This window comes from Phlebotomus papatasi, chromosome 1, assembly GCF_024763615.1.
Source record: "Phlebotomus papatasi isolate M1 chromosome 1, Ppap_2.1, whole genome shotgun sequence".
In the NCBI taxonomy this organism is placed as follows: domain Eukaryota; kingdom Metazoa; phylum Arthropoda; class Insecta; order Diptera; family Psychodidae; genus Phlebotomus; species Phlebotomus papatasi.
The window spans coordinates 29,500,952-29,622,847 of NC_077222.1; the positions used below are offsets into that span (position 1 = coordinate 29,500,952).

Sequence of the window (121,896 nt, forward strand, 5' to 3'; positions counted from 1 at the left end):
ATCCTGAACACCATTGAAAAAAAAATGTAGGGGAAAGTTTTCAGGCTTTGCACATACTCTGGTTCGAACACTATAATTTTCCCGTAATCCTTTAATGAATCTGGCCTAATTTTTTTCAGAAAATTTATGACCTGTGGAAAAATATGGGGTGGTCGAAGCCAGAGTCTATGCGAAGCTGGAAACCATTCCCTTATAATTCCAAGAAAAATGCCAAACATGCCAATTTTTTCCTATTTAATTACTAAAAACATTAGACAACTTTAAACGAGTGAATCAATAACTGGAATACTAATAATTAAAAACTTAGAAAACTATAAGGATGAGATCGAAACACGTTAACACTACTGTTGGATTTCGTATTTAGTAAAACTCCAAGGGCAATAGGAGTTTTTTTGAATAAATCTTTGATTAGTCATATTAGTACGATTATATCTTGTAGTTCTTCGATAATTTTAAAGAACAAACGGTAGGGCATATCAAAATAAAATATAATAATAACGATCAGCTCTACCTTAAATTTATTGCTTTTGATTGAGTGGAATTCAATAGAACACAATATGCGGATCCAATGTGGTTTATGTTCTTCGATATAGGGGAGACCGGGGAGGTTTGGGACACTTTTTCATGTTTTCACTTTGAGACACTATTCCAAAAAACCACGATAGTGTATTACAATTTTATGCGATCAATAGGATACTTATGGGTATTGACTTTATAAAAAGTACTCGATAGAACTTGGAAAACAACTGAGTTTTCTTGGAGAAGGTAAAACATTTTACTTGACGCTTTGTCCCAAACCTCCCCGATGTGGGGCAGTATGGGACGCAAAAGGGGATGTTTGGGACGCGTTTTTTCTCGCATAATTTGTACTACTGTAACACGTTAATTAATTTTAAATACCAGATTAAAAATATTTCTGATAGAAGTAAAAATGTTTCATCTTTTATTTACACTTAAAAATTAATATGAATTTTTTTATTTGTACAGTAGAGTCATTTATTGGCAATCATTTATTTAAAGTATTTTCTTCTTATTTTCAATCTACCTCTCTTTTCTTTTTTTTATTCTAAATATTGCAATCATGATTCTCAAATTCCTCAGGCGAGTAGATTTTCTTGCAACTCTTAGTTTTGAACTCATTGATGGATTCCTGTTTGATTTTACGATAACTGCATTGTACCTGTTTTCTCATTATTTCTCTGAATTAGCTCTCGCCTTGCCTTTTCTGGAGATCTTGTTCGAGAAATTTTTGAAAAAAATAGTTTTCAACTAGATTGGGCTACGATCGAATATCGTCTGAGAAGGAATTATTGATTCCCTAGACAATGATGTCCCTGTAATTAGAGAAATCTGCTCCACTGGTAAAGTTTGCACAAGAGGGAGATTTTCAGTAGAAACTGGGCATTACTCTTCATTTTGACAATAAACAATTGCACACCACCTACAATCTTATCGAAAATTAACGTCCCATTCATCCCCTTTCAGGTGTCCCAAACATCCCCAAGTGTAGATTTGGTATTTAAAACCTTTATGTAAAAAACAAGAGCGTATAATCTCTGAAACTTTTATAAAAAAGGACAGATAATCCTAACCGGCTTATGTAGGTGAGATTCTTAACGTGAGCTAACTCGGAGTGCATGCAAATTCGATTTGGAGCTGAAGTTGGGAGACGCCATTCAGTTATCTTGATTCAAATTCGTGAAATTATACAAATTTTGTATTTAAACCAAAATATCAAGGATTTGGATGAACTGACAGAAAAGTGTTATATGGGTGAAATGTAGACCAGAATGTTCTCTATAATTTTGTCGTAGAACTTGAACTCATCGATTACTCAGAAGCCAAGATAATCGAGGTTTTTTGTTTCTTAACTCGTTTTTTCATCCAGAGTGCCCCAAGTAGTCATTTGTTGAACTTCAACTAAATCAAAGAATTGTTGTATTTTGTGGGACTTTCCATTTAAAACCATATTTTAAGTGTCTTTGTGGAGTAGAGGCAGTCAAATTGGCATCTGAGTGATTTCAAAGCGTTATTATTGGAAAAATCAATTTTTTCACACTTAAACGGCAAAATCGGAGTGATAGCGTAGTCTGAGTGGAAAATGATGTATGGACGAAATGTAGAGACAAATGTGCTCTACAATTATGTTGAAGTAATCATCAAAATCGGTTCAGCGACAGTCGATATAATTGAGGTTATGTGATATTGAAATTGGTTTTTCGACTGTGGCGCCCCTGGTGTTGGTCCCACGAAGTTCAAATATTCTAGAAAGTTGTAGCATTTGGTGAGATCTTTCGTTTAAGCCCTCACTCATCAAAATCGGTCACATAGAACCGGAGATATGATTTTTTGAATTTCGTGAACTTTGACCTCTCATATCTCCGGTTCTATTGAAACCACAGCGCACATACGCACCATTTTGGAAACGTCCTAGACTGGACTACAACATACTAAAATTTCATTAACTTGCACAATGCCGTTTTTGAGAAAAGTGACTTTGAATTTCGATGAATTTTGACGCTATCACAGCGCCACCTGTGGTGACTTTTTGAACTTCCATCTGAAAGTGCTCATCGAGACGAAACCAAAAAGGTAAAATTTAGGTCGCTATGTTAATTAGAACCGGAGATAGAGGCCGGTCAATGTTCGAACTTTGACCCCTTATAGCTCGGGTCAGGGGTTATGGATCGACTTAAGGTTTTTTTTGTTTGATAGGTATAATCAACGGCTACAACATACTAAAATTTCAGCCCGATGCACAATGGAATTTTTGAGTTATTTAACTTATAAGATTTAAAAATTTTCTTTTTAATAATAGCGCCCCTAGCGGTGGTTTTATGAACTTGCGTTGTTAGAAGGGGAAGTGGCATTTCACGAGAGCTTTCCAAAAAGCCCTCACTTTTTAAATTCTGACAATTAGAACCGGAGTAATGGCCATTTTAAGAAATTTTTTTTGGACCCTTATAGCTCGGGTCAGGGGGGTCGGGGGACCTTAAGTTTGGTATTGATGGAAAGCTCTAAGACCCAGCTATAACATACTAAAATTTGAGCCCGCTCGATGCCATAGGGGCGGAGCTATTGAGAAAACAAAAAAAGGGGGGTCTTCAAAATGGCGGAAGGAGGGGTGGGGAGTGGGGGGTCAATGCACCAAGTTGCAATTTTCACCCGATATATAACCTTTGCCGAAAACCGCAAGTCGATATCTCTTTTAGTTTAGGAGCTATTAAGCTCCAAAGAGCGGCCGGCCGGCCGGCCGGGAACGTAAAATAGCCACATATATATTCGTGATCAGGAAGTGCTGAAACACATTTTGGCCAAATTTGAGCTCGATCGGACGACATGAAATTTTGTTAGGATTATAGTAGGTGAGATTGTTAAGAATCTCACCTAATATGTTCCCAGATTACACTGCTAGCTAATGAAATAAAAAAGTTTTGATTATATATCGCTGATATAAAATACAAAGAGGAAAACTGAGACGTCAAAATATACGATTTTTATCAATTTTTAAAAAAATACTCATAGAATTAAAACAATAAAACTGAGGATATCCATTCTTTTAGTCAAGATACATCTTAATATTGCCTACGATATAGTAATGGTTAAATCCCATTTATTACAAATATTAGTTGAACAAATCGCCTTGTCCCACACTACCCCTGTCCCAAACCTCCCCGGTCTCCCCTATTTCTTTTTACTGCTCGTACTCATAGAGAGAGAGAGAGCAGTTATATAATCGTCTTTTTTTTCAACTTGTCACCGTTCTGGAGCTTAAACGGTAAGAGATATCGATTTCCAGTCTTCGATTACCCCCAATAAAAAAAACAAAATCTCTCGACGAAATTTTGGAGGACACATTTTTCATACGACTTGGTTAAATTTGGATTTTTTTGGAAAGGCATTGAAATTTTGAACCCGGTTGCATAGGTCTTTATGAATCGGTTAAGTACCAATTTTTTTGATTTTCAGATGCTTTTGTGATTTTTAGATTAATTTGATCTCTAGTATACCAATAAGCACCAAAGGATCATGCGAAAAGCTTATTCACGGTGAGATCTATTCTTTCGTGAGTTCGAGCACTCCGCAAAGCTGGGACGCTTTGCCATCTCTTTTGAATAAAAAATTATAAGAGAAGTATTATTAACTGATGGTTGACCGATATCAGAATAAGTAACAAAAAAATGGCGTTCTCATACTGCTCTCCTACGACTATTTGATAGCCCAAAGAAGATATCTAATCCAATATCGAATTGTTAGCTGAATAAAGATATAAATTTCAATAAACTTAAGCCAGACTGAAAATCTATTTTCGATTAAGTGGGGTTGTAGTACTCCACGAGAGCTTTCCAAAACACCAAAATCTTTCAAATTCTGACGATTAGAAGAGATATGACCATTTGAAAATTAAATTTTTGACTCCTTATAATTCAGATCAAGGGTGACGGGGGGCTTAATTTTTTTATCGAAAGCTCTTAGGCCCAGCTATAATATACTAAAATTTGAAATCAATCGATGCCAACTAATATAGCGGGAGGTGCCTATGCTTTGCACTGGTCCCAAACTTCATAGAGGCTAAAGTTTTCCTATGTTTTTCAATAAATGTGACTCATCGCATCCATATTTTAAAAATTACGGGAAAGTTTCTAGTTTTTAAAATATATTAGGGGAGACTGGGGCAAAACTTGTCAAAACGCATATTTAATTCTTTCACGAGCTCTGAGAAAACTTAAACGTTTTATAATGAGCATATCCTTATAGGAAATTTACTGCTCTACGACATTGTAGAAGACTATTTTCCTCTATCTCGATAGAATTGTGATTGTCGAATCATTTTCTAAAAGTCGATTTTGTGGAGATTCTCAAAATTATTGGGGCAAATTTTGTCAGCCTTCAGATAATTTGTGACGTTTTACTCTCGCAAATGTTAAAAAATATCAAATAGACATATTTTTATAGAAAATTTATTTTTCTACAACTTTGTCGAAGACAATTTTTCTCTATCTTAACGAGAAATGTGCATAAATTAAGCTAATCAGTATTAATATTTTGTGTAAGCCAAATATTCCAGAAATAGAGCTCAAAATTTCATTATTTTTTATTTTACATAATCCTTCCTCGAATCCCTTGAAACTTTGTAAGTTTAAGAAGGTTCATGAAGGCTATCTATAATAAAAATTTCAAGCCTCAGTCTCTTTTATTTTAGAAAACAGTGAATATTAAAATTTTCGTTTTGACAAATTTTGCCCCAGTCTCCCCTACGGAGTCACATTTACTCAGAATCATGGAAATAATTTAGTCAATATGAAGCTTGGGACCATGAAAAGCATGAGCACTTTCCCCATTGCCACTAGGTCGAATTCCGACATTGATATTAATTCAAAGTACAAATCCGGTGGTCATCGGATGACAGGAGGTTCAGACCAGAATAAAAATTGTTTTCTTCCCAGAGCTTGCGGTGCTCTACGCACCTTCTTCAGTGGTTAAAAATGTTAAGCTTTTTCTGGGACTTCATCTCAATTGGGGACAAGGATAATGTGTTTTCTGGGTACATAGATAACACACTTTTAGATAATTTTATAACTTAACAAAAACTTTCTACAATAAACAATTTTTTAGGTAAAAACTTTTCTTTCTTTCTTCTTTGGTGCTCTGATACGGCTATTAACAATGAGATTCAATAAAGAAACATTGGAAAATAAGAAATGTTCGAAGCCAGAGTATGTGCGAAGTCAGAGTGTGTGCAAAGCCTGAAAGCCTTTCCCTACATTTATTTATTCTGTATAGTACCACGATTTACAGCAGTTGTATGGTTCGGATATTTTGATTGGGGAATGCATGAAGAACCTCCATGTGATAATGATGCGGTAAATGTGGGGGATATCATAAAAAGATGATCTTTGGTGTCTGATGAAGGAAATACCGCAGACGAGAGGAGATGCACCAATGGATGCAGTATGGAAAAGAGATCTGTATGAAAAAGAGATTGCACCGAGACGTGCAAAATTGATGCAATTTGCACAGAGTGCGTTAATAAATATTTCATCTCTGAATGATGCAAATTGCACTCAAAACGCTCTTCTTATTTAATCTCCTTCCATCTCTTAGCCAATGCTGCCCTGCTGGGGAGATTACACATCGAGAAGTAGCTCAGGGACTGACTGCCAAGATTGATGATGGGAACTTTGTCCAGGGGAAATACTCTTCAGTGTGTAGCCGAATTAAATGAGGAGCATAGAATATACGCATAAGTTGAAAGTCGAGTAGAAATTGTGGTGATGATTAATTAGCAGAAAACGTATCTAGAATTTTATTTTTGTGGACTTGGAGTACAAAAACAAAAGAGAGATACAGAAAACATTCTCTATATATTTCATAGAACAATTAAAAAAAAAAGCTTTTTGAACTCACTTGGCATTTTACGGGAGAGACTGACACAGCACTGGATGTTGCCCTTCATTATAACTTTCCTCATGACTGAGCGCAATTTTTTTTTTGTTTTTAAACTTTTCCTCGTCGCAACGAGAAATTATATACCAACGAAAATAACTTTCCTAAAATGCACATTCTGCATATATACTGCTTCACTTTTGTTGATGTTTTCGGATGTGAAAATAACTATTTAATGAAATCTTCATTCTCACAGGAATTTTCATCTTTTCAAACTTTTATACTCATACAACTTTGCTTTCAACCGCTGTATCTTCCTGATTGTGTTTTATCTCTATTGATTTGTTTTAATATTTTAAGAAGCAAATGCGAATGGCTAGATTGAGGTTTGTTAGATGGGATATTCTATACACAATTTCAGGAACATAGATTTAAACAATCTCTAGAGAGTCTTTTAATGAATATAATCCCAAGATTTTCAGGAACAAAGCATACTTTATGCCCTAGACAGACTTATGACTTAAGAAGAGTTTAATTAATTAAAAAAGAAACTTTGAATTAAATCGAGATATATTTCTATCTGATCGCCAAATCTCACACACAATTTTTTTACACTCATTAAATATAATATTGTTCCACTACTCAGACCAAGATCAAGATCAAAATCTTCATTTGTAAAAGAACAATAAAAATTACATTTTGACATTTTAACTATTTTATTGTATATACTAACGATACGTCATTTTGTGGAAAAAAGTAGTTTTTACGTTTTTGTAAAGTTAAATATTGTAAACTCATAAAAATTAAGATAATGCATAAGGATAGCCATAAAATATATTATTGTTTAATTATTATTTTTTTATCTAATCTAGTTTTTATTATTTATTCATTAAAGCGTGGAATCCTTCGGATTTCCCCAACACTTGATATGATTTTGATAGTTTCAACTATTGTTTACTTTTTGTTTGTCAGTTGTCATTTTTAGTGAATTTTATTAGTTTTATTTTGATACCACTCTCTTTGAAAAATATTGATTTTTGGTTGAGATATCTCAAGAAGATAGAGAGAATCCGACAACAGATAGTTGACATTTACCTACAAAATCCAAATGCGACTTAGGGTAAGTGTGCCAAATTTCGGCATAGTTGCATGTAAACGCCGAAGTCCTAAGTTTGAAATGCAATATTTTTAATTCATATTGATATTTTTTGTTACTTCCTTTTTGGGAGGGTTGTGTGGAACCTTCAAGACTAGTTTATCATTTTTGTTTTCTTTAAATCACTTCCTAAAATATTGAAAAATTAATAAAAATATGGACATTGCTTTGGGTAGTATTTCGGCCACTTTGTGTGAAATTTCGGCCACCTTTCTTCTGACCACATTTTGTGACGCAACGGATAGAAAATTTCAAAACGTCAAACGGAACAAGTTTAATATTTAATTTAATACGTTTATATGACCCACAAGCCCAGAGATCTTCCGTGTAATTTGTCCTAAACACCTGAAGAGTAGCATCTCAAATTTACGCGCAGATTCCCGTAGCAATTTGCACTTCCTGAACTCTTCCAATGACTTTTTCACATCATCTTTTTCATAGAAGCGATGGTTTTTTTCTCTGGACATTGTAGAATTCAGAAATTGAAAAGAAGACATAAAATGAATAAGAAATTTAGGAAAGCAAAAGATGTGGCCGAAATAGGCAACACTACCTCACCGTAGAGACGCTCACAAAGTATATACTTTTTTACGCGAAATACAGGATCCAGCTGGGAAATTTTACCCGAAATTTAAAGATTGATTCACTATTAACATAAACAGAAACAATCTTTAATGAAAGCTAATCAATTTTCATGAAAAACATCGAAGGAAAACCTTCTGCACTTCACCACAAATCACAACACTGCTAGAGACACAATCGATCTGTCACATTTTTTGTAAGACTCTTTCCACACTGAGTTTTTACAACGCAATTTAAATTCAAATTATACCTAAAATTTAACGGTCTTTGTGTTAATACATCCTAAAATGAATAAATATTTGAAAGCAAAATGAATTCATGGACTATTCGAAGATTACATACATAATTTTAATTAATTTATTTGCATGGCCGAAATTACACTCAAAGTGGCCGAAATTAGAAGCTGGCCGAAATTTGGCACACTTACCCTATGCGAAAATAGGAAAACTCACCAGAAAGTCGCGCTCAACAGTCCGAAAGGTAGTATTGCGATTCAAGGATACAAAGACGATTGTCCGAAAGCAAGCAGGTGGTAGGAAAAGGGTGTTGGGGTACTTTAAGAGGAACAGTTCTCTATGCCTCCGAGATGTGGCCTAAAAGACGGGTATTTCAGAATGATTGAGTGACTTAGAAAGCCCAACCTGCACCTCATCGTACAGATAAGCAACGACAGTCCGCCAAAACAAGGTCCAGAAAGCTGAATGATCAACTTCTTAAAGATTTTGAAAGATGTGTTCTAATGAACGACGAAATCATCGTGAAAGTCGACTTCCACCAATTGCCTGGACAACAATACTATACAGCAAAGACTCGCACAAGTGTACACAGCAAGTATCGATACAAGAACTACACCAAATTCCCGAAAAAATACTTGGTTTCGATGGCAATTTTCTCGTGTGGTCTTCGAAGTCAAAAATTTTTCATGACCGATCATGAACAAAGAGATTTACATCGAAGAGTGTCTCAAGAAACGTCTTCTGCCGCTCTATCGAAGCCATGATGTTCCACCACTGTTTTGGCCAGATCTAGCATCAAGCCACTACGCTAAGGATACGATTGCGTGGTTCAACGACAATAGAGTCATTTATGTGCAGAAAGAGTTTAATCCGCCCAACACACCGGAACTGCGTCCTATTGAAAACTATTGGGGAATTTTGAAGGAGGATCTCAGGAAAAAGGCTAAACCAGCCAAAAGTTTGCCTGATTTCAAGCAAAAATGGAAAAACGTCGTCAGAGCCCGTGGAGAAGAGCTTGTCATGAACCTGATGAGGGGAATTAAGAAGAAGGTGCGGGAGTTTGCTAACCAGCCATTGGAATAAAGCAAAGAAATGGTTTAAAAGAATCGCAATAAAATAACCTTTCCAAATCTGCGTTAGGTTTTTTTATGTACTGCGACTAAGATTTGAGAGCCATTTTTCATGGGGAAATTCATTCGATTCCACGCTTTAGTTGTCACTATATTTTAACTCAAAATAGGAATTCTTTAATTTTGACTTTTGATACTTAACATTTAAAGGTTTCTTTATCTTAGCATTAGGGATATGTCTCAAAATTAAAACTTTTAAGTTATTTTTCAAAATTTTGTTTTTTCATTACCAGTAAGACCGATTTATCGAAATCTGTAACCGATTTTCAGAATATTTGTAAGACAACAATGTTTTTTTTTCAATATTTTACTTTGAGAATTTTGCAAACATTTTGCTCAATGTCAGGGGTCTCACTGTATCAATGAATGGAGTAGCATCTCTATGATTGTTATACGGCTTTGAGACCTATGACTTAACCATATGGCTCAACTGTTATAATTCCTTATCAGTCAAGATATTTTGGAAAATTTAACTTAGGGTTTCCTATTCGATTCTGAAAAAGCAATAAAATTGACTGCCATTTAGGATTTTGAGACCTACGGGAACTGGGCTAAACCTCAGTCTGAAGACCGCTTTAGGTCTCGGATTCGAAACTAGACCATTATAGATTCTTTAGCTGTTGTATTAGTCTAGAATTCGTCCAGTGAATGAATGGAAAATTCATGCCGATGCATTAACAATGAATCGCCTAAAAAAGAGTGTTTGGCATAGGAAATAAATTTCGATATTTAGGGGTCAGAATGTACATAACACATTCACTGCCCAGATCCAAAAACTGAGGCTGGGCTACCCTGATATAAAGCGGGAATGTGTGTTTAAGAACGTACACAGTTCATTGTGATATAGAGAAGGTCTACTGTCTTGAGGGTTAAGATACAACAGGAAAATGGGGTGCGCATGGTGGGCCCAATTAAGTGGTCTGGGTGCAGCGGTTCCGAAACGAATATAATCGAGCCATAGTCAAATCAAATCTTAATCTTAATCTTGCTTTCAGGCTACGCACATACTTTGGCTTCGAACACTTTATATTTTTTCATATTCTTTTAATGAACCTAACACTGACTTAATTCTTTCCTAGGAAATGTATACCTTAATACATAGCTAAAATCTAATTTCATAGGTTAGATTAATTATAGGAAAATGGGGAAAAATCAAAAGTGTTCGAAGCCAGAGAATTTGCAAAGCTTCTTCTCCGGATCAGAGGACAGGAAAAAATCCTGCCACACAAGATTGATCTGATCTGAAACTAGACAAGTGCTTTCCCAACTGAGTAGAGGCCACAAGCCTGTACTGAAGCCTTGCCATAGAAATTTTATTTTTAAAATAATTAATAAATAGGTCAGAAAAGATGTTCCTCTCTCGCTGATTCATACAAAAACATCCATCTTTTCTTCATTAGGGCAGAATCACATTGACAATAAAATGCTCGCCGTAGCCTCACCGTATTTCGTTAATTTACGCATTTTCATTGCAATTCTTACGCAAATTTTCCATTACCATATTACCTTATCTCATATTCGGTGAAAGTAATATAAGAAAATTGAAGAAATAAAACGAAAATGCGATAAACGGTGAGCAAAAAAAAACTATAAGAAAAATTAATCGTACAGTTTTGTTTTGCTCACCGTTAATCGCATTTTTGTTTTATTTCTTCAGTTTTATTATATTATTTTCACCTAGTGCCACCGAGTAAGAGATAAGGTAATACGGTAATCGAGAATTTGCGTAAGATTTGTAAAGAAAATGTGTAAATTAACGAAATACTGTGAGCATTTTACATTCAATGTGATTCTGCGCTTACATTATATTTTCGGAAAAAGGTATGATCGGGTGTTTATTTTTACCGTTTTTAACTCATCGGCTTTTGATTCTCGATAATCCTCTCCTCAACTTGCTTCATCAAAACTAAATAAATAATTATTTTGTAGACATTCTGATTTTCTGTTTTATTTATTTGTTTTATTAAATTTAATTATTTATACAACATTTTCGATCTTCTCAAAATCAAAGGAAAAGCCACTTCCAAGGGTTTATTGCACAACAGTGATGTGTTCATGTATAGATTTATACTAAAGGTCTTGATAATGTAAATTAGTTACTATCAGTTTTAGTCAGTAATTTCTAGTGCAGCTGCAGTTTGATAGGGGAGAGATACAAAGTTATAGGAATTATCTTGAGAAGTCTTTAGGTGCTTCACCTCCACCCTAAAGTCAACTTAGAGATTACACCAAGATTCTGTACTACACATTTGTCATTTATCTTAAATGTCTGTACCATTTTCTCTGTGCCAGATTAATTTTTTTTAATGAGATTTTAGAACATAATACAATATATACATCTGTCTACATACTTTTTCCGCCATAAACTCATCCCGCGAGCAAGTTGAATTGCTTAATGTGGGAAGATTCACATTCCATGTATGACAGTGGAAAGGCATTGCTGATGGGAACTTTAAAGAGCCATTTATTCTATAAAATAAATGGATAAAATTCTTAATAGCGTGTAATGATTCCACAAGAGAGAGACACAACACATGGAGGAAAAAACTGTGCAAAAAAGAAGGCAACAAAAAGGAGAACAACCTCTTGCCATATCTCAATTAATAAATATAACAAGAATATTTTATCATAGCAGCAGCATATGTGAGAATTTATTGCATTAACAGTATGATGAACTGTGTGCTATTAATCGTCACTTTATTTTACCTTTATTTTTGGAATTAGTAATTTATGATTATACAATGTGTTTTTAAAACTTTTTTTTTAATATTTCCATACCCCTGTTCTATGTCCTGAAATACCATTTTAATTGTGCAATTAATTTAAAAATAGTAAATACCTTAGGAATGCAAAACATGAATTATTTTTGTGGCTAAAACAGATTATACAAGAAATGACACCTTTAGGCATTGCTTTTTTTTTTGCAACCATTCCAGAAGGATGGAATTAAAATAAATAGTTCTGGGGAAAAATTAAATAGAATTCTAAAATAGTTGAACGTTTTTCTTTCCCCTCCTATTGTCCATTCTAGTTTAATGCTATGTATATGGCTGTGAGGATTGAAATACGAGAGGGAGATGCATTGGGTGAGAAGTCAGAAAATCGCTTGAGGCCATTTCATTTCATTTAAATGAAAACGAGAAACGGAAATGAAGTGACAGTCTGGTGGTGGTTTGAAATAATGTAAAAATAATTGCACGTTTAGTCAAATTGAAAAAGGGAATTAATTTATATATTGAAATTAAAAATAAACCACAATAAAAGTAATTCTATCATTAAATGTATCATATTTCACTCATATCTCTGCTCGATATTGGAAATTAATCTTCACACTGAGGGTACATTTTATTGTATATAAGTGTTCAATTTAGTTCAAAAGACTGCAATTTACTACACTTAAATACAGCAATTCAATTCGTATTAATGCTTATTTTACAACACCACGTATTCTTGCCCTTTAATATTGCATCTTCATACATACAATAATAAATTGTTTATGGAGAAAAACGGAGGTGGTAGACTTTGAAGAGTTGCGTCTTCTTTAAACGACCTTTGCAACCTTTATACTTCCCTCCATTCATTTATTAGTTTTCTGTTCATAGCATCTTACTGTTTAACTTAAAATATAACCTCATAGATGATAGCAATTATTAGGCGGCTATAAACCAGGAAAATGAGTAATACTGAAAATAAATTGTGACTAATTTTCACTTTTCACACGGAAAGTATACGTCGTTCTCTTGATATTCCTACGCTATTATTCTTGCAAATACGTATACAAGTCCATAGGTTATGCTCACCATTCGTTCAGGTATTATCCATAGAAGGAGTTCATTTCGTTCATTTCTAATACTGAACAACTCGTCAATTATAGATTTATAAAGACTTTAGACTTCTTCTAAAAACCATATTTCTCATTCGATTTGGACAAAATTTGAATTAGCGTAAAATTAATTGATATTTCGTCAAAATAATCAGAAACCTAAATTCGAAAGAATACAGATATGATAATAGTCTGAAAATTACGGTCTTTCAGCACCAACAATTTCAATTTACAAAGAACCTTTAGTAGAATGAAAAAAATTGTGGAACATTTGAACTTGTACGGGGGAACGTTTTCAGGCGTCGCCGTACATATTATGGCTTCTAACACTTCAATTTTTCCCATAGATCATTAACCCATTCAGTCAATGTACCAGAAATACTTGAGATAGAATGTTCATATTTTGGGATTAGTTTCCTACAGATTAATAGATGAATTTATAAAGAAAAATTCATAAAAGAAAAAAAATTTGATCTATAATGAGGGTGCGGGGATTCGCCCTCAAACACACATTTTAACTTTCACTGAATTTAAATTCTTTATATTAATTTATTATAAAATCTATTGATTTAGATAGAGTAACTATCCAAGAAAACAAATTGGCAACTCGAATTCAAATCTGGAAAGAGGAAAGAGGACAATTTTAATAAATTCGACGGGATGTCGAATTTTCCGTCCGCCATTTTGAGCAAAAATTTTGCATGACTTTTCACGAAGCAAGAAAATAGTAACAAAATGTATTTTCATCTCTGTCGGACAATTTTTCCCAAGTAATTGAAGAACTAAAGTAACTAAAAATTCATTCCCGACAGCAATTCGGATAAAAATTTCCCAGAAATAAATCATCTAAAATCACTCAATTTATGTATGATGTATAATACCATGGTAGGGAATGGGTTAATGAATCTGACATGATTTTTTTAAGAATATCTATTACCTTAAGACTAGCTATTAAAATATATAGCCATAAGTCCAGATTGTTTAAAAGAGTATTGGTATAGATATGGGGTAAGATCTTGTCATTTTATTTCGATTTTGTTCAGTTGCCAAGGTCCATCCCAGTCAAGACCTTAATTTATCCCTTATTTTTGTCCGTTAAACATTTTCTCAAAAATATTATATTTCAGCAAAATTTATGTTAAACTCTATAAAATGATTCTAATTACATTATTAAAGTTAATAATTAAATTACTAAAAGATATTAACCTTCACTGATTGAAAACAAATATCCTGGAGCTAAATTTATTCGTGGAGCTACAACTATTGCCACCCGAAAATCGCTATTTAGAAAAAGATGCTATCACAGTACTTATCTCTGATAGTATGAAATTTAGATTGGCAATTTTTAATATCGGTTTGAAAATACCTAAGACTTTGTTTTTATTATTTTTTTTCTAATTTTTTTCTGAATTTTTCTAGTAAGAAGGAGTGAAGCTATAACTATTGCCAGTAGTGTATAGGATTATTCATAATACTAAATACACTTGGCTAGTATTAATACCGGTATGACCGGCATATTTAGTTTATATTGTCTATCTTTATATGCAAGAGCAGCTTACTAATAATACTACTGATATCTTAAGTATATATATATAAATACTACTACTTAAAAGGTTTACTACTAACAAGGAAAATCCTCCAACTCGAAATCGAGTTAGTCAATGAAACTTGGTATATCTTCTAATTTGGACCCAAGGAATTCATTCAGATTTCAGAGATTTTTTGTTCACCTTATGTAACAAGGTCAAAAGGTCAAAAATGTGTTTTTCTTATGAAGACGCTAAATGGCGAGAGACAGCAGCTTGGAATATTTTTTATATCCCCTCACAAATTGACGCTGGGAATCTAAATATTAGGGGAGACTGGGGCAAAAAGTCACAAAACGGATATTTTATTTTTTTACAAACTACTCGAACGCCCCAGAAATTTATAATTAGCGCAGTTTTATAGAAAATTTAACACTCTACAATTTTGTGAAAGTAATTTTCATCTATTTTGTAAGGAAATACATTTATCGAGCCGTTTTCTAAAAGGCAATTTTGTGACCATTCTTAAAAATGCTGGGGCAAATAGTATCAGGCATGGGATATTATCACATTTTGATTCGCTTTGTTACGGGATTCCGTAAATTTAAAAAAATACCTAGATTACATATTTACACAGGAAATTTATTCCTTTACACCTTTGTAAAACACCGCTTTCTCTATCTGAACGATAAAAACGCTTTTCAAGCTATTTTGGAAGAAAACACACAAAAGATTGCAAATCGTTGAACCAATGCAAACAACAAGAGGCAACACATGGCATTGACGTATAAGACATCATAAATTGTTTCGGTTTTTCTTACTTTTTGCTTTATTCCTTTTGTTACTTTTTACCCCAAGTGATCGTTCTTAATAAAAAGATTTCTGGAGAGAAGAATCTTTGTAAAATTCTGAAATAGATAGCGGCTTCTTATTCAAAGAATCCAAATCATTTAGGAAATAACAATCAGTAAAATATTTCAAAAAAGGGCTAAAAATTTTGATATTTTTTATTTTCTAAATTCCTTGTTCGAATTCTAAGAAACGTACAACATCGAGGAAAATCTATGGAAGCTATCTATGGAAATAATTTAAGCCGCTATCTTATTTATCTTGGAAGATACTGAATTTCGAAATTTTCGATTTGTTACTTTTTGCTCCAGTCTCCCATATCTAAATTTCCCCTCCACCCCCTCCTTATCCCTAAAAATATGTCTTTAGAACGTTCTGTTTAGAACGCTCTATAAGATTCTGTTCATTTTGAGATAGTAATATACGTCTTTAGAGGAAAGGAAGACGTAGGGGCACAATTAAGATCATATTTGGATTCCCAGCTTCAACTTGCGGGGGGATACGAAGAATAATTCAAACTGCTGTCTCTCGACATTTAGCGTCTTCATACGATAAACGCATTTTTGACCTTTTTGACCTTGCCACATAAGGTGCACAAAAAACTTTGAAATCTAGGACTATCACAAATGAAGTCCTTGGGTCCAAATCAGGGGATATACCAAGATTCGTTGACCAACTCGATTTCGAGATGGAGAACTTTCTTATCCTTATGAATGAGTAAAGATAAGTGAGAAGTGAGAATGTTTTGTTTTCAATGAAAAGTCGCCCAACCCCTATTAAAGCTCATACTAAAATCCTGGTAAAATAAGATGTATTGAAATAATTCGTATAGCGACTCCTGATCGGTTAATTTTCCTAATCAGTCTTGCTCAGTCGCATTCTGTTAAGTGTTCTATAGCTTCAACAACATTGCTTCTTATGCACATTATATAATTCCTGCATAAGGTATGTTGTCTCTGGAAAGTGCCAATGTCCGAGCATAGAATCATTAAAGATGATTGTCTAAAACTATTAAATATCATCCTAGAGCAGAATGTTGCTCCTTTTATCCAGAGCGCAATGCAGATAATCTTCTGGTGGAAAACATGAAATAAGCGCAATAAGTGTACCTTCAACAATTTTATACGGTAAGAATCTCATGAGTTATAAATGACTGATAATACTTATTGCTATGTAAAGTGGTTTGTCAAGAAGAACACCAATCGGAAATCAAGTCGATGATACTTCTAATTGTGGAGTGCACTTAATCACTTCACATGAAACTAATCCATGTGACTTGGTCATGAACAAACTTCTTGTAGCACTAACAGATTGTTACATCTCCAACAGTGTCAACTTTGCTATATAATCTCTAATCCCTTACTTTGAGGATATCTTGACCTTAAAATTAGAGGTCAACGTTTGAATTTAATTCGGTTTGATTTAAAATTGATTCAAATGAAAGTCAAATCAACTCAAGGAAATGTTGCCGTATTTTTTTAATGGATTTTATTATAATAAAATTATAGCAGTACAAAATTTTTGTAAATATGTACACATGTTTTTGTCCAATTTGAAATTCACATATAAATCTTCTTGAATGTTTTATTATTAAAGTGCATATATAATGAAAACAAAAAAGTAATTCCCATGCTTTTATACATATATTATTTAAACATTCTATGATATTATTATTCTCTTTGAAGTCAATATAACACTAAAGTACAAAATCCTATTTGCATTAAAATTAATATGAACCATGTCGAGAAATGTGTCTTCAGAGAGTGACTTATTGACTCACACATCATTTTACATTGAAATAGAAAAGCTCGAACAAGGTGATTAAAAAAAGAGAAAAATTACTTTCATTTCATGTTATACCAAAAATATTTTATTAATTATTTATGATACCCCAATCTGGTTGACTTGAGTTCACTTTTTCGAATGACTTCTTATTTTTTGTAATTTTTCGGTTTTACTATGGCTAATGGGATTTGTCGATTAATCGATTTAGAAATAAATGTATAGCATTCATTTGAGAGATATTTCGGCACGATAACATGCAAAACGCACCTTTTTGAGTCCATTAACTGAGCTTAATACATAACTAAAAACGCAAATGTGCTCAGAGGGTCTCGCTGTGTGGCAATCAATTTGTGTTCTGTCCAAATTTGAAAGAAATGTTTACTATTGTGCTACTTAATCCTGTCAATCATATTTCATTCATATTTTATTACATAATACACACCAAATGTTGAACCAAAAACACTCACATGGGGTGTATTGAGGTGTTTGATGGAACAAAAGACCGCCGACAATTCACACATTTATCTAAGAGTGATTATAAAAATTAATTACAGGTACAATTACATCCAATTCTTCTCACCCTGCTTCAGTTTTATTACTTGTCTCCTATTGCCATTTTCTGCAAACGATGCAATTTGCCAAGTCATATCCATTTAAAGACGAAATGATACACTAACAAAGTGGAATGGCATTAGATTGACGGATAAGTTACATAGGGGGACTCTACTGAAAATGCCACATGGAGAAATATACGAAATTAATTCATAATAATAAAAAGTTCATCACATTTTCACACCTTTTGATGCAATTTTATTAATCATAAATATCCTCAAATTGTCAATCAACTTAAAAATCGTAATCGACGTTTATTCAGGTGTTGACAGTGCGTTGCATTTGCACTTACAAACTTACAATGTATGAATCATTGATTGAACGTCTAAAATTCCAAGTGCTTTCAGTATGTTATGTTGTAAATGGTATGTATACAATTGAACGCATAGCAGAATAATGTGAACTGAATGAGGCGGAATCTTTGGATAAGCAATGATCTTGGCTCACAGATGATTGATCATGATCTTCAGCCCTGTGTTGCAAATATTCTTCAATAGTGACGTTTTGAATTTTGTAAAGCATGATGAATCATAACGGACACAATCTATAAATTCATTTATCAAATGCATATCTAAAATTGTAAAATTACACTTCCTTCGAATTTAAAATAATTTCAATTGATGATTTAAAAAAAATCTCTTGAACATATCGCGCATTCGATATTACAGGGACACAACTTTAGCCAAAAAATAACTTTGATAAAAAGATATAAGATTTATCATCTTCTTTACTATTCAAAAAACAATTGAGAAAATATAGAAAAAATTGTTGTGATTGTACCTAATAAATACTTTTAACTAAAATTGTGCCCCTGTATTACCGAATGAACGACATATACCCGGTTGCATCGACCGTTGTCGTTTCTGAAGTTATTTTTAATTAGCATATCATATAAAAAACGATGTTTATGTGGTCCATATCGTCGTTAATATCAAATGGAGATGGGAACTTAAAGCAGGTACAACGACAAACGATGTCGACGACTCAGGATAAGATTCGAACAATTCGATTTTTTTTTTACAAAACTAGTTTTTTTCGCTTTTTGGGTAGGGGAGACTGGGGCAAAATTTGTCAAAACGAAAATTTCAATATTCACTATTTTCTAAAATAAAAGACACTGAGGCTTGAAAATTTTATTATAGATAGCCTTTATGAACCTTCTTAAACTTACAAAATTTCAAGGAATTCGAGGAAGGATTATGTAAAATAAAAAATAATGAAAGTTTGAGCCCTATTTTTGGAATATTTGGCTTACAGAAAATATCAATACTGATCAGCTCAATTTAAGCACATTTCTCGTTAAGATAGAGAAAAATTACTTTCGACAAAGTTGTAGAGGAGTAAATTTCTTATAAAAATATGTCTATTTGATATTTTTAACGTTTGCGAGAGTAAAATGTCACAAAATATCCGAAGACTAACAAAATTTGCCCCAACAATTTTGAGAATCTCCAAAAAATCGACTTTTAGAAAATGATTCGAAAATCACATTTCTTTCGAGATAGAGGAAAATAGTCTTCTGCAATGTTGTAGAGCAGTAAATTTTCCATAAGAACATGCTCATTATAAAACGTTTAAGTTTTCTCAGAGCTCGTGAAAGAATTAAATATGCGTTTTGACAAGTTTTGCCCCAGTCTCCCCTACTACTTAACATCCTTTACGTTCTTTCTGTATATTACAGATATAAATTATTTTTTCTCAAAGTTATAGGGTAAGTGTACCAAATTTCGGCATAGTTGCATACAAGCGTCGAAGTCTCAAGTTTGAAATGTAATATTTTTAATGCAAATTGATTTTTTTACTTTTTTTATAACGAGTGTTGCTTGGAACCCTGTAGACAGTTTATCGTCTTAATTTCTCTAAAATCATTCTTAATACTGTCCCTCATTCTTAATACATTTTAAAATGAATTAAAATATAGACATAGCTTTGGTGCCCTATTTCGGTCACCTTCATTCTCATAGTTCCTTACCCTTCGGGAATTCTTCCAATGTCTTTTTGACGTCATCTTGTTTCTCGAAGCTAATTTTTTTGCATTGTATAATCTTTATAGTATGTAAAAACTGAAAATTCATGGAAATTCGAGGAACAAAAAAGGTGGCCGGAATTTGGCACACTTACCCTACGCTTTTTAAATCTTAAAAATCTTCTAAATAGCATGTAAAATCTCCATTTGAAATCTCCCTTCCGTAAAGTTGTCTATTTATTTGTTATTCGAGTCTTGTTCTGAGACATCGAATGTGATCTACGATGTCATCTTCCACAGAAGGGATAAGGCAGTTCCACACGCATTTATGTGTTTGAAAATTTTCTGATAAAAGTGTTCGCTTTACTATCGTAAAGCGTTCCATTCTTTGCGAAATGCAAGAACTCATGATTTAAATGCTATGTGGTAAGATGAGATAATTTGGAACCATTTACAATTTGGGACACTTGAGATTTTCTCATTGTTTCAGATGACCAAAAAGAAATCATAGACCGCAAAATAGAAAAAAAAGACGATTAAGAAGAAAAGGAACAGATTTCTTCCTTTTGAATCCCTAAAATAGGGAGCAAATCTCAAATGTCCCAAATTGTAAATGGTTCCAAGTCATATATCAATGTACCTGCATAGCTCAAAGTAGCCATTTGTGACATTTTTAGAATTTCGTAAAATTTTCTTGAAGTAGGTATGATTTTTACACACTAACGGCCAAAACATTAAATACACCCTTCGTAAGTTTCAATACATCTGGTTTGGACTGGGAGAACACTGTAATATCCGGTTCTATTGACTGAAATAGGTTCATATATAAACCTAAGAACAGTTTTAAACAAAATATGAGAGAATATATACGCTAAAAAATTTATAATTTGAGGATCAGTCAAAAATGTGCTTTTTGGACAAAAATGCAAAAGTAGCTCCACATTCTAAAATTGATCTAATCTTTTAGTAATCATTTAATATAAGCTAAATACTATTAGTAAATATATTTAAGAGTCAGAAAAACTGAAAATAATGCCGAGGGAATATTTTTGGTACGGATTGTGGTCGGTTTCCGGTGTGATCTGTTCTGAAAGGGGTTTCTTCTTTGAATATTGAAATTTTCAGCCCAAATTCTACTTTTTCATATATTTTTTTATTATTTTTCAAATTTCTTCTTATTATCGTTGCAATTTCATTTGTTTTACTTCATTATTTTATTTAAATAAACATGAATAAATTCATAAAATTTAGTTTTCTTCGAAGAATTTTCCTTTAGCTTTGATAAGCGCCTCACATATTCGAGGCATCCTGTTGATCAATTTCTCCAAAATGTTAGAAGGAACTCTGCCCACATATCCTGAAGTGTTTCCACCAAGACTGGAACTGATGTCGGCGCCTTCTCTCGAACCATGTGGTCTAGAAAATTCCAGAAAATTTCAATGTGGTTACAAGTGGGTGATTGGGGTGACTAATGCATGTAGTTTAGGACCCTGCGTTTCTTTCTCAAGAAGGAAACCTCTACAAAGCTTTGAGAAATGCTTGGGATCGTTATCCTCTTGAAAAAAAAAACCCACGCCCAATAAACCGAATGCATTAGCCACGCCAGTCACACGATTGTAGCCTCATTGTAATTCTCTTGGATTTTCTCGACCACAAGGTTCCAGATCATTCTGGAACAACATTACGATCTATCGATTTCTTTAGTATTACTGTGTCCTTTTTATTGACGAAAAGTAAATTTAAGATATCATACTTAGCATGAATTTCTCAAATTCCTCTAATCTGTAGAATGATCAAATCTGATTCACAGAATTTGAGCCCATACAAAGATCGAGAGTACAACATTATTGGAATATTGCTTGAATTTTGATATAATGCTTACCTTTTGGTGTATCAGTTTTGGAAGTTATAAGAGATGCAATTTAATACTTGCATTCCTTCTCATCTCGATAATATGCTTAAGAGAGTGTTTGCCAAAATTGTTGAGAGGGAGTTTGGGGGCAAACAAAAAGTTTATTATTAAATTTTGCAAGTTTTAAAAGAGCGAATAAAGTTTCCAGGGTCGGCGATACTTAAGTGGACCAGACAGTCTCGTGAGTTATACCGTCGAGGAGATAAATGATAGGGTATGATTCACTGGGATTCTTTTCGGGTGGTTCAAGCTATATGGATGTTTTTTAGGCGGAAATTTTTAAGATGGGTTGAGTTGGATTTTTGATTATGATGCATTCGGTGCATCAACATAAGAAATCCCACATCTCTCAGAAGATTGCTCAGTGGTGATTTCAGGTGCCCAACGGCAAAAATAAAGGGAGGGCGACTTAGGAATTAGTCTTTGGCTAGAAGTTAGCCACTGAGTCGCACCTAGCTATTAAAGAATGAATCTCCATGGAAGTTATGATTTAGTTGCGATAAGAAATTCTTCATTGATTTCTTTTATTGTTGAAGAATGAAATTCTGAGAAATGATCCCACCAAGACTAAATGGATTTATAAACGTGGTGATTTTCTTATTTTTCTTATGTTCCTTTTTACTTGAAATGTATTGTATATTGTCAGTCCCATTCCATATTATTCTATCTGAGAAAGCTAACATTTTAAGAGAGTTATTTGAACTTTTGCAAATCAGAATCTGGTAGTATACATCAATAAATAAAAAAAACAAGTCGCAAAAAAGAGGAGTAATGGGGGAAAACTCACGTAAAAAATGTTCATTTATTGTTTTAGAAAGTAATGGGGCTCATAATAAAAAAAAACAAAAAAATGTTCTTAAAGATTTATTTTATTAATGAGGGGTCGCCGAAAAGAGAAATTCAATATCGCTCACCTTTTAGATTATAAGGTGTTACAGGACGGACAAGAAAATGAAGAAATACCGTGATATCGGATATCGGTAAATCCTAAACTTCATTTATTTTTATTTTTGAAACAAGTAAAACTTTAACCTTTTATTTAGCTTGGTTTTGCTTACCAATGTAATATTACAACTGACTATTGAAAACTTTAAAAATGTGCAAATCTACCATTTGCCTTTCAAATGCCATAGCTTCAAAATATAACTGGACACAGGATGTTGGTTACGCACATATTTCATCAGTTTGAGTAACTTTTCCAAATGAGGCAACAAACTTTTGACGCATGAAAAATATGATCAACTTTTGGAAAATAATTATTTTTATCTTATATAATTATAGGACTATAGGTAACTAATTTCCAAATTGTAAAATTGAAAAAGTATTTTTTCCTATCATGTTTTCCACCTGGTTTCCCGAACATACTTTATGCAACAAAATTTGACACCTACTGTATATTAATGAAGTTTTTCTTAAGAACAATGTTTTGAATAACTTTTTTGTGTTGGTTCTTCTAACGACTATTTGGTGTTTTTAAAACACGGTGAGGACTGGGAAAACAGTCGAGACAGGAATCAACACAGATAAAAGTCGATAATGCATAAACACTTGAGAACAGTAAAGTGCTAAATAAAACATGTTAGTTTTTTTTCATTAAAAATTCAAAATATTTTCTTAATACTTTATAAATTGTTTTTCATTCTGTACTTTTTATAATTTCGCATAGAACATAATTATTTACGTAATAGTGTAACCACGTTGTGAAAAAAGTTGGAAAATTATACTTTTGTATTAATACTTTACTGAAATTAAGTAAAATAAGGTGGAGTAACCACTTATCGCCATTTTTAGGAAGAAGAGGGATTCATTTTATTATAACTTCTGAACCCTTATTACAAGATAACTCAAATTTGACATAAAGTTACTTAGATGTATTAGCTCTAGATACGTGAAAACAATAGTCCTACAATTTAATTCTGAACTACTTAAAAAACTGATTTTTATTAACAATATAAAAATAACTACTTCGTCGCCACTTTTTATCATTTTTCGCCAGTTTTGTAACCACTTCTCGCCACCCACTTGAAAAGGTCCGAAATCGAATTTTTTAGGCAATGTTATGAAAAGAATACATTCAGCATTTCTTTTTCCTCATGATCACCTTATTATTACTCACTTTAAATGATTTTTCTTAATTTTTATTTGAGAAATCGAATTATAGGACTATTGTAAAAGGCAAACAATGCATATTTGACAACTGAGAATCTACGAAGTGAAGTTAGCGTCGCCTATTGAAAAAAGATGGCGACAGGTGGTAAAATCAACTCCAGAATATTACCACTTTTTGCCATGCCTCTTTTTTATATAAAAATAATATTAAATGAAATATTAAATAACTAAATACAAATTTCATGTATTCCACAAGTATAATTAAATATTCAATAGTCAAATTATTTATCCAAAAAGGTATATTTTGCTTGATAAAAATTTGGTGATACTTAATATATTTGATAAGAAATATTGGATTCGATGCACTTGCTTAAAATATTGCTCTTAAAAATGCTCAAAATCGTCAATCCAAAACGAATAATTATTATTTTTCGATTTTATACGTAGCAGAAGTAAAAATACAAATAACATTGCGGCTCATTTATTTCATAAATCGCGAAAAATAGCGATTTCAATATAGGTGGCGAAAAGTGGGGCACTGGCGAGAAGTGGTGATTCCACCCTAGTGATATTTCAGAAATAAATTCGAAAAATAGAACAAATATTACATTAATTCCTAGTATTTTAAGCTTACACCATCATGATTAATGTTACTAGTAAAATGTTCGACTTTAAATATTATTTATTGTAATAAAAAAAAATTCATAGAATGAGCTTGAGAACTTCACATATTTCAAAAACTTTCAAATCCTCAAAACGTTTTTAATTCAGAGCCCTTTTAATTCAAGCAATAAAGTGCATATAATTTCCATTTCATAAGTGTTACAAATCTCTCGAGTTGAAGCTGTATAATGCTCAATCATCTTAGAATAGTATGGAATGGATCCATCAATATATAATATCTTGCACCACAAAACTTTAATCTCTTTCAAAACGGACTGTAAAACGATTTATATCATCATTTCAGCTTTTTTCTTTGGGGATTTATAATGAAAAGATATGAAGGCCACTCCTTGAGCACCTCATATATTATCAGTATGTGCCTTTTTTTCGTTCATTTCGTGTCAAAAGAAGTTGCCCCTGTAAAATGATTAGATGAGATTATATGGGGAGGTTTTGTGGGGGCAAAAGGCGAGGCTTGGTTTTTGGGACTAACTTATAAAAATCACACTAATATATCTTTGGGTAAAATACTATGGACATTTATCAGAATAATTCCTTCAATTTAACACTCAATTGCCTCCACGAATTTATACTGTTTTATTGTGTTCACTCTATTTGATGAGTGTCGAACAGTTCGCTTGTCGCTCAGTTTTGTCGCTCAGTTCATTCCCGCGTTTTTCAACGTGTCTCTCTTTGCCTGTGGAACTCTCTTTTGCGCCAAAAGAAGGTAACATTGAGAACATTGAGCATATGAAATTCTCTCTATATAGCAATGGTATAGGAACTTTTCCCAAGTAAGTTGCTAAGGAAATGGATGGTAACAGAGGCAGAAGAACTTGGTGGAAAGATTGAAAGTCTTCAGTTGTTCGATGCAGTTGAGAGGAGCATCAACATCGGAGTAGATCTTTTTATTAAAGTTCTCCGTGAGCGAGAATTGAGCGCTCTTTGATTCCCCCCAAAATAGCTCCAAGAGCTCACCAAGTGCTACCATTGAGTCAGTTGCCGGCAAACAGTTGCTCCATTCGGATCACGTTTCCGTCTGCTCCCCCAAAAGTGATTTCGTAGTTTGTTGTGTGCTTTTCTCCGGATTCTTTGAAATCTTAAACCCTTTGCATTCCATCGTACTCGTGCTTGTGAAAATAGCAACACTTTCGCCAAAGTTGCTGGAACTTTTGTAAATTGGATCCTCTCGTTTATCCAAAAATAAAAAAGAAAATAAAAAATAAAAATAAGAAAAAAAGAAAAGAGTTGGATTAACATGTGGAATACAGTGTTGGATGAAAATTGCTAATTGAAATTTCGTGTGAGAGAATTTACAAGCGCCAATTAATGCACTTAAGTCATACAATAAAGCCAGTTGGATAAAGGTGAAAATTCCAATTTCACAAAAATTACAATTACCGTGCTTGGTGAAGACACAGAGTGAATTGTGGCTCTCGTTTTTTTTTTATTTCATCTTCATATCGAATTGAAAATGTACATTGTGATGTGGATTTTGTAGTTGAAGATCTGTTGAAGATATCCCAGGAGGGAAAAAATACATAATTCAGTAATCATCCAGATTAATCTTGAGCAGTGCGCAGCACATTTATCGCAGCATTACGATCAAATAAATATGTAACAAAAAGTGCACAATATACAATTCCTCGAAGGTAATATCTACCACTCTAAGAAACATTCTTAAATTTCATACACATCCCAGTTTTATTTATACCCCCGACCTCATCCTCTGCATCTAAAACCATATATAAGATACTTTTATATATGCATGCTATATTATGCTGCTGCTGGTGGGATAACACACAAAAAAATATATATATGAGATAACCAAAGAAGCGACTGAGCATCAAGCCAGCTTCTTCCACTGTGATTCTTAGCCATGTAACAATATAATAGCGACAAAAAAGCAAACTCCTCTTGCCACTTCTCTGACTCTCTAAGAATTTCCTCGGCACATTGGCCTCCGTCGGGGCAAAAAGTAAAATTAATTTTTTAATAAAAATAAATGAACTTGCTCCAACTAACGGTTCTTCGCGGCTTGCAACTGCTATGTTAGAGTGATTGCCATACAACATATGCTGGGTGCACACATAAAACAAGTGTAAAGAGTGGAAATTAATATTTTCGCTACAACTCTTTTACTTTGTGCAAAAAAATACTTTGAGATACCCAATGTGACGGGGACTCATCCGGAAATTATCGATGGACATGGACTAAAAAGTGAAAAGTACCCATTTGTCTTCTCCACCAAGCACTCTACCAAGACACCAAAGAGAACACCAAATTAAAGGAGTAACGAAGTGGAAAAGACCTCGCGGACTGCTTGAGATTCATTCGATATCTTGAAAATTATCTGTGCAATTATTCTGTTGCGTTTCGTGTTGGTGATATAAAGTTTACTATCTTAGAAGCATTATCTTCTTAAAAACGTCTTATAGATATCTCTAAGATTCTATTAGAATATGATTCTCAATTAGAAGTTTGGTCTTTTTACAGTCTTAAAATGACACATAGAAATACACATATAAGTGGCGAACTTATGAGGGAGTATATCAATTAAGGAATTAGGGATTTCATCCCAAAATTTCTGTTACAATTGGTTACAATCCTCTTAAAGGTTTATTATAAGACGTTTGAGCCATTTCCATTAACTTCCAATTCCCATACCCTTTAGTTTTTTGTCTTTTATAACACGACCATTTCCCTTACGGGACAAGGTTTTAATATCCTATTCCATGCAACAATTTATAAGTTTTTTTTGTGTTTGAGTTATCGTACTATGAGGAGGTAAATATGAGGGGATTCTGCTAGGTACATAGCAGTAACGTTGTGTTGCAAAATGTATAAAAATCAGGGTTAAAGATGGGCTTTTTAATAAAATGTATCCATAGAATAGGTTAGTTTGACACATTTTGCCCCATAAAATTGTATTACGAGTATGCATTAATAGGACCAAGGGCACACAATGGGCCAAGTGGTAAATCACTCGCTCTATGATGCAAGTGCTCCGGGTTCGAATTCCCTTTAGGTCAGCAGGAATTATGTTAAACTTAATTCCACAGGGCATGGAATTGCAACCCCATCCCTAAATAGAATGGTCCCGGTGCAGTGGTTCCTATTATAAATCTTTTAGGCACCGCCTCCACCTTAATTATTATCTAAATTTATCATGTATTTATCTCAGAATAGCCTATTTCAGAACCTGTTCCAAATGGGAATTTTTCCAACTAATAGGGAATAGGGTTGTAGCATTACTTATGGCCTATCAACACTTATGGTCTTCTCGCGCAAATCTCCGAAATAATCTTGTGACAAAAATTTAGATGAGGCTATAAATATATAGGGGAAAGTGCGTTATACGGGTTTTAGACCTAAGGCTTAGCCAAATGGCTTAACTTCTCTAACTAGTTATTGGTAAAGGTTTATGGGAAAATTTTTATTTAGTATTAAATATTGTGAGTAAATGTTAAATAAGATTTTCAGAAACCGAAAAAATTAATTGCTTTTAGGAATTTAAACTTTCGCGAACTGGGTTAAACCTCTAGTCTGAAGGCCACTTTACCTACAGACGACTTAAGCTTCGGAGATCTCAATTTTTTCTAGGTTTTTAATGGATCTGACCAGGGCGGAGCATTCTCATACATTTTCCGTACAGAAGTATGGTATATTTTTTTCTTAAGCGATTTTTTAGTTTTGGTATAAAACCAAATGCAATCATTTTAAAATTTTACCAAATGAAAGAGTATCTAATGTTATGTTATTGGCTCAAAATTTATAATGATTGCACGAGGATAACAGTTCCTAAAACCTATATGAAAAATACGTAAAATTCGCAATTTTTTGAATTTTTCTGACAAATTTTCTATCTGTAACACCAGTAAAATTTTAAATTCAATAAAAATATATTCTCTACATGTGCCTACCATTTCGTGTTATATTTATTTTTGTGGGATCTAAGATTTAAAAAACTATAAAGAATTTAAGAAAAATATACCATTTCTGAATTAAAATGCGCCATCCGTTAGTTAATCATTCTAGGATCTGACCCATGGCTCTTTTCAAGAAGTTTGAGACACTGGACTAGCTAGGGGAAAGTGCCCATCCTTTGCACGGTGCCAAGCTTTAAAATGACTAAATTTTTCCTATATTTACCAATAAATATGACTTGTCACACCCATATTTTAAAAACTTGGGAAAAGTGTCCTGTTTTTAAAATATATTGCGGAGTCACATTTATTCAGGAACATAGGAAAAAATTAGTAATTTTAAAGCTTGGGACCGTGCAAAGGATGGGCACTTTCCCCTATTAAGTTTTAATATTTTAATGGATCAGTTTTATTAAAAATATATTGAAAAAAATAAGTTGTTCGAAGGTGGAGTCGTCCGAAGGTATAGCGTGCTTTCCTCTACAGGCTATTAGTAATGCTGTAACCCTATAGGTTTCTTCAATCAATACAAAAGTAAATTTTTATTTACGTGCTTTCTCCAATGCAAAAAAGTCATACGTTTGAGAAGAATTTAGGGATTAAGAAATGAGTTCTATGAATTCATTAGTAAATTCTTATGTTAATACATAAGATATTTGCAGAACATTAAACATTTATTTGATTCTTGCGCTCCAGATATACCGAAAGCCCATTAATGTTGAATAGTTTTAATAAAAGAATTACAACTTGGAGCTGATTCTGATTCTGAATTAGGCTATTCTTTCCTACACCATTATTTTAAGTCAAATCGGTCAGATTTTATTTTTACCATGTTCTTTGGATATTGAGTAATTTTGTTACTACGATTCTACTGAATTAATCTACCATTCTTCATAAAACTAACTCGAAGGTTTTTGAATGTACCTCTATTATTTTTTAGTACTAGTGAAGTAAGTCCGCTGTCTGAAGTCCTGTAGTCGCATACATTCATTCAGAAACATAGAAAACTTACATTCCCTCTTTTACATTTTGCAAAGAATTTTATCAGCCAGATTTCTTCCAGATTTATTTTTTTTTTAAATCTTGTTTTTACAAAGTTTTGGAGTTCGAAAAAAATCTAATTGTTTTCAGATACATAGGAAAACCCCTAAAATATCGAACATTTTTAATTCTATTTCTTTATGTCTAGACAACAAAGACCTTTTCTAACATTATGCAAACTTAATGTATTTATTAGGGTATTGCATAATATATTAAACTGAGACTAAATTATTTTCCAATTTATTACGCAAATGATATCTGATTTGTTTCTTCGAAAAATTGCGTTTTCAATGTAGCTTCAGCTTCAATATAGCCCCACATCTCTCCCTACATTGTTCTTGTGAGTTAAAATATATACAATATACTGAGATAACACAAAGATTTCAAATTTATGGTGTCTACACAGGAGAGGCAATTTTAGTCAAAATTCTGACGTTTCTGCCTACAAAAATAGGGGAAATTTTCTTGAAAGAAATTGATCCTAGTGTGTACAGGCCTTTAGAGAGAGTTTAAAGCAATTTATTTTCTACCGATTATTTGTATAAGTGGTTATAGAGAATTATAAAATCATATAGCTTATATTGGGGAGAGCCTGGTTGTTTCAGACGCATTGGATTATTCATTGACTATTTAATTAAATGTGACAAAAACTTTAATCGAACTATTTTAATAAAGTCTATAGGGGAAAGTGCCCATGCTTGATAAAATCCAAGTTTAATAATAACTATTTTTTTCCTATGTTAATCAATAGTTATGACTCATAGTAATATATTTTAATAGCTGGTCCTAAGCCTCACATTTCTTAAAAAATTAGGATCCTAGCTCTTTTTTCCTAGTTTCAGGAAGCAAAAATCAAAAATAAGTCTAAAACTGTAATTTTTATACATGATATTTCATAAGTTTTTTCTTAATTAATGTCGCTGTTCAGGAAAACTGCTATCATAGGCACATAGAGAGTTCATCAGTATTAATATTTATGTAAAAATATTAGGTGAGATTCTTAACAATCTCACCTACTATAATCCTAACAAAATTTCATGTCCTCCGATCGCGCTCAAACTTGGCCAAAATGTGTTTCGCCACTTCCTGATCACGAATATATGGGGGGCTAAGTTACGTTCCCGGCCGGCCGTCCGGCCGCTCTTTGGAGCTTAATAGCTCCTAAACTAAAAAAGATATCGACTTGCGGTTTTCGTCAAAGGTTAAATATCGTATGAAAATTGCAACATGGTGCATTGACCCCCCACCCCCCACCCCTCCTTCCGCCATTTTGAAGACCCCCCTTTTTTTGTTTTCTCAATAGCTCCGGCCCTATGGCATCGAGCGGGCTCAAATTTTAGTATGTTATAGCTGGGCCTTAGAGCTTTCCATCAATACCAAACTTAAGGTCCCCCGACCCCCCTGACCCGAGCTATAAGGGTCCAAAAAAATTTTCTTAAAATGGCCATAACTCCGGTTCTAATTGTCAGAATTTAAAAAATGAGGGCTTTTTGGAAAGCTCTCGTGAAATGCCACTTTTCCTTCTAACATCGCAAGTTCATAAAACCACCGCTAGGGGCGCTTTTTTTAAAAAGAAAATTTTTAAATCTTAAAAGTTAAATAACTCAAAAATTCCTTATGCAATCGGGCTGAAATTTTAGTATGTTGTAGCCGTTGATTATACCTATCAAACAAAAAAAACCTTAAGTCGATCCATAACCCCTGACCCGAGCTATAAGGGGTCAAAGTTCGAACATTGACCGGCCTCTATCTCCGGTTCTAATTAACATAGCGACCTAAATTTTACCTTTTTGGTTTCGTCTCGATGAGCACTTTCAGATGAAAGTTCAAAAAGTCACCATAGGTGGCGCTGTGATAGCGTCAAAATTCATCGAAATTCAAAGTCACTTTTCTCAAAAACGGCATTGTGCAAGTTAATGAAATTTTAGTATGTTGTAGTCCAGTCTAGGACGTTTCCAAAATGGTGCGTATGTGCGCTGTGGTTTCAATAGAACCGGAGATATGAGGGGTCAAAGTTCACAAAATTTAAAAAATCATATCTCCGGTTCTATGTGACCGATTTTGATGAATGAGGGCTTAAACGAAAGATCTCACCAAATGCTACAACTTTCTAGAACATTTGAACTTCGTGGGACCAACACCAGGGGCGCCACAGTCGAAAAACCAATTTCAATATCACATAACCTCAATTATCTCGACTGTCGCTGAACCGATTTTGATGATTACTTCGACATAATTGTAGAGCATATTTGTCTCTACATTTCGTCCATACATCATTTTCCACTCAGACTAAGCTATCACTCAGATTTTGCCGTTTAAGTGTGAAAAAATTGATTTTTCCCATAATAACGCTTTGAAATCACTCAGATGCCAATTTGACTGCCTCTACTCCACCAAGACACTTAAAATAGGGTTTTGAATGGAAAGTCCCACAAAAGACAACAATTCTTTGATTTAGTTGAAGTTCAACAAATGAACACTTGGGGCACTCTGGATGAAAAAACGAGTTAAGAAACAAAAAACCTCGCTTATCTTGGCTTCTGAGTAATCGATGAGATCATGTTCCATGGGAAAATTATAGAGCACATTCTGGTCTACATTTCACCCATATGTCACTTTTGTGCCAGTTCATCCAAATCCTTGATATTTTGGTTTAAATACAAAATTTGTATAATTTCACGAATTTTATTCAAGATAACTGAATGGCGTCTCCCAACTTCAGCTCTAAATCGAATTTGCATGCACTCCGAGTTAGCTCACGTTAAGAATCTCACCTACATAAGCCGGTTAGGATTATCTGTCCCTTTTTACTTGGGGACACTGTTTTTGTGGGTGGTGACAAATTCATAAATTCTACCTGTGTCCATCCTATATTTTAAGAAGGGTCCATGAATGATAATTTAATTGTGGCAACTCTATCATTAGATGTGATTCTTCCATAATTACACATTTTGTAATCTTCCAATTTCATAGACAATTGACATAACCTTCAACCTTGTTGCCTAAATTTTAAGGTTGCAAAATGACCTTCTCATGGACTCAAAGTGAAAAAATGGTTTTCGCTAGTGCCTTAATGTCATAAAAACATGGCTTAGAAAAATTACATAAAAGTGATTTTAAAACTAATAATCAGTCGTTCAAACGATTTAAGCATATAGATTAGAGTTCCGTCTAAATATTGATGTGCAATTTTTAGTATCTGGTGAAATTTTTGCAGTGAAAATGGGCCTCCGAGTTGTCAAATCAATCATTATACATGAAGGCCCCGGACCCAACTTGTATTCACTGAATTTTCATTTTCTTCTTGAGGAAAATATAAGGATTTCCAGGAACTATGTGAGGTTGGACTATGAACCTAATAGATGATACATTTTTTTGTCATAGTGGAAGAATCGCTTCGGTTTGTGTGTTAATCAGAAAAAAATCACAAACCTTAGACATCATTTTACAGTTTCAAGCATGGGCACTTTTCCCTACTAGTGTTTGTATTGAGCGCAATACAAAATTCCAGGACAACTTTCTGAGTTTTGGAAAAAATGCCTTAAAAAAATAAAAGTGTCTCATACATTCCGGCTCTCCCATAGTATATTATTTATTTGTTTTCGTAAAAGATGTATTTATTTAAAATATTTATAAAAAATGCAACTTGTGTTAAAATTTTTCAAAATCGACAGCAAGACACTACCGATGATTTATCTGTCAAAGTGAATACTCTCATAAAAATCCTAGACACTTGACGGTTAGATTTGGTATAACGGGTTATACTCGGGTTATATTCGACAACTGTTAGCCCAGTTAAGGGTCACATCAAAACAACCAATCGTTTCGGGATGTAACTTACCAGATATAGGGTAAATGATATACACCACTGTCTCCCTAGAGTTCGAGCAATAAATAAGAGAGGGAAGAAAAATCTGCCTTTTTTGGTTGGGCACTAAACCACATAAAATTTGAGAGTTGGAATTAATTTTCATTTAGGGGGTCTTTGCCGTGCAATAAATTTCGGCTGGAAAAGGGAATATGAGCCTGAAGTGGTGTCCCGAAACAGGTGCTATGTGGTCTCTTCTTCTTCAGTGTAGGTGTGATTTTATTATTCATTCATTCATGTGCCAAGTGTGGGAGAATGTGTGGAAGAAGCCGCTCTGGATGTATTTAAAAAAAAGAAACAGTCATCAATTATGTTGGCAACATTTACACATTTTGTCCTTTTTCATTATCTCTCCCCAATGTTTTCTTCTGTTGTCTTTTCTGCCGCACAAAATCATCAAATAAATTATACGTTAAGCAGCAACTCTTTCACCTCTTTCATCTCCATACAACAACAATCTATCATAGTGCTTTTTTTTCTTCTTTGGCAATTGGAGGCAATGGTGAGAAATAGCCCCAACACCAGTGGCCATGCAATATAATTAAGTGTCATACCCTTGTTCGTGAAAATTTTCCCATTGATGGATATTGCGGTTTTTGCCTAAAACACCCCACATAGAACACCCAACAATAACAATTCCCCACAAAGAGTGTCCAGAGAGCGACCAGGCAATAAAACAGCAGCTGATGGTGTATAAAATATGTACTAACCAAAGCTTAGAGGATGAAAACCCATACATTGTAACCTTAAAAGAAATGGGAAATACCCGACACATGGTAAATATCGTTGGTCACGATTCTGATCACCACCCAAGGATCTTCCTAACTTGATTGTTAAAATTATGTACAGCTGGCGGAAGAAATACTTTGTATTGAAATAATTTATGTACACCATTTGCAAAACAATTTAGAATAGAAAACTTTAATGAGAATTGCAAGCTCTTTTGAACTGATCACATTGATTGAAATTAGCGATTTGGAATTGTTGAAAACACTGGAATTGTAGTTTGTAAATTTAACAAGGTTAAAGAAAACACTAGGGTAAATGTTCTAATTCAAAACCATTTCCAAACGCTTTAACTTTGATAGAAGATTCAACAAATTAAGTTCAATTTTTTTTCTGAAGAGAATTACATAAATTTGTTCTTTTAGTCTTCTAGAATGTTATTGTTTAGTGAAAATTCTTTAAATATAATTTGAAAACTTCTTAAATACAAGAAACATACGCCAGTTTAAAATACTGCTATTGGAAACAAATAAATCCAAATGGAGACAAGGGAAATTTTCTAATTGGAGACAAACAGTGTAACTGAAACCGTGACGAAAGGCTTCCACAAAACCTTGTTGAGTTGTTCTTGAGCGCAGGATTTTTTCCTATTCTTGTTTTTTTCTCCTTTCGTATCTAAAACAATAAGAAAACCTCTCTAAAAAATCATATTTCCGGGGTTTCCTATATTGAAGCATTTGCAGACACTTCAGAAAAACCCTTTTTGTTCACGAAATACGTAATTATTTCATTTGAGAACTTCACGTACCGTTAACAATAAAGATTAGCACTTAATTGAATTAAAATTATCCAGAAATAGATAGAGAGATAGATAGATAATTTATTCATCACAATGTCTGAGAAGTACAAATTTATAAAGTTGCAAGAGTGTGTAGTGTTATGACAATAAAAATAAAATAAAAGTAAAATAAATATGACATAAATGTTAAAAGTTAAAGAAAACAAATAAATAACAGTCACCTTATTGTGTTTTTTATTGGAAAACATGGTCGATCGATGAAAAATTCGATGGTAAAAAGGTACACTTTTAATTTTTCTGAGAAATTAACAAATTAAAATTTGTGAATATGAATGGATTTTCGCTCTATTTGGAGCAAATTTAACTAAATAATAATTTAGTGCTGTATTTATCATGGAAACAGTGACGTCTCCATTTAGAGTAGCTAAAAATTTCCATTTGGAGCAGATTTTGAATTAGCTTAATTTACCCTACAAGACTGATATAAAAATTTAGTTAAAGGACAAAGCTTTAATGAATCTGAATACTTATGGCAATATATTTCAATGGCTATTGAGTCACACATTTCCTGAAAAAAAAAATTGATTAAAGGAATATGGGGAAAATATGAAATGGTCGAAGCCAGAGTGTATACAAAGCCTGAAAGCCTTCCCCTACTTGATATTCTTATATCGAAATTCTGAACAAAAAATTTCTGGATTTTTTTTTCAGATCAATAAAAAATGGGATAAATAAATAATGTTTCGATAATTAAATTTGATGCAAGTTTAAATTAGATAGATTTATCATTATCAAAATCAACTCAGTAATAATTCTTAAGAGTAAGAGTAATTAATTGAAACTGAGTTGATTTTAAGTACCAATATGAAACATCTCTCTGAATAATAAAGTCAAACATAACAAGTAGAATATTGCATGGAAATCAAGTGAATTCTACCATATAAGCTGTAAAATCTCAAAGAGCAATATATTAAAAGATTTTAATGCTACTCTGCAAAAAAGTATAACTGTCGACTCAGGTAATATTGCAAATGTAACTGTTTTGCAGTATTCACCTTAGTCTTGAGTACATACTCCCAGGAATGTCCATTTATCAAAAAGTGGAGTAAAAGCGCAATGAGGTGAGCAATTCAAGAAATGCAATGTAAAGTGTGAAAGAGTGCTGAAAATGTGCAATCTGAGAAGTCACGAAAGATGTTTAATAGAAAAATACTTGAATTTTCTTACCGATTTAACATAGTGTAGCATATGCACTTAATGCTAACAACAATGGATATAAATGCGATAAATTGCGTTGGGGATGTGGGCAGGTGGTGACTCTATCGATTTTCACTGGATTCCTCATCATATCAACTTGGGTCATTGCGAAGGACATTATTTTCACATTGTGGAATTTTATTGCAAATATCAGTTGTTTCTGCGGTGTGTGAATGTATTTCTCTTTGGCAAGGGCCTGCCCCTGGCCCCACAATTCACAATGTTTCACGAACATGATAATGTGTGGCGTGGTATCGAAAGGCCCCCAGAGAGGGAAGGCTATAGGAGGTTTTCACAGTGGAGATCCATTGCAATTTATGTACCAGACAACAGAGCACACATAAGAAGACATGTCACGCAGTAAAACATGAGCGACCAGCAGACAAAACAAGAGTTGATAAAACAATGTCCAACAAAAGTTTGAAGGTTTTATTTTCTCTTCTTTCAACATCTCCCCAGATGAGGCATCACACCAATTGATGCCGATCCTCCATCGCGCTCCCATAAAAGTCACAAGGAGGAGAATATATATATGCATAGGGACAAGTGGGGTTCTTCAGGCACTTAAGCGGTCTTCAGACAAGAGATTTAGCATAGTTCCTGACGGTCTCAAAATCTTAAATAGCAGCCTTTTTTGTTGCTTTTTTTCATATTTTAATATGTCATTTGCCATTAATAAACCAATACTAAGACAGATTTTTCCAAAAATCTTGATTGCTAAAAAGTTAGAGTAGTTAAATCTTATAGCTAAGTCTCAGGTCTGAAGCACGTATAAAGTGGTCTTCAGACTAAAAGTTTAGCCCAGTTCCCGAAGGTTTCAAAATCCTAAAAGGCAATGACTAAAAGGCAATGACTAAAAGGCAAAGATTTGAAAATCTTATTGATCATTTATTTTAATGTTTAATCCTAAGTCAAAATTATTCCAAAAACCTTGACCAATATCCTGTTAGAGCAGTTATTTGACTGCTAATAAATTTTAATAAATAGCATAATGATAAATAATGATAAATAGTATCTTTGAAGATTAAACTTCAAAGATCTTTCAATTGATGTACTTTTTGAAGTTTAAAATTTTTATTTTTAAAAAATTGAACTTTCTAAAGAAATTATCATACAGGGTGGAGTCACGACTTATGGACGTTGCACATTTATGGATAGCTTCCAACAATTTCAAGTTCTTACCTATCTTTCGAAAAATGTCAAAATTATTAATTACATCATAAACTGATAATGTTGTGATTTTTCGAAGTCTATTTTAGGTAAGAACTTAAGATTTTCGCATGCTGTCCATAAGGCCAGCTTCAGACTGGAGGTTTAGCCCAGTTCCCGAAGGTCTCAAAAATCTAAATAAGGGGCAATTTTATTGATTTTTCAAAATCCATTTGATCATTTGCCCTTAATATCCAATTCAAAACAAGAATTTCCTAAAAAATCGGCCTGATAAGGAATTAGAGGAGCTAAGCCAGATAGCTAAGCCTTAGGTCTGAAGCCCGTTTTAGGGTCTGAAACCCGTATAATGGCCCAAATCCCAAATGGACTGAGGCTGTTATCCTAAAGAATATTTAACCTACAAAACTTGGCATCTATAAGCCAAAGCCCTCAATGTATAACAATTTGGGACTCGTTTTTAGTGCTAGATTTTACAGAGCAAATATTCTCCAGGATCAGCTTGAGACTATTTTAGCCCTTATACTGGTTAGATTAGTCTTGGCCAGGGGCCCACCAAGCCTAACAAAAAGTGAAGCCATTTTTTATTTTTCCTTGTAAAATTTTTGTAGATATTGCACCGCGACTTACACAAATTTGCTCCTAGTTCTTGTATTATTTCGGCGAACATTATGAAATATGTATTTTTAGATAGCTTTTAATGCACGATTTCGAAATATATCAGACTGACAAGTTAATTCTTTTTAGGAAAAAACTTGCCAATAGTCTTCAGTGCCTCTATGCAAAAACGTATGGAAAAATGAAATGTTGAGAGACCCCTGGTCTTGGCCTTTCTTTCGTGATAATATGATAAATCGCAGTGCATACTATTAAGTTATTGACTACGTTAATTTGAGACAAAATAATATATTAATAAATTATATTTTACTGTAATAAACAAACTACCTAAAAGAACTCTGCTATTGTGATCTTTCGACTACCAAATTGTTGAAATTAAAATAAATACGAAAGGAATAAAGAATAATTTTTTAATTGTATAAAAATTTTCAACCTTGTAGAAACAGAGCTTTAGGAAGTTTTTAGGAATTATTTTATGAACAGTTGGTAGTGCAATCTATTGAGTTTTATTTGGATAATTGCATGCTAGTTAGATGCATACCCATCAGAATGGTTGTATTCAATAAATTTTATCGCGGAAATAAAGTAATTGAAGCTTTTATAATGTGAAATATGATACATGTAGGGGAAACTGGGGCGAAATACTTCTACACTACTTGGACTTATGTCGACCATTTCTCCAGTGAGCAAGGATCCCTGTAATTGTCCTGTTTCAGAAACTTTTTTTTTAAGATATATCCTTCGGGAATTCAATTTTTTATGTCACTGCAGTGAATTCACTGTTTTTTTCGATCGTAAAAATAATATGGAATATACGAAGATAATTGGAATTTCCTGTATTTAATTTAGCTTAAAAAGCTGTATTTAATTTAGCTTAAAGCTAGAAAATTCAAATTTGAGAACAGTTACTAGCGCCACTTGTAGAAGAAAACCGTGACCTAATGAGAAGAAAGGGTTACCAGGAATTGTGAATTCATGGATTTTATATAATTTTTTTTACATTACACATGAAAATATTAAAAAGTACGGGAAAGCCATCTTTCATTAATTAATACCTCTGGTAGTTTCCCTGCAACTCCTTAATAAGTCGTAAATAAGTCCGCTCATGACAACTTCTCTTCCGAGATTTTACTTATTCGTCTTAATCATCTCCCATAGTGTGCAAGACAGTTTTTAGAAGACGGCCAAAGGAAACAGACATAGGGGAAAGTGCCCATGCTTGATACTATTGGAAGCTTTGTAATGATTAAATTTTTCCTATGTTTTTCAATAAACGTGACTCTGCAATATATTTTAAAAACTGGCCACTTTCCCATAGTTTTTAAAATATGGTTGCGATGAGTCACATATATATTGTGAAACATAGAAAATTTAGTCATTACGAAGCTTCCAATGGTATCAAGCATGAGCATTTTCCCCTACTACGAATATGCTAGTGAAAGTAAATATCTCCTGGTATCCAGAACCGGATAGTTTAGGAACAGTACAATATGGTTTACAGTAAATGATGCCCTTCAATAAAATTTGAAAATTAAACCCATAAAATTCAGAACTGGGATTAAGTTAGTTTAGTTTATTGTAAATTAGTAGGGGAAAGCGCCAATGCTTGGCATTGTTCCAAGCTTCATAATGATTAAATTTTTCCTATGTTTTTCAATAAATGTGACTCATCGCACCCATATTTTAAAAACTCGGTGAAATTGCCCAGTTTTTTAAAATATATTGCAGAGTCACATTTATTCAGAAACATAAGAAGAAAATTAGTCATTATGAAAGCTTGGGACCGTGCAAAGCATGGGCATTTTTCCCTTATATTGTCAAGAGGCCAAAATAAAAAATATATATAGATAGATAGATAGATAGATATATAATAATGTTTATTTCATGTCATAAGAATTACAATTATCTTTCTGACTATATAATAATAATATACAATTCTATATAAATAAATATCAGGAATATTTAAACATTATTCAAAATGAACCTTAGTTCCATTTTCCAGTTTTTACATTAAAAAGACCATAACTTCAGTTCCGCTTAGTTGATGAAAGTCTGCCTAACTAAATATAAAAGGCCTTTAAATCAACTCCCCAAAACTAGTGAAGTTTATAATATTAACAAAACACTTGAAGTTCTGTAGCATGATTATCGCCCGAAATGCTGGAATAGTTCCAATTTTCAACAAGTTTAAAAGCCCCACCTGTCCGTAAGTTTTGTCGGAGCTCTAAGGTGAATCATGCCGCGAAAGTGTTGGGATTTACCGGGGGTGTGGTGTTATGTTGTCTTATGTGTCGACAAAATGCTCAATTGATGGGTGTAGATGAGGATTTTTCAGTATCATACATATAATATCAAACAGCAATTTCCCTAAGCATAGCGAAACATCAATAACTGTCAGGGTGCAATATCGTCAAAGTCATTTCAATTGCAGGTGTTACTTTATGGGACTGATTGGACATTGTGATTTACATACGCGGAGTCCTTGCGACTTCCTGATGGTCAACCGAAAACTTGGTGGGAATTATCAACAAGTGCATGTATATACGCACTCATGCTAAACCAACTCCATACTCTGCATCATGAATAATTTACGAACCTTCACACATGAAGTATTATAGCAGAGCCAAAGTGCAAAGCAATATTAACACGACATTTCCATTTTGTCATCATATACAAAAATATTCAAATCAGTCCACGATCTTTGCAAAAAAATGCTCTTCATTGTTATTCCATGCTTTTATATTCATCTCACGACCTTTTGTTGAAAAAAATATATATTAAAGGGAGAAATGCATAGGAGTGCAGTGATCATATAGTAGAATGTTAAATTTTGTCATACGTCATAATGGCCCATAGTATGAAAAAATGTCTGAGAGTAGCACGAAAAATAGTAGCTAAGATTCTGGAGGGCTTACAATTCGAAATACGTACCAGTCTGATTATAAGTTGAATCTTTGTGACAAACATTATATAGTAAGGTGGGGTAACTGGATCGTTTTCCGAAGAGTGCTACTTAAACGCTTGTTTTTGGACTGATGAAAATCTTTTCTACTTCTTCTAAATTCATAGAATTATTCAATGTTTCATTCAGAAACATAATATAAAAAAAAATTATCAAAAATATTAAAATAAATTTATAAAATAATGATAATACTGAAATAAGTCAGCATGCACTAACTGGGTCGCCTTTTCGCTAATTCACTTTTAATTAAACCTTTGGATTTAAAATACTTTTTCACAAAGAAAAAAAATAAATATTTTCAATTAACAAGATGGCATTAGCGGAAATATCACTGCTAGAAAATTTTTATTGAAGAACCCAGCTGGCACAAGATTGAAATGAGTCGATTACATGGATAAAAATATTATTTTTGCTTTTTCTTAAACTTGAATAGTTATATTATGTTACTGTAGTGACTATAATGTCTAACGCACAATAACTTTTGTTTAGTAAACATGTTTTTGACATTTCAATGAGAGTGAGTGAGATCTAGATCTAGTCATCTCGCTCATTCTCATGGGAAATTTTGAAAACATGTTTAGAAACAAAATTTATTGTACGCTGGTTATAATACGGAAATAAAAATAAAAATATTATTTTAAGTGGATTAGTCATAAACGATCCAGATAGCGAAGCGCCCGGATTGGCACACTTGACTATAAATAGAGTCCGGTCATTTTAGGTATAGATTCAAGATACAGAGAGTTGGATTAGTGAGGTGCGAAGTATCGTTGGAAAGGTCTTAGCCTCAACTACAACATACTACAATTTCATTGAAAAACATCGTCTATTTTTCGGAATATTTCACATTAAATTTTCGAAAATAAATATTTCGATTAATCGGCCTCAGGCCTAACTATTGAATCGTATATTGATGAGATATTTTAAAGACTTATAGCAATGATAGCTTTCTATGTCACCATGGATCATCGAATTTTGTCAATTAGAGCTGGAGCTAGAGCTATTTTAAAATTTATTGTTGACCCTTTTGCAGCTCTAGGATTCAGTTTAGAAAGATCTTTTAGACTCATTTAATACTAAAATTTGAAACCGCTCTATACCATAGAGGCTGAGTTATTGAAAAAACAAAATTGGGAATGTTCTAAAATGGATCAGATATCATAATTTGATGTCCTACACCTGGTATTTAACCTTTACCAAAAATCGGACGGAAACAGACACGAAGAACGATTTTTAGCATACATTCAAATTGTTTTTTACGGTTCAATTGGGTTCAATAAAATTTTAATAAACAATAGTATAATACTAGTTTGTGTAATATTAATTAACAAGTGAATAATTATTTAATATTTAGAAATTAGAATTCACGTTTTTAGATAGAAAACACCCCTGTGAAATAAAGAGTATTATCGTGTTCTATAAAACCGCGAAACAAACATGACATGAAGTACAAAAAATAGTCAATTATTTAGAAACATTTGAGAAAAGTAAAGTGCTAAAAAATTGTTCATTTTTCATTAGAATAGCACCATTAGTAAATTTTAAACAGAGATATCATATAATATTTTACAAAGGAATTATTTAAAAAAAATGACTAGTGCAAAACTGCCCTATCTATTTCTAAATTTATAAGTTCTCTTGCCATTTTAAATGCATTTTTAAAAACTTATACGAAATGAAATTTGAATAAGTTTCTTTGCCTCGAGAGGAAAGTTTATGCTATTATTCGCTATACTACTATGAATATTTAAAATATTTATTGTTTTTTGCCATTCATTTTCTTTGCTTTTATGCAGAAAGATAGTGTTTTTTTCTTAAGTAATCTCTGAGAGAGAGTTTTACCCCACTGAAGAAGGAATTTTTGAGTTTCGGATCTTTAGAAACGGATATTATTACATTTTTAACAAATTATATAGAGTAGACTCTTCCAAATTCGAACGTTTTGGGGGGTATCAATGATATTTCTCACCTCCCAAATTCGAGTTAAGGGTAGGTCCTCGAATCGTATCAGTCATGCCTTCTTCGAGTATGTTAGACTCAAATCATTAATCAGAAAAAATTGAGATTCATGGTTGTTTATTATATTAATAAGATTATGTTTAAAACGCATATCAGAGTAAGTTTCTTTCTCATGATATCAAGACCAAATATAGACCACGTCTATTTCTGTGTACATTTCTCTCCAAAAAATCAGTTTTGGAAAATTTCAAAATTTCTCCTAAATTCTTAAGTAAATTTAATAAAAATATTGTTTATTTGTTATTTACTTTTCATTTTCTAATTCAAAATCGTGTAGGGGGCGTGGCTTATTTTTCATAGCTGCGACTATTTAGGTCTTTTTGTGCTTTGTAATAGTTTAGGGTAATTGAGGAGCATATTATTACATCTCCACAAAAATAAAAAGTTTAAAAATATTGTTTTAAATAAATTGAATTAAATTGAGAAAAATGCAACTTCTTGAAATCCTCTCTACTTTACTTTCAAAGAGAATGTCTGTTAAATTGCGCAACTTTTTCAATTCTTTGTTCTAGTAAAACTTCACAAAATGTGATGAATGAAATATTTGCAAGTGTTTCAAAAGAGTTATACACACGAAATACCCATATTCAATGATTAGGATCCAAAATATGAACATTGGAATTTTTGAGATATTTTCTTAAGCCCCCATGCTCATGAGAACAATTTATAATGGTATTTTTCAGTCGATACACTAAAAAGTCTCTAAATTATTAAGCCTTTCTGTATTGAATATTAATTAATGTCTTGAATGAATGAAGGGTCATTTGTTTGCAAACAGAGGTTTGCAAAAGGGTAATTAGTTGGAGGGCTTCAGTACTCTCGGATACAGGCAATTTGCACGAGCCTCAAACTTGGCCATTCAATGGAGAGATCTGTGAGTAATCGACGATAAATGTCCATCAATTCGCTTTCATGGCACGTTATGAAAGTAAAAATTCCTCAGCCGCGGCGGCAAAAAGAAGACCCGGATTGATCCATTTGCGCCGCCCAGGCATGCACACAAAAAGTGATTAGTGCAGAAGAGCATATTTTAGCTGTGCCTCAGCCACCTTGGCGCTTCACTGGTCCCAAGATCAATGCACGGCTGACCAGTAAAGAATTCGAGTGAGGAATATACCATCCATGGTCCATTCATCTTCGATAAAGACATCGCGCGATGAGAGAAATTGCCTTGACAGATGGGACAATCTGAGGGCACAGCATCTGTTCTCACAAACAAATTGTTGACCATTCTGATGCTGATGCACGCATCTCATCTCGATCGGGAGCTTATCGAGTCGGCGACCAGATCACGCCAAATGGAAATTAATTCAATTCACTCCACTTTCAATGGAGCGGGACTTTTACGGGAGCTCAAGTTGCTATTCCCAAGAATGCACCTCTTTCTCCCGATGGCCAAAGCGAAAGAGTTAACTGTAATCGCCTCGACTTGCCATTTCGATTCGCGGAAAGTACAAAATTCAAGTGAATCCCATGAGATCTCCGGGAACTGATTGTTGCATTGTCGCTTAAGTATGCCCCGTGCTCTTCCTCAGCCTCCAGCCATGGATTCCCATTCTCTGTCCAGAGAGGAGTTCTGTGTTGGAGGGCTCAGCTATTGACTGGGGAGTTAATTAATCGGCATCGCGAGTGACTCTTTGCCACTGTGGCGGGAACGGTGCCACTGACAAAAGTGAGGCAGTAATGGAGCAGCGATTCTGGTGCTCGGGCAGCGGAAAGGTAACACAATTCGAGCAGTACCGTTAAGTCAATCAAGCATCTGATGGGAATTTGCGCTCAGCCTCCGGTCCAGACCCGGAGCGGGAAGAGTTCAACGAGCCACGGAGCCCTCGGGCATGTGGATGAGGGTCTGGAATGGGACTCTTTCTCTGTCGGATTCCCGCCACTCCAGAGAGCCATTCTTGAAACCCACTTGGCATTTATTTTGGCAGGTGACGGTGCTCTTTGACAGTGATTAAGGATCTGGCTCGCGTCATGCTTCATCTGTCGCAAGAATTTTGAGTTATTTATCTCTTGCCGGGACTTTTCTTTGCCTATTCCTTTGCTGTCTCACGAATTTACACCAAATTACCCATACTATAGACTCATCAAATCTACTTTTGCTCTCTTATTGCTCGATCTCTAAACAGAGGATACTTTATATGGTTAAGAACCTACAGGCAATACTGTTTGATAAATTCGAATTGGATTATTTTAGATGTATCATTATGCAACGAAACAGTTAACGAACCTACGACAAAGCTCATATTAACACGCATGGACGGAAGTACGAGATAGGGGTATCTTGCCCTCTTCCGTCCATTGAATTATAGTTATACATATTTTCTCTCTGTTTGAGTCAATGAAAACTTTAACATTTGCCAATTGAAAGACAGCATATAAATCTGTTTTCAATAAATATATTTTTTCAATAAATAAGTTTTTGGATTAAAATTTACTAAGTACAATTTTTTTTTTATTTTCTCTTACAATTTTTTGTGGTGTGCTAATTTTAAAGTTTGTTTTAAAAAATATTAATTCAAAATATAAAAAATAAATAAAATGTATGAATATTTTATACTTGTCAGGGTGAGGTGGAGCTACTTTGAGCTGTGGGGCTAGATTATTATATGACTTTTTCACCTATTTGTAAATGAATCTGATTCTTACAGTTATTTTATTTAGAACCACAATTATTATGTCTGTCCAAATTACATCATGTTAAAACCTAGTTTCCATTAGAAGTATGCGAAAACCTCTTATAACAATGTAGGTCCACAGCTCAAAGTAGCCCCTCTTCCCCCTACATTGTCCAATTATAATTTTTTCTTACTTGATTTTCTCCAAAATACAGAAGCATAAGGTAAATTGCCCTCAAGTTGACCGGTTCCTCAATTCGATCGGTAGAGTTATGTATTTAATTTATTTATATTTGCACTAATATTTGGTGTATGATCTAACATTAATAGATCGATTATTTCACAAATAAATACGAATCAGTGACAATTTTATAGAAATTCACCATCAAGCATTCAAATATTGACCACCGATCGAGTCGAGGAACCGGTCGACTCGAGGGCACTTTACCTTATAAGAACTAAAATGATTGAGTTTGTATGCTTCTAAAAATTTTGAGAACAGTACTACTAAAAAAATCTTCAAACTATTTAGAAAATTTACTGCAAACGTTATTTGCATTGGAATGCTAACTATTTTTTTTACATGTTTGTAGTAAAAAGTTTATGTTTTTGGAAACGTACTGAAAAAAACCTCAAATATTTTAAATTTTTCTTCTGCAACTTGTAAAATCTAACAGGTTTTTCTTCATCAATTCAAAAACAACCTTAGGGTAGTATCACATTGACAGTAAAATGCTCACCGTATTTCGTTAATTTACGCATTTTCATTGCAATTCTTACGCAAATTCTCAATTACCGTATTACCTTATCTTATATTTGGTGGCACTAGGTGAAAATAATACAAGAAAATTGAAGAAATAAAACGAAAATGCGATTAACGATGAGCAAAAAAACTGCACGAATAATTTCTCTTACAGTTTTTTTTGCTCACCGTTTATTGAATTTTCGTTTTATTTCTTCAGTTTTCTTATACTAGTGCCACCGAGTATGAGATAAGGTAATACGATAATGGAAAATTTGCGTGAGAATTGCAATGAAAATGCGTAATTTAACAAAGTACGGTGAGGTTATGGCGAGAATTTTATTGTCAATGTGATTTTGCTCTTAATCATATTAATCTAATCCTTGATATGTATACCTTAGAGTTACTTGTGTAGTTTCAAGTAAGATGACTTTATGATTCTGTAAAGTGGAGTTATCACTTATACGGGCTTCAGACCTAAGGCTTAGCCATCTGGCTTAACTCCTCTAATTTCTTATCAAGTACGATTTTTAAGAAATTGTTGTTTAGGATTATCCATTAGATTTTGAAAAATCAATAAAATTGCTTATTATTTAGATTATTGAGACCTTCGGGAACTGGGCTAAACCTTCAGTCTGAAGCCGGCCTTATGGACAGCATGCGAAATTCTTAAGTTCTTACCTAAAACAGATTTCGAAAAATCATAAAATTATCAGTTTATGATGTAATTAATAATTTTGACATTTTTCAAAATGAAGGTAAGAACATGAAATTGTTGGAAGCTATCTATAAATGTGCAACGTCCATAAGTGGTGACTCCACCCTGTATGATTATTTCTTTAGAAAGTTCAATTTTTTTAAAAAAAAATTTTAAACTTCAAAAAGTACATTAATTGAAAGATCTTTAAAGTTTAATCTTCAAAGGTACTAAAATTTTATTACTTCCTTTCTAATAGGACAAGATAGGTCTACATTGAGCTGGGGCTACATTGAAACCGGTAATTTTTCACGTATTTCTGATGAAAGCTGGGCTTTAATGTAATTCAATTTAGATAGACAAAACAATTGTGGGTTTAATTTAAATTATAGCTAAGTTCGGTGTCCTTTAAATATACTAAAAAGTAGCGTTTTTAATATAGGGGAAATCGCGCTACCTTCGGACGACTCAAGCTTCGGACAATTCAATTTTTTTCCCTATGTTCCTTATGGATTTCACCCATCCCTTTCCTGAAAATTTGAGGCATTGAACTAGCAATTAAAATATAATATTATAATGAGTCAAATTCATTTGCAACACATTGAAAAAAATGATTTGTGTGAAATCGTCCGAAGGTAGCGCTCTTTCCCCTATCGCGATGTAGCCAAAGCACTACCAAAATCTTTAAAAATCAAACTTTTTAGAGAAATTTTTTTCAGCTCTCATGAACAAAATTCAACATATTTGTAATAATTTGAAACTATCGTTAATCAATTATGTTAACTGATAATTAACACAAATTACTGCATTTTTTTAATAAATTATTATAGATAAAGTAAATATTAATTTCCAGAATTTATACTCTTTTTTTAATTCGAGCAGTCCGCAAATTCTCCTTAGCCGTGCATTTCTTTTACAGATCAATGAAATCACGAATAGATATTTTTCTCATCTCCATAAAGAAACTTTAAATAGCACTTGCTAATACCTCGTTCAGACGTTCTAATCTGTGTTGTTTAGTGCATAAATATAGCATCTTTTAGTGCTTTGCTCTCACCCAAGTGATTTACAGTGATGTTTATGTTTCTGATATGCATTAATTTTGAAAATTAAACATCACAAAATTCGTGCAACTTTCATGGGAAAGTCGAACTAAAGCATTTTCCAATCACTTTCGAGTTCACTTCTTGTCACGGCTATAATTTTATAACAATCGCGTCTGGTGGGGAGATTACGAGGCTTATAAGAGCCAATTTAGACTATAGAAGAATCCACATTGTCATCAATCCGTGATGAGACAATCACTTAAAAGAGCAACCGCTGGCGGTGATATGTTTGAGGAGAAGATCATTATGTGAAGAGGGTTTCCATGTTATAAGAACATAGCCGCAATGAAGCGCTATGTGTTGGAAACTGTGTAGTTGACCCACATTTACGATGCTTGGGAAGTCTTGAGAGAACAATTGAAAGATCTCACTGAATAATTAAATTGATACCCTGCTGCTAACATCCCATGTATCAGCACATCTTTTCATTTAATTAGGAGAAGCATATATATTTTGAGAAATTATTAAAGAGTAAATTACATGTATTTTACATGGAAGACTTTAATAAATTATCCAATATTTTCACAGTTAATGCGACGTGTCTGGTTTAATGTTGAATTTAGTCATCATCATTTGAACAAATGGAACTTGAACCTTTCAATATGATGGCTTGACCATTAATCTTCTTACGTGGATTTTTTTTTCTTTATGGCTCGTAGGCATCATCATAGCGACTATAAACACGTGTTTTGTACATGTGTGATGTTTTTTTTCTTTTGCTCTTTATATTCTCAATCCTCCGTTCTTTTCGTTTTCATTTTAACATATATATTTTTTTAATACTCAAAGGTGTATGAAGGTATTAAGAGTTTCTAGTCGAGTGTTTTGGGAAACCAACAAATTAACACCTACTCGCTGGGGTTCTTAACGCGGATTCCACTCCATTCTGTTTCTCCCATTTCTTCTCAATATTCTTTAGGAGTCACTCCTAATATTGCTCGAACCCCTCGAACGTTATGAAGAAGCAACTTAATTTTATTATATTTCAATTCTGAAACCATTTTTAACAAAATGTTGCGAATCTGACAATCTGCAAGAAGTTACGCCACGCTATTCCTCGGGAGTCTATCCAAGCGGAGTTACAGACCAAATGACATGAGGTATCGACTTGAGATTTTCCTGAGATTACTCTTGAAGCCCTATCATTACATCCAAAAATCATATATTCGAAAATAGTTCTAACGACTTTTATTTATTTTTGAACTTTTTATGTAGTTGTATAGGAGAAAGTACTCTTCCTTCGAACGTTCATGCCTTTTAATAATGTGAATTTTCTAAGGTTCCCTAAGACACTTAAACATTTCAAAGAGATTTCCACATGATTGTCACATATTTATCAATTTGATAATAAGCTAACTAATATTTAAAAGAAATATTTATGTGTTAGGGAAACTTAAAGAAAATTCACATTATTCGAAGGTATGAACTTTCGAAGGGAGGGTACTTTCCCCTAAGTGCACGTATATCCCGGTTACCCTAGTACACTAATAAAATCGGAAGTGCTGCATTTTAATGGTAGTATAAGATAGCTAAATCTAAGATTTATAGAAGAGTTCATAAAATGTGATATAAATTTAATTAAATTCTTTTATTGAATTATGTTTAAATTATTCTTCGACAAGCCTTGGAAGGTGTAAACCAAGAGATCTTAAATAAAATAGTTAAGAAAGATTCCTAATTCTTACTTACTTGCAACGTCCCTTTAAGGGACCGGGCCTCTTGCACTAAACTCTTAAACCTCTGTTTCGCGAGTAAGTAGCATAGGTCTTTGCCGTAAAGTCCGTCCTATCCTAGGCTCCATGCGAGTTTTCGTAAGAATCTTTCTTTTACGGGGAAGGGTTTTTAGCCCCTCGCACAACACTCTCTAGAAAGACCAGCTCCCTTGTTCATTTGCCTCAGGTTCGCGACTTCCGATTTGATTACTCAATCTACTATCACTCACCTGACTCTACCAGGGGGTCTACCAGGCATCTAGCCCGCTTGGAGGTGAACATTTAGGAATTGATGAGAAGAGGCTATGTATCACCCGGAGGCAGTCAAATTCCGAAAGCCAAAATCCCGAACGTCAAAATCCTTAAAGGGCCAAAATCCTGAAAGCTATAATCCCGAAAACCGAAATCTCGAATGTTCAAAATCCTGAGCGGGATAAAATTATATGGAGGATAATGTGTAGAATAATTTTCCAGGACACAGAAAATTTCCCTTTGCCTCCAGCAATCGCGGGTGCAATTGTGGGAGTAGCTATGACACTTTTAAGAATTCGGAATTTTGGCCAATTCGGAATTTTGGCTTTCGGGATTTTGGCGTTCGGGATTTTGGCTTTCGGGGCTTTGACTTTCGAGATTTTGACCGTGACCCGTATAGCTTTACCTCTCAATTTGGCCATAATTGGATTCCAAATTCCCAAAATAAAATAAAACTGGAAAGGTTATGATTATAAAATTATTAAAGTTAGCAGTTATTTTGTATAATTTACGTTTTCTTCGATAATTGTAATTTTTAAACTATTTTGAAAAGTTTGGATTCGATCGAAAATGTAATTTGGTCTTCCCGAAATTGGATACTGTAAAGATTAAACATTTCTAATGGCATTCTACATGAGACTATTAGTCGCATTGGATCAATTTGTCAAGTTTTTCATTGAGATTTTAAGTTGGTTCTCAAGTTCCTTTTTAGCCTTTTCTTGATAAAACAAACTATACATTGTTGCTTAAAGCATAGTTAAATAAATTAAATTTAAAATGATTCCAACGATTCCAATCATCTAAAAGGATTTAAGGAATTATTCGAAATGATATCTAAAATTCCAGAATTAAATTGTCTGGTTATTCGAATTTGGGCAACTGACCAGTTTTCTCAATCTGCTGAAACATGTGAATCTCAAACAGATCAAAACCAGTATAAACCAACTAAGAATTAATAATTAATTTGATTAATTTAATAAAACCTGAAATTCTATTGTATTTCAATTTGTCAAATTGAATTGTACATTAAATTGTTAAATTCAATTGTACGATTGTCCAAGTAGTCTATTTGCATACGATCTCAGATGATTTATGATTCGGTTCAAGTTTGTTCTAAACCGGTAAACGTAAAAAAAAGAATGACGCAGTGGAAAAACTTTGCGAACTACACAAACTCATAAGCACGATGATTTGCTCTTTGAGTTGGACCGTTAAACAATTTTTGTTCAATCTACCAATAAATCCGAAATTGATTCTCGATGCACTGAATATTGATATCACGCATTCGAGCATCTCGCGAAATGTCGTTCATTTGGCCACCCCTTTATTGTATATATTCTCCGTTTTTGTGGATTATTTCACCGTGTGGTGCAAATGATAATGATGATGACTGAGCAGCAAAAAAAAGCCCTGCAAGTCAAACCGTAGGGAAGAAAGTGGCTTCAGAGGCGAGAAAGCATTCGGGAATGGTGTGATAAGAGTTATGTTGTAATAAAAACTCACCCTCAAACTTGAGGAGAAACACCAAATTGCCAAGTCACTCGCCACATTCACACACTCCGTGATTAAATTGGGTGCTTTCGTGCAAGTGAAGCTATTCCTGTGGAATTTGGGAAATTCATTGGATGGCTTCTAGAACACCCATGCCATAGGGCATAACCACTATCCCGCACTATCATTCCAGTGAAATTCACATGTAAATTGTCTCTGTTTATCGCAGTGCTGAAACCATGAACATACTCTATAAAACATCATTTTGCAACAAGATATTCAAGACTATTTTTTTTAATCTCATTTTGTATAAAGTCTTGTTGATTTAGTTGCAGTAAGGAGCACAAGACATATAGTTAGAAAAAAAATATTGTGAAGGAAACAAATAATGTGCAACTGTCAACAGATTTATTCAGCACAATTTGCAACTTATTGGACATTTTATTGCCATTCATAGTTGAGAGAACATTTTCCAAGATTGTAGTTACAACTTTTCATGTCCAGAACGCCCATGTGACAGTGTCAAACATTTTTGAAGACAACCAACTCAGTGAGAACTGGGTAATAGGGGGAAATTGAAAATATAGTGAACAGAGTTGAGATGTATATAGATAATATTATGATTGCCGACAATGCATAAAATGCTTGGCTTAATGATAATCGAGGATGAAATAATTCTGTATAGCGTGATCCTGATAAACTAACATTGTCCTTAATATCCCAGCCTTAACATGATACCATTCAGTTGACAAATACGCTCTCTAGAGAATTTAAAACTTTTGACTTTGGAGAACCGTTATTAGGAAAGATTCAACTAGATTCTCGTATAAGGACGAAATGCCCCCAAATGGAGGGGCTAACAACCCATTCCCGCAAAATCAAGATTCTTATGAAGACTCTTATGATCCTTATAGTCTCGGACAGGACGGGCTTTACGGAAACGACCTACACGGTAAAAACTTTTGGACACTGACCAAAATGTTGGAACAAGTTTCCCTTGAAACTATTTTTTTTTGAATAAATTTGTACCTAGAAAAGATATTTGTTTTTTCCAAAAAGTTTTCTTTGCACTTTTGTTAAGAAATATAGTCACAATTTTTTAGGGTTTTCTTTTGGAACCTTTTGATACGGTGAAATGTCTACAAATTTGAGTTGATTTCGTTTTATACAAATTTGTTCCTGAAAGTTGGAACTGAATTTGTTGAACTCGGCTGTTTTGTAATCTCTAAAACATCAAAAAATGAAGAAAAATCGCACGACTTGTTTTTGAGCAAACCCAAAAACATGATTTTGGAGGAGATAAGGGAAAATGAGGGGCATGTTAGTGGTTCAAGGGTTGACTTATGGGGGTTGAGTCTGCCGAAGGTCCCAAGTCTCTATCTATAACCGTTTGGGCTCTAGGCTTGGTAACGGTCGGACACACAGACGCCACAAACACACGAAACTTCAAATCCCCAAAATTTTACCATATTACGACCCCTTTTGGGTAAGATGACGAAATATATATATATAACTCAAAAACGGGAGATTATTTATACATATACTGCTCTCTATGTGGAGTACTACTAGTAATAAAGCAATAATTGAGTTTTGAAAACATGACAACACATTAGATTGGAGAAACATACCATTCGTTTGAGATTGGGATTGACATAGTCGGATAAGTAATTTCAAGACCTTTCTAACTTCTTAAGCTTTCTAAAAAATTCTAATTTTTTTAGGCAATTCTGTTGAAAATTGGGCTCTCCAAAGTATTTGAACTTTGACCTTCCATAATTCAAAATGGCATTTTTTCGGTCATAGATGTATGGAAAATATTTTCGCATAGGCTACCCTTAAAACATAACCGAAAATCATTGACACACTTCGGCAAGTTTTGATAAATAAACCAAAAAACAAGATTTTAAAGGGGATGTAGGAGAGTCAGAGGAAAACGGAGAAATAAACGTAAGGAGATAATGTTTTTTTTTATTAGGGGTCACCGAAGACCAGAGGTTGACATTTTTTACCGTTTACGCTCCATATGGTTGACAAATTCGAAAAAGCGGTTCGTGTACTGGTCTCTCTTTGAAATCAAATAGTATGGGAAAGCTACCATGCTTGATACTGTAAAATGATGTCCAAGATTTGTGATTTTTTTCTGATTAACACACAAACCGAAGCGATTCTTTCACTATGTTAAAAAAATGTCTCACTTATTAGGTTCATAATCCCACCTCAAATAGTTCCTGGAAATCCTTAGATTTTTCTCAAGAAGAAAATGGAAATTCAGTGACGATTTTTATACAAGTTGGGTCCGGGGCCTTGCTGTATAATCATTGATTCGACAATTCGGAGACCCATTTTGACTATAAAAATTTCACCGGATACAAAAAATGGCACATCAATATTTAGACGGAACTCTAATCTATCTGCTTAAATCGTTTGTACGACTGGTTATTAGTTTTAATAGTTTTAATATCACTTTTATGTAATTTTTCTGAGCCATGTTTTTATGACATTAGGGCGCTAGCGAAAACCATTTTTTCACTTTGAGTCTATGAAAATGTCACTCTGCAACCTTAAAATTCAGGCAACAGGGTTGAAGGCAATGTCAATTATCGATAAAATTGGAGGATTACAATAGGTGTAATTATGAAAGAATCACATCTAAAGATAGAGTTGCCACAATTAAATTATCATTCATGGACACTTCTTAAAATATAGGATGGACACAGGTAGAATTTATGAATTTGTCACCACCCTCAAAAACAGTGTCCCCAAGTAAAAATATTTTTACATAAATATTAATACTGATGAACCCTCTATGTGCCTATGATAGTAGTTTTCCTGAACAGCGACATTAATTAAGAAATACTTATGAAATATCATGTATCGAAATTACAGTTTTGGGCCCATTTTTGATTTTTGCTTCCTGAAACTAGGAAAAAAGAGCTGGGATCCTAATTTTTTTAGGAAATGTGAGGCTTAGCACCAGCTATTAAAATATATTGCTATGAGTCACAATTATTGATTAACGTAGGAAAAAAATAGTTATTATCAAGCTTGGATCGTATCAAGCATGGTCACTTTCCCCTAATAGGTTATACATCTGGGAAATTTACTCTGAATTTATAGAGCCAATCGCTGTCAACAAAAATTAAAATAACCTCAAAAGAATACTTTACAATATTATTAGAAAATAAAACATTCAAAGAAAATAATTTGTATTTCAAATCAGACAAACAAAACTGCTAGAAATAAAAATTGATGTGTCATATTTTTTTTGAACCATTTTAGCAGAATTTACGTTTAATATTTTTAACATTTTTAGTGTTCATATTTTGTTAAAAAATTAATATTTAAAAGAAAAACCTTATTAATTACACATTTAAAAACATTTTCATAATTTTAATCATTTTAATGAATGGACATGCTGTATCCGATGTTTCACACAAAGCGTCCGATATTACAAACAGTTCGAAATTTGGATTAGTTCGCCTGTAACAATTTTCTGACTGCTCCCTTAATCAGGACTTATATTTTTGAAAAAATGTTGCAATTTTGTAGTAAACAAAATGCTAATGTAACACTATTCTACAATTTTCTGTCTTTCTCTTAACTGATTGAAGGCTAAGCGGTGAGAGATGCAGACTTATGGTCTTCCATGATCTCTAGCTAGATTTTTGTGCCCTGATTTTCCTGGTTAATTTAGAAAACGACTTCAACGATATCCTTTTTTGGAGATGTTTTGGAGGTATACTAGAAAACTTTCAAATTTCCATATGTACGTTCAAAGTTAATGCATTCTAGAGAGTTTATTTCTCAAAAGATTTAGTCATTATGATTTATTTGAGAGGTCTTGGAATTTTCCATACGACTGTAACGGTCTCAACCGATTTGAACTCTCAGTTTTTGTTCTGTTCATCAAAATCGTATTTTTTCCAATCAGTGTAATTTGCTTTTTCTCTTAAATCTTGTTTAAATCCTACTCTGTTGTGAACTGTTTCAGTCACTTGGTTGATCCATTTCGCAGTCAGATTGTTTCTAAATCAATCATAGTCATTAAGTATGTATGTCTTTTGCAACATAGAATGAAAAGCACCTGCTCTGAAATTGTAGAATCTATTTATAATTTATTCTCTTGAGGAAATAGAATTCGACAGCAATTGATGATTTTATATTAATATCTTTACTATTCATGATTCACATTTGAAAGTGCTATTGTTGGAAAAATGGCAATTTCCTTTGCAAATAGAGAAAATTGGGTGGGGATTCTTCAAAATTGCCATTGAGAAGTAATTTCCCCCAAAAAATTCTTTTGATCTCACACGTAGATCAATATTTTGCAATGAAGAGAAAAACTTATAGATGATGATACTTTTCCTTCTGTCAATGATAGCTGAAGCCCTTAGCCGTATGTACAGATAGATTTTCTTCCCTTTGTAGTTTCGAGTCCCTTCTTTTTAGCAATAAAAAAGAAAATACCGAGGAAGAAATTGAGGAAAATGTATATTGCAGAGCAGAGAGATTTTTCTTGTAATATTTACGACATTTTTCTTGTCATTTCAGGAAACATTCCATACCCCTCAACTCATCATCAACATTAGTTGCGGAAAGGACGAGACTGTCTCGTGTCTCCTGTTTGTCTTCCAGAGACAAGACGCGTACATTTGTGGGCATTGAAGCATTAATGTCTACCAGACTATAGTAATACTATCCTCTTTTCAACCTCATCTCAAGCCAAGAGAATCTTACCATCTGCAGCATGGACGCATAAGGATATCCATCAGGTGCTGTGAACTTCATAGAGAGTGACAGGGATAATTGATTGCTGGAGACGTGAACTTTTCACCTTTGCCCCTTACCACGTGCTTCAATTTTCCCAGGGCAAGGAATGCTAAAAATTGCAACTGCAGCTAGTGCAGAATCCATCCCAAACAACTTTAATTTGACTTGATGCAGAAATGAATTCAAGTTGTTCTTGTGCTCGTGAAGGAAATTGGAAGTGATTCAAAAAAAGAAATATACTCAAAAAAAGAAGTGTAAGAGGCTCTTCTGGAATGTTGCCTCTACTGCAGTGTTCCAATTCATGAAGGTTTTTCGCTGTTCTTTTTATATTCCAACTTTGCGTTGACAATATAGCACTTTGGTCGTGAGCTCACAAGTGAAGTAAAGAAGGGCAGAATCGATCTTTCAGTAACAGAAATTGTGTCGTTTTGTGAAAAAAAAAGAAAATGAAAATTCGAAGAAGTGTTAAGTGAAACAATTGAGAAATTTTAAACTACAAAACAGTCAACATGAATTGCCTATGCCGCTCATCAAAGGTCATATCCGTTCGGATTGTCCTGCTCGATGAAACGGACTTCCTCCATGAAATAAAGGTACGTTACACTTAGTTCAATACAATAAACGAATAAACAGATTCAATTACTGTAATTGTAAACTAACATCCTGTCCTGATCATTAACCAATGAAAGCTTAATTTATGTCAAAAGGTTGCATTTTTAATGTTACTGAAGAGAACGTCATAAATGTACGATTTTAGCTGAGACTTTTTACAATCTCAAATTTTGTGGTACTAGATGAAATTTGATCTCGTCAGATCGGGCCCTAATTTTGGATCTATACGTTTTGACAGACATAGACCACGAATATCATACACTGAGGAAAAAAGAGGGTGCGATTAACTTTTTTCCTCATAACTTTAACACTTTTTAGGTGTAAAAATATATCAACATTTTTTAATGTTTATTTCACACCTTTTTAAGGGTAAAATTAACATTGAAATGGGTTAATTTAACCCCTAATACACCTAAAAAGGGTAATATTTACACCGATTTCGGATCAATTCTGCAGGGTAAAATTAACATTTCCGGAATGTTATTTTGACTTTTTCGGATTTCTCTCAGTGATGCGCAAAAAATCGATTTTTCGTAGCCGTCCCGTGCGTCCTGTCCATCGTTTAATCACTTCTATTCTGGATAGATTTTAGATCACTTCTGGCAGAGGTTAAATGTCGATGGGCGGCTAAAAGTAGGTGATGTTAAATTAAGCTGAGTGAGAATGGTAAGAATTTATAACTCAAGCTCAAGCTCATTGAGATTAACCCGAACGGGATACTTATTGCGCGGATACCGTTGGTACCTAATCTAGCCTATACGAGTTCTATATAGGTTAAGCCTATTGCCTAATAAAAAACAAGATCCACTCCTCATCCGTTATTTCGGAACACCCTAAAATTTTGGTTTCTCAATCACTCAGCCCCTATGACATCGATCGATCTGACATTTTAGTATGTTTATAGCTGGGCCTAAGAGTTTTCAATAAAAAAAAACTTTAACCCTTCGACACCCTGACACGAGCTAAAAGGGTTCGTAAAACTAATTTTGAAATGGCCATAGCTTCAGTTGTAACTATAAGAATTTGATCTTACTGCGTGATATATTATAGAAAACTCTTGAAGACGTTTAATATTTCAAAAATTAGACAATGTGATGCGGCTAGGGTTCACACCTTTACGACCTTTACGGTTTACGACGATGAGTCGTATGTGTCGCACTCTTCTGCTATATTACCTGACCTCAGCTATAATAATAAAAAAAAACTTGACCGAACAATATAGAAAATAACCAGTGATAAGCCCAGATAAGCTTATGATAGCTGAAATTCTTTACAGGCGATTCGATTCTGACTTGAATTTTAAGAGTAAAGAATCGTTTCGAGCCAATGTTATTTGTTTCTGCCACAGAAATGATTTTGCTCGATACGATTCTTTGCCCTCAAAATTCAATTCACTATCGAATTTTCAAGTATTACGAGTTACAAGGACCCCAAATTGCACGCACTTCAAGGTCGCCTGTAAAGAATCTCAGCTACCATAAACTTATCTAGGCTATCACTGATCATTTATAATTGAAATGAACAATAAATTGATCCGTTATTTTTAAAGGAAATTACAAATCATTATATTGACTTCTGTTAGAAACGTCTTTGTTCGGATATTATCCGTGATCTAATTATTTTCCAATTAATTGAGCAATTTATATCTCAAAGCGGTATTCTAATGAGTGGCTATTATTAAAATTTATTATATTTTAATGCTTTACTATTATTATTCTTAAACATTTTATATTGCAATGAGGATTATTTTGTACTTTATATGAATATTATTTCTTGGAGTAAGAATATAGCATTTTGTGAACCTTCATGAAAATTGCAGACTTAGAACAAAAGAAAACAAAAAGAAAAATCTTTCTAATTCCAATTTAAATTGGCAGATTTCAATGTAATGGATTTAGTAAATTTTAGCAAGAAAAAATAAAAAAGAACTATTTTTTACTATATTCAAATAAATTTATTTAAAAAGAAACAGAAAAGAACAATAAAGGTTTTGTAAAATGTAATGCAATAGGTTAAGTCGTAAAAAGCTCGTGCTGTGAAACATTTATCCATTTAGGTCACCGGAAAACTTCTGGTTATTAATAGTGTTCGAAACGATTGCAATAATTTATGCTGTACTTTATTCTACACGACTTGAGACTTACAGCCCTACATTAGAATTACAAACTTAGAATATCTACAAATCACGCTTGAAAGAAAGCCAAATCGTTCTATAGTATGTTGTACTACATCGTTATTATTGTTCTTTTTTTATTATTTGTAATTACACAAGAACATAAAACAGGGAAAACACAGACAATTGGGAGACAAAACTCTTTGAATATTCAATTTGAGCTAAAGAAAATAAAGAGAATTTGTCTAAATTATAAAAGCAAAGCTTCTTTTTTCTTTGCTAATAGTAGATTTTATTGCTTCCACGTTTCAGTCGACCTGACTTAATGACCTTATTGGTTGTAAGAAAATTTCGAAGCTTTCGATTTTTCTAGTTACGGTTCTTTTATTTAGTTGACTTCCTAACTTAGTCCAATTTAGAACTTACTGTTTAATTCCATACCACAAATAGTTATTCCTTAATTTTTTGAACTCTAAATAAACAGAGCCATTAGGAAATTGATAACACATTTTGAGTTTTTGAAGAGAAGATTAAATAAAAGCTAATGTAAAATGTTTCAAATTAAATTTTGACTTGAAAAAAACCAATAATATAGTTTAAACACATGAAATTATTTCGGTTTTAAACTCAACGATAAAAAATATTTTATGGGTGAAATATGGTTCTAAATGCCCCCTATAATATTGCTAAAGAACTTGTCTTTATCGTGTAAGTACAGTTGAAATATTTTAGCAAGTATAAAAATACAAGTTACATTAAAAATTATCTTGCAATATTTCCTGATTTTATTCTTAATTTTTCTAAAAATTATGTATTGCGAATATTTTATGAAAAAAACATTTTGGTCAGTTAATTAACATACTCAATAGACACTCAATGAGACAACTGATAGAGCACTTGCTATATGATGCAAGTGTCCCGGGTTAAAATCTTCTTTTGGTCACCAGGTCATTTATTTAATTTTATTAAAAAATAATCCTTACTGGCCAGTAAAATAGGCTGCATTGCATCACAGTATTTCGATAAAAATCAGAATTGTTCAGTTTAGAGTAATTATTAAAAAAGAAAAATGAAAAAAAAATTGAATTATTTTAAATTTTTAATAACCAAAAGGGACCTTTCATGTACCAAAAGGTTTTTTATTGATCCTTTTCAATTACTTATTGATCGATTTCGATATATCAGATATTTAAAAGAAGAATAAGAGTGCAAAAGAGTAGGATAGGGTTATGTAAAACTTTTAAGATAGTTTAATTTTGATTTCACAAAATTTTCCTGTTATTAAAGTACAGTCAAGTGTGCTAATCCGGGCGCTTCGCTATCTGGATCGTTTATGACTAATCCACTTAAAATAATATTTTTATTTTTATTTCCGTAATATTAATCACTACAGTAACATAATATAACTATTTAAGTTTAAGAAGAAGCAAAAATAATATTTTTATCCATTAAATAAGTGAGTGTAATCGACTCATTTCAATCTTGTGCCAGCTGGGTTTTTCACTAAAAATTTTCTAGCAGTGATATTTTCGCTAATGACAGATGGTTGATTGAAAACATTTATTATTTTTTCCTTGTGATAAAATTATTTTAAATCCAAAGGTTTAATTAAAAGTGAATTAGCGAAAAGGCGACCCAGTTAGTTTTCTTTAATATTTTTGATAATTCTTTTATATTATGTTTCTAAATGAAACAGTGAATAATTCTATGGATTTAGAAGAAGTAGAAAAGAATTTCATCAGTCGAAAAACAAGCGTTTAAGTAGCACTCTTCGGAAAACGATCCAGTTACCCCACCTTATTATATTCCGCTTGCATAAAAAATTGAAAAGTAATTATACTTATATTCTTTTAAATTAAACCTCCTCACCTAATTTCATTTTAATCGAACATTTTTATTAAAATTATTGAAATTTTAATATTTTCCAGTAGTAAATTTGTCTAAAATTTCTCTAAATGTTATTAAAAAAAAACATCAAAAAATTGAGAAAATAGATTACTTTTAGTTTCTGTATGATTGCAAAAGAGAAAAATTAAATAATAAATCTTTAAATCTAATGCCGTGCACACACTTACGACTTAACCCTTTAAGGACGATTAAAACACCGGTGTCCCATAAAGAAAATAATTTTTTGTTAAATACCTAAAGTTATTTTTTTCTTATGTCTGTACACAATTGTAAAGTAGAAGATTGAAGGTATCTAGAATATTTTTTGCAAGTCCCTAGCTATTTGCTATGTAGTAAATATTTAAGCGCAAAAATGGCGAATTTTTAAATTCTCAAATTCATAATTGATTTTATTTATTTTTTATACTTCCAATTTTTTTTTTAAGCAAAACTCTTTTGGCAATAAAAACTACAATACTCATACGTCATATTTTTCATTAAAGCAAAAAATATTATTCATTGGTATTGTTAGAAAAAGTACTTAAATTTTGGGTTATTTTTGTCCCTATCGTTCATAGAGGCGAAAAATACACCGAATCAGACTCTGTTGGACTTTCCAAGGTTAGATGTAAGACTTATTATTGATTATGTTTCTCAGTTTAATTTTTATTGTTGATTTTCAGTCCGTAAAAAGTGTCTCGTCGTTAAAGGGTTAAGCCTAGAAACGAATTAACGTAATTGTAATCAAAATAATGATTTAACTAAATTCCCACCAATTTTCCACTAACCAAGCCGTTTCTAGGCTGAAGCCGATAGACGGATTAGTCAGTCAGAAACTGATTGAAATGCAATCTACTCACAATTTTGATTACAATTACGTTAAGCCGTCTCTCGGCTTAAGTCATAAGTGAGTCTAAGGCATAAGTCATGATTCAATTTAAATTGAATTTTGATAAATTTTGTCTCATTTACTGACCGGAATGTTTATGAATTTCTCTTCTTGGGCTCCCTTTAACCCCACAAGTGGTCAGGAGAAGTATCTGCTTAGTAAAAGTGTATGAAAAAGGGAAGGCTTCCGTGCCATCTAAGCCTAAACTATGTATCATCTTGAATTGCCATGTATGTATCCCCATAAAAGATCAAATTTGTTGTTACACCATTTCGATCTGGCATTGCGGAGCGTCTTTTCTCTTTGACTTGGACCAAGAATACCGTGCTGGCACACCAACATAGGAGCTTCTGTAGTCGCTAACAAGAAAAGTGAAAACGACAAGCACGTAGAGCCTCCGATGGTTATGCATTATTGCACCCCCTGGTCGTTTGTTACACACGTTTCTTGTTTAACTTCTACCGAGTGCTTGACAAGACGTCACGTATATTATAAAATTTTTACTTTTTTACTTCTTCCTTCTCTTACAAAGTGTACTCTTTTCCTTTTGCCTGCATATAATGATGCAGAGTGCGATTGATTTCCAGCGCCATATGCAGAACCTCAGGAATGAAGTGAGAGTGATAAGAAATGCTTGAGATGTAATTGAAAACCCATCCCTGTTAGCACATAAATTGCAATCCTCCTTCATGGTGGAAATACAGAGTAGATATGGGAAGCAAAAAAAACTCTAGCAACGAAAAAAGGGAAGAAAAACTCACGGAAATATTGGTTCAGAAGATAACGAGAAAAATTACACCCGTTGGGGTAGAAGTTTGCAATTAGAAGCAACTTTTGGCTATGGGATACCTTGGGAATGGTGACGCGATATAGGAAACAGCAAAAACCCATTAAAACTTAATACCTCATGTCAAGAGATTGTTTGAAAAATTTTTTTTGAGATGACAGTACCCAGATTATTGACTTGATACCTCACTTTTGCCTTCCTTCAATATTCCTCTTGCTCCAGTGTTTTCTATGATCCGGCTAAAGGTATATAATACGCAAAGAGATACTCACTAACCTGGTCAATGACATCATCAAAAAACCTCTTTGCACACAATCAATCTCTCCTCACTCTATTAGAATATAGACACTCCCCTTTCAATGTTGAATGATGAGATGAGAAGAATAGGAGAATTAACAATAACAAAAAAAATATACTGAAATTAGCGCGTTTGAAGAACAAATTAGTCGACTATACAAAAATAAAGACGTATTAACTCGTCAATTGTAAAGTATTTATTACGTAATTCCATCACACATCCCTGCAGACTATGCTAAATCAGATATTTTGACCCATCGTCATGCTATCTGCATTTTTAGCTGCAATTACGGATCATTGAATTTGTTTATGCTCTATGCTCATTCAATTGTAACTGGCGTGAGATTGAATAACCGCACTCTTGGTAAACAAAAAAAAAATAGCAAAACTTACGGCTATATTTTGCTGGATTTCTTCATGCAAGGAACTTTTATTTGAACTTTTTACACAGATGCGTCGTCTTGAATCAAAAGCCACAGGAAGATTTTGGATTAAAATTATTAGTTTTTGTTCTTTTTATTATTTGATATTTTATCTTTCTGTGCTGCGATGAATAATTATTCTTTCATAACGAATACTTCGAATTCAAAAGTTAGAATTTTAGTAAAGTTCGCGTAAAAACGTAGGGGAAAATGCACATGCTACGTACGACGCCAAGCTTCGCAATGACTAAAATTTTTGTATGTCTCTAAATAAATGTGAATCATCACAGCCATATTTCAAACCTTAAAACGTTTTTTGCCAAAGCAAACAAACCTTAAAATATCCGTTTAAACGGTTTTGATTTTAGCAAATCAAATAAATAATTTTGAGTAATATTATAAACTTTTGGAACAATTGAACTTAAAAATTTTTAATTTCAAAATAATTTTCATTTAAAAATCATTTTCATCAAAGCTAAACACCTTTTTACAAAAACGTTCCGACAATAACGAAATTCAAATATTCGAAATATGAATTTCGTGATTATATCCGCGTCATTCCCTAGATTTGTCTTTCAGGGATTTCCATTTGTCAAACACGTAAAGAAATTCTTCCGTGACCACCGGTTTAAATCAAATACAGAATCAATATCAGCCTTGAAGCAGCATATTTTGCAGAATTTCCGGAAACACATTTCCGCAATGGTTCAGTATTATTCGAGGGTAATTGGGTCAAGTACGTTGAAGTTATAGAAGATTCTTCAGTACACTCAGAAAAATAATCGAGTAAAACTTACTCGAATCGATGTTGAATTGACTCTTTTTCGTTGTGATTTTCGATTAACTATATTTCAGAGTTGATTTTACTTCTATTTAGGTGTAATAATCGGAAGATTTGTTTTAACTTTTTTTTCCTAAAATTTACATGACAAAAGAGTGTAAATAACTCTTTTTAAGACTGAAAATAAGTCGTTTTGAAAGTTAAAATAACTCGTTCCAAGAGTTAAAAAAAAAACTTTTTTGGAGTTAAAATAACTCTTTCAAAACCCAAAATGGATAGATTTTGTAATTTTATGTTTTTTTTTATTTTATTATTTTCTTTATTAATATTTTCTTGATCTCAAGTTCCCTATATTCTGAGCGAAATATCACTTATCAAACGTTCATGAAACACTGTTAGGCATATGATGTTCCATATGAACTTTGTCACAGGAAAATCTTCTTGATTGAAATATATTCTTAAAACGCAAACACTTACGCATATACGCATTCAGTCGAGATGAAATTTTACATCGAAAAAGAGTAATAATTACATCGATATGCGATGAATTAATTCAACTCGCACGAAGAGTTGTTTCAACTCTATTTACTAAAATTTACAACGAAAAAGAGTAACAATTACATCGATATTCGTTGAGTTAATTCAACTCTGCCATAGAGTTGTTTTAACTTTTCAGGTTTTTTCTTACTGTAGTAAAAACAATAATTTGGAATTATTTTTTCATGTATTTTACGCGAACTTTTCAGCCAACCTGTATGACTATATTTTTTACAGTATTTTTTCCTATACAAGCTTATTCACTTTTTTAAATGCATAAAAAATGCATAAATGCATTAAAAAATTTCCGTTTTAAAATTAAATATTCTTATCTCAGAATTGCTGAGAATACAACTCAGCTTTTAAAAACAATTATACAGCTCTAAGACTTATCTTTTAATCAAATGTGTATACAAAATATAATAAGGGGAGATGTGGGTCACGGAATTTAATTAAGTGCAACATGTCAAGAATATTTTTTCAATATTTCAAATTATTCGGATTAATACTGCAGGCGATAGAGCCTTTAGGAATTTCAATCGATATGTTTATCAGAAATCAGCTTAAATCGAATTGTTTTCACAATTCAATTTTTCAAATTGTAGAACAATATTTCTCGAAATTAATGTATCGATTTCATTTAAATTTTCTATTCTTTTTCTACAAAAAGTTGAATTAGTACTTGAATTAAGAATTTTGTCCTTGATCATATTTTATTTTACAAGAGAAAACGAGGTGTACAATACACCAAAAATTGTATTTTTTATATAAAATTATTCTATAAGATACCCAATTTAAATTTCTTTAAAAAATTCTCGATTCAAGTACAATATTTGTTCGTTCTCAATTTTTTTTTGACTTCTGATTGATCTATGAATAATCGTGTTTACCGCAACGACAGTTTTTTTTTTTAATATTATCTGAAAATCATGAAATTTGCCGAATATTTTTAAATTTTAAGATTTTGATGTGTAGTTTTTTTTAGAGAGTCATTCTAGCTGATATATAGGAATGTATCTAGGAATGTATAATTTATAAATTTTAGAAAAAGTATAAAATAAATTATTAATTTTTTTTTATTAAAAATTTGTAAAAATAAAAAAAATTCTCGTCAAGCGATCATCTTATGAACAATGTTTGTGAAAAACTGTACAAACTTTCACGAACTTTTTAGTGACTTATACGATTTACGAATATTTCGTAAGTCCCCAATACACAGAAAAAACATATTTTTTAAATTGTTCATAAAAGCTTGTGAATTCCTATTGGGGACTTACAAAATGCTCGTAAATCGTATAACCCACAAAGGTTCGTGAAAGTTTGTACTTTTTTCACAAACATTCTTCGTAACATGATCACTTGACGAGCATGTTTTTGTACTTTTACAAACTTTTATTCGTAAATGTTCGTAAAATGTTTCTATTTGTTCCTACATTTTTCATAAACGAACGAAAAATTACGAACAAATAAGAAAATTTTACGAACATTTTTTGTGCGTTTACAAACATTACATTAGTACAGAAAATCTCGTCAAGTGATCATCTTACGAATAATATTTTTAAGTACCAGTACAAACCTTAACAAACTTTTTAATGGGTTATACGATCAACAAGTATTTTGTAAGGGCATTGTAGGAAGCCACAAACATTTACGAACAATTTTACGAAATATTTTTTTTTTCTGTGTACAAAAACGACTTGAATGATTCCAGTAGCACATTCTTTCTAGTTATGGGAAAATTCTCTTCAGAAAAATATAGAGCAGTAAATTTCCTATACGAATATGCTCATTATAAATCGATTGAGTTTTCTGATAATTGGAGAGAGAATTAAATATCGATTTTGACAAATTTTGCCCTATTCTTGAATACATTAACTCACACTGAGAAAAAAAAGAGGGTGCGATTAACATTTTTTCCTCATAACTTTAACACTTTTTAGGTGTGAAAATATATCAACATTTTTTAGTGTTAATTTTACACCTTTTTAAGGGTAAAATTAACATGAAAAAGGGTAACTTTAACCCCTAATACATCTAAAAAGGGTAATATTTACACCGATTTTGGATCAATACTGCAGAGTAAAATAAATATTTCCGGAATGTTATTTTAACTTTTTCGGATTTCTCTCAGTGCACAAACTTTTTACCTGTATGAGCTTTAGATAAATCGAAATGCATTTCATATCGATCGATAACTGTTAAGTAAAAATGTTCCCATTTGAATAAAGTTCTGAATTATGTTTCTTTATATTGTTGTGCAGAAATACAGTAATTCCCACATAAGGAAGACATTTTTTTTTCCAAAAGAAAGGCAAATTTGAAGGTGTGAAAATTGCCATTTTCTTGAAACATAACTCAAGAATTTAAATGAGGGATGATTTATGTACCTATTGTTTTATTGCAAAAGTAACAGCATATATGGATAATGTATCCCTTCACATATGTTACTGCAACTGCTGTAAATGGTGTTTGGAAGAGAATTCTCCAGCAGAGCTAAAATAATTGTAAAGATTGAATCATCAAATACAAGAAATGCATCTTGCTGAGGTAACGAAATAATACGGCTGACGAGGAAACGAAAAAGCACTGTTGTTTATAACCCGTGAATTTATCCGGAAGATTGCGTGAACTGATATATTTACACGAGTACTGCACATCATCCTATAAGAGCAAACTGTGTGAAAATTCCAATGCGAAGTCAGGGCGAGAATATAGCTATGAACATAAGAAATGTCTATAATTTCCGATTTAAATTATCTTATTAAACTCGTTTTCACATCTCATTTATTTAATTGATTCGATCCGATTGTTCAATACGACCGAGACATAAGGATTGAATTGTGGAAACAACAAAAGATGTATTTGCACGGACTTTTTCTTCTCAACATACAAGAAAATTGCCATGAACATAAATCATAATAAAAGCACTGGCTCACCGGACTTGGTTGCTTTTGATGTTCACGTTAATGTATTATTACATAAAGTATAGCACATAATAAATGGTATTTTAATAAAATAAATATCATGTATGCATGTTTGAGTGAGCAAATTACCAAGGAATCGGATCGTGAATATAAAGGTGCATAAAACTAAAAGAAAAAACCTTCTTTACCGCTAGTTTCTTAGCAAAAAAAAAAAAGAAAAACAACATAACCTAACTAGCTCCTAATTAGCACTTAAAAAATTTTAGTATGCGCTTTCTGTGTATTTTACCTTCCGCATAAGCATTATTGTTGAGTGGACTTTCCAGCAATATCACCTCATTTATGACCATCATAAATAATATAGCTTCTTGACACTTTTTGCGTGAAGTTTTTTGTTTGCAAATTATTGTATGAGACATTGAAATGTATTTTTTCGTTACATCAAGCTTATTCAAGGTTACTTTTAAGCTGTTTCACCAGGTTCACTTTTTTTTTGTAATGCTTTCAAAAGGCCCAAAGTGCCTAAAGTGCATTTACAAACTTTGCATAAAAGCAACTTGAATTGCTTTTTTTGGAGAGCTTTTGTTGGGCAGATTAGCAATTTATATTTTCTCTATAGTCAAGAAAAATAAATACCTGGCATATTTAAAAATACTTTTTGATTGATTATTGAGAAATCAATTGTTACTCCCCGTGAATGATCAATGCCAGGTGGGAGTTGACGTGAAAATGTAAAAGCAAGTCATTCTTTATCCATAAGAGCATATCATCTATTGTATTAAGAAACCGACTACAAAAAAAACAACAGTTTTGAGCTTCAATTTTCTAAGAAAAAAAATCATACCTTGCTTTTTTTATTATGATCCCATTAATTGCCCGGAAATATGAACAAAGCCAAATCGTGTCTGGCTTTTTTTGGCAAGTTTTATTTGTTGAAAATTTAAAAACATTTTAATTATATGAGAAACATTAAATCGCTATAACTAAATGTGCGTAAAACATCGTCAAAACTTTAATGAACCGATGAGTTTGTTGGAAATTCTCAAGATTGCCAGTTGATCGTCTCAAACCAAAAATTTGAAAGCTTATCAGAAAGAATTATTTTATTTTTAGTAATGCTTTAGTAGTGTTTTTGTTTTCTGTTGCCTAGAGCTGATATTTGATTTAGGGGTTACGTGGGTCAAAAAGACTGAAAAATATCTTGAATTGAATTTTATTCATGCCCAAAAATACAAAGTACTTATATAGGACTATATTAATTATGTAATCTTAATAAGTATACAAATTGAGTTTGTATCTTAATTTGGAAAATAGTAACGGATGAGAGTTCCGAAAAAATAAGTTACAAGTGTTTTAAATTATTGTTTTCTCTAATTTTTTTATTTTCAACATAATAAATTTTTATTTCAATTCAAGTTGTTAAGCAAATAAAAGTACAGTGCCCGCTCTCTAATCCGGACGAGTTATCGACGGTTACATTTAAAATAATTTCGAGGTCAAGTATACATGTGTGTTCAGCAATGAAAATTAATTATCCTGTGATATTTTTGTTTAATAAATGAAGTATAATAGCGTATAATTCTCTAATTCTGTCGTTTTAAGCTTCTGTAAAACTTTTATTCTAATTCTACAAAAAAACTATGTAATATATTTTCGAGATGTTAAACAGATTCAAAAAATTCTCCCGGATTACGAAGCGGACATCTGTCATATTGTCTCCCAATCATCCGGATAACGAAGCGGGAACTGTACGACATTTAGCCTATACTTCCTCAAATTTTCATTAAAAAATCTTAAAAAATCAGCCGTTTAGGCCTGATCTTCGGATATATATTTCAAAAACTTACTTTTCGATGGGCAAAGTTTCTCTGAGTATATTCATCAGAAATCAAAAAAAAAAAACTAAATATTTTTTGTTTTGTTGTTTTTGTTAGAATTTTATACAAAAAAGTAACATTTTTAGCTTATTTTACACCGCGTTTCGTCTTATAAGTTGTGATCAAGGCAAAAAAGCCACCGTTCGAGTACTAATTTAACTTATCTGTTATAACAGAAAGCATTTGGTTTTTCGATTTATGGCGTTTTTATTTCTCAAAAACCGCCTCCAAAAATCACGTCTTAGCGACTGTATTTTTAAAATTTTGAAAATAAAAATTTCAAAAATCGTAGTTGAAATGTTGTACGTTTATATGCTTATTAAATCAAATTAAACTTGTTTTTATTGTGTTAAAATAAGATGTAAAGAAAATATGCTTTTTTATCCAGCGTGACCCACGTAACCCCTTAAGCTATCTATGTTTATAAATAATTTTAAGCTACGCCTCCATTAGCACCTAAAATTACAGGTACAGATATAAATAGACAGAGTAACCCAACAGCTCTATGGACAAAATCTTTACACATTCTGCCTTAGAAAAATAAGCCCTCCGCAGAGTGATTGAACTTTAGTCTTCGACCATATAGACTTACAGGGAGTTACCGAAGACCAGACGGCGATATCTCTTACTGTTTTGCCCATGGGTGAACAAAAACCTTTTGAAGCCGAATAAACGTCAAAATAAGTTTGTCGAGGTAGCGTTTTGACCATTGACTTACAAGTTTCATTTGACGTTTGTTCGGTTTCATACGGTGCATACGGCCCTTGCTCAACTCTGGTTTAGCATTTAGATCTAAAAAATATATAAATAGAACCGCAATAAATAAAAATTTTCAAATTAAATAAATCTGTTACTGCTAGTTTAGGGTAAGTGTGCCAAATTTCGGCATAGTTGCATATAAGCACCGAAGTCCTAAGTCTGAAATGCAATAATTTTAATTCATATTGATATTTTTTGTTACTTCCTTTTCGAGAGGGTTGTATGGAACCTTGAAAACTAGTTTATCATCTTTGTTTTCTTTAAATCACTTCCTAAAATATTGAACAATTAATTTAAAAAAATGGGCATTGCTTTGGGTAGTATTCCGGCCACTTTGAGTGAAATTCCGGCCACCTTTTTTCTGGCCACCTTTTGTAACGCAACGAATAGAAAATATCAAAACGTAAAACGAAACGAGTTTAATATTTGGTTTAATACGTTTATATGACCCACAAGCCCTGAGATCTTCCATGTAGTTTGTCCTGAAAATCTGAAGAATAGCATCTCAAATTTACGCGCAGATTTCCATAGCAATTTGCCCTTCCTGAACTCTTCCAAGAACTTTTTCACATCATCATTTTCATAGAAGCGATGGTTCTAAAGGAAAACCTTTTGCACTTCACCACAAATCACAAGACTTCTAGAAATACAATCAATCTGTCACATTTTTTGTAAGACTCTTTCCACACTGAGCTTTTACAACGCAATTTAAATTCAAATTATACCTAAAATTTAACGGTCTTTGTGTTAATACATCCTAAAATGAATAAATATTTAAAAGCAAAATGAATTCATTGACTATTCGAAAATAATATATATAATTTTAATTAATTAATTTCCATGGCCGAAATTACACTCAAAGTGGGCGAAATTAGAAGCTGGCCGAAATTTGGCACACTTCCCCTAGTGTTTTTTTTAGGGGAAGCCACCGACGACTCGGAATTGATATCTCTTACCGTTCAAGTTCTAGAACGTTAATAAATTGAATAAAAGCCGATTATAAAGAGAGGACAGATTTTAGGCTTCGTATACTCTGTGGCTTCGAATAAATTCATATTTTTCCAATATTCCTTTGATGAGCTTGACCTTACGGCAATATATTTTAATAACTCATCTTACGTTACATTATTTCCTAAAAAAATAGGTCAGATTAAGTCAGAAATCTGAAAGCCTTCCCCTACTGTTCTTTCTTTGAATTCGAACAGTGCAAAAAATGTTTTCACAATATTCAACACAATCTTAAAGAGCAAAAAATTGATATTTGAAATTAGTGGAAGAAATTGCTTTGTGTTTATTTCGCGTGCCATGTGATACTGTCATTGAAGCATAAAATGTATATAATTAAAATTTAATTTTACTAATATATGACAGTAACAAAAAATGAGTAAATTAAAACTACCTCTGGTAGAAAATTCGGTTTCAATGTTATTATTCAATGAAATTGACATCACAGTACTTTGCGAAATTAATTAACATTCTTTTTGCAAAACAAATTAAATTAATTCCCTGGAAATGAAGAGTTTGTGGCATTTTTGCATATCAAGGATATCAAACAGAAATATCACATAAATGTTATATATATTAAATAATATATACGAGTATATATATATATATATATATTTATATGTGTAACATGAGGATGAACAATCATTTCACACTGAAGCAGAAAATTGAATTTGCTAAAAATATATTGCAATAACTACACTATCTATCTAAACGGAAGAAGTAATGAAAATTTCTATTCTCTGTTATTACAAAGTTACTGAAAAGATGTAAGAACATCATTAAAAATGTTCTTTCCAACGAGGACGGGAAGCTATTTAATAACACTGACCAGTGGAGGTAAACGAAGACATAGAATTGGATGGCACAGAAGAAGAAGTGCGTTCTACCTCAAGTGCGTTAAATAGCTGTTTCTCGAATATAATGTGAAGCATTAAAAATTAATTGCTCTAGCCACCAATTAGAAGACATTGAAAGGTACATTAATCATATACCGTTGTCCGGAAGCTAAAAATAAAGCAAAAAGACATTAATGTGACTCAACAGGGCAAAATACTTTGATGGAAGAAAATACATCTTTTTTCCTGCTTTTTGACCATTTTTCACCTTATTCATTTATTAATGATGATAAATTCTTGATAAAATTAATTTGCAAATTGTGGGAAATTGTAGGTGCGGCTGTTTCTCATGAACTTCCCCAATTTGACTCTTTTGCCACTGTTTCCATGTCAATGTGCTGCCAACAGACTTTCACATCATTATAAACCAGGTGCCTTGCCATATTACGGGTTATATTTTCGCTTTTAGCACAAGTAATTAAAATAACATCAATATTATCATTTCACTGATATGATATCATCCTGTGTGTTCTGACTAAACCTTCTTGCCTCAGCCAAATGTGTATATAAAATCCCAATCAAGAAGAGCAACAATTTCTTTCCAACCGCGAGAATGTTGAGATGAAGAGAGCACAAAACTGATACAATCTGAAAAAGAAACCTAAATGCCATATCCAATGCAAGAAATTACAGGTGGCGCAATAATGAAAAAAAAATTTGATGGGTCAATATAAAGTCGCAGTCAGTTTTATTACAATAACTTTTATGCTTTATAACTTTATTAGCTCGATTATCCATTACGAATTAGAGAATTTCATCATTTTGGCATCAATATGTGCTCTCATGTGACTATTTAAATTTTTAAAAGCCTTTATAGACTTATATTATCTGAGATTTTCTGCATGCAACCCGAGAATTAGTTCAATTTAATTTTTAATTTTGAAAAATAAATATGTAAGATTGGCTCAATGCGGTTCTTTAACCCTTTAAGGACGAGAAGCTTTCCGCTGAGAGAAATTCAATGAAATCAAGTTTCCTTCGATATTTAAGCCTAAATAAGAGATTTACGCTTAAAAAGAAATTTTCCCATCCCTAGAAGTCCTCGAAAACTATGGGTCATATATGTCCCAATCGTCCTTAAAGGTAAAAAAAACACAACATTTTCCAGACGACTAGTTTACTCGTTTGCTCTGTTATTTTTGAAAGATAAATAACTTGAATATGTTTGAAATAATAAAAAAATATTTAGAGTACGAGTAAAAATTAACACGATCAAAAATTAATTTTAAAAAATCTCATTAAATTTTTGGTCTCAAAGACTCTTAAACACTGGTACACAAAACCAATAATTTTTATGAAAAAATGTATTATTGTTTACTTCATTTTTAATTTTTATGATATTCATCGAAACAAATTTCGCATACTGGTAAGGTAACACAGAGATAAATGTCGCATGCCTCACAAATACAATTGGTCTTATAATCTTTTTTTCTGATAGCACCATGTGCACCTCAGTTTTCTTCGAAACATGTTTGATGGTAATGGGTAGGTGCAATGTTGTTTGTCTCTGGGAATTTCTGACGTACAGTTGCACATTGCTGTGGATCCAGGAGTTTTTCTGGAGTTGATGCGTTTTCGATGAAGACTTCAAAGTCCATTTCATCCACGTCTTGTTCCAAATATATTATGTCGCTTTCGTTCAGGACAAGATTGTCGGAATCATCGCTATCTTCCGGGCATAATATGTGGATGATTTCGGGTTCATTGATCATGAATTTTTTTTTCCATTTTTGAAGTCATGTACAAGATTAAAAAGTTATAAATTTACAACATATACGCAGAAGTATCTTATAAATTATCAAAATAGCAATAGTTCACTCATCCAATTATGTTCATCAGGAGCTGAGATATACCACTCCAAACTTTAAACCTCTTCTAGTGACAGAATATATGTGCTCATCTAATATTAATAATAATAATAATAATAATAATATTTATTGTTTCATGCCCATAGTACACATATGATACATCTAGGACTATACATATTACCTTCTTCATTTAGTATTGCACTGGGAAATCTCAGCTAATTGATATATCACACAATATTACACGAATAATTAACTATTTTGCGCACACATAAACAAAAACATGAAACAGTCTAACCTTAAATCTTCGAAAATCCACTAGAGACAAATTCGGTGTTTTTTACCTTTAAGGACGATTGGGTCATATATGACCCATGAAAATTATGAAGCTTTCTTGAAAATACCAATAAGGTTTTGTTGAGAAATATTATGTATAGTTATTATAGTTTCTAGTCATAAGGGGTTTTTGCTTAAAGAAATTAGAAATATTAAAAATAATAAAATTCAAGCACGAACGTGAAAATTTGAAAATTCGTTATTTTTGAGCTCAAATATTTTTTATATAGCAAATAACTGGAGATTTGCAAAAAATATCCTAAGATTCCTACATCTTACTACTTTATGATTATGTACAAAGACTAGAAAGAAATAACTTCAGGTAGTCGGGAAAAATTATTTTCTCTATGGGTCACGGGTGACCCAATCGTCCTTAACTCTTTCGCGTCTGTAGGGTAATGTCATGACTCGGGGAAAAAAGTTTTTTTTGGGTATTTACATTAATTGAAATCTATCTGTTCGTGCACGACATCATAATAGAAGGATGTAAGATTCTTGGCTCATTTTCTCAGGACTCCAGTTAGATTTCAATTAATGTAAATAGCCAAAAAGAAACTTTTTTCCCCGGGTCATATATGACCCAGGATTGCTCTAAAGAAAAGCTTATCATTGCTTACCACTGATTTACATAAGTATACATAGTAATGTAATACTCTAAATATTTTCTCATTTTATAGAATTGCTTTTACCTTGACTGTAATAAATTGGGATTCGAAGAATCCCAGATAACGTATTTCCAATACTAATAAATTCTTACATTAAATTAGTGATTCCTTATCTATATTGATTATATTAATATTCAACTTATGATAATGTACCAATAAAATCCAAATTAGTAGCAGTCACTGAATTTGCATATTGCTGATGGGCCAAGTGATATCAATCACGCAAGAAATCGCTAGAATTAATGAGGAATATGTCCTGAATCATCGATGAATTTGCATTGTGGCAGTTTTCCTTTGGTTGTCAGACAAGTCAGATGTCCGTTTACGATGAATACGAGCGTGAAAGGAGAAGAAAGATCCGAAATGAAAGTCGAAAGATTCTTGAACTTTTGAAAGAACTCAAATTTGAATATGTAGTGAAAGAAAATGTCCCAGCAAAGATATGCTTTAACTCTGGACGCGAGAGATTTCCAAAGGACTCTGAAAAATCAATAAAATCCTCATCTTTGGATTCTGTCAGTGAAATATCTAGAGACATTACAAGGCCTTCGAGCGTATTTGTCTCAACTGTTCCAAGATTTGCAGAAAACCCTCAGATATCCTATAGAACTTTTCAATTTGCCGGGCAGAAAAAGACAAACTACAAGAATTTGTCTTTCAGTAGAGCATCTGCCAACCATGGAGACTTTTTATTTAAAGATCGAACTAAAACTCCAGGGTGAGAAGAATTTCATTTCCATTTGGGAAACTAATCACGGAGAATATTTTAATTTTCAGTCCTGGAACATACCCCTCCGATCCTGTCTTCAGTAAGAAGAGATCAGTAGTTATCATTTGTACGCCTACCCCTCTCACAATTTGTTATCTGTGTGGCGTAAAAATTCCTGAAGGATGTTTTTGGCGCAATTTTCGGGAAAAGCGGGATCTCTGTCGTGCTTGTATGACCCAAGAGATTTGTCTTAAGAAACCCCGTCGTGTTATGATGAGATTCAAGAAAATCAAAGAATTAGAAGCTTTTGTGGTGAGATATTTTTCAAATCTACTTTGTAAATTTATCTTAAATTTAATATGTTATTGTGGCAATTCTTCTAGCGTGCAAGATTTTGTTCCTTTTATCATCGACATGAAGGTACCCCAGCTGCTGTCCAATTCGTACTGCGTAAAGATGTCATGAAACGAATTCATCGAGAAATGTATCTTCAGAGATTCCCGTATTTTTCCAGAATTCAGTGATCTAGTTTTGTGCTATGCACCGGGTTTATATTTGTAAATAGAAATTTCAAGCTAATGATGTTAAAATAATCTTTAGTCATATTGAAATTATTTTCTTGCTATTTATTTTTTTTTACAAATACGCATATCTTCTATTCTACGTTATAATTCTTCTTCTTTTTCAAAATCCGTTACCATAAGAAAAGCCTTGAAGTTCTCAACAATTATTACGAAAGTATTTTATTGTAGCGCAGAACTATTAAAATTTAAGCAATTAAATTAGAAAACGTATTAATATAATAAAGGATAATCCTTGTCTGGAATTAATGCAAAAGTTTTGTTTTTTTATGATAATTCTTAATACAGTGGGACCTCGATAGAGTCAACTAATTACACTGTGCAACAAAATGAAACTTTTTTTCTTGGGATGGAAAATAATGAGTAGTTTCTTGTTCCTTGGTATGTCCTGAACATTTCTCCCGAAGAAACTTGTGGTCCATCACGTCAAGTTTCTGAGATATCCTAAGAAAAAGATCTTTAAGAAATTTTTCGAAATATTTGAAAAAAGTTATTTATAATCAATAACGGTACATCCTAGGATGTTGGTGTCAAAGGATAACTCAAGGATGTGTAGAGGAGGATTCAAGGACATTTTTCCTGGAACATCGCATATCCCTATTCCTTCATTTTTTAGATTTGTTTCATAAACTCCTAAATATCCTCCAAATCCATGAAAAGGATTCGTGGGATGACTTGAATCCTTTACAAAAATAGTCTCCTGAATATCATAGGGTCGTAAAATATACCGTTATCCAGAAATTACGTATTTGAATGTCTTATGAACCACAGAATTTTCTCTCAAAAGTTCATTATTTTTTTTATAAAAGATTAAGGAATGATTTTACAGAATGTTTTTATTATTAGTAAGTATCTCAAGTGAAAATTACTATCCATGTGATAATATTGAAGTAAAGATAAGGAAATAGTGTCTTAAAGATTTCTTTTTTCAATTTTTTTTTAGAAGAGCTCCTGTAGATATTTAATTGTTGAAAATTTGATGCAATTAACGTTATTAATTAGAATTTATTTTAAACTTTTATTGTATGAAAGAAGAGATTTACAGTTGTTCTTCTTGTTCTGAAAAATGGATGCTAAATGGTTAGAGATATCTACTTGGAGTCTTCAAATGACCCCCTAATAAGTCAACCTGGGGATTATTATTATAACCCTCATTTCCTCCCTACCCCTCCCATTTTAGCGCCAAAATCGTGTGTTTTTTTGTGATTACAGGAAAACACGTCATAAGGGATCATAGAGCTTAATCAAAAAATTTAAGACAAGAGAGAAAAGATAAGAAAACTTTCAGTCGGTCAAAACGCTTAAAATCACGAAAAAAATTATTTTGTCGAAATTTGATTACACGGTTAATATACGAATTTTATCATAATATTGTTTTCCTTGTGTTAAAAACGTTACATTGATACACCAAAACACTGATTTTAATTTCGAAAAAGTCATTCAATATCATTAGTTTAACAATAATGGAAAAGTCGAAATCGGACGGAAAAGAAGAAATCGGAGTCAATTTGGGTCCAAGTTGACTTTATCTGAGTCCGTATAGAGTAAAAAAAATAGCTGTTGACTCTATTAGAGATCGACTTTCTCAGGGGTTGACTCTATCGAGGTCCCACTGTATATAAATTTTCTAAAATATTGTTACGATAGCATTTTAACCATTTACACTGCACTGAAAATTATATTTTTCATTATAATAATACAAAAAAAGATGAAAATAATAAAATAAAATAATATATTAAAGTTTTTAAGCAAGATTAAAAACAAATTACCGAGGATTTAGTAACTGTGGTAACTTCTTAACCGCGAGAGAGAACTGTTTTCACTTGCGAGTGGCGCTGACAACTGTTCTCAATTGTTATTCAGTTCAGTAGATCTGTGAAATTAACCTATAAACTTTTCCGAAAATTTTCTTAAATTCTCAATTATGGTGCCATTCAAATGAAAAAAAAATCAGCATGTTTAGCGCACTGTACTATTCTCAGATGCTTATAATCGACTTTTATTTATGTTGGTTCCTGTCCCCACCTTTTGGCGGTTTTAGAACACGGCGAGGACTGGGAGAAACAGTCGATACAGAAACCAACACAAAGATAAGTCGATAATGCAGAAGTACTTGAGAACAGTCGTATACCAAAGAACATGTTCATTTTTATTGCAATAGTACCACTATTCATTCAATCATCTGAATGATTAATTAGAAATACTGAAAGGTGGGGTACTATTGCACAGCTCAAGTTTGTTTTTTTATATAGGAGAAACTGGGGCACCACCAAACACGGGGTAGCACCAAACACTAATTTTTATTTCGAAACTATTTGGACTATCTCGACCATTTCTTCAGTGGACAAGCAGCCCTATACTTCCTAAAAATTTCTATAAGCTTTGTCCTCTGTAACCGAATATCCTATTAAAAAACTGCAGTGTTTGGTGCTACCCCGTGTTTGGTGTTGCCCCAGTTTCCCCTAAGACCCATTTGCTGAAAGTTTATGATCTATGTTTATAACAAATAAGTCTAGTTGGTTTCTTTTGAGTTTATTCTAAGTTTTTTTACTCTCCCAAAATTTTATATTTTCGAAAGTCACGAATGTGTGATGCTTCCCCACCCACTACTCGGTATTTAGTAAGCCGTAAATTTTCCATTTGCATTTTTTTTTTGAATTATTGTTTGTTTTGTATTTTATTGGTATTTGCGGTACCTTTCTATTAATCCAGCATGCAAAGAAAAACTGCTGATTATTTTCCCTATTTTTAATAAATAATTTTTTTTCTGATGACGAATATAAAACAATCTGACGAGGTCGAATTTCACCTGGGACCGCAAAAGCTGAGATTGCAAAGAATCTCAGCTAAAATATTTCTATAAATAGCTGATGTATTTAACCCTCTAACGGGTAAGACCGCCTCCAGGCGGTCTTCACAAAAATCACATTTACAGCGACAATAAAGGTTTTATTTATTTAAAAGTGCTATAGTGTCCTCTGTAATAGTCTTATAAACATGTCTTGAAAGTTTGAACTCATTTTGATTCTTCGTTTTGTTGCTATTCCCAGTTGTGTGTGACAGGTCAGAGAAAAAGCAACAAAAAATATTTGTGCAAAAAAACTCATTTTCAATTTCCATAAAAATACCGACTTAAAGTTATCTGACTAAAATAAATTTATTTTTTACTGAAAGATATGTCATTCTACTTTGTATATTTTATTGAAAAAATCTGAAAAAACTAAAATTGTCAATTTTAGAAGCAAAAAGATTTTCAAAAAATTTTTATATATTCTTATCTAGCGCCTAAACTAAAAAAGATAATGAAGAATGGATGGTTTTTTCGACTTTATTGGATCATAATTATCCTAGAAAACATTGTTTTAGAACTTTTTTTCGCATATTGAAGAAAACACCGTTAGAGGGTTAAAGTAAACCTAATTCCCCTGACTAATGATATAAAATGAAACGACATATTTCAATTACGAGCTTTTAAGATTTATCAGTTCCCGTATCGATGGCATCAATCCGAAGTATTTTAAGGATTCCAAGTCAATTTACAATACAATAGCTCCCAACTGAAATTAAGTATATTAATCCTGAATTACGGGCGGTACATAAATTTCTCAATTTTAGAGGAGTTTCTTCGAATATTGTCATTCTGAGAGATATAATGGCATAGAATGGAACCATCTATAAATTTTATCGCTTCCTTCATCGAACAACATTAAAGCGCATAGTTTATGAACGCTTACTGACCTTTTTGCATTTAACAAAATGGTGTGAATGAGGTGTTTTATCGAAGACATTTCAGACGTTAAAAAAAAGTGCGAACGTTTGTGTCTTCACATTAGAATTAGCAACTTTTTTCCGATGACCACACCCTTAGTGCATTATTACCTTTTTGCGTATGATTCCTGAAAGGTGGTGAGAGGAAAATGTTATTTAATGTATATTCAGCCAGACTAAATGTACAGAAGAGCTATAAAACCTTTTACGACCCCGCAAGGCTTTAAGAATATTTTTGCCTTTGTTCCTGCGTATCTCCTTTCGCCTTCGCAATATGGTCAATATAAATTTCTTGCATTGAATATTGTATTATTACATGCTTTTTGAGGTTGTGCAATGTGGACTTTTTTTTCTTCTGTGTGAAATATATAAACAAAATAAATTGTATGCGATATTTACCATTTTCATCTCTTTTGTTGCTCTGCAAAATTTATCTTACTTGCATGGTCATTTATTATGCAAATGCACCACTAATTGACGGCTATTGTAAGCACTATACTATGAGTCACAGACCAATAGCCGCCGCAGATCAATCAAAAATCACATTAATTTTCCTCATTTCATTATTTAGATTAAAATGAAACATGTTGATGTGGCGACTATAAAAGTTTACTTTGTGGTGTTCTGTACACAAATCTTTTTTATGCTTTTAATTGAATGTCAAGTATTCTGACAAGTATTTTTTATTTCAAACTTTGTGGAATGATCAAATTAATGATTTTCATATTATACCCCAAAACATAAAACAATTTTTTTTACCATCCAACTCAAGGAGAAAAGCATTTCTCAAAGCTTTCTTTTAATTATTTTTTTTTTACATTTATAGATTTATAACCTCAATTTTACTCAAATTGAAAATGCAGCCACATTTTATCAATTTACCATTAAGATGTCTTTCGGTTAATTTTCAAGTCTCACTGAGTGAGAGAAATCCGAAAAAGTTAAAATAACATTCCGGAAATGTTAATTTTACCCTGCATTATTGATCCGAAATCGGTGTAAATATTATGCTTTTTAGGTGTATTACGGGTTAAAGTGGCCCTTTTTCATGTTAATTTTACACTTAAAAAAGTGTATAATTAACATTAAAAAATGTTGATATATTTTTACAGCTAAAAGTGTTAAAGTTATGAGGAAAAAAGTTAATCGCACCCCCTTTTTTTCTCAGTGCTGTACAAGCCCTTATGACCTAGACAGATTTACAGCTTAAGCCGAAAGATGGCTTAGTGGAAAACTGATGTTAATGTAGTCTAATCATTATTTTGATTATAATTACAGTAAGGCGTTTCTCGGCTTAAGTCGTAGGTTTATCCTGTACATTAAGGAGCCTTATGACTAGAGGTAGCGCACTTTCCAAAGGCATCGAATTTAAAAAAAAGAATTGCAGTTACAAAATTCAATAAATCAATAATTCTCTTTCAATATTCCACTCAATGTGCAAATATTTACATAATGTTTTGAAAAAAATAGAACAGTTAAACCATATAAATAAATCTTAAGCCTGAAAATTATATTAGCTTTCACAACTCAGTTTAATTAAGTTTGAATATTAGCTTCTTATGATCTAGGGTTTAGCAATATGGTTGAGGTTTAATAATTTCACAACATACAAAAGACACTTGAAAAAGTTGAACTTTAAGTATAGAAGGGTATTCATTTTTCAAATTTTAAAATTCTGTGGAGAAACGTGGGTTAATTTTTAATTTGAAATCCTTGTAAAACGATTTTAAAACTTTAAGTTCTATGAACCTCGCCCTCAAAGATTTTCAACATTCAAACCGTAAGTAATATCGATGAATTTCAACAAGTTTCAACAATTTGAAGGAAAACTACTCATATCTGGCCATCCTGAGTCAAAATCCTTTTGGAAATTGGTCTTAATATGGCAGTAACAAAATGAAGCATTATAGATAGAGCCTAAGTGGATCAGTTGGAAGAGTAGTGTGTCTATAACTGTGAGATATCGGGTTGAATACTCGGCAACTTCAGATTTTTCAGTACACGTATCGAATTAGTCCAGTGAATGAATGAAAAGTGATGAATTACAATTAAAAATCAAATTATGTTTGAAAAAGCAAGAGAGACTGGTACAGAAACTAGATCGGCATGAAGATATCTGTCGATTTAAATGCAAATTCACTGCACCTGATCCAACCAAGACTGGTCTGCTGTAAGATAGAAATGGCACTGTGGGTGTAGTTCAGACAAACAGAAGTCAAGACATAAAGCTGGAGGACCGCCTTGGAGGTTAGAGAGAGTGAAGGAAAGGCCAGTGTATAGTTGGCCTAAATAAGTGCCTTATTACAGCGGAACCGATAAAGGTTTAAGGCGACCCAGAGACAAACCTTTATCCTAATCTCAAACATTAGGGGACTGTAGGCATGGTTCGCACACAGTGAACCTTCAAACGATGAGGATTTTCTCTTTGTTTGGCAATGAGTTAGTTCATCATTTCTTAGCCATAAAATACGAGATAAGAAACGGTAAACTAGCTCATTGCAACCAAATTCGCATCGTTTAAAGGTTCACTGTGTGAACCATGCCTACATTCCCCTATATAGCTAAATTTCAGATCGTTATGGGAACCAAAATAAAGAAAAGTCGGTTATGTTATGAACAGTCATCTTTTAAAAGAAATATTCAGTAATAGAAAGATTTCCCCTTTTCTTGCTGTAATGTGTGGCTAATATTCGTCTAGTCTATTCTTAAAAATCGAAAGTGACAAATATTACTTGATATGTTTTCCATATGTTACAGCAAGCAAGTTTTACACAGATGGATTTAACTTATGGAGAGAGGGCTTTTTTCGAAAACCCGAAGTCATCATCTCTAATCGTTTGGTGTCTAGATCTAAATCTAAAACAAGAGAGTTAGAGAGCAATTGGTCTGTGTTGAATGTGCAAGTCCAAAGTGCTTCCAAAGAAAATCCTAAAATTTCCCTATTGTTCCTCACTAGAAGTAGATAGGGTAAAGGCTCATAATTTTGACCAGTCTGCTTATAAGCATCGATGTTCCAAGTTTGAAGTGCGATATTTTCAATACTAATTGACTTTTTTTGTTACTCTCTTTTCAGAAGGGTTGTTTAGAAACTTGGCAAGCTATTCATCGTCTTATTTTTACTAAAATTAGTTTTAATACGTTTAAAAATTAATAGATATGTAGAGGTGAATTTGTCTCTTATTTAGGACAACTTGGTTATTAATTTGGACGACTTGGCTGTAAATTTGGATAGCTAATCCGCCCCAAAAGGATGCCCATTGTTCTCCATTTCATGAACCAATCTTACCAAGTCCTTTTCCTGTACATGTAGGGGAAACGTAGAATGTCACAAGAAGCCCGGAAATTTTCCTTGTCATTCATTAAAGTGAGTTGACTTCGGTACTCCAAGTAGGTGTGAATTCGCTCATTCCCTGGCCTTTCCGGGAGCCTTTCAAGGCATTTCTGGCTACATCTCGTTCGTAGAGATGATGCTCCTTTGTTTCTCCAGGCATTTGTACAATCTAGTCATCACAAAAGCTAAAACTTCACGAAATTTCGTGAGAAAAACACCTGTCCAAAATAAGGATTATCACCTCACTGGTGAACCTCTCAGAAAATTTCCCATTTTTCATACGAAAAATTTAATTCACAAGGCAAATCTCACTTCAGGTCAAATGTACAAATCACCACTAACGTGAATCAACACAACTTTCAATGAATATTCAATAATATCACTCAAAAAAAGCGAAGAAACATTGTTAGTACTTCACCACAGCTAAATAAGACTGAAGTAAACACGAAGTTCTGTCATATTTCTCGTAAGCAATTGCTCACACTGATTTTTCAACTATAGCAATTTTAACTCAAATCATATTCAAAATTTAACGTACTTAGTGTTAAAATCTACCACAAAGAACAAATATTTAGATAAAATTCATTATTCAACAAATATTGGATTAAAAATCCATAATTTTAATCAATTTATTTTTAGTGTCCAATTTTATCCTCAAAGTGTCCAAAATAAGAAAATGGTCAAGATTATGAGCCATTCCCCTAAGTGCAGGAAAACGAATTTTAGAGACAAAGAATAACTGTTTTGACCATTGAGGACGGCGCACTGTCGCTTTGAAAGCTTTGGCGAAAAAATCATTTTTGTTCAATCTCTGAAAGGATCAGCATCCCTGACGCACCCGGAAGGTGGTCATCTACCTATTGCATTATACACATTCTTCGTCAGTTATTCTATTGGCATTATTAAACAAGTGTATATTGTTAAAAAAAAATAGTAGGTTATTTATTCTCAGACACTCTCTTAGAAAAATAAAACAATAAATGAAATAAAAACTCGAGGAATTTTTGTCCATAGTTTTTGATTTATTCTACCAAATATTGAATGAGCGCACAAAGGCATCAACATTAAATGTGATGGCTGAGATGATTAATTTTGGGTTTGCTTGCAGAGAACGTTGTTAAATTGGTTTGTCAAAAGTTAACTTACAACATCTGTATGTCTCTGGTTCTCTGGCGTGTATTGTAACAAATGTATACATTTCCTAACCATGAGCCAGGGTAATTGTGAGCACATACATATTAGTACTCGATATTTCATTCTACCCGCAAATATGTACATACGTTGCTAAATGTCTGTATGTTATTTGCAGGGGTTGATAGCCTTCGCAGACCTTGGCAGTCCAATAAGGATCAAAAATAGTCACATAAAAAAAAGCAATAAAACCTTATTTGTATCCCAAAAATTACTCGAGTATTTTGCTATGTTAAATGATATAACAATAAATAGCCTTGAATGGATATATTAATTTAAAACATTTATACCCTGTCAACATTGATATTTATTTAAAGAAATTCTGGTTGATTTTAATTCGCGAAATCTTTCGTTTATTGCCAAAAGCAGAGACAAGATTAATACTGTTGAATTAATTAATTGATAAACCATTTTACAATCGAAACATTTCAAATTGAATGGAATTATTATGTCTACTGATCGTCCCCAGAGGTGGGTTGTCCTTATGATTTAAAAGCTCCCGAATGATGTGAATGAGAGAAATTTATTGCTATGCCGTGGGTGTTTTTGTGTGTGGTGAAAATGTTAGGTGACGAAGAAGTGATTTTCATGTTTGTGAATATATATTTTTTTGTAGTCTTTCATTCATTCATCTTACGTACTCAAATAATTCAACAATTGCAGAGGGAGACCAAACATAAATAATACAGTGTGGTGGTGGGAAGTTTAATGCACAATGTGGAACTAATCGTACTCACATTTTACCTTTATAGCCTTTTTATACACACAATATCTTAAATTTGCAACAGGTCGACATAGGAATAAATTTTTGATTTTAATTACGTCATAAATCAAATCTACAATTTATAGTTTTCCATTATCTCGTCTATTGTGAGTTCATAAGCTCTTTTTTTTTATTTATCTTTATACCCTTTTAGAGGTACTGGCAAGGTGTACTTCATTAATTTATTTATTTTAAGTTACTGCCGTAATTTGTAGGTGGAACTTGCAAACCTCCAATGTACAGTGCTGTAAATATTTAAGTGGTTGGATACTAAAGGCTATCGGGGAAGGAATTAAATTCTTCCTTTCAGACACATAAAGAACGTATAATATTTTTGAATCATAAATCAGTTCTTACCTTAATGGATATTCTATACACGCAATTCATACAATTACCCTTGTACACAATGAATGAAAGCTTTTCAAATACTCTCAAATGGAAGACTATCTTTCTACACCGTTAAAAATATCAGTTAACTCTTGTACTTCTCCCACATAAAAGAATTTATAATCCAATACTAACTTTTTGCTCTGTAATATAATTCATTCGCAATTATCTTGCATTTCCTTATGATTCTGGACTAAATATTTTATTCCTGAAACCTGTATATTCTAACGAGAAATTTGTAGAAAGGGAAGAAATATAAAAGAACACTGAAAAGAAAAAATAATTCTAAATAAAGGAGTAATTTATCTTGATTACTAGTCATGAATATCTTCTAAAGATTCATAAGAAAAATTGATTTTAATTTCAAAATTGTATTTTAAATTATAAAGATTAAATAATAATAATGATAACAATAAATATAATATAGTGAGAAGAAGAATTTCAGGCGTTTGACTTTGGAGGGTGGTCATCATCGCTGAGACGGCGGCGGACGTATTTTATGGAGGTTATTCCTAAGACACATGAAGGCAAATAAATATAAATACAAAAAATACAATCCTAAATAACGTTCTAAGTAGAAATTAAACCTCCATGTGAATAAAAGTCCTAATAAATTAATCTGCTTTTATAAGGATAACACTGTGTATCATACACACTTCGGAAATAATTACAGCTAAGTTCACTCAATACAATTTGTAAATCTTTAATTTTAAATAATTTCTTGTAACATAAGTAGGATTCGATCCCGAGAAACTTGAATCATTAGTGCGGCACTCTAGTACTTGATCCATTGACCATCTTTAAGAAGAAACACTTGACTCGAGTTTTTTTTAGGTATAGGGGGAAGTGGGGCACCTTTGAATTGGGGAAGCTTTGAAATTGGACTTTTTTCTCCTGTTTTTAAATGAAATTGAGCATTATCAGGATGTAAATTAGCTTCACAATTGATTTGTAGAGCAAAATTATTTTATAATAAGATCCAGTTAAGTTAAAAAGTAGGCGAAAATAGCACAATTCCAAAGGTACCCCACTTCCCCTACTACCAACTATTACCTTTCTACTAGTAATACGTCTAATAAAACATCCAGATTTATTTTTAAAACCCAATATTTTTATTAAAAATTCGGTAAATTCAAAAAAAATTATTAAAATAACTTTGAATTATCCTTTTAATAATTTTTCAATGTCAAGGATAGTCTTATATGTATATCAATTAATTTTGATTTAGAATTTATTAAACATGATAATATTGAAAAATCTCAGCTAGGGGAACTGTGATAAAATTCGAAAAGATTGCATATAAGTACTAAAGTATTATGCCTGAAGCATTTATATTTTAGATACAAATTATTTTTTTTTGTTAATTTCTTTTAAATTTGTTTTTACTATAATTTTCGAGAATTAATGAAAAATATAAACAATAGATAATGCTTTGAGTGTAATACCGGACACATAGTTTTTTTTTAAGCTTCTTGCCCTTCCGAAACCCTTTTCAAAGCTTTTTTCTTAAGTCTCTCAATCCTGTAAATTACACATTTTGGTTTTTTAGATGTACACAACCTCTTCAAATAAAAATAATAAATAAAAAAAATGGTATTTTGAGAAACAAAATAAGTGTTCGATATTGCAAGATGTCCGGAATTTGTCGTAGTTTTCCAAGTTGTCAACTAATCTAAAGATGTCACAACCGGTAGTGGGTCAGCATTTGATTATTAATAAAAATAAAATCGTTATCAAAAGTATTACTTCTATATTCTATTTTGTACGTGTTTTTAGCTGAAAAATACAAGCATTATCTGAGCTATAAAAGATCTTTGGACAATATAACGAATAAAACTTTTTTTGAGAGAATACTGTATGAATTTAATTTGCACTTCAATATTTTCGATTTTGTGAAAAAGGCAATTAGAAAAATCAAATGTAAGGATTGATTGATTTATTAACAAAAAGTAAGATGCAAACTTAAGAATTAAGGTTTTTTTACTACTAAGTCGTTCAAACAGTTTTTCAGTTTTTAAAAAGTTATTGTAAATGATCAAATTAAAATTCATTTTGTAAATTAATCTTATTTAAAAATTTTAGAAGTTTACATTCCTTTGAAAAATCTTCCTTTAGTATATTTTGTAAAGACTTATCTAAATTCATTTCATTACGTTCTTTTTTATATTTTTTACAATGGATAAGTGTATGTTCTACTGTTATCTGTACATGACAAGTTTCGCAAATAGGGGGATCTGATTTGTTCATTAGAAAATTATGCGTTATGTTTGTATGACCTAGTTTTAAACGATTAATAATAATTTCATCTCTTCTGGAAGGTTTTTCGCTAAAATTATAACCAAATGGATTATCTTTAACTCTTCGAGATTTATTTTTATGCTGGGGAATTTCACTCCATTCGAACATTCTGATTTTATTCCATTGATCAGTAATATGATGTTTTATATCTTTATAACTACATATTTCATTATCATTAATCAAATGTAAGGAAGTTAGAGAAACTGGGTCGAAATTTATTAAATCAAAAATTTCAAAATTAAATATTTTCAAAAATTAAAGAGATTGAGGCTTCCAATTTTTCTTATATCTTATTTTCTTATTCTTTTCTTTCATGAACATTTTCAAAAATACAAAATTTTAAGGGATTCCAGCAAGGAATATGGGATAATGAAACAAATTAAATTTTTTAAGGAGCGTAGGATTTTTTCCAAAACTTTTTGAATATGATCTGGATTTAAAATAGCTGTAATAATTGTTCATCTGGATACTAACTATTTCAAAATATATTGCACAATTTCATGATATTAATCGATTACTGATCATTCTACGATACATTCGTCAAGTTGTCCCAATCCCAACCTCATCTAGGGGAAAGCGCTGTACCTTCGGACAACTCAGTGTTTGCTAAGTTTCTAATGGTTTTGAACCATGGGTCTTTTCATGAAATTTTAGGCATGGGACTAGCTATTAAAATATAATATTACAATGGGTCAAATTTATTAAAAAAAAAAAAGATATTGAAAAAAATTGAGTTGTTCGAAGCTTGAATCGTTCGAAGTTAGCATGCTTTCCTCTACATAAACTTTTTATTATTTTTCAACAATATTATTTAAAAATAAACAGTGAATAAATCTGGTCATTGCATTAGTTGGTAGAAAAAATTATATTTTAGTCTCCTTTTTGTACTGTGTTATGTGTACATGGGGAAATTGTATTTCAAGTCATGTTCCATAAGTGCAATTATTTGAGACAACCAGGCGTCTCCACTTTTCAATTTGCTACTTTCTCGTGTCTGTATCTATCAATTACCCAGTGAATGTGTAACACAGACCTGTAAATCCCAATTAATCTCGCAGTAGGGGCAATTTAAGCCCATACTGGTGAGATTCCACTGACGAGATATGTCACTTAAAGTAGATTTGCCGGAGAAATAATTTACGATCAATGAGCCGCCCCTAAATGGTGGAGTCTTCAATTGCTGCGGCTAAAGGTGAGGTCTTCTCCCTCAGTTCAGTTTACTTGGGAATATAACTAAATGATATATGAGGTAGAGTTTCTAAATGCACAAGCGTAGATAGAGAGAGATTCTACTGGAGTCATTCACACATGCAACAGACGCTGGTAATTTGAAATTTCTATTAAAATTTCAATTAAGTTTCACTAAATGAAAACCTCCTGATTCTTCTCACTCTATTCACTGCTTCATTTCACCTTGTACGAAACCAACAGTACATATACCACGTTTCCCTTCTGGTAGAATCTTTTCACATATTAATGGGAACTTTGACTTATTTCTCTCCACCAGCGTTCAGCAATTAAATAAATATTGTTCTCAGACACATCAAGTATATATAGTTTAAAGTGGAAGCGATACGTAAAGTTACAAAATAGCTTCCCCGGGAACTTTTGCATGGTGCATTAAATGTCTTATAAAGAGACTCATCAATGTTGCACATATGAATGATAAATCTTAATTAATTGCATCAGGAGAAAATTTGTATTCATTCTGTTTCACTCATTCCTCCAGTGTAGCTGTCACTAATGATGAGACTACATCATAAATCAGTCGTCGATCACGAATTTCAGTGTCGTATGTTGCAGATACTAGGAGATTAGGTTTAAATGCAAATTCGTGCATATCATTCTTCACATATGACATGCAAAATTGGCGTTTATTTGAAGGTGCGGGTTACGCAAATTTATTAATTACCTGCAAAACTACTCGACCCACGACATTTGATGATTTATTAGTTCACGACTTCAATTGGCTGCTGCCGCATCCAGAATCTCTTCGGATATTGCGAAATATTGCTCTAAAATTATCGCAAACTCTTCACTATTCATGTCAGACATGATATTTCCCAAGCAAACTGGATGATTTTCTTTTAACTTTGAAGATATATTTCTAAAAAAAAGCTAATTTTATTTTTTTTATCATAATACAGTATTAATTATTAGTTTATTACGGTGCTCATTTCCAGTGCATAGAAAAACCAATATATATTTTTAAAAACTATGTTTTTCATTCCATTAGATTCTATGATTATTATTCTTTTAAATTACGGTTTAAAAAATAATTGTAATTTTTCATTACTAATAAAATGAGTTTTAAAAAATATTGCAAAATTTCATCGATCAAAAGTTTGTTACGGGGTCTACAATAATCTTTGATATTTCCACCGTTCTTGCGAAATAATTCAGCAATTCATTTAGGCATGGAAAGGCAAAGCATCCTAAGGCCCTTGACACACTTACGACTTAAGCCGAAAGATGGCTTAGTGGAAAATAATAGAAATGTGGTTTAACTCTTTCGTCTCTTTTGGGACTCTGAGTACCCAAAGCAGCATATGAATGTTCTGTGAAAAATAATGTTTTATAATTATTCAGAACTGATAAAAATCCCATTCTTGTGGATGATTACAAACTATAAAGATGTCCAAATGTAAGATATTTTTTGTAAGACCTCAATTAACTCCTGAGCTTAGATATTTTTGATTAAAACATTGTGAAATTGGCTTGCAGCATATGCTGTGGTCCGGAAAGAGTTAACCATTATTTCGAATATAATTACATTAAAGCCGTCTCTTGGCTAATCCTTAGGTCTTTCAAGGCCCTTACGCTCTGTAGCAAGATCGCTACTAACCCACAAGAACATATTGGAGCATCCTTCATCACTAGCCATCCGAAAAAGAGCCAGCTTCGGACAACTTATTTTTTTCCATGTTCCTTATAGGTTTCCCCATGTTCTTCTCTGGTAATTTAACCCATTGGACTAGCTGGACTAACTATAAAAAATAATATTATAATGGGCCAAATTGATTTAAAGCACATTGAAAAAAATAAATTGTTTGAAACTTGAATCATCTGAAGGTTGCGCTCTTTCCCTTATGTCCGTTCTTAACTATTTTATTATTTGAAATATAATCTTATTTCAAGTAATGAAGAATTAATTATGATTAAGTTAAAAGTTTGAAGCAGTACTACAGTATTAAGTTCATCATCATTTAAAGTTCAAAATACTCTTGGACGTATAACGTGGGAATATTTTAAAAAATCTGAATTGCAAAGAATACAAGACTAACATATTTTTTTCTTGTATTACCATGCATACATTATAATATATGAATTGAAATAACTACCAACAGTTGCAAGTATATTTATTCTTTATGACTCTTTTCTACAAAGTTTGACCTTTAAATATTATACATGCAATTAAATTATTAAGTCCATAAAATATTGTAGTCTTTTCGTAGTTTCCGATTGGTTAAGATTTTAAAGAATTTAAACCTTTAAATTCAACCAATCAATAATCGCGATATGACTAACATATTCAATGGTATTGTTTATTTTATTCATGTCAATAATACTGAAAGCCATACTGCAATTGAAAACAATAAATATCTAAAATTAAATCAATTATGTGTTCAATTAAGTTTTAATGATACCATATTATTTGTCTGCCATATCCACGTTCTATGGGAGTATTTTTGAACTTTCCATATTTAGTTGATTGAAACTTTATGGAATTATGGAGATAATGACTGTTTTTGGAAACTTTGTTAATTTTCTCAAATTATCGAAAAATTTAGCTTCTCCCTATGTTACTCATTTAGGGAATAGTTTTATTAAAATACCTCCATTATTTTTTTTATTTAAGTTTCTTGCGTAAACGAGATCTCTAGACTTTCATTACGGTCATTGCTATTTCTGCTCCTCACTTTTCTTTTTCTTTTTCACAATTTTCACAATTAGAAAAGGGGTAAACCCTAGAGTTGTGAATAAATTATAAGTAATTGTTATATTGTTTTTTATACAAAGGAATAGGTTAGCAATCTCAAAGCTAAGTACAATTATTAGGGAGAAGTGGAGCACATTTGAATTGAGGTACATTTGTAAATGGACTTTTTCCTCCCATTTTTAAAAGGAATTATGGCTTATCATAATACAATATAGCTTCGTAATGTGTTTGTAAAGCTAAATAATATCATGGTAAGGTCCAATTCTGTTTAAAAATAAGAGTAAAAAACGCTTATTTTTAAAGCTTTCCCAATTTACATTTGTCCCACTTCGCCCTACGTGAATTGTAGGGGAAAGTACTCTTCCTTCGAAAGTTCATGCCTTCGAATAATGTGAATGTTCTTTTATTTTTCCTAAGAGACTTACACATTTCTATTAAACATTAGTTAGCTTATTATCAATTGTTGATAATTATATAATATAATCATATGTGTAAGAGTCTTAGGAAAAATAAAAGACAATTTACATTATTCGAAGGCATAAACGTTCGAAGGGAGAGTACTTTCCCCTATTATCTTTTCTTACGAAGAAAAGTAAACATGAAAAATATGAAGTATTCGACGCATGAGTATGTGCGCAGTCTGAAAGCTTCCGCTACATAATAAAATTATGATTATTTTGTATTTTTTGGAAGAATAAATAGGGATTTTTTGTGTATTTTGAGTTATTTTACCATCCAGATATTCTCCACAATAAAAAAAGAAATCTAGTCCAAAAATAAAAATAAAAACTAAAAGAAAATTCACATTATTCGAAGGCATGAACGTTCGAAGGGAGAGTACTTTCCCCTATGTAAAAATAGACTGATAATTTAAAAATGTCTAACATTGTATTTGCTTTCAAAATATTCGTATATTGAAAGCTTTAGGGTAAAGTGATATAATTTGGAATTAGTGTTATAAGTTGGACAATTCGCCGGTACAAGTTGGACATGGCTTTTTTCTTGATAAATCCAGTGTTAATTTGTTTTTAGGTACAAAGAACCAAATTATAAAACTAAAGCACTAAAAATATACAAATAAAAATGAAGTAATAAAATTATTAAGACAAAAAGCCCTGTCCAAATTGTACTATTGTCCAACTTGTACCACTGACTGTCCAACTTGTATCACTTTACCCTAGGTAGGGTCTCTGACGGATTATGTTGATTTCGGATATTTCGGTGTTCGTCAGAGGCAGCTTCTTTTTTCAAGTAAAAAAAACTTGTATTTTTCTCCAAAGCTTTTGACCCTTGGTATTGGTCTTCCTTAGTGGGTCAATTTAGAATCTTTTACTTAAATGGAAAACGTCTAACGTCTGCTAATATCTATACATGACGACTAGTACTTTTAACTTCTTCAACTGAGGAAGACCCATTAATACAAAAGGGTCGAAAGCTTTGGAGAAAAATTTGGGTTTTTTCGATTGAGAAAAAGAAACCGCCCCTAATGAACACCGGAAGATTTGAATCGGATTTATGAAACAAGTTGTACCACTTTACCCTACTCCCTTTATCCATTGAAAATTTGTGAATTCTAGTCAAAATTTTCAAACTCTCATTCAAATATTATTTCTAATTTTCCAGGATGATCTTCAGGGCCAAGCACTGTTGGATGTGGTGTTCTCTCGTCTGAATCTCATCGAGACGGCTTATTTTGGCATTCGATACTTGGACCAGGAGAATCAAACTGTAAGTACATGCAGTTGTTGCAGCTCCAAAAGTTCTCACGTTCTGGGTTTTAAAAGTCAGTGTATCTAAATTGAATATTCTGTCTCGCTCCATACCACAAACCAATGCAGCATTGGTTAGATCCCTTGGCTCGAATATCACGGCAATTGAAAGGATCCAACGAACTATACGATTTGTACTTTGGTGTGAAATTCTATGCGGCGGATCCGTGTAAGTTGCTGGAGGAGATTACAAGGTACCAGCTGTTTTTACAAGTGAAACAGGATGTTCTGCAGGGGCGTCTTCCAGTGTCGTTTGAATTGGCGGCTGAACTCGGTGCATATGTTGTACAATGTGAGGATATTTGATGCTTAATTTTTCAACCACATAAACCTTAACACTTCCTTCCTCTTACCCCCGAAATTTCTGCAGCTGAACTTGGGGATTATGATCCCAGACGACATTCTGTAGGCTACGTGTCAGAATTTCGACTTCTCTCGAATCAGACGAGAGAACTTGAGAATCGTGTAGCAGAATTACATCAACAACTGAAGGGGTTGTCACCCTCGGCGGCAGAACTCAATTACTTGGACAAGGTTAAATGGCACGATATGTACGGTGTTGATTTACATCCCGTCTTGGTAATTTGAGACTTTGTTCACTCCTCTTTTCTCCCCCAAATTTGCTAATTTTAATTATTCTGCTTCATCGCACAAAAAAAATCCAGGGAGAAGACAGTGTGGAATATTTCCTGGGATTAACACCATCCGGCATTGTCGTGCTGCGGAACAAAACGACTGTTGCTCATTACTATTGGCCGCGAATTGCAAAAGTCTACTTCAAAGGAAAGTACTTCATGTTGCGAGTTTGTGATAAAAATGTAAGTGCACAGTTTTTCTTCAAGGGGCTTCTCACTTGGATATTGGTCTATTTTATTAAGTTGTTTTTGAAAATATATTTTTTTTATGCTGATAAGAATGCATTAGGTTAAGTGATACAGTTCTTGCTCTACGAAGCTAAGATTCCGAGTTCGAATTTTCTATAGGTCGGTACGAATTTTCAAATTTATTTTATATCAGAAAATCGTTTGTATAAATTGAAAAGAATAAGTAGTTCAGTTTCCATAATACCATGTAAGAAAATTATGCATAGTTTTATTCCGGAGGTTGGAATCAAATCAAGACGGCGATGGCCGCATAAGAAGGGGTATAAAGATGAAAATAAGATGACTGACTTAAATCAAATTGAACTGAATTAAAAGAAAAATGAATTAAATTAAAAAAAAATAAGTTATAACATATTATTTTGGGCGTGGCTTATTTTTCATATTCTTATCCTGAATGGTTCCTCATTCAATTGTAATGATTTGGTCCCTTATTCACAAGGTCATACATTATAATAATCTTAGCATTTAGGGTAAAGGCTTATAATTTTGGACAGTCGGCTTATAAGCATCGTTATTCCAAGTTTGAAGTGCGATATTTTTAATACTAATTGATTTTTTTGTTACTCTCTTTTCCGAAGGGTTGTTTAGAAACTTGCCTAGCTGTTTGTTGTCCTTTTTTTACTAAAATTAGTTTTAATACGTTTAAAAATGAATTGATATGTAGAGGTGAATTTGACTCTTATTTTGGACAACTTGGTTATTACTTTGGGCAATTTGGCTGTAAATTTGGACAGATAATCCGCCTCAATAGGATGCCCATTGTTCTTCATTTCATTAACCAATCTTACAAAGTCCTCTTCCTGTTCATGTAAGGGAAACGTGAAATGTCACAAGAAGCCCGGAAACTTTCCATATCATTCATTAAAGTGAGTTGACTTCGGTACTCCAAGTACGTGCGGATTCGCTCATTCCTGGCCTTTCCGGAAGACTTTCAAGGCTTTCTCGCTACATCTCTTACATAGAGATGATGCTCCTTTGTTTTTCCAGACATGTGTCCAACCTAGTCACCACAAAAGATAAAGCTTCACGAAATTTCGTGAGAAAAACACCTGTCCAAAATAAGGATTATTACCTCATTGGTAAATGTCTTAAAAAATTTCCCATTTTTCACACGAAAAATCTAATTCACACCACTAACGTGAATCAACACAATTTTCAATGAATATTCAATAATATCACTCAAAAAGAGCGAAGAAACATTATTAGTACTTCATCACAGCTAAATGAGACTGAAGTAAACACGAAGTTCTGTCTCGTAAGCAATTGCTCACACTGAATTTTCAACAAAGCAATTTTAACTCAAATCATATTCAAAATTTAACGTATTTAGTCTTAAAATCTTCCAAAAAGAACAAATATTTAGATATAATGCATTATTCATCAAATATTGGAATAAAAATCCATAATTTTAATCTATTTATTTTTAGTGTCCAATTTTATCTTCAAAGTGTCCAAATTTAGAAACAGTCCAAAATTATGAGCTCTTACCCTAAGTATGTTAAAATAGTTTCAGAAGTTAAAAGTATACTAATTGCAGTAAAATTAGCAAAACTGGTTATTAGCTGTCAAACTTTCTTTAATCCTTTCTTTTGAAAAGTTGCATTTTAGACCTACAATAGTGTACCTACAAAATTATGAGCCTTTCCCTTATCTCCCACAAGAATGCAATGCATTAACTCAGATTTAATTTATAAAACCAATTTTTCGTGAGAAACGAGATTAAGTTCGTGACGATCCGAAGTACAAGATACATTAGTTTCAATTCCACCTATTTTTTATTAATTTATTTTAAAAATTTAAAATTCAAATGCACGGATATAGTTAAATGGATCACTAATATACCGATTAGCATACACAAAAATACCAAATAGTATTTTGAGGCTTATATTTTCAACTAAATATCGAACACGTTACATTCCGATCCGGGTGCTCTTCCCTTACACTTTTTATTTAATTTAAGATTTTTATGTTTTTCGATGTTTTCAAGGACAAAGGTTTAATAGATTCTATAGAGTGTATTTTTTTTTAACTCATTTGAGTAAATTTTGTATTCTTTGGAAAGATCTTTGAATACCCGATAAGTCTGAACTGGTTCCTATCGATTATAAACCGGTAACAAACCGGTTATGAACTGATTATTCATTTTCATTTGAAATTCAATTTATACACATCTACTGAAAACTCTTTTGAGTATAATGATTTTTTGAGATGATTGATTTTGAGTTTGAGATTAATCAATATCCGGTTATGAATGAGTAAATATAAAAATGCCACACTTTTCAGAAAAATCGAACTCTTTAGATCGAGACTTTTCTCATAAGCTGGCAAACCTGTGATGCTTTTCAGTCGCCTTTTTTATGAATTAGTCGAATACTTTATATCATGTAAATGAATTCTTTGCATATATTGTGACATTGTTTCCTGAAGTTCTATTACTTAACCCCTCAATTTCCATGAAACAAATTGAGAGTCTTGGCATTTGTGCAGCAGAAATTGTTTCTTAAACATAAATACTCATCACAGTTGAGAAACTTTGAAATTAAATTTGAAATGAGAGATATTTAATCTTTTTTTTCCTCTTGGACCAATTTCCTTTGGATAAAATGAGCAAAGTTCCCTAATTTAGTGTCTGTTAATTAAACATGGGGATAACTAATTCCACCTTATTTTCCTCATTTCCTGTTGAACTCTGTGACACGAAACAGAATGAAGTGAGTACGTATGGCTTTGAGACACCCCGAAAGTCTGCGTGCAAACATTTGTGGCGATGCTGCGTTGAGCATCACGCCTTCTTTCGACTGGTTCGAGTCGCGCCGATGCAGCCTCAGGCTGGGACAACTGACTTGTTTGCACTGGGATCACGTTTCCGGTACAGGTAATTAGATTTAAAATTCAATTTATCTTTTGTGCGTATATTTATCTATCATTTTCCAATGTTGTACTGAAACAAGAGGAAGATGATGGGGAATATACTGACAAAAGGGGAAGTAGGAAAATATTGTTACTCTATAAATATATGTATAATGTTGTATACATGCTGTAAATCACAGAGTATACGTCAGAAGACTTCCCATTTTCTCCCTCTATCATCCCACCCATCGTAATGCCTCTTTTGCAGTGATGCCTAAAGCCAAGGGGAAGAAATTGGATCTTCCTTCCCCCGGTGCAAAATTGGTGAAAATATGCAAATGGGTGCCGCAATACTTGATGGTCTTTTGATGTAATCCTCTTGTCTGGCGTTACCCATTATTACTATCATCTCAATGAAGCATATAAATTTCGATTATGTATTAAATGTAGCTCCACGAAAATTGGCTCATCCAATGGACCCCTCTTGACTCTGTCACGACACGCAGAGGAATTTCATGTTTTTTGATCTCGCCATTTCAGTGGTCGGACCGAGAAGCAAGCCGTCCGGGATGCCCTGAGTCATGGGAGGGCTCCGCCTGCCTTCACCAGAACACCATCGCGGCGACAACCAAGGAGGGTAATCGATGAGCTGCTTGATGCAAAATCATCGGAGAATTCAGGAAAACAGACAAAGCATGAGATTAAAACAATATCAATTCCCCAACCGGCACAAAAGTAAGAACTATTCATTTATTAACCCATTATCTTTCTACATTTGAAAACACTCTGCATATTTATCTACCTAGGGGAAAACGTGCTACCTTCGAACGACTCAAGCTTCAGACAACTCACTTTTTTTTCTATGTTCTTAATCTCCTTATTTAAATTGTTTATTATTTTCGGGAAATTTGAAGCATTGAACCATATATTAAAATTATAATTTTATAATGGATCAAGATCACTTAAAAAATGTTGAAAACAAATGATCTGTTCGGGGCTTGAGTCGTTCGAAGGTAGCGAACCTCTTCCTTTTTCCGCTACGATTACAAATATTATTTAAAATCATTTAATTTATTTTACATTAATATTATCGCATTACGGGGTTTTTGTAGTTTTCCCTATGGGATCGGTTGTGATAAGTCGGCGACAGCCGCATAGCAAATATATTTAAGTGAAATTATATAATTAAATTGAAGTTTGATCAGATGAAAGGAACTTTATTAGGCAAAGTTTAAACAAAAAATATAGGGGAAGGTCGTCTGCCTTCAAACGAAAAATGGAGTTCCAAATTTAAGATTTTTTTCTGAAGAATCCACAAAATGGATTTTATTTTCTATTACACCAAAAAATTCTCTTGTTCATTCGGCGTATATGATTACCTCATTTAGCACTTGCAAGTCCTCAGTTTTTCCTTCTGAGGAAATTAAAAAAGTGATGTCGATTTGTATGAAGGCAGCTGGCATAGTCTGCCTTTAAACGCGAGGCAGGTACCTTTAAATGTTTTTTTTTCACTGAGAATATTGAATCAATAAAACTAAATGGGCTATAAATGATTAGGTTGAAGCCTAACGCACTCACTAAAATCATCACTGCAGTCAAAAGACATTAAACAATAACTTTTCTTCACATTTTTCTGAAGAACTGTTTTGCACTTGAAAATTTGGAAGAAAAAGCCATTGAAGTTGACAATTGTCAACTTGAAACATCCCGGCCGGAGCAAGATAGCAGGTTATAAGTATTTGTATGACGTTCGTCAGAGAAAAGTAGGAGTTCGATTTCACATGTTTTGATGTATGGAAAGATAGAATTTAAAGGCACACGACATTAGCATTTAAAGGCTGCTGCAGGGTGATATTTGCAAATTTTTGCCACCCACAAAAATTGTGTCATCTGAACCAAAATGTATTAACAGAAATATTAAGCCTGATTAACCTTCTATGTGCCACAATGGAAGATTTATTTGTAAAATGATTTTTACTATGAAAAATCACATGATTTGTGGAACATCAAAATTACAGTTTAGAGCTCATTTTCATTTTTTTTATCTAGCATCTAGATCTAGGAAATAGGAGCTAGGCTCCCCATTTTTTGATGATTTGTGAGGATGATGGATAGCTACCTAATAGTTAATAGAATATAATTTATGCTTTTGAGAACAACGAAAAAATCGCAACATTTGAAGGCTGCTGCATTTAAAGGCAGACGACTTTCACCTACCTACAAGACGAACACAGTATAAAAAAAATATTAAAAATAAAAATATTCCTTTAAAAGAATTACATTTACTAAAAACATCCTTTGAGAAAATTATAAATATACCTAGTCCAAGAAGCACACAAAATATAAAAGATAGTTTTTATATGATTTCACAAAAATAAAAATAATTTTATTATCTATTATTACTTATATCCATGTTTTTTAACTAATCTGTAGTTAATAAATTCAGAGATATAATCGAATTTGAAAAGCTAATTTGAATGCACCGATAAATATCTTCAATTCTAAAATATCAAATTTTAAGGTTTTTTGTTAAGACGCAACTAACTTCACGAAAACTCAGCTGAAATAGGAATATCAAAAATCTTTAAATTCCTATTATTTTTTATTTATTTTATCATATGTTGAAACTTTAAAATATTGAAAACTTTGCAATAAGCTTTAACTCAAAATGGATATTATTTAACTTTTCTTATTAATTTATTTAATTTAAATCTTTAGGCTTTCTTTATCTCAGAATACAGGGATTACTGCATGTGCATTACCAAAGGCGTACATAAAAAAATTTAGAAAGATTTTATTTTATACCAAGTTTCCAAGTTTTAAATATATTCTTGAAATGCCGATAATTATTACGAGCTAAAATCATTTATAATCTTAAAGTAGTTTAACGTTAACAGAAAAGATATATTTAAGAAAAAATTAAAAATATTTATTGAAAAATCGATAATACAAAGATTTTTGGACTAAATTGTAGTCGGCTACTTACTGTGTTATCACACTTTGAAAAATTTCTCCTGAAATCTTAAAACTTGTTAATACTACTAAACCTACCGACCACTATTAGTGGTTTTTCTAGCACGCTCGGTCAAATGACAAACCACGATATGTAGGATGCTCAACAAGTTTTTCTTGGAAAAGGGAAAAAAAGAAAATTTATGTACTGAAAAATATATTATATGCATATTTTAAGAAATTTATAAAGTTTTATAGCGATATTGCACCGTTTAAATATTTGTTAATTTTAAAAAGTTTATAAACGGGTAAATCTTTCCGGTCTTGGTATAATTATACTAGTCATAGTTCTAACTACAGTTATTATAGTAATACTATGTTGCATTTTCCTTACACGGTAACTTTTACAGTGTTTTTTTAAAGAAACATTTTCACAAAAAAATTAAAACCAAGTTATAGAAATGGAGTTTTTTGAAGCCACACTTCTCTGAAATTGCAGTTCTGATGTCCTTTACCGATCTGCATGTAGTATTCCGGCTACAATTAATGCTCGCTCATTCCAAAGAAATGGAAGCACAGGTGCTCCAGATTCCCCACGAAGTACAAGAAGTGCTCCCTGGGTTCGTTCCCAGCAACGTGGCCTCTTTGGCGTCACTGCTAGTCCCAGATCTGTAAGATCAGCCTCTCGTGAAGCTCCTGCCCATCGATATCGTTCAAGTTCTGTTGAAAGTCACTCGTCCAATGATTCAAGATCCTGTCGGAGGCACAAGAGTGGCAAAAATCGCCGAACATCCGACAATGAAAGTGAATTTTCACGGGCATCAGGACGTTCGGGCAGATCACACAATTCCCATCGGAAGCACAGACGCCAAAGATCTAAACATCGTCGTAATGATTCGGGTTCGGAGAATGATAGCATGAGAACAAGGAGTTATTCAGGGCATAGAGTGTCAGCGGGATCGGTGGAATTAATTGACTCAGGGAGTCAGTGGCGAGAAGTTCAGAGGAAACAAGCTGAACTCAATGGGTACAGTTCCATTCAACAGGCGTCAGTCATTAAGAGCAATCTTGTTCCTAAACACCAAGGCGGGGATTCTGAACATACACATCATCGGAGCAGAAAGCATCGCAAACATAGGTGAGTTATGAGCCAGCAAAAAGGGGCATTTCATTGATGAATACAGTAGACAATTTCTGTGAATATTGCAAATATTTAGCAGAAATTATACGAGGGCTTAGGGATGGCTCATTGGAGTCAAATGGTCTCCAACTTTTCAGATTTTACGAAAACTTTCTTGGAATCCTGAAGGTTTGCGAATACTTTCAAAATGTTCTTATGTTTCGAAATTCGAAAACCAATATTTTTGAATCCACAAGTTAGACGAAAACCTTTCGTAATGTACAAAATTTTGCTAATTTTTCTTGGTCTTTTATGGTTTCGTTTGTATTACCCAACTTTGGAAATATATTAAGTTGTTTTTTTTGGTTTCTGCGAAATTTTTTTTAGGTTTCTTGGTCTTCGCAAAAGCTTTTTAAATTTTCTTGTGTGTCCAAAAGCATTCATTTGTCAATTTCCGTGAATATTAAGATAACTTTCTTAAACTTCTAGCATTTCGCAAAAACTTTTAAAATTCTCTTGAGTTTCGCATTTTTTTTTTTGAAATATTTTACGGGTTTCGTAATAATGCTCCTCCTATTTTACTGCTCGAACTTAAAGAGAGAGCAGTTATATAATCGACTGTTTTTTCAACTTGTCACTGTCCTGGAGCTTAAACGGTAAAAGATATCGACTTCCAGTCTTCGATGACCCCCAATAAAAAACAAAATCTCTCGACGTTTGTTTTTCCCCTCCCCACCCCCCCCCTCTATCCCCTCCAAAAACCATGTCTTTTGGTTCTTCTCAAAATTGGCCCAAGCTTTTTCAGTCATTTTTGGATATGTTTTAGAGCTAGTTCAAGCGAACATTTCGCCCAAACATACCTATGACCGGAAAATTCGTCATTTTGAATTATTGAAGGTCAAAGGTCAACCACTTTGGAAGGCTCATTTTTCAACCGATTTGGTTAAATTTAAATTTTTTGGAAAGGTATTGCAATTTCGAACCCGGCTGCATCGGTCTTCATCGGTAATGAACCCGTTAAGTACCAATTTTTGAATAATTTTACAACCCAAATAATTAATATTTCCTAAAAAATGGTTTTTTCGATTTTTCTCAAAATTATCCCAAGTTTTTTCAATGATTTTCGGACACGTTTTAGGGATAGTCCAGGCGAACATTTCGCCCAAACATACCTATAACCGGAAAATTCGCCATTGAAGGTCAAAGGTCAACCACTTTGGAAGGCCCATTTTTCAACCGATTTGGTTAAATTTGGATTTTTTGGAGAAGTATTGTAATTTCGAACCCTGCTGCATTGGTCTTCATCGGTAATAAACCGATTAAGTATCGATTTTTTGATTTTCAAATGCTATTGTGATTTATAAATCAATTTGATCTCTAATAGATGAGTGATACCAGAAGATTATGCAAAAAAAACTAATTCACGGTGAGCTCTATCTCTTGAGTTCGAGCATTCCTCAAAGCTGGGACGCTTTGCCATCTCTTTTTTTCGAGTAATGCACAAGTAATTTTATTGATTTTATCGGGTTTCGCGAAAACTTTCCAAGTTTCCTTAAGCTTCGCGAAACCAGAAGGAGTTTAAACTTTGAATCTAGAATTTTTCGAGTTTCGCTAAACATTTCTCAAGTAGTTACCACGAAATTTCCAGAATGAGTCACCCCTTGACAAAAAGCAAATGTAAAGCACCAATATTGCTTCAGCGAAATGCCCCTTTTGCAGTAACAATGAAATAAAAGAGATGAAATACGACGATGTAAAAATTTTAGGTCACCTTCCGAAAGTCGTTCCAAAATTTGGTCCAGCGAATTGGCAAAACATTTGCAATTTGATTTGGTGGACACAACTGGCATGACAGAGGCTCAGCTCCGGGAAATTCCATACACTGTGGTAGAGACCAGCTCGATTAAACGACCCAACACAAATTCCCTCAAAGTTCACAAGAATGGCTCGAATAAAGACCGTGTTGACAGGATAAGAGGGTAAGTTTGGTAACTTTTTATCTGATACCCTTTACTTTGCATTTGACACAAACACTAGCACATAGAACCCTCCTCAATGCAACTTTTATCCGATAAATTGAATATTTGCACAACATAAAATGTAAATGTGGTAGCTCCATTAGAAAATTTATGTTTTCAATTATCAATATATATGATGTTGAGGCGAACTTGTACAGCAGGAAAGCACCCTATATAAAAATTTTCAGTAAGCCACCGCCCCAGAACAGCATTAAGCATGAGTGAAAATGGGGTGTTTACTGTTATTTATGAAAACACACTGTATATGGATCAGAATATCCGGTGAGCTTATCGACAAGGTTCCCTTTGGGAAAATACGCCATAAAAAAAAGAACATAAATAATGCTTAAGGATATCAAAGCTATATCTTCCAAAAAGGCACATCTCACAAGATAATCCCAATTAATTGTTTTCATACCTCTCAAATTTTTCCAGATTTTTTTTATAGTTCATAAATTTTAAAAGAAGTGAATAATTATACCGATAAATTCAAATTACCTTTTTCTAGAATATACATGACAGAGAACAATGAGTCCACTGGGGTGGTAGATGGTTCTATAAGATCTGCCAGTACAATCAGTTCCAACAGAGATGTTGATAGGGATAGAAATTCCGGTCTTGTAAGGTTAGTATTGAGAGATTGTTTCTTCAAATTCAATAGATAAGCTTAATTTTGATAAAACTCGTGCAGAATGATGTCCAGTTTAAGCATGGGAGACTTTATATCTCCGTCTGGTTCCAGTCTCAGTCCACTTGATGGTTCGGGATTACGGGTATCTCACGAGCACACCGACTCTGGCCTAGGAGCAGATCAAGACTATGCTTACTCGTCAGAAAGGTTAGTAAATACATTTTATATGTCTCCTTTAATTTCTTTGGACTCTTTAAATGTATCCTTGAGTGTCATACTTTTACTTTAGAGGTCATAATTTTGTTCGACTGAAGTATATTTTTAAGTTAAAAACAAAAATAAATAAATCATTCAGAAAAGTGGATAAAATTCTGTGTTATCATATTTCTATTGTTGCTAATGTTGTGTTACTACAGTTCTAGCGATTCCGTGTAAATGAACATTTGAAAGAGTTTTCGTACCAAATTCATATAAGTGCGAATAATTTCAATCATTCAATTGATAAAAGAAGGATTAAAACTGACATATAACCCATAATACAGAATATAATAAGCTGAAGCATTAATAAGACAATCATTGAACCATAATGGCTCCGTTCAGTAATAACCTTTCGAAGAGACAAAGCCACTCCAAAATCAATCCAAACCTATTCGAAAATCTACCGGAAGCCTAAAGAGCATGTTCATTTCGAATTTCGATATTCTTGACACTTCAATTGTCAACAATGTGAACAACAGTGTGCAAAAGTTTGCTGCAAAGAGTGAATTTTTTGTAGTTTTGTGGAATTTCAGGATGACAGAACGTTTTAATTGCAATTTTATTAAGCTAAATGTCCATTTAATGAACTTACTCGCTTTTGTGTAACTCGTCGGTTTAAACGTTCGAACTTCCAACGGTTTTTTTTAGGTAAGTTCTCTCTGATATACCTTCGAATCGGTAAAGGAAAAACCTCAACCGGAGAGAGTTCTCAAATCGGGAAGGTTATTACTGAACGAGAGGAATAAGGGGAAGTGGAACACCTTTTAATTGAAGCCCTTTTAAAATTGGACTTTTTTTATCGAATGTCTACTCAAACTTTCTAAACTCAAGAGTGGAACATTTCACTCTCTTATGGTTTCAATTGTATATACGTTACTAGCAAGAATTATAGCCTAAAAGCGAAAAATTCCCTTGTTGCGGAAAATCGCATATAAAATCGCAACAATATATTGTTAGAAAGGAATAATATTATGATACAATTTTTGGATCGTAAAATTTCGTGGTGAAAAAATGCATCACGCTGTTAATATGATTTTCAAATTGTTAACGGCCTTAAGGGCAAACAGTATGCGATAACAAATTCAGGTCTCTAGTGACCCTTACGCACCTTTGTCTTTGAACTACAGGTCTTTACATACAGCACCATTTTGTACTTATAGATTGTACAGGGATATGAATAACTAAAGGTTTAGCCTAGATTTCGGTATAGTTTGTAAATCTAAAAACTAAAAGCAATTTTATTAGGTTTTCAAAAACTAACGGATATTTGACCCTAAAATTTTAAATCTAAGTCAATAAGAAACTACTTTAACATTTAAGCCATAAGGATTGACAAGGTGGTTCTGGACTGGAATGACCTTTCAAAACTGAAGCATGTCTGTATAATGGAATTTATTCAAAAGTCTGGCTAGCCATATTCTCAAAATCTCTGACTGAAAATCATAGAAGGGGATGCATAAGAGGCCTGCATTGAATGCAGCGGGCGAGTTGAAATACGTGATCTATCTAAGCTATAAGGATAAACCTTATACAGACTGCAGACCTGAGGTTCATTCATACAGGTTCACTTCTCTAAATTCGTGACAGTAAATATTTTTTGGAAAATTTTGATTTAGTAATGGCTATTACACTGGTGAGAGAAATCCGAAAAAGTTAAAATAACATTCCGGAAATGTTAATTTTACCCTGCAGTATTGATCCAAAATCGGTGTATATATTACCCTTTTTAGGTATATTAGGGGTTAAAGGTACCCTTTTTCATGTTAACTTTACCCTTAATAAGGTGTAAAATTAACATTAAAAAATGTTGATATATTTTCCCATCTAAAAAGTGTTAAAGTTCTGAGGAAAAAAAGTTAATCGCACCCTCTTTTTTTCTCAGTGAAAGGATAATTGATCCATTAGATTCTGAAAATCTAATAAATTTGCATGTTATTTAGGATCGTCAGACTTTCAGGAAATGCGCTATAACTCTAGTCTGTAGACCGTTTTACATTGGCCTCGAACCTAATGCCCTAGACAGATTTACTGCTTCAGCTTAAGCCAATTGACAGCTTAGTTGAAAGCCAATTAGAATGTACCATAGATGCGGGTGACTTTGTTCCTTGCTGGTGACTTTGACCACCTCCAAATTCCCAGTGTTCCGATGAGAACAGTTTAGATCAAATATGGTAAATCAGACTAGTAAAGACTATCATTAATTTCTAGAAGTAAAGAAAAGTATGCGAACAGGAGGGGGTCAAAGTCATCGGAAGGGGACAGTCACCCGCACTTACGATAGTCCAATCATTATTTTGAGTATCATTACATTAACCGTCTCTCGAATTAAGCCGTAAGTATGTTCAGCTCATTAAGCCGAGGGACAGATTAATGTAATTATACTCAAAATAATAATTAGAAGATTATATCGGTTGCAGCCAAAATACCGAAAGCCAAAATCTCAGAAGCCAAAATCCCGAAAAGGCCAAAATCCCGAAAGCCAAAATCCCGAATGTTCAAAATCCTGAAAGAGATGAAATTATATAGGGGAAAATGTTTTGAATAATTCTCCAAGACACAGAAAATTTCCCTTTGTCTCCAGAAAGCACGGGTGCAATCGTGGGAGTAGTTATGACACTTTTAAGAACTCGGGATTTTGGCTTTCGGGATTTTGGCTTTAAGGATTTTGGCGTCCGGGATTTTGGCTTTCAGGATTTCGACCGGGACCCGATTATATACCAATTGGTTTTCCACCAAGCCGTCTCTCGACTTAAGCCGTAAGTCTGTCTAGGGCATAAGGTTCATACATGAGCTTCTAACTGTTCTAATTTCTGAATCAGTAAGACTTATTTTTTAAAAATTGACTTGTATACGTAATTTATCATCTATTAAATATTAGAAATTATAAAATTTGCAATATTATATTTACTCCAGGGTTCAGCCGAGTACTCGAAAATTAAAGGTCAAAAGAAGTATTTTTCCATTTTACCTGTGGTTTTTTAAAACATCTTAGCGATTTATTTCATTTTCGCACATAAATGCAGCATAGACGGAAATTGCATCCTTATGGCTCCGGCACACCTTTTAGATCAGGAAAATTTCATGAAGTCGAAATTCGAAACCCTTTCTTTCTCACATGTTTTGCATATGACTATCTCATTCTTTCGCATACCAAATTCGATTGAGCTAAATTGGATTTAAAGTGATGTTTAAGATAAGAAGAGTGCGGGGGAATGAGATAGATATAATGCAAAACATGTGAGAAAAAAAGGGATCCGAAATTCGAATTCATGAAATTTTCTTGATATAAAGGTGTGCCGGACCCATTATATTCCTATAACCCGAAAAAAACCATTTTGAATTATTGAAGATCAATTAAATTATACCATAGACACGGGTAACTTTCGCCTCTAGAGGTGACTGCCTCCCCCTCCCCCCGTTGTTTTTAGGCTTTTTTGGTTTTTATTTTATTTCTAACACTTTAGAATAGTCTTCACCAATCCACTCTATCATATCCGATCAGTGAAGACTATCCTTAAGTGGTAGAATTAAAGAAAAGCTTACGAAGAGTAGGGGAAAAATGATTCTCATCGACGCTACAAGTTACCAGTGTTATCAGACTATTTTAAGTTATCATACGAATTGATCTTTTTGTAAAATCTTCTTTACCATTGTAAATGTATTTAATTTCTTAAGAAGTGTACTAAAATAAACATTGTTTCTTGTGAAATACTCTTAATTCGTTTTTTAGGTAAAAATCGTTTAGCATGATGCCTTTAAATTTTGAAATTTTCAGATCCAGCGACAGTACAAAGTATGGTACGAATAAATCTTCCGGAGCTTCGGTCACTTCGGGTCAGCACAAGATGACCAATGGTCAACAGGCCGGTAGTACCTCATTAGCAAACCATCATCATTCAGTGAGTACCAATCGGAAGCCACCGGTTCATCCGAACCGGCAGGCCAATAGTCTAAAGACATCGTCGGTTCCTGTACATAATAACAATAATTACCAAGCCGCTAACAACAATTGTACCACATCTTTGCTGAGTAATCTCGTATATCACAACGACCTACATTACACGTTTAGTCTTAATCGCATTCCTGGCGGTGGTTTCGGTGGTGGGTTCGCATCACCCATAAGTCCAACGGCTTTACCGTGTAGCGATGGTCACGGGACTGGCTCAATACGAGCTCCACGTGGCACAAAGTCAGACATTGGTGTTCCCATCAATCGACGACACATCTCAAAATTTTGCACAAATGCAGCTGGGGTACATAGCATTGGGAAATTGGCATCGGTAAAGTCAGAAAATCAACTGGCGGCCTTTAATATTTCCGGTGCTTCCAATATCACCGACTACCTGGACAATTATAAGACTGACGGTGTAGCCAATACATTCACGGCACTTAATACAAGTAGTGCACACAATAACAATTTTATTAGTAACAATAACCATAAGGGGTCAGATCAGCTGCAGCGAACTAATGTAAATAACACAACGCTTCCACCCTCCCATCAATCAGCTTCTGGTACAGCGGTTGGGCCACTGCTTTACCTTGATCCAGAACATGCGGCTACCAACCGATTTATAAGCAACACCAAGTATCGATCTAATTACAACCATGTGAGTACCTCACTAAACATACCATCCCGCAAGTCAGGGGCGCTGCACGTTGTATTTTAGTGCTTTTAACTTTTTTGAGTTCGGATTCTTATGCTGTTTTTATGGTCATTTACATTTTAAAAATTATTTTTTCAAAATTTACTTTTACCCCTTAATTTGCAATAAATTAAGGGGCCTTAATTTATCACCCTTAATTTATCACATAATCGATAAATAATAATTGACACACAGAGGAATATCCTATACAGTAATATCATGAACAACATGAACAACTTTTTGTACTGAAGATTCATTTCTTAAGTTTTTCATATTTTCTAAAATATTTTTTTACAAAAGAAAAGTTTTTGTGTGTCCGTTTTCTGAATTTAAGTTCTGTTTTTTTTTGGTATTGTCTGTATAAGCATCATTGAAGCATTATCATACCCACCAGAGTAGGGACAAGAAAAATCCCTGCCTGTACCTGGGATTAAACTGGGCATCTTTTGCTTCGTCGATAAATGGTCTACCACTTGAGGTATGAAGACCCTTGCTCTGATTAACTTGGTTTGCGGAATCTTTGTGTTTTCCATTTTGTTTTTTACATTTTTGTTTTTCCGAGTTTGTTTTTGAAATCTTTATCTTCGATATTCTTTGTTTTTTGGAAACTTTGTCTTTGGAAATCTTGTCTTTAATATATTTTAGACAATTATATTTTATTAAATAAAATAATGAAATTTCAACGGTGTTTTTTATGTTTTTGGTTTCGTCCTTTTGGGGCAAAGGAAAATTTTCTGTGTTTTGGAATGTTTTTAGTTTCTTTCTTTGGGGAAAAGGGAAATTTTGTGTTTTGGGAAGTTTATAGTTTCGTCATTTTGGGGAAAAGGGAAATTTTCTGTGTTTTTTTTTTTGGGAAGTTTTTAGTTTCGTCATTTTGGGACAAAGGGAAATTTTCTTTTTATTGGGAAGTTTTTAGTTTCGTTCTTTGGGGCAAAGGGAAATTTTCTGTATATTGGAAATTTTATAGTTCCGTCCTTTGGGGCAAAGGGAAATTTTCTGTGATTTTGGAAGTTTTTAGTTTCGCTCTTTGGGGCAAAGGGAAATTTTGTGTTTTGGGAAGTTTCTAGTTTCGTCCTTAAAAAGGTTATTTTTGGGAAATTATAAAATATACTTGTGCAAAATGTATGGCAGACAAAATTTCCAATATTTGTACCAAATGTACGAATGATAAGATTTCCAAAGGCAAAGTTTCCAAAAACAAAAATTACCGAAGACAAAGATTCCAAATGCAAACTGGGAAAAACAAAAGTTTAAAAAAAAATGGGAAAAGTAAAGATTCCCGATCCCGATTAAGTTACAGAGAGGTGCACAGTTCTCTGCATCAAGTTTAGTGAGAAAATTAGGTATTGGGTATCACTCAATTGAATTGACATTAATTTGCACAAAAAAAAACTGTTCTGGTCCATGTATTAAGAATCCGAACTCGAAATATTTAAACTGCTCGAACTTCAAGAGAGAGCAGTTTTATTTTGCATGAGATTATACTAATTTATTTTTGTTTTCATTTTAATTTTAAGTTTTGACTTATAATGTGCATGCGGCTTATTCCCTCGTGATATGTTGCTGCAAGAATTTCCTTTTAAAATATTGAAATATTTCTTCAACATGGGCATTGCTCTATTTTTGTTTAATTGTTTCTCCAGGAAAAACTGGTAACAATGAATTTCTGGCATTACTTCCTTTAATTTCTTCTCTTCAACAAAAAAATAGTACAAAGGAAATAAATATGAAACCATGATTATGTGAAATGCATTTTATGTGAACCTTGTGCTTTGTTTTCTGTTTATAATAAATTCAACTCTATGTGCAAGATATATAAAATTGCTCATGGCACAGTATGTGAAGTGATATATATAACTTGAATAACTTCTACATATGATGGGACTTTCACGAAGAAACATCTAGATACTACGGAAACTTCAAAGAGACAGAATTTAAATTAATTTTCCTCTCAGTTGTACACATAGTGCAAATAATTACAATAATTACTCGAACTTCACGTTTATATTTATGATTTCAATTTCCCAACACGTTGATGACAAATGCATAGCCGTCCACCCCCTTGAAATTTTAGGGGCAGTACGTGAAATTTACCTTGTGCATTATTTAGAATCCCATCCCTTTCACTTTGCGTACCAAATCCTCATCTCTTCATAATGATGATTTGTATTTTGGTGGGCTTTTATCTATCGTGAATCTCTGAATGATGGATCCGCCCTTCAGACATGCAACATGATTAAATTTCATTTTCAGCCACTGAAGTGGGTATTAGATGAAAATTTGTAATCGTTGTCATTAATTAAATCTCCAGTTCTGCACCATGTACGAACATTTCTTTAATCACTCAATTACGTGAGCCATTATTTCACATAAACGACTCTATACTGAGAACGCGTACAAATGATGCGGGTTCGTCCAACTCAATGTAACATTACAATATATTTCATGGAGATTACTTGGGGATTCGTGGTTTGCAAGCTCCCTGATTCAATTACAATGACCTACACCATTAGTCTTCATAGAAAATGTAAAGAGTTCAGATTTACAAAGGATGAAATATTATTTGCTACAACAATCACGATTTTTTTCCCTTTGTGCGTTAAATTTCTAATCTTTCAAGAATTAGGGATAAAGAAGCTCTTTTATCTCCTGAAGTTAAAGCAGAATTATTAATTGACGCAATTTCTCATATTAATTCAAATGTATACTGTATTGTCTAGAAGATTTGAGTTCATCGTTTTGAAGCTTCTTCCCAAAGAATTACTTCAAAGAAAAATTCACTAGAAAATTGGCTGTTAGGAACCGTTACCATTTAGTTCGTTCAATGTTCAAATGTCTTCAGGTTACACTGAGAAAAAATGAAAAGTATTTTCTCTTCACTGATATACAAGAGAGTCTTCTAAATTCGAACACTTAGGTCAAGCGCCTGGCAAGTTGGCCTTTTTATATGGAGCTATTTGAAGCCAATTCCTAAATTGATCTCAGACTCAGCTCACATTGCTCCAAGGAAAAAATTTATTTAAACAAAAATTTAGTATATTTATCTCTCCGTACGGAAAGGTATATTATAATACGGAAAAACTTCTCACTTTTTAAATATTTAGCATAACGATCACGAGTGCAGAAAGATTCCCATACGCATTAGTATGTGAAAGTAAGAAATTGGCTTCAACTTTGAAGGCCACTCGCCGAGGACTAAACTTATTTCAATTAAGCTGAAAACCAAAATGATTTAGAATCCAGCTCAAAAATCAAAGAGTCATGAAGTTAAAGCTCTCAACAATGTTCACATGTTCACAAGTTAATTTACAAAAAAAGCTACAGTTGTAAAGTCAAAATCATACGACCATAATTGTATTATTAAATTCATAAATCGGATTCAAATCTTCCGGTGTTCATTAGGGGCAGTTTCTTTTTCTCAACTGAAAAACCCCAAATTTTTCTCCAAAGCTTTCGACCCTTTTGTGTTAATGGGTCTTCCTCAGTTGAAGAAGTTAAAAGTGCTAGTCGTCATGTATAGATATTAGCAGACGTTAGACGTTTTCCATTTAAGTAAAAGATTCTAAATTGACCCACTCAGAAAGACCAATACCAAGGGTCAAAAGCTTTGGAGAAAAATATAAGTTTTTTTTTAATTGGAAAAAAAGAAGCTGCCTCTGACGAACACAGGATGATTCAAAATCAACATAATCCGTCAGAGACCCTACCTAGGGCAAAGTGGTACAAGTTAGACAATGGTACAATTTGGACAGGGCTTTTTGTCTTGATAAATTTAGTACTTCATTTTTATTTGTATATTTTTAATGCTTTAGTTTTATAATTTGGTTCCTTGTGCTTAAAAACAAATTTTGTACTGTATTTATCAAGAAAAAAGCCATGTCCAACTTGTACCGGCGAATTGCCCAACTTGTAACACTAATTCCAAATTATATCACTTTACCCTATAGAATTCATAAATCGTTCAGTCAATATGATTATTCATCCTAACCAAAATCGTCCGTTCCGAATTATTTTCGTGTTCAAAGGATTAGTTTGTTGAGCCTGTCCATTAACTGACTACCCAGTTGGTGTACTTTTTAATAACGATGCTTCTTTCGTGTCTTCTTTACTATGAGTTTCATTACGATCAGTGGCACTGCTTGACCAGATGAGCCTGTTGAGAGAACCAAAGATGAATTAAGTTACTGGTTAAACAATTTTTTTCAAGTCAAAAGTACTTTTTTGTATAAGTCTTGGGTCTTGTCCAGATGAACTTCGTTGATCAAGATAATAACCTTGAAATATTTCTTCATTTATTCAAGGTCAAAAGTATTACCCGTATTACCCAAAGAATGTTTATTTTTCAATAAATTTTTTTTCCACAATTTGAAATCTCATGAAAAATCATATTTTGGGGGAGGGAGTCCGTGGTGCAGTTGGTACAGTTGGTAAGAGCGTTCGGCTCTTGGGCGGTATGACCCCTGGCTCGACTGTGACAGTTGTGAGTTCGAGTTCCGCCCGGTTCAAATGTTTAAAGTGTCTGAATGGACATATCTCTCAAACACATTGTAAACCGAATAAAAAAAACTGTAAACTGAATAATGTACTTACTTTTCTGAGTCGACCTTAGGGAAGGGGAAGCAGGTCCGAAGACTTTTCAAACTTATATCTGTCACTATTTAGTTAGAATCTACGCCTAAAAATGCAATTTTCTGGATATTTTGGAAAATGATGTACAGGGTGAACAACTATTTTGAAAAATCTAAGACTATCCCTGGGTCTGAATTATGGAATGTAAGAAGCTTTATAACATTCGATTTAAATTTATAAGACTTTCCTTCTAAACCACAGATACACCGAGGCCTCCAATCGTCTAGTAAGATTTACAAAATAGGAATTGTATTTTAATATCCAAAAAATTGTGAATTCCTGACTTTTTAATATTAACAATATAAAGATCCGTTTTAAGATTTATTTTATGCTATCTGATTGGCAGAATTTTCTATGAATTTTAACGAGGTCCAAGGAAAATGCAAAATAAGCTTTCGATAAATTTAATGAAAGTGTATTATTACTCTTTCCATCTTATTACAAAATCTTCCTTAATTATCCTTAAAAACCGCTTGATTTAAAATTGAAATAAATGAAAGAATAATATTTTCATATCTAAAATAATCCAAGACTTGTAGGAGAAGTTGATGAGAACCATGAGAACAGACTTCTGGATAGTTGCGTATTATTCACTTGACTATATTAAGATAATAATGTTGAACAACTCTTGGATTGTACCATAATAATACAATTTTCTTAGACATTTTATGTAAGAAAGGGCATTAAATAATTGAGTGGTAGAGCACTAGTTCTTAATAACTCTAATTCTACATTAATCTTCTTTACCATGAATTTTAAAGGTATTTCAACTTATACCATTTGAAAAGTTGCCCAATGTCTCTATCATAACTAAATTAAAAATAAAGAAAACTAAAATAGGAAAATGTCGGCATGGCTTGCACACAGTGAACCTTCAAATGTGCGAATTTTCTTTTTGTTGAAAACTTCTGGAGAAATGGTAATTTCTCATCTCGTCTCGTGAGGCTAACAATTATTATCTATCTTTATGGCTACACACAGAAAAATGAAAAATTCTTAAACAGAAACACCCAGGAATTTAATTTCAAATCCCATCGAATGAATGCTAATGCCCTAATTCTAAATCCTTGATCATTTAGTTTTAGTTGCAATTTGCAAATCTGTAGACATTTTTCATTTTCCAGCTAATGCTGAACTTAAGTTCCCGATCTCTTAATTTGAAAGAGCTAGGGATTCTAGCTCATTTCTTTCGCTCAGAGCTTTTAATCTTAAACGCCTCGGGGATTCACGTCCAATTTAAGTTTCTAGGATCTTATATATTCTTAAATTTAGAGTCAAAATTTTTCTGTGTGTAAGAAATGACAAACTAGTTCCTTGCAACCAAAGAAAAAATTCGCGTCTTTTGAAGGCTCACTGTGTTCGAACTATGCCTACATTACCCTATGGCCTTATGAATAATTTTTTTCTTAATTGAGATACATTTTTCGAACTCTCTGCTAAACCGATTAACCAATAACTGAAAATTCGGTATCGTTAGTAAGGTCTTGAGATTTTCTATGACTTATACCTAGTCTTCGTCTTTTTATACTTCATAGTTCTTTTTTTTCATACATGTAGGCAAGCAATTAAAATAATTTAGGTTATGAATAAAGTTTTTTTGAATGAAAGAATTTTATTAAAACTTTGTTTAAATAAACAATGACTTTTTGAAAAAATAGGAGCATTAAAAATCTAACTCAAGAATTTTTAGCCGTTTGATCTTTAACACCTCAAAGCCTGAGACGAATTTTTATGCCAATTTCTGTTTATGTAGGGGAGACTGGGGCAAAACTTGTCTAAACGCATATTTAATTCTTTCACGAGCTCTGAAAAAACTTAAACGTTTTATAATGAGCATATTCTTATAGGAAATTTACTGCTCTACAACATTGCAGAAGACTATTTTCCTCTATCTCGAAAGAAATGTGATTTTCGAATCATTTTGTAAAAGTAGATTTTGTGGAGATTCTCAAAATTGCGGGGGCAAATTTTGTCAGTCTTCGTATAATGTGAGACGTTTCACTCTCGCAAACGTTAAAAATATCAAATACACATATTTTTACAGGAAATTTATTCCTCTACAACTTTCTCGAAGATAATTTTTCTCTATCTTAACGAGAAATGTGCTTAAATTGAGCTAATCAGTAATGATATTTTCTGTAAGCCAAATATTCCAAAAATAGGTCTCAAAATTTCATTATTTTTTATTTTACATAATTCTTCCTCGCATCCTTTGAAACTTTGTAAGTTCTAGAAGGTTCATGAAGGCTATCTATAATTTCAAGCCTCAGTCTCTTTTCTTTATAAAATAGTGAATATTGAAATTTTCGTTTTGACAAATTTTGCCCCAGTCTCCACTATTTTCCTAGAGCGAAAACACCTATGGAATATGTAGGGGAAAGTGGTCTGCCTTTGAATGCGGCAGCCTTTGAACATTTATTTTTTCTCTTATTTCCCAAAGTAAAATCTATATTTTGTTAATTGAAGTTAATAGAAAATAGTTTTAATAGTTTAGAAAATAGGGTTTTTGTTTTGGAAAATAAGAGAAAAATTGGAATATTCAAAGGCTGCCGCATTCAAAGGCAGGCTACTTTCCCCTAACTAATTCAATTATATTTTCGTGAAGAGAATTTAATGCACTTTATTTTACCAATTTGCTTGCACAATTTTTATTTAAAAATGAAACACTGAAAGAACTGAAAAGCGATTTTTCTATTAGTCTTTCAAGTGTTAAACTTGCTACGGACACAAGTACACACAAGACAAATAACAATATTGCATTTTTGAGGACTGTAGATGACGATGGCTTTGCGCTTTTCTTTAATTCTAGCACCTAAAGATGACATTTAGACCATCCTTAAGTACTTTTCTTGTCATTTGGCTATCCTAAAATTTAGACTTAAAGCAAAGCTCGCGATAGACAGGAGAGTCAAGTCATTCGCATCTATGGAACTTAAAATTCTCAAAATAATTAGTATCAATATTGCCTTCTTTTTAAATTCAAAGCAATAAAAAGATGTGTCTATACATTGACCCGAATTATCTTTCCTTGCGATAGTGTTTTAAATTGTAATTGATCGCATGTTGAAGAAGAAATGATGTTATAGCATGTGAAAAAGTTGAAATGAAGCATGCAATTCTGATTTCATGCATTATGCAAAATTACTTAAGTTTTCTATGGTTTTCTTATTTTATTCAATTCAACATTGAATGAAAAATTATTAATTTTACACACAATTTTCTGCCCCATTTTCTTCCTGCAATATTCTTATATTTTACAAATTCAGATTGCCAGATTTACTATAAAGATAAATTTGTATAAAATTACAATTCAGACACAAAATAATGGAGAAATGCCTGAAGTGTTCGGTATGAAGGACAAAGCCCAAACCAAATGTGCAAATGATCAATTAGCAACTATTCTTGCTCCAATTATCCAAAGTAGACGGTAAGTTTTGGTTTCATATAACATTAACCAGAGTATACGATGTGGGTTTTTTTTTTGTAGGAAATATAGCACTATCTTAAGTTCTAGTTGGTGGATTAGGGTATTAGGGGTTACTCACCTATTATTTTCTTTAGAAACTCTACAGCGTTATGATTTCAAAGAGAAACTTGAGAGGAGATTATGTTTGTTTTGCCTTGTTTATTGTGTTTATGTTACAAATTGAAACTTGTATCATTACAGGGCGCAATAATTGGAGAAATGAGCACTGAATTATAAAGATGGAATGATGTGATCACCAAGTGATTTAACACGCTGATGACACCGTGAAAACATTAGGCATTTTCTCTTTAATTTTACTTGTATGCAATACCACTTTTTAGTTTTATAAATTGCTTGACATTATTTTTGGGAAAAATACAAATTTTTTTGTGAAATTTGTTCTGCTGGAAGTTTCATTTAAAAACACATTAGTAGCAGAGTCTTCTGCACTTTACTGGAACTTTTTCTTTTCATTTTTTTTTTTTTTTGAGAAGATTTTTGAAGACATGAGTAAGCTCCACCCATAAAATTTTAGGTCGCACCCTATTTAAAAGTGACTTGTCATGAAGTTTTTATTTATTTTACACTGTTTGTTAAGAAATTTGAAAAAAATATAAGAGTTTTAAAGAATATCAGGCCTATAAATGAAAATTATATTTAAGATGTAAAAGCAGTGCTCCTTGGTCAAATAAGCCACGCCCCTTATCAGAGTTGTGTTGAATATAAATTCTTTTATCTTTGAAAAAAAAATGATTGTAAAAGTCTATGGTTCTACAATAATAACAAAGTTTATTATTAAAAAGTCGCGCTATAATTCCCTTCACGTGAGCATGACGGTTAAATGAGAGTGAGGAGAGTAAATGGGCGGTCTTGATCGAATCCAAGAGAAGGTATAAAAGAACTTCGTGTTCTGGGACCCACAAAGCAGATAAATATTCTTACGGAGGCTCACAACAACAGAAATGTAATAAATAAATCATAATTTTTAGAAATAGGAGGAAAATTGCGAAAAATTTTTGCTGCCACGCCTATTTAAAACCACGCCCTATTTCAGAAATCCCACAACTTTTAAATATTGCCTTACCCAAAATTCTTATTTAACAGAAACTTAAAGAGAAATTGGAGTTATAAAATATTTTCTTCAACTTTTTCTTGTTTAAAATAAATCTTCTAACTACTTTGTTAATGAGTTTATTAAATATAACCTAAAAATAGCAACTTATTTGGTTAGAATTTTTAATTGTATTCTTTTTTGGAAATATTCTGTGGATTCTAATTGTTTCCAGTTTAATTAATCAAAAAATCAACTTTTGATTCATATTACCAATATTTGACTAAAAGTTTAGGTTGAAGTTTAAGTCGAACCTGTAATAAATCTTGGAAAACAATAGTAAATACGGTAATTTTTAAAAGTTGATGTATTATTTGATTTTCCTTTCTATTTTACAGTCAACAGGTTATAAATCGTTACTAACTATTAATAAGTTGCAGTACTGTAAAATGTAAGAATTTTGAGAGATATATTGGTTGTTATAATATATTCACACATGATGTGTAAAAGTCCTAGGGGCGTGGCCAATTTTTTAATGGTTTAAACTTGAAAAGCCACGGAGCTTTACAAGGGGAGAACCAGGGTTTAAGAGGCGTGAAACAACGGCGCAACGCACGAGCTGAGGCACTACACTCAACAGCATAAGGCTGCCCGACTGCCCCTCTCTGCCGATCGATAGATCGGTAGAGGGCTTTATTGGCTAAGAGGATCAATTGAGCACTAAGCTCAGAGCGTTGCCAACTTTGCCTAAGAGCAAATGTCAAAGACTTGAATGAAAGGATAGTTTGCCCACGACTCGATTTGGGCTCCCCATTTAGGCATGGCTTAACAAACTTCGACTTTTATTTAGGGTAAGTGTGCCAAATTTCGGCAAAGTTGCATACAAGCACCGAAGTCCGAAGTTTCAAATGCAATATTTTTAATTCATATTGATATTTTTTGTTATTTCCTTTTCGGGAAGGTTGTGTGGAACCTTGAAAACTAGTTTATCATCTCTGTTTTCTTCCTAAAATATTTAGAAATTAATAATGGACATTGCTTTGGGTAGTATTCCGGCCACTTTGAGTGAAGTTCCGGCCACCTTGTTTGTGACCACCTTTTGTGACGCAACGAATAAAAAATTTCAAAACGTCATACAGAACGAGTTTAATATTTAGTTTAATACGTTTATATGACCCACAAGCCCTGAGATCTTCCGTGTAATTTGTCCTGAAGACCTGTAGAGTACCATCTCAAATTTACGTGCAGGTTCCCGTAGAAATTTACCTTCCCCAAACTCTTCCAAGGCCTTTTCCACATCATCTTTTTCATAGGAGCGATGGTTTTTTTCTCTGGACATTGCAGAACTCAGAAATTGGAAAAAAAAACACAAAAAGAATAAAAAATTTAGGAAAGCAAAAGATGTTGCCGGAATAGGCAACACTATCTCACCGGAGAGACGCTCACAAAGTATATACTTTTTTACGCAAAATACAGGATCCTGCTGAGAAATTTAACCCGAAATTTAAAGATTGATTCACTATTAACAGAAACAGAAACAATCTTTAATGAAAACTAATCAATTTTCATGAAAAACACCGAAGGAAAACCTTTTGTACTTCACCACAAATCGTAAGACTGCTAGAAACACAATCGATCTGTCTGAGTTTTTACAACGCAATTTAAATTCAAATTAATTATACCTAAAATTTAACGGTCTTTGTGTTAATCGTGTTAATACATCCTAAAATGAATAAATATTTAGAAGCAAAATGAATTAATTGAATATTCGAAGATAACATTCATAATTTTAATTAATTTATTTCCATTGCCGAAATTACACTCAAAGTGGCCGAAGTTAGAAGCTGGCCGAAATTTGGCACACTTCCCCTATACCTGATATCAATGGTGCTGTCTTTGTAAGGTCTCGTAGCATTCTCTGAATTGACAATAAATATTCACAGACTTTTACTTTAATGGCCTGTAATTTATAAATGAAAATCAAACAAAAATATTTAGGGCTGAGCTTACTTAGGACATCAAAAATTCCAGCTTAATAGAAAAGTTTAATTTTAAAACAAGTTCCAGTATAGTAATATATTCCAGATTTTTTTTGGTATAGAAATTAATCGCAACTTTCTAAAATTCAATCCTTAATTCAACAGAATATCAAAATACTGATTTGCAAGAATAAGCCTAAATTTTTAGAAAATTGTACTGTTTGTGACAGAATCACATAAAGTATATTAATCTATATGAATTTTCCATTTTCAAATCGATGTGCAATCATTATAGTTAAATCATATTGAATGTGTAAATAATTTTTATCATTCCTTTCCCTTAATCTAAATGTTCAAATGAACAGTAAGAAATCAAATTTACTGGCGAAAACTTTAAAAATTTCCGATAACGTATTTATGATGTGAATTCTTAACTAAAAAAAAAGAATCGTCTAAAGATTGCAAGCGAAGTTATTCCATCTGAGGTATTTTATAAATGGAATCAGTGGAAAAAACTACAAAAATCTAGCGAAATAATGAAAAAAATGCTCAGGCGGTTTATTCTGACTGATGTTACTTTTTACACTCACCACAACCACAAATATACATAGTTTATAGTGGAATTCGATATCTTTTATAAGTACGCATATTCACCCACATTCCAAAGGTTAATATATTACTACATAAAGATTTAATGTAATGTAAATAATAAACAATTTACAAAAAAAATAGAAACGAACGAAAACTCAAAAAGTATTAACAAAGCATTTTTTAAATACATTTTGATGGCAGTCAATTGATTTTCTGTCCAATATTTTGTAAACGTCGAAATTGTTATAGTTGTTCTGTGGTAACATTGTGAAGATTGTATCGAAAATTAATTAAAATTTGCACTCATATTACTCGAAATCAATAGTTGTAATATATTGAATTATTTTATCGCATACCGAAGTTATTACCCAGAACATTCATAATAAATTGAAATGTAATGAAAACAATGAGAACGATAATCAAAATTTGTATGCTGAGCAAATAATCGCAAATCATTTTGAAAATTCTAAGGATTATATTATGAGAAAAAAAAACATTTATAAATCCACATTGCACATTTTGAAATAACAATTTTTGAACGCATGATTAATGCATTTATAAATGTAATAACAGATGTAATCACTTTTGCGTTTGACTACTTTTTTCGGTATTGCGCTGAAATGAGTGGAGCACAATATTTAAAAAAAAACAACATTGTGAAATTTAATATTGATATAGCCAGGAAAAAAAATTTTGTAATAAATCCTTATTAGTGTGAATAAATTTAATTCCACAGATATTTTGTTTTGCATTATTAAATTATTTCGTGAAGAGCTAAATCCATCTCAGTCTGGTACACCGCCAGACTCTATCTTGCGTGACAGTCACGAGATTTATCCACATATCCCTATTAAATGCCATCATAATGATGAAATATAGCACAACAGTCATGAAGATTTTATTGGTACATAATTCTGGTTGCCCGCGGGAATTTCAGCAGCAAAATAAAACATCGCGGTTCTACTCAACACCCTTGCCATAGTTATGA

The 121,896-nt window shown here is 32.8% G+C and overlaps 1 protein-coding gene across 4 annotated transcripts; it reads left to right on the forward strand.

Annotated features, from left to right (window-relative positions):
• The first annotated feature begins 25,563 nt into the window (after positions 1-25,563).
• Positions 25,564-121,645, forward strand: LOC129799606 (band 4.1-like protein 4). Of its 4 annotated transcripts, none has more exons than XM_055843632.1 (15): positions 25,564-26,388; positions 56,289-57,100; positions 93,691-93,795; positions 93,906-94,128; positions 94,207-94,415; positions 94,502-94,654; positions 97,426-97,595; positions 98,111-98,305; positions 101,022-101,660; positions 103,409-103,621; positions 104,169-104,285; positions 104,352-104,498; positions 108,325-109,156; positions 117,136-117,248; positions 117,489-121,645. In XM_055843632.1, exons 2-15 carry the CDS (start codon positions 57,017-57,019, stop codon positions 117,496-117,498), a joined length of 3,210 nt encoding a protein of 1,069 aa, XP_055699607.1. In that variant the 5' UTR covers positions 25,564-26,388; positions 56,289-57,016; the 3' UTR covers positions 117,499-121,645. The 4 variants fall into 4 exon arrangements, with proteins under 4 accessions (XP_055699607.1, XP_055699609.1, XP_055699610.1 ...); XM_055843634.1 differs by having other exon boundaries at positions 97,426-97,589; XM_055843635.1 differs by lacking the exon at positions 117,136-117,248.
• The last annotated feature ends 251 nt before the right edge of the window (positions 121,646-121,896 follow it).

Bases quoted from the DNA above. Each gene is read 5' to 3' on its own strand.
- LOC129799606 (XM_055843632.1), top strand. From the start codon at position 57,017: ATGAATTGCCTATGCCGCTCATCAAAGGTCATATCCGTTCGGATTGTC. The intron at 94,416-94,501 runs GTAATTTGAGAC...AAAAAAATCCAG, and splicing joins TTGATTTACATCCCGTCTTG to GGAGAAGACAGTGTGGAATA. The intron at 97,596-98,110 runs GTAATTAGATTT...TCGCCATTTCAG, and splicing joins GGATCACGTTTCCGGTACAG to TGGTCGGACCGAGAAGCAAG.